We start from the raw sequence: 131,967 nt of genomic DNA on the forward strand, positions 1-131,967 counted from the left end.
TTCTCTCCCTTTTTAAAAAGAAAAATTTTAAAAGGCCACCTTATGGTGGTTAAGTTTCTTGTCCATTATCAAGAATCCAAAATCCGTGAACCTATATGCTATGATATATATATATATATATATATGTATATGTATTTTACTTCGATTAGATTGGTTGTTCTCAGTAAATGGAAGGGGTCGGAGCATCTGATAATATCTCCTACTCTTAGTGTTTATTTGATAACATAAAAAAGTGTTGAAACTAAATTCATTCAGATGTTTTGGGTGTTTGATAAATAAAAATTTTTTTGTTGAACTTATTAAGTGGTGCTGAATTTGTATGTATTTTTTTCAGTACAAGAATCGTAACTGAATGCTTAATTTGATAAGAATCAAGAGATTTACTTCAAATACTTTATTTTACCTACCAAATCTATCCTTGTTTGTTAACTGCATTCAAAATTCTTATTGAATTAAACAACCTAATATTCTCTATCCAAAATCCTTATCTAATTAAACAACCTGACATTCTCTGTCTAATGGTTTTCTACTTCTATTTTCTTCCTATTTAATGTTTTTTTTACAATTTCTCCATGCTCCTCACATCTGTTTACTCCTTATCTATTTCCATCTTTCTACTCTTTCATAATTTTGTCATTTTTTTCCTCCCAAAATTTTTTATTGCTACCGTACTCACCGATCTCAAATTCATATTTTCCAAGATAAGTGACATTGATTATTTGTTGTTTTGCTTCAACATTTTTCCATTGAAGTAATTAAATTTCTATATAATTTGGTGTGAATTTAAAACTTGTTTATTGCAGCTTCCTTTTGCTTATATTTGGACTTTTCTTATCAAACTCTGATTTTAAAATATATTTGCACCGATATTTGGACTTTTCCATAATATATTTCTTCTTTTATATTACTTTGATTTAAAAATAAATATTGTTATTTTCATACCTAACAATTTTAAGCTAATTAAATCATATGTTCTATTTCCTTTTTGGATTGAAAGATAGAAGGGCAAAATTGTACAATTTAGTTTATTAAGCATTAAGTTATAAATGTTTATCAAACAGTATAAATATGTTCAGCATTAAGATTTAGATATTCATATATCTCTTTTCAGTGCTTAATATTCAGCAAATTAATTATTTAGTATTCAGAATTCAGAATTCAAATTCAATTTTATCGAACGGAGTCTTAGTACTGCGAAGATCGGGGAGGGAGTCAGGGAGACAAGACATGAAGCTGTTAATTCCACTACCCAATGAGTCATTGCTGCTGGCCCGTTACAACGATGCTTGACCCACCATGGCATGGGACTGGCCCGTTCCTAAGAAAGCCGGTCGAGTCGCGCAGGTTAATTACACGGCTCCATTAGAAATAAGTCCAACTGAGCAGGCTGCAGGCCTGTCGTTGATGACTGATAGCTGCTCCTTTGGGCCATGGCCCATTGGAGCACGCTACTCCAATCCATCCGTGGGCTTTTGCCTTTCTCGATGTCTTCCACCCAAGGAATCGGAGCTCCGGTTTCACCATGCAATGCATGTGTGAGCGTCTTCTTAAGTTTTTTGGGTTATCATGCTTATCTCATTTGTTGTCGGATCGGTTTTTCTTTTTAAAAAAATAAAAATAAAAATCTAAGTTCGTGCCATCTCTCGTGGATTTTTCTTTTTCTTTTTCTTTTTCTTTTTTTTGTTGAAAAATAGCGAGAAACTTTGAAAGAGAGAGTGAAATACAAAGAAGAAGTGAAAGTTGCTTCTCTTTGAATATAGGGAGTAGTTTGTTTGGCTGGAAAATATTAAAAACAAAGTGGCCAATTATGATTGCTTCTTGGTTAATTGGTACTACAAGTTAGGATTGAATTACATGAATGCTGACACGAACTGAAGGGCCAGGGTTGGTCATCTTGGACCAGAATTACCTATCTTCCTCTGTTCCTATCAAATTAAGCAAACGTGCATGGGAGAAAGATTTAACCATGTTAGCCAGTAGTTGCTTAGGCCTTGGACTGCCAGGTGACTCAGATTTTGCGAACGCCTGAATCCATCTAATCTAGTCGGTGCATGCGCTAAACACTAAGCTTTCGGCAAATTCCATCAGCCAGGGAATGCTGGTTTTGGTTAAACAGGAGAGCTGAGCCTGAGCAATGTGGTTGTCGTACCAGCTGCGCCTGCCCTACCGGTATGTATAGGCTCAACTTATCCAATTTTCTGCTCTCACCGAGGCTGTCTCTGAATAACCGAATCTCACAACCATTGTCAAGTTTCAAGCACTTAGATTCAAATGGATTGCTTTTCCTCCACCAAGCAATAGGCTTTTTGGCTAGTATGCATAATGATAATGGTCCTCTAATTAAATAAGTTCATTATGCCCCATATATAGACATTTCCGACATAATCCATTGAAACCCACGAACTTAAAATCCTTTTTAGTACTTTTTCTTTGTTGGGTGATTAAACACACTCAATTATTCCTAGCTTTCATTAGTCATAACCATAAAGCAAGTAAAACAGGAAACCCCATTACGCTCAGGCTGACTTCTTGAGCAGTAGTCCCACTTCCTCAGTGGAACTTTCCTGTTTTGGCTGCTCAGTACTGATTAATGAGCAAGAAATTTATCCCCACAATGAGTCCAATCCTGTGAAAAAGTATGACATAAAAATTCTCTGGGGAAACCAACTCACCCTTTTGCAATTTTTGGTGGAAAGGCCCGCCATGATGAAGTAGATTTTTGATGTCTCGAACACCAATGCACTTGTCTCCCCATCCGCCTATATAAAATCCTGGTGAACTGAGTCCTTTTGACACAGGCACGAACGGAGCTAGCTCGGGAATCTCCTCATGCGGTGCAAATTCTTAATTTGCAAAATCTAAGCTCGTTTACGTCGGGGCTCGGTAAGAAAAAAAGTCAGCGCTTTAGCTTCCTACGGGTATATGTTACGTGTAATCATGGGCTTTTTTCTTGATGTTTTGCAGCTACAAATTAAGAATATGAAGGTGGTTACAGTTCTCTTGGTGGGGTTGATGGTTTGCTCCTGCTTGGCAGCTCCACGTAGACCTATGATGGGAGGAATGCACGATGAAGAAAGAGTAAGTGTTGAAAATGGAGTTGCATCCACGGTTCAAAGTTGCGGTCGCGCCTGCGCCTTGTACCGTTCCACATCGGTGTCGGTGCTTCCATCTGTTAGCAAGGTGAGGGAGAAGTGGGGAATGGAGTACCCTTATAGCAGCACCGACAATCATCATAATATACCTAGACAGGACTATAATCAGTGGGGAAGCGGCAGCGGCTCCAGCAGTGGTGATGATAATGGTAACAACGATAATAATGACAGCGGAGGTGGTTAATTAGCTACAAACACCGTGTGTACAAGATACACTCCTGAATATCTTAAGTTATTAATAATAAGTGTCGCTCTGTATCGTGATAAGTGACTCTGCGTCGCTTAACGAAGGAGACTCCATTCACCTCAAAGTTATATATACTTGTGTGTGTGTAGTCCTATGTCTGCCTTCTTTCTTGGCGCTTGCAGTGGCATGTACTCTGTACTGGAAAGTAAGTTTGTATGTCAAAGTTTGTCAATGGCATCTCCTGCTTGATTACGGGTTCGCTTTCATTTGACAAACTTTGTCAAATGATTACAGCATTACAGCATTGGGTGGACAAACTTCGTGGAAGCAATTTTTTTGACAAACCATTACAGCATTGGGTGGACTGGAGTCTTGAATAACTCGGACATTGGAATGAATCAGCAAAGCGTCTGGCCCATCGTTTTCCAGAAAGTCCCATACTTTGCTTGGAATGCTAGAAATGAATTTCATGCTGTGGGAAATGACAGGGAGCTGAAAATGAAGGCACGGGAACTGGAAGCCGAAGCAAAGCAAGCCCAGCTGGTGTTATCCTCGAAAGTGAGCCCAAAACCCTAAAGAGGTAAGATCCATTAGCTGGTCGGTTGAAACCTCCTGAAGGTTGGATGAAAGTTAACGTAGATAGGTCATCGTCAAACAAATCCAGGATATGATGGCGCAGGGGGTCTACTGAACTGAGAGATGCAAAGGGGAGTGTTTTGGAAGGGTAGTTTTTGCGCCAAGGAGGGTATAGGCGTATGGCAAGCAACGTGGCTGCTGAACTCTGGGCTATGCTCGATCCACGGTATGGGCCTATGATTATCATGGGAGTTGGGGTATAGAAATGTTACTGCTATTTTGGAGTCTGATTCCCAAACAAGCATTCTGTTGATTACAGAGGATAACCGGGATGGTCCTCATCACAATTTGATTGCTCAACTGGAGGAGTGGCTTTCCAGGGATTGGGATTGTCAGCTTACCCGTGCATAGAGACTTTTTGAAGCTCCGGGATCCACCAGATGAGCTGACAAGTTTACTAGGGGTGGGTGGCAGAGGAGCGACCGCCCCAAGACTTGGTTCCTTGCAATTAGCTTAGGCCTAGCGTTTCCAAAATAAATAAATAAATAAATGTAATAAAAAAAAATATCGGCCCATCCTTTACCACCATATACTGCCATCTTTTTCACCTTGTAACTGCTACCACCAGTTATTTTTAGTTCGGGTGTCAAGACTGAATCTTGAATCCTCTATAAAACATTTTAACAATGGAACAATAGTGTCATGGAAGATTTGGAGGACCAAAAGAATGCGTGCGCGGGGGGTGTGAATAAAATGTTAAAAGGAGTGTTTTTCTGACAGACCAAAATAGTAGAGCATTTTATAGGATCCATTTGGATTAACTGTTTTTTAGGACGTTTTTGAAATATTTTACTATAACAATGAAAGTGAAAAGCTTTTACCGTAAATGAGGTTGCTTTCGTGTTTTTAAGGTTATTTTTGATATTTTTGTAGTTGTTTTTGCTTGTGTATTACTGTAATATTGTGTATGAAAATCTTGTTTTTAAAAAAATGACCAATCCAAACGCAAATAATCTGCGCTCTACTTATCAACAAAAGAAAAAAAAAAAAAGTGCTGTAACAAATAGAAGAGATGCTATATAATTCTGCGCATGATTTCCTGGATTAGAAGAAACTAATGCACAATTTATTGTTGTGTTCTCCTCTCTGCGATTCATTTATTGGGCATTTCTTCCGAGGGAAAAACATATGATGTAACTCAACTTTTCTTGCTTTTGGCATGGGCGCCCCAGATCCGATGTCTAGTTCCGCTAGCTTCGGATTCTCAATGCAGACTTTCATGTTTGGTCATGGCTTATGCGGGAATTGATCCCAATTTTGTCAAAGGGACGGTATAATGCGATGCACTGTCACTTTTCGGAGTGACGGAATATCGAGTGGTAGAATTGTTTTTCTTTCAATCATCCAACACTTCCATTCCAATTTTCAAGAATTGAACCCACTAGAATCTTTCATACAGAGACGATTAAAAAGAAAGATCACGAAACTAATTGCCCCAGAACTAATAAGTTTTCCTGCAGATCTAGAAGCAGTGGCAATGACTGCAGTCACTATGTGCACGCTATAATATGGCAAGTTCCAAGTTTCTAGATGTCTCTCCATACAAAGTAACTACACGAGTAGAGAAAGGGGCCAGAAATGTCTCAGCTTTCCATGGCTGGTCAAGGCGATGCAATTTCAAACTATCCTTCCGTTGCAACTCTAACAGCAGTAGTTTGCGCCAACGAGGCTAAGAGGAGGAAGAATCATGGTAAAGCAGCACTAGCGCTTGGACCGCAGGTCCCTTGGGTATGGATGAATGGTGGCTAGTTCACTGACACGTCGTAAGATGGTTTTCGGCAGAGGACGCCAAGCCAAATTACGTTTCCTATCTTCCTGCACGGATAATCCTACTACATTAATGCCTACATCATAAATGCGGTACAAAAACTGCATAAAGAAACAAGTCCAAATGAAAGGGTTGGGTTGAAGATTATGGGTAATTGCATCAGTGGAGACGTTTTAAGCTTTATTTCTACATGCTATCCAAGCAGGATTCTCAATATTTACAAGACAATAAGGTTTGAAAAATACACTTGATTCACAAACATATATAGGAAACTGGACATGTTCACCATCACACACTGGTGTTGCAGCAAGTTCCAGTTCTCCAGGTTATACAAACTCCCAAAAGTTTCACAATGTGCAACCAATGTGAAAGGTTATGTGAACTTCGGTGCAAGTCAGCCAACATACAAGGCCATGTAAACCAACACCAAGAGAATATTTAATAGAAGCAAAATATGAACAAAAAGAGAAGAATGAACAAATAAAAATGAGAGAAAGAAAAAAGAATGGTAAAAGGAGAGTGATAGTTTAACTAACCCCTTTCTTGCCTTCTATTTGAGCACAGCTTGCTTTTAAAAGATTTCTCCATTTGTCCTGAAACATGTTGAGAGCCAGTATAAAGAGCTTCAGAGTTCAGATATCTTAAATTCTTAAAATGAAATAAGCAAGAGTGGATTTACCTTAAGATCTACAGGTGTACGATGTGCCGATGATGGAAACAAGTCTTTCTTTATACGGCTCCATCTTCCAACCCCATACTTAGAAACACCATCAATCAACTTTTTGACCTCAGAAACAGTCCATAAAATATGATGCTTCCGTCGGCCACCATCTTCTCCCAATTTCACCTCTGCAATATCATCCTCTTCTGACTCATCCACTGAAGATTCTTTGTGGGGTTGTAACACAGCTTCTTTGTGGGGTTGTAGCACAGCTTCTTTATGGCGTGGTACAAAAGCTTGTTTATGGGGTTGTAACAAAGGTTTTTTATCAAGTTGTAACACCTGAACAGATGAAATTGTCAACTAATTTGAAGGTTTAGACAAGCATTTTATCAATTACATGTACAAAATTCTCCAAAATAAATTTTCCTTCCTTCCATTTAGTTTTCTCTTTTTCCTTCCATTCACTTTGATATTTCATCATTCATATGTATTAAGAGGCTTTGGGTTGTGCAGGGTCCTAAAATTTTCATGGATGACCAGCTCACTGACAAAATAGCAAAATCAAGTTGCTGTATGAGAATGAAATTTAACTATTCTTGAAAAACAGAATTTGTCATCGCTTGTGCATGCCAGAATATTAGGTCACTCTCAATCATACTGCTGTGGTCCTACTCAAGTATCCCCCCACCCCCACCGCCAAATATCAATCAAAATCTTCAGAGTTCAATGAGGAGGCCAAAGGTGATGATATTCCATTCTTACCTTTGCTACAATAGGAGCACGACTTGTCCGACTCTCTTTCTGTACCAAAGGCAAAGCACAACTTGTCCAACTCTCTTTGTGAACAATAGGACCGAATGGCACTTGGATAGCTTTTCCTGCAGAGTCCTCAGAAGATAATCTCTCTGCTCTAGATTTAATATCACAATGCTTGTGAGAACCAACTCGGGGAAATTTACCCCTTGAAGATGGAGTAGAAACCTCTCTTCTTTTGGGAGGTCTTGATTTAGGTTCTGATAGTTCATCAATGAACCTCTGTGGGGGCTTACGCAATCTCTTTTCAGCATGAGTAGCAATGCTGGCTTGGATGGGGCTCTTTGATGGTGATACATCCTTCCCTAGAAGAGACACATTTTTATTTTCGCCCATCGGGACATGTTTAGTTTCTTGATTAGCAGTCAAAGGGCAAAGCACTTCTCCTGATGCAACATTATGAGTACAACCCATCGTTTTGTTATTGCTTTCCAAAAACAAGCTTGAAACATCTTCCTCCATATTTTCAACAGTAAATGTAGGGTATTTGAACCACCTCTCCTCAAGCGACATTTCATTATCAGCAGTGCAGCTAAAAATATCATGTGACGTGCTGTCATTCATGTCAGGATCGCCCATGCACTTGTTCAGAACAGTAGGACCCGATAAATCTGATTTATGAGAAGTCTCATTATCACCAGCATTGTCCGCTGGATCATAACTTCCTGATACTAGTTTCTGCAATTCTATACCTGAATCATGATCCAACTTTTTACCATTTTCTCCAAAGTCAGCATCTGAATGATGTTACAAAATGTGGGGTAAGCTAAAGCAACAGCAATATGGCACAGGAACACTATGTAACTGTAGAAGATAAGCTCACCTAGAAGATAATCTTCACATACACTAGATGGACCATTTGGTGCTAGAAAATTTTCAGCCTCAATTTCACTGTGCTTTATATCAAGTCCCCGCTAAAACAGCAGTCCATAAAACAGTAATAACTAATAAGGTTCCGGAAAAAAAAAACAAATAGCTTTTTATTCATGTCATGTCAAGCATGTGAAATATTGCTCTAAGCAAATGAAAGGCCAGAAGCAGTTTTGACAGACGGTAAAATTTCCAAACTTAATCTGGAGAAATAGATTAGTGGTGCAGATATGCAGGAAGAGATATGCCTCAGTGATTGTCGGACAAATAAAGAGAATGGATTCTATGCCCTCAAGTATTTCAGTGTCCAACCCTAAGTACCCCCAGGACTTGGGATTTCTTGCGTAGAAGGAAACACCATCTATGTCCTTAGTCAATATGCCTATCTTTGCATTAGGCAAGAAAAGAAAGCTCATATAACCCATCTCCCAGAATATATCAAACTAAACAGATAAAGATGTTCTTGTAGTGCATTCTGTCCGATTAAGCCAACAAAGTGCCATGACCTTCCTTGTCAGCACAAATTAAGTTTTCATAAGCTAGATAACACAAGTCAACATCACAGTAACTCACAACCAATTAAAAATTCTCATGATATGGAATGAGGAACTAATTGTAAGCAGCAACTCCAGGCTGCATCAGTACAAGACGATGTGGGAAGCATATGCAGAAAGCTTTAATTTAATCCTAAGAAAGCTTGATACTTTAAACATCCAGTTTAAAAATCCATTAAATTTTCCCGGCAAAAGTAATAATAGCTCAAGATACAGAAGTCTACAAGGTTGCAACAAGCATTTGCAGAAGATTAAAACCATTTAGAAGTCAAAGAAAGGATAGAATGCATACTTCTTGTCCCAGTAGATGTTTCCGCTCAGGATCAGTGCCAAAATTGTCCCCACCTTTGTAAACAAGTAAACAAATAATCTACATTATAAGTGATCCTATTTGTTAACTAAGGAATATTCAGACAAACTATTTTTAATACTGAACACAGTTCTTCCATTTGATGACCAATAAGCAAATTCTTGAAGAAGTCAATGATGCATATCTACCAGGGTTTATGACCGTAGATGGAAACCTGAACTTGTGATATGGTGTTGCATTTAAACTGGATGACCTATTGCATTCCAAACATGGACAAAATGCAACATAAATTTTGCACCCTCAAATGATTTGTAGCCACATATAGAGAAACATGGGGCAGAACTAATATACACTATATTCACTTTGATGAGAAATAGTGGCATACAGATAAAATGTACGTAGTCTTTCTTCCATCAAGGAAATTTATATGGACTACTAAAGAAGTCCATCTGAACTTGAAAACTTGGTGTATAATTGGTTAGGAGAGACAGCTAATATCTAAACTTTCACATTAACAAAGAATTATAGCATCCAAAACATAGACCAAAAATCAGCTGTTAATAATTCATTCAAATAAAGGAATGCGCAAACACAATAGGCTGTTAACATTAGGCTATGATAATGACATAGATTTTCACAAATCACTCAAACACATCGTAGCACAAACTAATGGAAATGATGCACAATTGGCTGCAGGCCCGGCATTACTATCACTACTGCCTTTTTTCTGATGTGTTATGGATCACATTCATCACCAAAATCATTCTCCAGTACAATTTCCTCGCTGAAGAAATGAAAAAGTAGAATATAAGTGACAAGATTTCCCCAGTTACTAAAGCTTAAAGGTCAACACAGATTGAATTCCACAAAAGTCAAAAAGGAAATGTTTACTCCAGATTACAAGAGTCAGACATCAGTAATCTAGAAGTCCAAAAAGAGAAAACTCAGCCAACTTAGCACAGTGGATTTATCCACCTGTTGAGAAAAACAGACACTGGTAGATTAAGTAGAGAGCTTATGCAACTAACAAGTCCATCAAGCAGCAGATGAATTAAAGTATGATTCCAGAGATAGCAGCAGATTCCTATGATCCGTACACGATGGACGACGCAATGAATTTCGGTGTCAGGCTTGCAAAAAAGGGTATTATCAGTATCTTATTAATTTCTAGATAAAAGTTTCTTCCCATTAATTTCATGGTTTAGACATGAATGCATTTGTCTAAAACAAGAGGTAAATGTTGGTGACGAGAGAATAGTCCAGTAGTGCTACTAGTTTCCAGGCTATACCAAATTTGCAGGGAATATCTTCCATTTCCATGCACTTCTCTGGGCTATTTCTATGAAAACATAAGAAAGCATCCACTGAAACATGATCATCTTGGGGCTCAACAAGGAGACACTCAAATTGAATTGCCTCATCTTCTAAAACAGGAATAGCAGATTCATCCTCCATGACCTGATAGATAAGTAATAAATGAAGAGTCTCACAAACAAAAGGCCAAGAATATCAATCAAGTCAGAAGTAATTGTTATAGATATCTTTAGCTTTTTTGGATTAGCCCAACAACTACATACCAAATTAAGAAAGCTAACTAAAATTTTAAGTCAAGCAGTTACATGGCACATGCATGGTGCTTCAACGCAAAGGACAGCAAGTCCCTAGAATGGAATTATAATCAGCTGCCATTGGTTGCTAGAACATAATAACTCCTGATCTTGGAATGTCGTGTAGAGTTAACAACTACTACTGACCATGCAAGTGCCAAATTAATTTTGAACTCTAAGAAAAATTCTCACATCAGATATGCAGAAAGCAGTTCTCCAACCAACAACAGTATATTGGCGTGGGTGTAATCATATACCCTGAATAGATTGATCACTCAGAGTTTGTGGAAAACTTATTTCCTCAGAGCATTCATTGAATCAGCTGATGGTCATGCCATAAGGTTCATCTACAAAGACTCAAAACTCAAATTTAGCAAAACTTTAACATTTTGACAAGTAAAGGACATCCAACAATGAGCGTCAAAGGGGACTACCATGCAAAGAAGCATAGTGTTCAAAAACTTCAGAAAGAGGAAAAAGAGTCAGGTAACATCCCTGAAACCACAAGCAAGAAACAACCCCAGCCCCATTTAACTATTTTTAAGGTTCCCTTCTCTCTTTGCGCGTATTTCAAAAATTGCAAATTGGTAAAGTGCCTATGACTGCAGAAACCCTTCTGCCCCTCCTTTGCAAAAGCCACCAGACAGCACCTAATAGCATTGAATAGACTCAATACTCTCAAAAGCCGTATATTTCGGTGGAAAAGTAGATGATTTGCTGTTTCTTTGTCTCTCTTGTTTAATTTATACAAAATGTATAGACCCTTTCCTCTTTCAAACGTAGTCACCTGCAAGATACTCTCAAGACCCATTTGCCCAAAAGATAAGTTAACAGAAGTTTTTTCCTTCTCCCTCTTTTCCTTCTTATGAAAATTCAATTTGGAATTGTAATCACAGTTTTAAACATTAAATTGCAAAGCTCATGACTTTTTGAATGATGAATTCACAATTCTTTCAGCAAAATCCAGAATTATAGAAATAGTCTGGAACTGTTAGAACCAAGCACTTCCTTCTCCCCAAGTTATCTGACATCTATTTAACTTCACAATCTTGATATCAAGAACAGCAGGAAACAAAATGTAGCTTCTCTTATTCTCTTTCAACTTAACCACTTTCTCTTTCCCTTCGAGACTTCAGAAAAATGCAGCTTCTTAAACCTTAAAACCACATTTTTCCACCATGTTCAGATTAAGTTGGAATAGACAGAATAAAAACATTTCAACTTGCTTTCACGCAAATTCCGTTCAACCCCCTCTCAAACCCACAACAGAGATTTAAAAATTAAGCAGAAAAGGATTAAAAACGCCAAAAAGAAATAAAACAAAGACAGCCAATTTTAACGAGAGAGAAAAAAAAAAAACCAACATTGTGACAATTGTTGGAAAGCAACAACCAAATTGGGTGCATGTGCAGCAATGTAGAAAGCAAAATCAACATATAAATCCATAAGAAACACAATTTGAGGGAAAAAGCTTACCTGCACCAATGTCAAGTTGGAAGCAGCAATTGAAAAACTTCAGTTGCTTTTTTTTTCCCCTTTTTTTAACCACCACCGCAGAGCAGTGTACGGTGAGTGAGAGAGAATATATCCGCCAAAGAGGGGGTTGAAAAAAAAAATCCTTGCAGTAAAGTTCGCAGTATTCAACAATAGCAATTAGCACTACTCCTAGAATAAGAGATGAAGCAATCGAGAAGAGAAATTCAAGGTTTGCAGTGCTACACTAACTCGACGGAATCCAAAAGATGTTTAGGAGTTTGGTAGTGTAATCTGTGTTTGGAGTCCGCTGTGGCGACGCGTGTAGGAGCGTAGTGGCGAGAGCGACTAGAGTGTTGTTGCCGATGCCATGACCTGTCAACCTTAAAGTTGACCTCCTTTGATTTAACTTAGAATCTCTGATCTCTTCATTTGACTGTCCTTTGATTTAACTTAGAATCTCTAATCTCTTCATTTGACTGTCAGTTGTTTTTTTTGAGTAAACATTCACTGACAGTGTAGATCGTTACGATTATATACATGATACATGAAAAAAAATTTAAAATTTAAATTTAAATTCAGATAAATTGTAATATATTTAATAATAATGATGTATACACTGACAGTGTATAAATATTAATTCTTTTTTTTAAGAAAATTTGACTGTCAGTTAACAAGTGGTTTAACATCAAACAAATCAAGCTGTAAGTTGAAAGGAAAATTATGAAATCATGGATGCAAAAATTTGAGGCAAATACTAACCAACTTGGACCTTTTTTTAAATCACAACCATAAAGAGTTCCAAATTAGACTTTTATACATTGACATTTTTCTTTTGAATATTTTAAAATTTAAGTTTCAAATGAAAGATTCAAACCACATGGATTAGGTGTTTTTAGGGTGTTTGTCTAAAAATTTACTATAAAGGTATATATGTTTTTCTTTTGTAAATAGTTAAATATTTTTAGGAGTGACTTTGGAGATGTATTTGAGACATTTTTAGAATTTTAAAAGTATTTTGAGTATTTTTAAAAAATTAAACACCATCATCTATCACCGCCACCACCCTTCACCGTCCCCTCCCCTCCTGCCTCCTTCTCCCCTCTCATCCCCTCCCTTCCCCCACTTTGTACCTTAAATTTTATATAACCCCATATTCGTCCCCTGAAGTGTTGAAATTTTTTACAATTATCCTTACTATTTCAAGAATGGAAGATTGAAATAAAACAAAATTTCAATTTTACTTAAAAGTGAACTTTACTTGTATGTTCAGCCACGTATACTAGAATGTACATCTTATATTTTTGTGTAATATTAACAATTTTACAAATTTATGCCATTGAATGACCTGAAACTTACTATACATAATAAATAATAAGTTCAAGAGAGTTTTTATTTTATTTTTGTAATTTTGGATAAATTGTTTTATGCCTATTAAACTTATAATAAACACTTAGCTATACCCAAAGTCCACAAACTATACATTTTAAATTTAACAAAAAATTATTGTTGCATCCCCTATATAAATGTCTTGGCTCTGCCATTGGCCATGTAGGCACTTGTTTGTTAAGTTTTTTTTTTTAAACATAAATGTCATTAGTTAAGAAAAGTATATAAATACAAGAAATACAATAAATGTGAATACATGCATTTATATTGTAAATCATTTGAAATTTAAGCGTGTTAAGGAATGTAAACTGAACACCCATTTTAAAAAACAAATCCATAAATTAAAAGAAAATTTTTTAATTGGTGCCCAATGAACCCTCATCAATGTATCTAAATTACACATGATTTACCATATAAATACACACCAACAATTAGTATTATCTGAAGTTGCATTAATATACTTTCTCTCTATTTAACTTTGCTATTTCAGCAAACTTTTTTAACCCTCATACCCCTCTTCATACCCTTCCAACTTTACTTTTCCAACATTTCAACACCTTAAACTCCATCTTAACTTACCCTAAACTAAAAACATGTCCCTCAATCATTTCTAATTGTGTAAATCACAATTACTATATTTTATTATTATACATTATAACTTCACGAACAAAGATAGAAAATATACAGATGTATGAAAGAGAAATACTACAATAACTAAATTCCTAATTTCACATCAACCTCTAAAAACTTACCTTCCAGGTGCAATTAGGACTGCAAACGAGTCGAATCAAGTCGAATTTTGATCTAATCGAACCGAGTCTTGACATAATTTTAGTGAACTCGAATTCGAACTCGACGAGCCGACAATTTCAAACTCGAGCGAAATCGAGCTCGAAAAAAATAAAAAATAATTATTTTTTAAAAAATAAATAAGATAATATTTTTTTCTTAATAAATAATAAAATATTAAAGATATATATTTATATAATTTTACTATTAAAATAAATAAATATACATATATACTTAAAATAAAAAAAATATACATATATATATATATATATATATAACCGGACTTAATATCTTGAGCTCGAGTACGAACTCAATTTTGACTCGAGCCAGCTCGAGCTCGATATTGATCGAGTTCGAGTTGAGCTTGACTTGCTCGCGAGCAGCTCAATTCGTTTGAAGCCCTAGGTGCAATTAAAAGACAAGGAATAAGAGAGTGAAGCAGGAGGAATGAGTATACCCGGACATTCCAACAAAACGAATTCCAATAAACCCAACGTCCTGGCGCACGAGCACCATTCTATCCACTCTTTTAGCTAGATCGAGCATCACTATCTTTGTGAAACTATCATATGCAAAAGATCATGAATATAACATAATTGCAAAGATATAAATTACATCCTAGATGGTATAAAATTTGAAAGGTAGACACCCTCCAACACCAACCCCCAACCCACAAAAACCCCCAACCAAAAAAAAAAAAAATCATTGGGCCCATATCAGAAACAGTATAAGGAATGAGCAAAAGCAAAGCAAGTCAAGTTTGATCTTTTATTCCTTTATCTCCGTCTAACTCGCCGTTGGTTGCCAAGCCTCGAATTTTCACGTCGTAATACACTTCCTCCACTCTTCTAAGATCATATTTCATTCCTGTCATGAGCGAGAGAATATATAAGTAGGAATTCATTGAAAAGCCAAATAATAATAAATTCAGGCAGTCACCCAAAAGAAATATGCAATCAGAACTGGCAGATTAAGTAGCCTTCTCAAGCACATACGAAGATACAGGAAGGAAAAGCTTTACAAGAATAAAGTAAAATAAGAAATTAAAAAATAAAGAGTTAAACAGGAAGGCTTCCGATGACAGGTTAAAACATGAACGGCGGTTGTGAGAATTATTAGCTTACCATCAAACTTCTTGCGTAAAAAGTCATTCCGGAGATTAAGCATGCGAAACGATGCATGCAGATCCGTTAAGAACTTCAAGACCTTGCGAGGACAGTCATAATCTCCAGCAGTGACTTGGTTCACCACATATCTAGGCTGCAGGACCAATAACTGTTATCTGACGAAAACACTGTAGACATGCAAACAACGTCCAGTGTATAGCAAACTCATAGAATGTCATATGGCACATCAGAATTACTTCTGTTGAGAAAATTTATGAGCTAAAATAAATCAAAACAATAAAAAAACCCTCATTTTGTTGAAAAGAACTATTTATCCACATGAGAAACATACAATAATGCCTTTATAATGTCCCACCAGAGGGGAATTAAAAAAAAAAAAAAGACAGATGTAGAGAGAGACATTCAGACATCATCCACGATTTCATGCAAAAGCTCCTTTAGGATTTCTGGCAAAATGAGAAACACACCAAGGTTTCTTGTTGCTTTCAGACATTAATTTTTAATGTGAGTTGTGAGCATTCTTAAAGAAGTTGGGAGATCTTCTTTTGATGCTCATTAATGCCAGATAACTCATTTTTTACTTCTTTCAGATCATATTATTACCATCAGAACCCAAAAGCCTTTTATGGTAATTTCTACTGTAGATGAGTTTGATGCTAAAACAATGTCAACAAAAGTAACTTTCAGTTTCCAGGTCAAAACAAGAGACCAAAAGACATTATTTTCAACCTCCATAATGTGCTTACCAATTCATTAGACATAAAACAAATTCCTGCACAACAGAAAAGCATAGATCAGTATATCCTCAAAAGTATGAAACAGGAGACTAAAAACTCAACATTTTAGAGGACAAGAAATGCACAACTCAATTGACATAAGAATCCTTTAGATGGCACCTAACAAAGAAGCCAACGAGTTTTAAAAATTATATATATAAAAAAAGACCCAATCACATGCATATTTATCTCCAAAAAGACGACAAATTTCTAATCTGGTGTTCCAGCTTTTAATATCCTTCTAAGGGCCTTAACACAAAATAGACATTCTGAAATTTTTTTTTTTAGAGTAAAAGTAAATCAGTGCCAACAAAGTTATGGCATTCTAGTTGAGTCCAAATAAGCCCTCCAGAGAAAAGAACACAAGACTGTGGCCTTTAACAGCACAACATATCTTTCTTTCCAAGCTAGCTTTGCTAACATTGTCAACAGAAAGATTCATATAACAGAAACCTGAAATCACGTACCAATAAGATAGTCTTCGACATCTAGCCCAAACTCTGAAGAATTTACTGCATCATGGACCAAAAGATAAAATAAAAAATCTCCACACAGACCTAAACCGATATGGTAAAAGTAAACAAAACAAAATGATGAGACAATTAAATAATTAAGCAAACAAAAGTACAAGCAGATGATTAGTTGGCTACACATTAGGAAATGTTGAATGAGGTATACCCCTGTCCTAAGTCATTCGACAAATCCTATCCGAAGAATCCATGTGTGACAGTAACAGCAACAGTAGAGGTAGTACAAAACATTCAAATATTTTCTGATACAGAATCTTCTTAAATCATCAAATAGGAAGCCTAAGATATCACAGTAGAAGCTTTTCTCATGCCCAATTGTGAAAATGGAAAAAAGCACATAAATTAAGGAAACGTAGAAGAGCTCTAGCTTGTAGCCTTTTATTTGTACTTAAAAAAGACGTATGCATCATGCAGATAAACTGCGCAAAGCATTCAAGAATTGACCTATCATTTGGAAGTTATAATTCCAGGTAAGCATAAATGAAAACATACATGCGAGTTTTTCCTGAGCTTCAGCATGTAGAAGAAGCGTCCCAGTTTCTAACCAATGCATAAAAGCTAGCAACGAGACTACAGTCTGGGTCTCACTCCTCCAATCCCCATGAAACCTGCTTAAAAGGGACATGACCTTCTATAACTACTGGCCGAGTAACAGGTGAGAAACTAGAAGCTACAGAACATAATAAGATACAAGTTGAAATCTCCCACTTACCTATAGTACTGCCCAGGGCATTCACGGATAATTTCCGCAATCCTACTAAAAAGATCTCTCAGCACATCAATCTGGCCCTTTGCCTTCTCCAGGACCTCTGATTGAGCATAACAGGTATAAGTTATAGGATAATTGATATGATTTTGCAACCAGAAATTCAAAGTCAATGCTTGTTGAACAACTACACATATCACAACCCAAGAAAAATTGGAAACAAAAAATTGCAGAATCTTTAAACTAAAACCATGGCTCAACCAAATTCTGCAGCGTAAAAGAAAGATAATAGCTAAAATTACAAACCCCTTCCCTTTCCCTTTCCCTCTCCACCACCCACCCACCCACCCAACCAACAAAAACAGAAAAGAGAGAGAGAGAGAGAGAGAGAGAGAGAGAGAGAGAGTACCTGGGATGGGGCGGGTCTGGTGAACGAGAAGGAGGCTAGAGTGCATGAGCCTGGTAGTGGAGTCAATTTCCGTGGCGACAGCACGAATCCGTTCGCGTAAGTTGCCAGAATCTTCTAGATGGTGCCGAAAGTCCTCGAACTGTTTCTCAAGTTTATCAGAAGTGGGTGAGGGAGGAGCATGGGCTTCACCTTCGGGCGCAGTCGTCATTGACGTTGCAGAACTGAGAGAACAGCAGCGAATCGAGCTGAGCCCCGCAACCGTTACGTTTTTGGGAATGGAGTTGGAAATGAGAGGGAATTTGGGAGGAGGAAACAGTGAGAGAGACAAGCAGAGAGAAATGGGTTTAGGGTTTAAGGAGGTGGACGAGCGGGACACTGAGATTGCAGTGAAGGCGGCGTTTCTAAACACCGATTTCATGTTGCGCTACGATTCATATACTGGATGGGAGTTGGCAGTTACGCTCTTCTAGACTTCTAGTACTTGATGATGAGTAAAGAGTGGCACAGTATTAGTAGTGTAAATTGAAATTCGCTTTCGAAGCAAAACCTGCAGCATTTTTTTTTTTTTTTTACTAAAATTACAAAAAAAAAAAAAAAAAAAGTAAATCTCACTATTAGACTGTGATAATGTATTTTTGTGATTCATGCCACCCCAAAAAAAATCTAATTTTTTTTTATACATATACTTTGCTATATCAATGTGAACTTCTCAACTCGGAGACTAGTTTTCCATAATTCCTTTCTACAACGAATCACCAGGATGCCAAAAAAAAATCCACGAATTTGGAATTTATAACAAGAGTTGGGAGTCGAAAATGTAATGTGATATGCTAATCAGCACTTCCGCATCTGAACTCTCAGTTTCATTATTACAATTGAAACGATAAAAGATCAAAGCAGAGAGACAAACAGTTCGTAGTTTAGCCACAAGATTAAAATGTGCACATGGATGGATAGGTGCAAAGAGGGAATCCGAGAACCAAAAAACAAAAAGGCCTTGATGACGACGCAATCAATACACATCCTTTTGTTGTAAAATCTGTGTGGCCGCAGTACTATCTCCTATTCCTTAGTCAGAAACTGTTTATCCTCTGATCAATCCAAAATTCAGTAACTATGATACAAAGTCTGTCAAAAAAACTAATCCTCCTGTATTTGTACAAAAATTATCATTGGCAAGAACCCAACTTCGACCTCATTTCTTCCCGAAAGTCACCAAACATAAGAAAGCTAATAGACGACTACCTACGCCACAGAGTAGGAGATAAACTAGACATGGAGTCCAATCGTGTAGACTGTAACCATATTGCAGTAGCGTTCCGCAGCGCGTTATCAGCCACACTCCAGAATATCTGAAGAGAAAAATAAAGACAAATTATGAGCACTTCCAGGCCTAAACATCAGATCGTTTTTGTTGTTACATAAAAAACTCATCCGCACAAATCATTTTAAGAGAACCTCTCCTGTGCTCACAACACGCTCAGAAAGTCACTTAAAGACTCTGAACAAACTATCAGTAAAACAACATCATCATGTTGCCGTGACAGATGGCTTCACGGTTAGCAACCGAGTTTTGTGTCACAATTCTGCAATGATTTCCATGACTCGATTGCATTGATGACACCTAGAGATCAATTACAACTAAGAACTCATCACCGTGCATTGACAGATCGCTTGACCTTTAGCGAGTGCACGTGAAGGAGAACGTGTCATGCATATACCTGGATAACCATCTAGCAGTAATCACTAGTATAAGTACAAGAGCGTCTTATCTACCTTTGAGCATTAGCAATTACGAAAGCTTCTAGTGCCCATTTTGGATAACAATAGTTGGCTAGAGCACTCCCTATTTTATCTCCTTCATCCTGATTCGCAACGAGTGTCAGAACAACAGGAACAAGAACACACCACTGCATTTCCAGAACAAGGAAGATTAGTATCAGTGGGACAAAATAAACACAAACCAACCGCATATGCCAGTCATAAGTTATTAAATGTTATGGCCCCTACTACATACCAGTTGTGCTGGACTAGGCTCAAGTATGATGGCAAATACGTATGCCATGCCTGTCACACAGTAGACGAGGCAAACCAATACAATGTAATTATCCAAGAAGGTTGATCTAGGATTGTTGAAGAAAAAGAACATTGAAAGAAAAACCAAAGGCTTGATTAGTGTATTGAAGTGATCAATGGTATCCTTTGCAAGAAAACAAGCTAAAGTGCTCATGCCACTTCCACTCTCTCTCCAGTATTGTAATTTGTCCAGTGAAAATGACCGCAAAGCTGCAATCTTGCCGAGGAGAGCTGCAAGTTGGAAATTAAAGATAATCAATGATTGGTTACGATGAAAAAGTTGGAGTAAATTGCATAAAATAAAATACAACATGTGAGCGAAAATTAACCACAACAGCTTTCTGCCATACTTCACACGAGAGTTAACAAATTAACTTTTATGAAGCTTCTATAACAAGCATGACAAACAGATAATGTCAGTTAACAACTAGGAAGTTCATTCCATCTCGGATTCTGTGAAATTGATAAGAACACAATCAAACAGATATTGCCACTGTTCTACTTACAAACAGCAATGACAGTATACATGTAACCACGATAGCCAAATGTGTCGCCCTTCACTTTTGAAAGAGTTCCTAAGCATGCTCCAGCAAGCAGAAGGATAAGATAATCCGCTGCTTGTATCTTAGCTTCTCGCAATCTCTGCTTGACAACCCTGTAGCGTTAAAGCACATTAATGCAGTAATAACAAGATAGAACAACCAAGGCAACCTACGACAACAGGCCACTGATGATAAGTGATTATTCAAGCTAGTCATATTCACCATCTTCAAGAGAAAGATGCATTGCATAAATTATTTATAAGTGTGTTATGATACAATTTTTCTTAACATAATCCTCTACGGTGATTGGTAGACTTGTCAGTCAGTTTCTTTCTTGTAACTAACAATTTGTATTTGTATTGTCTTAAGATTGTCGAAAAATACAATAGCGTATAATTTGATGTGAACAAAACTTCAATACCTCCCAAGGTAATATCTGTACTGTCGGAGAACACCAGCTGTGACTCGATTAGATAAGTCACTGGATGATAAAAAGATATGTTGCATATGTTCTTGCTTTTCCTGCAATGAATCTCCAACAAAAGATTGTTCACTGGCTCCACTAGCACTCGCATTTACACCAGTTGAGGATGAAGCAATTTGATCCAAATATTGCATCATATCATTGGGTACTGGATAACCTTTGTGAAGCATCCATCTAACTGGGAGCTGCTGAACAGTCACACCTCCTCCAGGTTTCACTATGCCCTCTAGAATGTCAATCAAGTGATCTGGAGGATTGGCACGTTCCGGGACATTGATTCCTATACTTCCGAAGTATTCTTCCACTTTCTTTACAGGTCCGTGGTACACGATAAGGCCACCTTTTGCTAGAAGTATCAAGTCATCAAACATCTTGTACAATGTGTAACTGGAGCAGGAAAGGACAAGTCATGACATCTCAAATGTATGGTTAAAAAGACAAGCACATTCCAACAGCAATTAAATGGCAACCGTAAGAACGTGAACTCGCAACATGTATGTTCTGTTTACTTTTTAATTTGCTGGATCTTATAGGATAAAACATACAGAGCACTGAATAGTATACATATGTTTGCACAACCAGATTGTGCAAAACTTCATCAGCAGCCTTTTTTTCATCTATCACTGATTGAATGCAAGGAAAGGAGATTATTTATTCTCTTTAAGGTACGGAAGGGCATTGCCACTTGCTGCCTTAACATGTCTATTAGGTGGTTTAAGACATAAGTCCACTAGCCATAAAGAGCCAAAAGGGGTACTAGCCGTTTATAGTTTTAACCTCTAGTTTGAGCCATATCATAGTCAACTTCCCAACCAAAACGAGCATTGGTGCAAAACATTACATACCTGGGTTGATGAACAACCATGGAAATGTTTACACCTTCAAGAGCTTCTCGTCGAAGAGCCCGGAGAAGTAAGTTGGAAGATGAACTATCTAAACCAGATGTTGGCTCATCCAAAATCAACAGAGAAGGTTCCATGACCATTTCCAGTCCAACATTTACTCGTTTCCTCTGACCTCCAGAAATTCCACGCTGCTCAACCGTCCCAACCAGAGAATCCCTCACTCCCTGCAGACCGAGGGACTCAATGACTCTTTCAACCACAAGAACCTTATCAGGTTTTGGCATATCTGCAGGTAGCCTTCATGGTTTTCGAGTCCATTAAAATTTATACAAGAATAATCAGTCCATGTGGAGTATATTCAACTAAATGTCAAATCAAAAGAAGATTCAAACTTTAAGGGAGAATTAGCATGGTGAAACTTTAAGAAAGAAGATTCAAACTTTAAGACTAAATGCTTAATCAAAAAGTGATCACTCGCAGATGATGACTCACACTCTAAACCATCAAAACATGAAAATATGAAGCTACTAGAAGCGTGTTCTGTGGGACTGTTCATGCATGTGCAGCAGGATCAGGAAACTACAAAATCCTGAGCAAGAAACAGCTTATGTATAATCACATGAAATTTCAAGTAGACTTTAAGTGATGCAATAATGACATGCTAAATATGAAAACAGTTCAGAGATGGATACTTAATTCCGGTAAAATAGGTTGATGCATTAAACTGACATGGAAAGGTTGATGCCCCCATGAATATGAGCAAAGACATCAGATATTTTTGGCTAAACAATATCACATACTTTGTCATAAGGCAACACAGAATTTATTTTGGATGTTATTACCTGTCACCTCTCATTTTTTGAAGCCTAGAACTTTGGAGATAATAAATGATTTTTATTTTTTAACTTGAAGAAGAAATCTGAGTATTTAGTTATCCCACACTTTCTAAATTACTTACCACAACCAGGCAATGCAATTTCCAATTGAGCTAGGTTTTGCACTCATAAATCACTTGGAACAATCACAAATTACATAATCAAGTCCGGGTTAGGCACTGTCAAATAAGTAAACACTGTAAATAAGCATGTAGATAAAGTAAACAAATACAAACCTGCATCTTGCACTGAACCGTAGGTTCTCTTCTACTGTTAAGTTTCCATGGACAATATCATCTTGAGGAACAAAACCTATAATTTTCTTGTAGCATTGAATGGAATCAGGCCTTCCATTTATGAGAATTGACCCTGAAATGGTGCATCCAGTTGCCTTCCCCAACACAGCAGAAAGGAATGTTGTCTTCCCTGCCCCTGATGGACCCATTACAGCTGAAATTCGACCAGGCAAGAGTTTTCCAGTAACACACCTCATGAGATTTTTGTTTTTCCCTTTCAGAGTCAGGGTTAAGTCTTTGAAAGCAACCTCAATCGTGGGCCGACTCCTAACATCGGTATCCGTGGCCATCGAAATTACACCCGAAAAAGTCATGTTCTGAGTTTTCTGCTCCATTGCTTTCTCCTTCTCAAGTTGGCCATATGCATATCTAAAAATTTGGCTGCGAGTATGCAGTTGTTTAGGCTTGACCTTTTGCTTCTTTATATTTTTATCTCCTATTGCCATGTTAAAACCCTCAGGATTTTCTGGATCATTATCGAGAGATTGCAACATTTTTGTGAGGTGGCCTGGCTCCTTTTTGTGTGATTGTTGTGATGTTGAATCACTTGGAATTTTGGGTGGCAGAAACTGATCAGATTGCTTCCCATTTGTCTTCCGTGAAAATGTGCGGGACAACTGTTGTTGCAACCCCATGGCCCGTTTCTTGGCTACATCTTTAGCAGACTTCCATCTTTCTCTCGCTTGTGCAGTTTCTCGGGCACTTCTTGCTGCAGCTTCCCTGGACTTTGCTAATCTTCTGTAGCGAGTCATGATGACTTGATCGGAGAAATTATAGAAGATGAAAAGTATAAAACTTAAGGCACCCTGCATTTATCAGCAAAAGAAACACAATATACTGTTACCATTAACTTGAGAAGAATAAGTAAAATGTTGTTCCTCCATCCTAAAGCACAACAGTAGAAAAAGAAAGTTGCCAGATAAGAGACTGCAACTAGTGAACTGCATCTTGAAATGTAGTACATCTATTTGTTCAAGGATAAAGCAAGAAGGACATATTTTGCATCAAATTTCAAACTATGATCTGCCGGGTAACTGATTTAAAATCTACATAAACTTACCAACAGAGATTTACTACAAGATGCAAGTGCAAGCAAACAATAATGACAAGTGCTTAACTATATCAAACAGAGAATAGAACAGTACATGCAAAGATACTCATGCAGAACTAAGCAAGATATCACTTACAATGAGAATGACCCCGTACGCATGAAGGTTTTGTGTGTCTGTATTTGGATTGCATGTACTCAACTTGAAGCAAACTGCAAAAATGCACCTAAAGGTTATATATACCATTGTAGCATATGCCATCTTTAAGAAAGTAGAGATTTAGAAGAGAGATTTGAACAAGAATCGATCATCAGTTTATTTAACAAGGTCAAATTAGGAAGGAAGAAAAATGACATTACAGTAAACGAGTTATTCTTGCTTTACATGATTAAACAGATAACATTGTAATCATTTCTGTTATCTTGCAGTTGATAACTTACAACATAAAAAACTAGAGTTTGCAGAACTTTGAGATTTTGACTATTTACCTTTTTCAGCTGTAGAGCCCTGCCTGCAATAGTGTCTGAAAATCATGAAATTAAGAGACCATCAAATGGTGATGCCAAAGATCAAACCAAGGTTATAAAATTGCTGTTGGCAGAGAATTTTTATATATATTGAGGACAATAAGATAATAACAGCTGTTTTGTAGCTTGTGATCCAGGAAAAAAAATGCTGCAAGATTTAAATCAATACCCTTGACTGCAAAGAACCTCTTTGGTAGTAGTTGGACAATAAGATCCTGCAGAGCAGAACATCTCCTCACTGCTTGTAACACCAGCCCACATATCTGCTCCACCACAAGTGTGGTTTGGCTTGCCAGCAGGTAACTGATACCGATATCTGAAATTATCTTTACCAGCATATGTATCAAAGGATCATAAATAAAAACCAAAATGTTTCCATGTAATAAAGAAAACATAGTCAAGTTGGGAATTGAACTTACGGATCACATATACCGGTAGTTTTGTTGAGCTTTGCCAGTGGGCAGTAAGAACCTAGAGGGCAAGCTAGACATATGCAACCAAAATCATGGATATCAGTTCAGCTGAATTAACTAGTAAGACAAAAAGCAACATCACATAGGAACTTGAAAAGATCCGAGTTTCTTTTTTCTAATCACTTTTTGGAGTAGGAGAAACCTTCCCATCTCATCGTTTAATAAGAATGTTACGCCATTTTGAATGTGCATTAAACTAGTACAGATAAAGACTAAGCTTGGTTACTGCATAATTCTAGAAGCACATTTCTATGCCTCTCATACACAAGGAGAACTCAATACATCAGCAAGCTTAAAGCTATTAAGTGGCCTGCCGAGCTTTGGCATGTAAAAAAATTAAAAAAAAAATACTTGAAAATTGCACAAAAAGCAGATTCAGAATAGTCAGGAGCAAGTTAGCCTTGAGATGCATTCTAATTGAATATTCAACTCAAACAAATAAAAGTTGACTGCAGACAAAGTAAAGAGCTTAAGGGAATCATCCAAAATCATAAATTGTGAAATCCACTTACGTATCATGCATGTAAGACCTCGAGGACAGAAGAAACCCTCACAACAAGGTTGACTATCATGTGTGCGATCAGGCATATACTTTGAGTTTTTCATGTCAACCTTTACGTTTGAACCAGCACTACAAGCCCATCCAGGCTCACATCCAGGGACCCACGACGTCAAATTACAGTTCCTGTTGGGTTTCAAAAATTGAGCCTCAGCTGATTTCCTTTCCATAAAGCCGGAGAAGTAGAATTTCATCTCTGCTGCTGTACATAATCTCTGGGGGACATCTGTTTATTGTAATCAAAATACAATCAGATACTACATGACAGAGAGGACCAAGCATGGAGTTCATGCAGCCAAAGACGATGGAGAAAGTCTTTTTACATGATAAAAGCACTAAAATCATTCCAATTTAAGTCTTATAGTGCTTTTCTTCAGCCTTGCATCAAGTTTAACTCTCTCCAACAATTCAAATAAATTTTCCTCTCAAAAAACAAAGTGAGGGAAGGATTGCTTCCTCAAGCACCATTGATTAGCCAGTGGAATCGAAGTATGGTACTTTACTTCTCTTGTTGTAGTTCGATATGTATAGCTTAAGTGCACTCAACTTCAAAAAAAAGGTCGTAACTAGCATTGCTAATCTCTGCCCATTTCATTAGCATACACTTAAAAGAATCAAATTTCGTCCACCAAATTGAAAACCATTTTAAACAATGGCTGTCCATATATAATTAAAATAGATCCCATGCAAGGAAACGCATACATACCTTTTGTCTTTCTGACACAATTATTCAAGAAATCCAAATTTGTAAAATTGAAAGCTCCATTCAAATCAGCATCCCTGAAGAGAGAAGATCACGTGCCTACTATTAAATCAAGAATGATCACAGCAATAAAACTATCCCGACAACTCAGGGGGTAAACAGTAAAGAACTTACACATCCTTGATGCAATATCCCAAAGCCTGGGTGATATCATTGTGGAATACCTTAGTAAGATTGGAAATTTGACTGTAAATGAGGGCTGTAACAAGTGGTATAGCTGCAGGGGAAGTCTTACCCTCATTCCCATCTGCACACCGGGCATGCCCCAGAAAACCAGCCAACAAAACAATTACAACAAACAACAACGACAAGCGTGGAGTGCAAGAGGCAAAAATGTCCCTCCTTCTACACATTTCACTGATTCAAATTATTTAATACACTCATACACAAGTAAGAGATATTATCAAAGCAACGAAATCTCGAGTGGTTCTTTTTACCACTAAAAATATGGGATTTCAAGAAAACGGCTTAGGCATCTCGAGACTTCATTGCATCGATCATCAGATGAATTTCGACATGTGAGGAACCTTCCTCCTTTTTTTTCCAGAAGTGAGAAAGAAGAAGAGTGGGCCGAAATTGGACGAGGTTGATGATCAGACGAGTCAAAACGAGGAGATTGAGCTTCAGAGGAGCCAAAAAAATCAAAACCTTTTTTGGTCAAACATTTTGGGGTTGGATAGAGAGAGAAATTTCTAGGGTGGGGAAGGAGCTCCATTGTTTCTGGAGAAAGAGAGGGCGCGGAGAGATTCATGGCGATATTCAAGCTTCAGGGGAAAAACACTGGTACGACCTTGTACTGACTAGTGTGTGCTTTTCTCAACCGAAAGGCTTCCAGTGAGCCTCTTCAATTGATCAGACGTTGTGCTGTTAAGGCAGGCGTGAGCGCAACAGCTTCCATCTGGAAAATTTGCACATTTCGCCCCTACAATTTGCAACTTGTTATTATTATGCCTCCTAAGTTTTAATCGTTGAACACCAAAGGTGGCACCCAGGACCCTAAACTTGGCTTGTCAACGGGCTGGGTTCGGGCCGAAATTCATTATTCCAGACGCGGATCCGGTACACTATATCGGATCCAGATCCGACCCGTTTATCTGACGGGTTTTTTACTCTATGTTTCGGATCCGGGTCTACTCGAAAAAAATAACAAAATTTATAATTCCTAAGAAAAATGAGAAAAAAACATATATTTATAAACTAATTTCTAACTAATACAAAAAAAAAATCAAATAAGAAAAGAAATCAAATTAACCTTACTCAAATACATCACTCTAATCAAATTTTATTGATTATGATCTGGGTCCAATTACATTGATTACTCAAATACATCATCCTAATCAAATTATATTAATAAATATATTTTTTTTAAATTATTAATCCATTTATATTCGAATCCGGGTCCAATACGGGTCGGAATACTATATTCCGTATCCGACCCATTTTTTGTTTGGCAAAACAGTTCCAGATCCGGATCCGGGTAACGGAATTAAATCCCTACCCATACCCGGATAAATTTGACGGATCCAGTTTGGGTCCGGGTCTAGACCCGGACCGTTGACAGCCCTAAACTAGCAGTCGAATCCAAAACCTAGGCGGCGTTTAGTAAAAGGGTATTGGAATGAATGAATGGAATAAACTCCATAATTGGTGTTTGATTCACTGGTATGAAAATTGAAATTTTAAAATAATTTCTAAAAATTTGGCATCCTTCCATTCCTTAGTAAAGGGGTAGGTTTTGTTTAAAACTCAAGTGAGTTTAAAATCTTATAATTACATAATATTTAGTATAATTAATATTTATATATATTATATATTTATATTTATATTTACATTATATATTTATATTTATATTTATATTATAATATATACATATATATAATATATTATAATTATATATTTTTTTGTAATATTAGTATATTATATAAATATATATTATAATTATTTAGTTAAATATAATAATATTTATATAATTTATATAATAAATTTCTTAATATTATATAATAATATATTTATAATATATATGTATATTTATAAATGTATATAATATGTGCATATAATTATAATAAATACATGTATATAATATTAATAAATTATATAATTATAATTATATTTATTATTTTAAATATAATAATATATAATAATAACTATATCTAATTAATATGCATTATATTTATATAAAATATTAGTACAATTAATATTTATATATTATATAATTATATATTTATATATTTATATTTATATTATAAATATAATTATATAAATAATATTTAATTTAATTAGTTACAAAATTATAATAATGATATTATTATATTATATAATTATATTATATAATTATTTAGTTAAATATAATTGTACTTATATAATATATATTATAAATTTATTAATATTATATAATAATATATATGTATATTTATAAATGTATGTTATAGTGCATGTAATTATAATATATACATGTATGTAATATTAATAAGTTATAAAATTATTATTATTATTATTATTTAAATATAATAATAACTATATTTAATATGTAATATATACTATGTTTATATAATTAATATTTGTCTATATTATATACTTATAATTATATATTTATATTATAACATTTGTATATTTATATTTAATTATATATATAATATTTAATTTAATTAGTTACAAACTTATAATAATATTATTATTTGTTATATGTATTATATAATGTATATTAATTTATGTAATATAATTAATATTATCAATTATACTATTAATTATACATGTTTACTAATATAAATTATTAATCAGTTAGACTAAATTTACCAATACATTTATACTAATATATTTAATTAGTAAAAATTTCTTATATCCCATTTACAAAGAGCCAATCGCCATTATTTATGATATGGTTTATAATATATTTATTATATTTCATTCCGAAAGAGTCGACGAATCAAACATCAACTATAATAATGATACACATTCCAGGTACTTGAACAAAACAAATGTACTTGAATGAATGACCTCATTCCAAACACAGGATATCCGATTCCGATGTGTGAACCAAACGCCACCCTAATTTTAACCATAGAAACCAATTAGATAAGAAAAGAAAAAGAACGGAAAATTAACAAAAAACGATGGGTCGATAGGAGATGAGTGAAAACCAAAAAATTTGTTCTAACTTAATAATAAGAATATTAAAAACAATTTTTTATAAACTTTGGCTATGGATATCAGATGTATACATTCATACATACATATATTAGTGGCATATTGTTATTTTATTTTTATTTCAACATATATGTGAATTATCCAAGCCCATGGGTTATAACTATATCAGGGATGCTTGTTTCGATAATGTTAGGATGCATGTGATAAAATCAAAGTTTGAAAATTTAAAATTAAATCCATTAAATTATTGAATTGTTAAATATTAAATTTGATAAGTTTGAGTGCATATCACGCTAAGTGATAAGTGAATAGTTTATCACTTATTTTTAAGCAAAGTTTGTCTAAAAAATTCATCGCCATTTGATTAATTAAGATATTGTAGTGTTGATTATCAAACATGTCTAAACATATTAAGATATAAACTTATTAAATTTAAATGTTGAATTGAGTTATTAAACAAGAGACTACAAAACTTTTCCTTGTATTTCATTAGGATATGACTCAAAAAGATAACTATTGAATTTTTGCAAGGAAAATGATCCCCTCCCCCTTTATTGTACATATGTCAAGAAGAGATTATTAGAGAATGAAGTAACATGTTTCTTCAGGCAAAATTTTCAGTGCAATCTGGCATTGATGTCGTCCAAATTTCAGCACATTTTCAAAAAAAAAAAAAATTTTTTTGAACTGCACGCCTTCAATTATTGGGTTGATTAAATCGAAACTTGTCTACACTTGATGATTGTACTAAAATACGAATGCCCAATTTAATCCAATGACCACGGTGAGTGGATTATCTATATCTATATCTATCTATTGCATAAGGGATTTTTAGCAGAGACCTTTTCAATGACTTCCAAACTTCTCATTATTTTTTCTAGATTTTTGTATTTATTTTAATACATAAAAAGTAGTGGGTTATAACCAACCTTATCACCAATCAAATTTAAAATTTAAAACGTTTCTACTGTCTACTTCATAAACCGTTTATAGTTTGTTATTTATATTTTAAATTTTTTTTACTCCTTAATTAAAGACAAATGCTCATTCGTATGCTATTTTAATACAATGTTATATTTTTATAATTAAGAAATATTTGTCATCACACTAACCCTATAACCATCCTTACAAATGAGCTTTGCAAATTACAATCACGTTTCAAAAAAATCACAAATGTGCAACTAAATGTAAAGTTGATGGGGTAAAGTGCAGTTAAATGTAGAGTTAAGGGGTTTACTATATTTAATCCTAAAAAAAAAAAATCTCAAGAACATAACAAGTAGTGGGTTATAGATTTTTGTATTTATTTTAATACATAAAAGTAGTGGGTTATAATCAACCCTGTCACCGGTCAAATTTAAAATTTAAAACTTTCTCATAATCTATTTCATAAATCGTTTATAGTTTGTTAGTTATATTTTAAATCTTTTTTACTCCTTAATTAAAGACAATTGCTCATTCACATGCTATTTTAATACAATTTTAACTCGCAAACATACAACATGATCAAGAAACAGCAGAACCAATTAGGACTAGATTTTGACCCAAAAAAATTAGGTCTAGATGGCACTGGCACGTTGCCATAACTTGCGATGCCAATTAGGACTATTTAGTTTTTTTTTTTTTTTACAAGGAGTTATGACACTATAAAGCTTATTTAGACAAATTTTGCCTCATTGGTGATTTGAGTATCAAGTTATTGAATATACACAAATCTTATAATATCAGTCTGCTACAAAAAATAATATTTTACTAGCATGTCGTATTTGCGTACGAAATTTTAGAGGTAAAACAAATGTTTTTACTTATACTCTATATAATTTGAATAGTTTTTTAACGAATATAACTATACGATGCAGGACCATCACTTTGTACAATTGGAGCATACAAATTGTATATTAATCATAATTTAGATTTTGCTCGATACCTGCGCAGTTGATGAGTTCCATCAGTAACACTACATCAAACTTTTAATGTTGTTTCATACTCTTATCAACATGTATTTCAAAAAATTGTAGGCTTGAAAATGATACATGTGCTCGAAAGTTAGTTACGTGGTTGAGATCAAGCAATCTTACAACATCACAAGCATTGTTGGTAGCAAATTCAAAGAGAATATTGATATCCGAATATATAATCATGCATACGGTAAATTTACTCTATTTAATTTAATTACTATACAAATGTTTTAAATTTATAATTATAACCTATACCTTTTTTCATTCTTACTAGGTTAAATATTTTCGAGTACTTGCTTACATTCAAAGTATTAACATAGAAAACATGTTCTATGAGTTATGTAAAAATTGTGAATAACTATGTGAAGGTTGTTTTTTAAAAACTGTGTATGCATTGTAATGACATAGTAGACACTGTTGTTAGGTAATTAATTTCATGTACCTTTAATTTCAACAAATTTTTTCTATATTGTATATAACATTTAATTTGTCAAACAGGTACAATGTTAACATACAAATCAAAGATTCCAATGAAAACATGCATCTTAATCTATAGGACAGACATGCACGATTCATATTTAATTGTAATGTTTCTTATCTCGGAGAATTACAAAGGAAGATAGAATTTCTTGATATATATTTATTTTTTATAATGCTATTTATAAACTATGTATAAAAAATACACTAACTTTGAATTTCGCACGTACTTAATTCTCAGGACAATGATGATAGGTTGTTCAACAAATGAATCAATCCATGCAAAAATCGTGCATTTTCATTTGTAGTACGCATTCCACAAAATTCAATAGAATTAATTAAATAATCAATTTTGGATTTCGTATTAAAAGTTGATTGGTGTGAAGAGTGTTCGCACCTTCATGCAAGATTATCAAATCGAATACATAATATTTGTAAGTATTTTATTTTAACAATATTTAATTATATTCATTTTTATTCATATATCATTCATTTTCTAATATAACTTTCTATTATTTTTTCAGAATCTATCTTCCGAAAAAGATAATTTTTGAATAATATACACATTCTATCATATTTCAAACTATTGTTAGACAGATATTATATTTTAATTGTATTGGTATAATTTTTTAACCTTTTTTAATTCATCCTTTTATTTTTATTTTTTTAATACACTGTGCGTAATACGGATATTCACACTAGTTAGACAGTGCTCTACTAGTGGCGAGTGGTAACTGCTAAAGTTTTGACTGGTAAAGTGGACTTTCAAATCCTCTTCCGTGGCTGTACTTCGATTTCCTTTCCCTTGAGTCTTGACACTCACAAAAAAAAAATAATATGAAAAGATATTAGTGCTAATTATCAGTACAAGAACGATAAAAAATATTCGTTTGGATTGATCATGTTTTTAAAAATATAAAATTTTCAAATATAATTTACAAGTAAATTTTTTAAAAATACTTTAAAAAACAGTTAATCCAAACAGTAAAGAGCAGTTATGTCATTAAACTGACTACATACCCGGCCCGGGGAAATCTCCCACCAACTAGTTTCATAATTTCATGCATGGCAGTGGGGAGGCCCTTCTTGTTATTAGACATTGCTGGTGGAATTGGACTTTGCATCGTGAAATGGACGAGGAACCAATACGAAAAACGGGCGTAAGCTTGGAGAGTACGACCAGGGATGGCGATTAATCTTAAAAAGCATGCCACTATGAAATTACCCAGAAATAGCAGTGGAAAGGTAAAATCTTTGGTCTAAAACCTTTAAATAAAATTCTGCAAATTCATTTCAGAGAAGATTCTACCTTGGAGAACCATTGACCCCACGTCCTAACTTCTACCAACTCGTTTGCGTAAAGACCTTTTCTCTCCTCCAATCCATTGTTTGTCTTGACTTCGACGTTGGATTGTCCCCACAATAATAATACTACTTATTTTAAGTATTTCAAAAAAGAAGGCCTTTACACTTCACACCTTACCTTGGACTCGCTTTAATGCCGCGGCTTCCCCATCATCTTCATTCTTGTATTTGATCCAACTAAGTACACTGATAATTTCATACACGTTTGTCTATCCTCTAAGAATTTAAGAATTCTTTTTTTTTTTTGGGGCTGCGAAAACAGGTATAATTGGTCTTGTAATTTTGTGTGGGGTTCTTCAGATTCCTTTGTTTGGAAAGCAGACTTTGGGCTATTGCCGTGTGAAGACCACTCTTCCAGTCATCCAAAGGGACCAAGACTCGTACGTCCTTCCCTTGTTCAGGCCGTCTATTGGAGTTCTGGGTTTTTTTTTCCTCTATACTTTCAGAGATTGGGTATTTTCACCATACTTCTCATCCACTCAGATTGCATAGTCTAAAGGTGAGTTTTGTCGGATTTTTCAGTGCCTACCGAAAGTGGAATCCTTTTTTCTTATCTTTGTTTTTTTTTTGCTGCAAATTGCTCCCGTCCTGCAAACATAATAGGTTCCTGCTGGAGTTTTTTAATTTTTTGCGCAATAGAGATATGAAAAGATAGTTTTTCCTTTTTTTTTTCCTGCAAAGATGGCCACGAATTCCTTGCTTTCTCTCATCTGGGCTGTGATGAACATCAACCCGTTGACTACTTATAGTTGGGAGTTTTACTATGCTTCTCATAGGCGTGGTAACCGGTTAATTTGGGATATGTGGACAAGTATGTTGATTATTCTGGATCTTTCTGAGGTATTGGTTTCACTTCAATATACTTGAAAATATAGCAGTATTTTGGGTTGTTATAAAGTATATGCTTTTGGTAGGTTTCTTTGTTGGTAACGCAGTCTTATTAAAGTTTCCATCTTGAATATGGAATGTCTCTCTTAAATTCCTTTGTTTGCAAATTTTATCCACTACGATTAGTTGTTTTGCAATTACGGAAACGCGATGTTTGACCTAATTTGGACAGGATTAGTTCCACCTCATTGACTGATATTTTCTTGATTAGTTGCATGGTATTGATGTTCTGCTCCTACAGTTGGATTTGCACGGAGGAATTGCAGGGTATTGAAGGCTATGAAGTGTTTCCAGTTTTATTTGGGAGAAAGGAAGGATGATCCTAAGACCACAAAGTCAACATTGGTCCCATCCTCCTGTTCTGCTTTCGCTGATCGTGATGTCAGGCAATCAGGATCTGAACTTAATTCTCAGAATATGTCAGATGCTAGTACAGAGTCCAGGGGAAGGAACCAATTTCCCAGCTTGTCTGAAAGGCCTAACAATCTCCAAGTGTTCACTGTTGCTGAGCTGAAAGCAGCGACAAAGAATTTTAGCCGCTCCACTAAGCTTGGAGAGGGTGGTTTTGGTTGTGTATATAGAGGTGTGATCAAGAGTTCGGATGATCCTCTTAAAAGAGTTGATGTAGCTGTAAAGCAACTTGGTAGCAGGGGAATGCAGGCAAGACTTCTCGTCAATATCTCTTATCCTAGATTATTAACCTTTTACATGTATGACTTTTATCTTATTGATAATTTTAACTCTTAATTTAACGCAACTAGCATTCGGCAACTTAATGTGTTTCGTGATATTCTTTGGGGTAGTTCTTCTTTAGTCAAGTATAATTGAATATGTAGTCTAATTGTCATGGAGTGCTAGCTTTGGTGGGACCAGTGTCCTGCATACAAAGGGCAAGTATTGTTTAATGGGTGGTATGAGTATGGCAACTAATAGTTGTAAACTAGAGAATGGAACTCGCTTAAGAGCTTTAAAATGGAGCCTTTGGTATTGAAATATACAGAAACACTTCAATGTTGTTTTCTATTTCAGTTTGTGAAAATAAGGTACTGAATTTGTTTAAAAAGGGAATTCAGTCGAGTATTTCTGGTAGGTTCCCCTTCGGTGGTTTGCAACATGCATGTTAACAAGGAGGCAAGGTAGTCCTGATTTCTATTGTAACACTTAAGTTCATTGGCTCCTGTTATAACTCGTTGCAGGTTCACGTGATTTTCACTCTCTTATTTGTGTTCATCCCACTGATATAACATATGCAGCTAACTTAACTGCGAGAATAATTGACTGACTTTGTCTTTTAGAGGTCATCAAACCTAATCTCCTCATAGAAGTTATGCCTTCCTTGTCATGCTCTACAAGTTTTCCAAGCAAGGTAAACTAGGTTTTATATCTTGGTTTTTTCTGCATAAGACTGTAGGATATAAGCAGCTGCTGTATTGACAGACCAGAAAATGACCATTAATTACAGAAATTTTGGATTCCTAGATTGTACTCCATTTGCTCCAGTACTTGTTTTCTAACACAAGTTAGCTTTGATTGCTGCTATCATTAACACCTGGCGGGTGTTGTACAACTGATATTCAAGGTTTTATTGATATGAAGAAAGGAGTGGAAATTGGAAAAGGAGACATGTGAAACTGGAATGATCATCATCATATTGAAGACTGCATTGCTGCTGCAAATTCTCAATACATAGCATTGCAAAACTGGCATATGTCATAGAATTAGTAGTCCTGCATCTTTGGTAGTTTAAATGGTCTTAAAAATAAATTAATTCTCGCTATTTATAGATAAAAGTCTTAGATTACTATTCGCGTTGCTGCTTCAGTTATGTCAAGGTATCAACTGCACATTGTGAGCAGTTAACTAATCCTTTGTTTCTTATGTTTGTATTTGACATGATATTCTTTTTCTTAAATAGGGTCACAAGGAGTGGATTACAGAGGTTAATGTTCTGGGGGTTGTTGAACATCCAAATCTTGTCAGACTTATTGGCTACTGTGCAGAGGATGATGAGAGAGGAATCCAGCGGCTTCTTATTTATGAATTTATGCCAAATGGAAGTGTGGAAGACCATTTGTCAGTTAAGTCAGAAGCACCGCTCTCCTGGGCTATGAGATTAAAGATTGCCCAAGATGCTGCTCGTGGTTTAGCATACTTACATGAGGAAATGGAATTTCAGGTGATTTTGCTTTCCTTCCTAACATTCCCCCGATTTGATGATAGTTTGGTGCATCTTTCTCTTCTTTTAATTCATTCAGAGCAAAATTAGGCCATTTATTTATTCTTTCTTTTGTTATTAGAATTAGACCATTGAATGCTCCATGTGTCAAGTGTCTCTATTTTTGTGCTAATATTGTGGCTTTCAAGGCAAATTTAAGAGAACTTTTTTGCATAGTCTTATTGACCCATTTCAATATTGTAGATTATTTTCAGAGATTTCAAAGCTTCGAATATTCTCTTAGACGAGGATTGGAATGCTAAGTTGTCAGATTTTGGATTGGCTAGATTGGGTCCTTCAGAAGGATTAACTCATGTCTCAACAGCGGTATGTGCTCATAAAATGTTTGCTGCGATCCCCCTTATAGATGTTAAGTGCTAACACGGTCCTCATTGTGCATGAATTATTGCATCCTTCGTGTAAAATGACATCTTTATTTTTGTTCAGCTCATCATGTGATTGAATATGAGTAACTTTTGCATGACCTCCACTGTTGAAGATAAAAGAAAACTGACTTGTAATGGTAATTGTTGATCTATGATATTGGAGTAGCTTGGCCCCACCTCAACATGTTGTGTCTTATTTCAAATGGTAGCAGCTGACGCATTCAAATAAATCAAAACTGGTAACAGAGTTGGATGCGTCTAACTTTTAAAGATTCAAGCTATTTAACTTTGCGCATTTGCTCAGAAAAAATGTTTTTGTATATTCTTACTGAACTATCCACAAATCCAGGTGATGAAGTTGTTCATGAAGAATGGAACTCTGCGCTTTAATCTTAGAGTAGCTTCACTAGCACATCATAACAATCCTAGTTTCAGCTCTTTAAAAGAAACATATGTGTTTGGATTGCACATTATTTACATCTTATTTACACACACTGATTTGCTTGTATTATCAACACATTTTTAACCACCTTTTTATATCATATATATTTCATAAAAAAAGTGCTACAGTATTTTTTCAAACATATGTGTGTTTTTAATATATATATATCTATATATTTTGCAAATGTCTTAAGAGCATTGAAGTTTATGAAAGGTAATTATGGGGCCATTCTTACTTAGTTACTTGAAACAAACGTGCATTTATCAGGTTGTTGGAACAATGGGATATGCAGCTCCAGAATACATTCAAACTGGTCGTCTAACATCTAAGAGTGATGTATGGAGTTATGGGGTCTTTTTATATGAACTCATCACAGGACGACGGCCATTGGATCGCAATCGACCCAGAAATGAACAAAAGCTCTTAGAATGGGTAAAGCCATACTTATCAGATGCTAAAAAGTTTCAACAGATTTTAGACCCAAGGCTTGAAAGGAAACACTTAATCAAGTCAGCTCACAAACTGTCTCTTGTCGCCAATCGGTGCTTGGCCAGACATGCAAAAACACGCCCAAAAATGAGTGAAGTGGTGGCAATGGTAAACCAAGTGGTGGCGGCATCGGTGGAAATAGGCAGTCCTCGCCCCCCTTTGAAGGCTGTGGGGCAAAAAGAAACTGAAGAGGGAGCTGGGAAGAAGAACAAAAGGAGGATCATGGACGCAAGGGTTGTAGAGGGCGGTTGGTTAGTTCGGATCTGGTCATCAAAGCATGTGAAAACATACTGATTGCTATGGGGCCCCCCCGGAGTATGAGAGGATTTGTAGGGGGTCTTCTTTTTGGGTACATATATAGCAGGTTAGTGTGTTTCCATAGACTGATGAAGCTATGGTATTTCTTGAGTCCATTCTATTATACCTTTAAACCTGAAAGAGGCTATCAATTTTTCGTTTACCTCTGGTGACATCTAACTACATCAAATGCAAGCGAAATATGCGAATTGCAGGAACTTCTAGGGATGGGAAGAGATGCTTGGGTGCTGAATTTGATAGAAAGGATTTAGATGGTGTCTGTAATGTTCGACGTGTAAAAAAAATGTGAAAGTGTCAGATTGGTAACCATATGATTTGTTGTTTAAGGGTTCTTGGAGATGCCCAAAGGTCCATCGGTTCTTTAATGCGTCTCTATGTATAGAAAAACATGGTGGAACGTTTTTTTTATGCTTTCATTCGTAAAATTGATAATGTCGCTGTTGCACCCTCCATGTTACGATGGAATGTACTCCAATAACGGGAATATCTTAAAAGTTCTCTGAAAGATAAATCTGGATTGGGGTTTTGGGCACTTCACTCCCATGGTTCAAAGCTGCAGTCGTGGTTCGGACGGTTCCACATTGGTCTCGGCATTGTCAGTTAGAAACGCAAATTTTTGAAACATTTAATAGTTTAAAAATTGTAAAAAAAATGATCAACAAAAATAATACAAATTTAGCAAAAATAATGAAAATTTGAGTTGACTCGAGATAATTTGAGACAGGGTGGTCATTTTTATGCATCTCGGAGACATTTCGATCGAGTTTTTAACGATTTATTATTTCGAAATCGTTTCGTTTCGATATCAAACAGAAAGTCTCGTTTCGACATCGGAATGGAATTCGATGATGATTCGGCCGAGTCTTTGAACCATGTTCACTGCAAAAAAGGGTCGCTCGGTGACCATCTGTTTCCAGTGATGAGGATGAGGATCATAGTAAAGTTCCGTGAAAGATTGGAATCATCCCCAGGAATACGCTATACGCAGGGAGCTAAATGCTTGCCCCAAAAAATGGCCTCATTTATTCTTTGATTCTCGATGCCTACCAATTATTACCACCGCCCCAAAAAAAAAAAAAAAAAAGAGGAAAAAAAGGGACTTGAGCTGCACAAGTTGCGTGCGTGTTAAAATGACAGTTAACGCTCGGACGCATTTTGGTCTGGGCTGCCGTCCGTGTTCCATGAATTATTAATAAGACTGACTTGGGAACCTGAGACGGCTTGGCAGGGGTTTGATGTCTTGAAATGCGCTTGCCAGCTCATTACTTGTAATTAAACAACGTCAAGGATTATAAAAATATTAATTATTTCGGCTGGCTTGCCTTTTTGCTTACTGATGATGTCAGTTTGCACTCAGTCAGTCAAGTGTCCCCATTTGAGAAACAAGAAAACTTTCATATATTATTATTTATTATTTCGGGTGTGCATGCTGTGCTGCAGGGGCTGTTACGTATATTGGCTTCAAAATAAGGAAGGATTTTTGTACTACTACGAGTATTATAATTACGACAGTTTCCATTCGTTATGCTTTTGAGTGCTTGGTTAACAATGGAAATACGAATGAAAAAAAGTCAAAAAGGCCGCCTTCTGTTATTGAATGCGTATGCGGCCATCTTTCTTTTAATAAGTTTAATGATTTTGACGCCTTGAGAAAAAAAATTCATCTACTTTTTTTTTTTTGTGGATCAAAAGACGCAAATACTTTAGAGTTTACCATATGCAAAATACTTATGAAAAAAAAGAATAACTTTTAAAGTGTTTGGATACCCAAATTATTCTAAATAAAATATTTCGCTTGCATCATAAACACAATTCTCAACTCATCTTTTTATATTCTCAATCACCTTTTTACCTCGCAACAAAAAGTGCTACAGTAATTATTTCAAATAACACTCTATTCATTTCTTTGTATATATCCCTTTCAATGCATTAAAATAACACGACTTCTTGTCGAATGCAAAGTCATAAACCCATAAAAATCACTCTCTATGACAACAAATAGCCACAAAAGTCATCTTTTACTATCATTTAAGATCTAATACCTTAAGAAGAGTGCAACAATCAATGATATGTAAATTTGAAGGTATTTCACAAACAAATGTGTGTGGCTCATGTTGAATTATACATTTTTATAAGGGTTAAGAATGAATATGGATTAGATTATTTGTTTAACTACAAATGGGATTTAACTTTTTTGCCTCTAAAAAAATTAATCTCATAGGTAGGTCACGTGATGGATTTAGGGTAAAAAATTGTCGAAAATCTAGATTAGAATAAAAAATTGCCAACTTGATTTTGTAAGAGATGTAAAGTTACTATTTTAAAAGTAAAGAATAAAATAATTCATTTGACGAAAACATGAAGAACGTTTTGAACTATTTTTCCAATAAAATATTTTAACCCACAAAAACAAAAGCTTGACAATGTATACAACTAATTCAAATTTTGCACATGTGTCGTGCATCAAATTATAATAATATATATATATATACTGTCAGTATTAGTGTATATAGGATTAATTCTAAAAATAATTGAATAAAGATGTAGAAAAGTCCCAAGGAAAATTGAAACTTAGAAATATCATTCCACCCTTTTATTTCACCTTACTGATTTGAAGAAGGGTTCCACCGCCAGTAAAAGAGAAAGCGCGTTTATCTTGTTTGGTTTGGCGCGGCTTCGTGGGATTTCTTGTGAATAGAAAATACAAAAAAAAAAAAAAAAAAAAAGGTGAGAGCAGAAGGATTCAAGAAAAAGGCAAAAGGACAAGAAAAGAAAAAAGAGCGAGAATATAAGGATTCAAGAAAAGGGCGGCTTAAAACTAACGGCACGTTTCGCTCCGCTCAAAAGCCACGGCCACCACCCAAATGCTACTCGAATCAAAGCTTTCTTCTTGGTGTCTACGGCTCTATGGGCATTGAGTAGGACAAGCAGCGCAGGCCAAAAGCCATTTCAATTTCTACACCAAATTTATTCTTCCAAATTTGCCACCTCATTTGACACGCCCGCCACTACCACTTCCATTACCATTACCTCCCGAAAATCGTACATATAACCCTTTCAAATTCCCCATACTCGCCATCTGTTTCCCTCCTCCGTCCTCCCACCCTCGCCCAACTAGACATTCCATTCTTCTCCCTTGCCATCCAGCTGATTGGCAGCTGTCTGTCTGAAGCTCAGGGTGAGATCACACTTCTTTTTTCCTTGGATTGATCTCTCTCTCTCGCTATCACTCTTTTTCCTTGTGATTGCAGTTAAATTGCTTGTTAGATTGTTTTCTTGGTAGTTAGTGTTGCAATTATACTCTCCTGATCGATCCTTATATCTTGTTTAGGATCACTTGATGCTAAAGTTATCGAATTATTCACTAGTGTTCGGTTTGTACAGCTTTTAATCGCGGGAACCCGAAAACATTTAGATGCTCGGAGATGTATACATGTATGCATGTATATATCCTATGCACGGGATGGGATGCAGATGATTGATCTTTTCTTCGTTTGAGTCTAATATCTGGCAGTACAAATACTTGTTTCTTTTTTCTTTATATTTCAAAATTCAGGCTTGTCTTTAGCGTGTACTCGTATGTATCACTTGCTTATATCTTCTCTCCTCTTCCTCTCTATTCATAAAGTTGTAATCTCTCATAATCACCTTTTTAATTTTCAAAACTATCCATTTTATTGATCAGTCAAAGTCATAAATTTTGGTTTAATTTTGTGGATATCACTTGTGCAATCCACCTGGTAGTTATTTCGAAGGATTTAGCTCCCACGCGCAATCATTTACCTATTAATTTCTGATCCTATTCATTAGGGGGGTTTTTTTTTTCCCAATTCCTTGTTTGCTATCATGCCTCTAGATGTCCAGTGTCATAGATACACATGGTATTAATTGCGTCTATATTCTTCCTCCTTCCTTTTTCATCCTTACATGATCTTCTATTAGTTTTTATTCTCGTTCTTTTGTCGTGCGTATATGGATTTTTCAAAGCACGAGATTCCTTCTCCCTTTTCCATTGAATGCAAGACGAAACAGAAACATGAAGAAGGGAATTAAATTGTTCTACTGGGTGACATAATTTTAAGGGACAATATTAAGAGTGAAAAGAAAAACTTGAAGATATTAAGATTCCTTTTTTTCCCCCTTTTTCAAAGGACTTGTGGTTCCAGCTTCTTCCCTTTATTTCCTGATTGACAATGCATGAGTATGTTGATTAAGGAAGCAATGTGGCTACTCTTAGCGTTTGTTTCTTGGTTAGCTTGGTTAGACATGCCAGCTTGAATCAATCACACTTATACATCATCAAGCTACTGTTTTATAACTGGCATACAGTGGGACTTGGCAAAATTAGTAGGATGCCATTGATTGGCTTAAACATAGAAAAGAATAGCTGTTCAACTAGGCTTGTTTTGCATTTTCTAATTCCAAGTCATGTTTGCATGGCTGTATTTTATTAACTTTTCTTTAGTATGTGCCTTTATTTTCTCTGTCCTCTAAACCTTTATGCTGAATATGAGTAAGACAGTCAACATAAGAAAGAGAGTTGGGTCAAATCCCTGGGAAACTAAGCTCTTAGTGAGTACCATCCTTCTGTACTTTTATGAATGAGGAGGATTTTTGTATCTGCTGACGACTCTCCATTAGGTTTGGAATTGTTGACATGATTATGGACATCTAACTATTGTTGTTAAATTTCATCTTTTAATGATGCTGGAGTAGGATCAGTGGTTATTTAGGCTAGTCGTAGTATTACATATACGCAGATATATTGATATACTTTTTTGTCCTGTGTGCACAAGTTTATATGTTTGCATGTTTCTGTTGTCTGTCAGATCATTCTTGCTTCCTTGATCAATAAAGATATCTTTAGAATGAACATCTCATGCTTCTTTACCCAAGTTTGTTCAAGTATTATGGCAAGAAGTTGTTATATGCAAGGCTAGCTTACTTGGAGCCTAGTGTCCGTTAAAAGCAGATATTTCTTGAGTTTGGAAGAAAAGAAGCAATTATGTCTGAACCGGGATCAGATTATACTCCATGGGGTTTAAATATTTTTGATGTAGACCATAATTTCACTTCCAATTACTACGGGAATAGCAATCCATATGATGTAAACATCTCTTCTGAACAATATATGAGCGACTGTGATTATGATACTACTGGACATGCCTTGGGAGATGAATTCACACGGTTATCAGTTGGAGACTCTCCTGAAACCTTGCCTATAATACATGAATACTATCAAGGCTCGACTGCCAGTGAAGACTGTCACAGTCCATCAAGGCCCTACTATTCTGGTATGTGATTTCGTGTCTTTGTCTCTACTGGCATACTATATGTACTGTTTTTGATGTGATAACTTATGTACGTCAATGTACTGTAGGTTATAGATTTGGTCCAGTAGATATGGATGATGCAGCACCTTCAACTTCCTATTCTGGTCCTGAAGATGGATCTTTTGATAGGGAAATGTATTCTTATGATTTGGAGATAACAGAGGAGTCTGAGCTTGATGGAGAGGTCGGAAAGAGGCTAAACCAAATGATTCCTGTTCCTGTAAGTATTGCTTGTATAAAGTACAATGACATTTTTCATAATCTCTCAAGTTCAATGAATGTATGAAGCGCAAATCTGGATATGATTTCTTATGTTTACCTTTTACATTAGGGTATGCCACCCTGGTTTTTAATTTGAATCAAAAGTTCTTTTACTTAAACATCATCTCTCTACATCTACGCTTTGAGTTCTTTCTGTGGGGCTTCAGGGGCAGCATCTTTTTTCCTCTAACGTTTAATTAATATGGAGGCGATAGTTTTTTGTGTTGAATTGCATGCTTTTAACGGGTTCTGGTTGGATGCTGGGTCCTGGATTCAAAGTTACCTTAAAAGGGACTCCATGTTTTTACCCATTCTACCAGGAAGTGTGGTGTGACAATTTTAGTTGTGCTGAGGTTGTAGCTTTTCTGTAGTACATGAGAAGCACTCCTCTGCTGTAGAGTTTGATTGAGGAGATGTTGAGTGTCACTATACATTCTTAATCGTTCAGGTGCAAATGTTTTGATTTTAATGTTAATTTATCATCTTAGTTCAATGTTTTGGCTGGACTTATGTCAACTTTTCATACATTAAACCCCTCTCGCTGATTGCTTACTTTTTTTTGTGTTCACTTAGTGACACTATTCCCCAGCCTTTTGATGTAAAACTAAAATGATGCATATATTGGAAACTATCTAAATAAAGATTATAAGCTGGAGACCCTAGAGGCTTATCTTTAGCCTTTTTGTGGATTCTTATTCTGCTTGAGCTTCATTTTGAGATGCTTAATTTTGTTTGAGAAGATTGGTATGATATGCAACCTAACAAAGTTGTCTTATCTGTTACCCCATATCTACAAAAAGATTATGATTTCTTTAAACATGCGAAGTTACGTATTATTTTAGAATTGTCAGGTAGGCATCAGGTAATTAATTGATTTGGAAATTCATGTGCTTGAAGATGGCTTAAGCTTTCTAAAATTAGCTAGATGCATACATGAGTATTTAATTGGTTTTTAATGCAGCATGTTCCTAGAATTAATGGAGACATTCCTTCAGTTCATGAAGCAACTTCTGATCACCAAAGGCTGCTGGATAGGTAACCATACATTTCTTTTCTCGCTCTGTCCCTTTTTCTGGGTTTCTAGCCATCATATACTGAAGGTAAAATACTTAGCATATATTCACAGAGGGAAGCTGGTTGGCATGTTCCGCATATATTCTACTGGCTCTCTACCATTTTTGGGATGTCCCTCATCTTAAGGAAAGAATTGGAACACTATGGTCAATATTTCTAGGATCAGAATTTTTAATCTGCATGCTAAATTTTTCATGATTAGGTTTGTTTCTATATGATACACACGTTACAAAGGTTTGAGGTTGGATGATGTTTTTGTTTAAGATTGCAGTTATATGATTTGGTAGAGCACAAAGTTCAAGGAGATGGCAACTGTCAGGTTAGTTATGATGGCTGAAGCTTGAGTGTTCAATGTATATTGTTTTTTATGCTGAGAAAACAAAGCTAATACTCTGTATGAAGTTACTGTTTCATTATACATCCTATTCACCAAAAACAGTTTGTAATGTGTGTTTGTTTCTGAGTTATGCTACTTGGTTAATATATGTTATAGTGAAGTAAAAAGAGAAGAATATTTATCTTGCTGTATGCCACATTATAAGAATATAAGTGTGTTACGTGCTTGGTCCTGCTAATCAGTAGAGTGTATTATGTCAACCAAAATGGTGAATACCCCAAGCTAATAACTTAATAAGTATACCATTTAAAGTTGGGTGGGGGATTGTTGTTCATTGAATGAAGTAGGTTATCTTAGTTAATCTGTGTTCTTAGCATGGGACTCCTAGAATTATCCGCTTTGCTTTCATAAGACTGTTATGCCATCAGTTGACTGGGCTCTTTAGGCTTGCATCATAGGTTGTAAATACTCCCTGCTTTTCACACCTTTTGTTTGGTAATTCTTTCTCTCCTGCTTTAGATGTCTTAAGAACTCAATACTGATAAGCAAACAAGATATGCTTCTTTTTTTTAGCATGGACTACAACCAATATTGGTTTTGAAACTTTTTTCTAGTCTTCCTCTTGCTATTTTATATATTAGATTGATGAAATAAAATTTTTGCACCATACAGCATAGAATATGTGTAGTTACTTGCGCATGTGGTACATGGTAAGGTTGCTAATCCACAAGTACAAGCACCTGGACTGTTACTAGAGTTACCAGGTTAGATCATGCATGTACGGCTATTCTCTTTAGTTTTATGTTGTTACTTTGCTTGTATATGTATACAAGAACCTGGAACGTCACTAGAAGTACCAGGTATGACATGCATCTACAGCGGTTCTGTTTAGTTTTTGTTGCTACTTTGCTTTTCATGCATGAGTTAAATAAGGTACATTCAGTATCCTCAAAACAAAATGCATGCCTATATATTTGTTTTATGAAATTTAATATTGCATGCAATTATTTCCTATTCTTGAGCTCTGTCTTCTCGATGTTGTAACCTTCTTTTGTTTATTGACCTGTTTATTTTTGTAAGCCTCTTCTTTTGCTCATATATGGTTGGTCATTGTGGTTTACAGGAAAAGATAAATATCTTGAATTCAATACAGGAACTTTACTGTTCATGGAATTCTACTTCTTTTTCTTCTTTTCTCTTTATGGTGTCTATTAATTTTACTTTCTCTTTTTACCACAGTTTCGGGCTTTATCAGATCAAGTTTATCGTACCCCAGAACACCATGAATCTGTCCGGCAGCAAGTTGTCAGTCAGGTGGTTGTCCCGGATATTTATATATTTCTAGAAAGATCTTATGTTTTGCTTGAGAATTACGTATTACAGTGTCTATACCTAATTTCATTTCTTGCAATGATGTTATCATCAGCTTCAAGCTCACCCGGAGATGTACGAGGGATATGTTCCTATGGAGTATAGTGAATATATAAACAGGATGTCCAAGTATATTTCAATGTCCTTGCAGTTTCTTTTATTGTCTTAGGAACTTTCAAGTTGGAATCACTTATTTTTACCCTTTGATTTTGACCAAACCAGGAATGGTGAGTGGGGTGATCATGTTACATTGCAAGCAGCTGCACATATGGTAATTTTATCGTTTTCCATTCTCTTTGTGTAGGGATTCCTTCCTGCTTGTTTTTTTACCATTATTGATCGGAACCTGGTTTTGTCCTTTGAACATGCAAGCTTGAGAGATAAGCTAATTTGTTGAGTTTGTTGTGGCTTCCGAATGCCTTTTTGGGACAAAGTTTGAGTGTGCTAGTGATAATTCCATCTGTTTCAAAATGTTTTCTTCAAGAATTGCATTTCCGTAGGATGGTGTTTTTTTCTTGTGTTTTCTCGGCATTTTGATTTTGGGCACCTAATTGTGATGCACTTTTCATTTTTATGCGTTGAGCTTGGTTTTCAAGGGAAACTGATTAGCATCTCAATTGATTCTGTAGATAATCTTTCTGCCAGTATTGTATAATCTTAATACGTTCAGTTAAAGAACATCTGTTTCATAGATATCATTGCTTGTGAAAGGATTATTAAAGTTTGAACTGCTCTATTTTTGTCCTTTTCTTCTGGCAGTATGGCATGAAGATTTTTGTCGTTACTTCATTTAGAGGCACTTGTTACATTGAGATTCTTCCGAAGGTTCAGAAGTCGAAAAGAGGCAAGTTATGGTTGTTCTTTATGTCATACATACAAGAAAATAGCTACCCTGGCTAAGGCTGCATATACCTTATCCTTCCTAGTTCCTGCACGGGTGGGACTGTAATGTAATGCTTTTCCTCATGACCTAGGACTTGGTGCCTAATTATTTATTTATTTATGGATCAGTTCCCATTAGTTATTGATCTTTCACTCGAATATGTCACGCTAAATGTGTTGGACTAGTTTACTGCTGAGGGATCCATGGTGCATTATTGGTCATTTCTTTTTGCTTGCCCATTTTTCTGGAATAGATTTAGATTCCTCTTCTTTTGATAATATATTTCAGTTAGCTAGTGTTACAAATGGTAAGACGAGTTGCAGCTTTTGTACAGATGTATTGTGTTGGAAGTTACGAGACTAAAGTGTCAAGCAAGATGAAGCTCGGGAATACCATTTATGAAGACTATGTTGCTTAAGAAATCTACCATAAGTTTCATTTTGTAGCTGACTTTTTTACCTAATGGGAGCGTGCGATTTCTTTGTTTCATTGGATTAGTCAATAAACCGAGCTTGAGATTACACACTGAAGTTCATTTCTTTAGCAAATTGATCACAAGCAAAATTTTATGCACATGAACTTGTTCCTTTGTCAATTATTTGTGAACGGCAAAATATTCTTTGATAGACGTAGGACAAAGTTTAAGTTAAGGGTTTCAAATTTATTTGAACGTTATCCATAAATTAGTAGAATATCTGGGCAAGCTCATCGTCGTAATCTTGGGCTCATTTATTTACGCTTGTAAGTAGTAGTTCGGACTGGGTTCGTATTTGTTTAGATAATTTGTAAGCGAATGTTACTTTACATGCAGTGTGATGATAATATGGTGCTATTGAAGTCATTGTATTTAATTTATTTTTTCTTATGCAGTAATTTGCCTCAGTTTTTGGTCGGAGGTGCACTACAACTCAATTTATCCCCAAGGAGGTGATTCTTCTAATCTCGTCTCTTTATTGGCGTGACCATGCATCAACCATGAATTACAACGGGCAAGTTTAGTTCGTTTCTAAAACCCGAGCTGTGATATTACCCACCCTTTTCTGTGCAGATCTGCTTTTGAGTGATTTTAAGAAGAAGAAGAAGTGGCGGTGGTTTGGAAACAAGCACTAGAGGAGTTGGACAGTACCAGATATACGCATATTTGTTAGTGCGAAACTCTCTGGATGGTTATATAGTCGCAGATGCAAGATTGACTTATATGTATGTTTATGCGTTATCGTATAGTATAGTTTGCGGTGTGGTATAGGTCACATTCAATCTATCATGTGGTGTCTACGTCATTGACCCTGTGACTAAGAGGTGCATGCTAATTTTCCCATCCTAGCATGTTTGGGGCTTAATAAAGTTGGATTACGGTGTAATTCGATATAGTAAACGATGAAAAATAATAGGGCATCATCAAGATTTATGTGAGAGAAACATTTCAACTTGTGAGGAGTATGCTATACATTTTTTTTCTTTTGTGTGGATGTGTGTGTGTGTGTGTATCTATATATACTTGGACAACGGTTGCAGTTAAAGTCGCTGGATGATATCTGCAGTTAGGAGCAGAAGGAAGGCATCACAATTAGATTGCAAACTTTGATGGGCAGAATCACTGATTGATTATTACTTTAGAGAAGTTCAAAGTTGCATAATAAATGACTAAAGCTTCAAAGTTGCACAAAATGACCAACTTCCCAGCCCAGACTGCATCTCTTTTTAATGTAACACTACTGAAATAGGAAAGCATAAGTGGGGATTCTCAGGAAAAGTACAGAATTTGCGATGCTGTCTTGTTTAAGGATGAAGAACCCTCTGTGGCTGTTGGATGAAAACCGCAAGCAGCGGAGAAATGCAGGCAAAATGATGGGCGTGCGTGGCGATGAGAAGCTTTGGGAGCCGGAGATTGGGACCAGGAAACAATTTCCTTGCGTAGGATCAGTCGAGCACAAACAGTTTGTCAGGTTCTACACGTACACGTAGCGTTAAAAATATAGAAAGTACATTTTTGTGAGTTCTTTATATATTACGTTAAAAAAAAAATGAAATGCGTACACTGATTTGAACCTTACATTTATTTTTTAACGAATAAATAATGACCCCGAGCCTTTGAAAGACGGTCACGATGCGCGAGGGTGCCTGCCCCAAAGCCCCCTGAGGTACATCAGTAGCCGGTTCCGGTGTAGCAGCTGGAGTGCAACTTTGCAATGTATAAATTATTATGTATTTAATTATTTAATCATCATGAAGGTCAAACCGAGATTAATTAAGACAGGAGCATCCTATAGAGGAAAGTGGCAGTGAGTAGGGGACCACATGAATAGAGTGGGTACCACTTGACTCAAATTCAGGTTTTCGGAGAAATTGATGTTAAGTTTCGAGTACATTCTATTCTTCGAGCATGGGTCATGTTTGACATCACCCACCTTCCTGAGCTAAAGTGGCATCCGCCGCCGTCGACCATTTCTTTTCATTTCTCTCATTCCTTTGGGAGTTTGGGTTTATTTTATTAGAAAATGCCACCGGATGCTGGTATGGCTGCCGGAGTTTTAATCAGTCTTATTCACCCAAATCACGATAACAATTATAGTAATGATCCAACTAATCTTCTGCAATGAAAACTAATATAATTCTATTCATTTAAAAGACTTGAAGAGTAATGTAATCTTCCTCACCATCATGATGCATCATCATTCATTCCTGCTGCGAAGGAAGAAGACTTTAAATAAAAAGCCATGCATATATTTATATATATCTGTAACACCCAACACACCCCCCCCCCCAAGGGGACAGGGGGAAAGAAAAAGAAGGAAGCACAAACTTAAACCCTAACCCCCCCACACCCCCCGCGAAAGCATATGCTGCTACGGGGGTAGGTATATACGTCCATATATGGAAATGTCATAGATCAGGCTTCAGAGGTGCCAAAAGTCATCGCGATTTTTTGCAGATGACTCAGCATGCTCCTCTCCCCTAGGGGACGGCTCCAACAGCAACGCCGTATACGGCATCTGGCTGTACGCATTGATCCCACCGCTTAACTCCGTCGGCGGTGGCTGGCGCAGGTCCAACCTGCACATGGGCGGTGGCGGGACCGCGAAAAAGCCCCCCATGCCGGGGATAACCACAGCGGATGGATGCACCCTGGTCACCGTCGCATAGGTCGACTCACTCAGGTGGGACGTTGGGAGACTCCCGACGCTGGTGACCATGGTCTTGGGGAAAGTGCCCGAACCGGTGGCAGCGACGACGGCAGGCTCTGCTTGGCGTAGGAGCCACTCGATGGTCTCGCCGTCGGAGCGATGGCCGAGCTCCCTGGTCAGCTGGAAGATGCGGGCGGCGCAGAGGGCCGGCATCCGGACGCGGCGGCCCCGGCCATTCACCTTGGTGTGGCGGTCCTTGGGCTTTTTGGGAGGCACCGGCTGCTCAGGCTGTTGCTGCTCGATGATGGAGAGGCTGCTGGCATTGGCGGTGTCGTCGTCGGCGGCGGCGGCGGCTGCTACGGAAGAGAGAAGTTGGAGGTCGGGGGATGTGGCAGAGAGGTCAGGGTCTGGGACGTTGTCCTTAGCCTGGGAATGGGAGCCGTTGGTGCGAGGATGGAGGACCATCTCTGAGCCCCTGTTGAGAAAAGATACGTAAAAAGGAAGAGAAAAGAGATTAATAAAATAAAAATAATAATTACTTAGAAAAAAGAGAAGAAGAAACAGAAGGCTTAGGGCTGAAGAGCGAGAGCGGAGGAGTTGTACTATGAAGCTGAGTTGAGAGGGATTCTGATGACCCCACTACTGAAAAGCCAGAGGCATTTTTATAAGCAGGAGAAGGAGAAAGGAGGGGATTTTATACTAGTAGAAGGAGACGGAGAAGGGGAAGGCGGAGGGGGGGCCCTGGGGCTGGGTGGGGCGGGGGAAAGTAAAAAAAAAAACTAAAAAGTGTGGACAGTGGATAATGTACTGCGGGAAGAGTAAATTGAAGCGTACGTCTGATGAGAGAGTTGTGAGGGATTTTGGTTTGTGGGGTAGGTTTGCTTTCTGCCGGACATCTCTGTCCTGCTCTTGGATATCGTGTCGCCTTCTGGGGGGCCCACGGACTCTCTCAGTCACCCATCATTGAATTAATTGTCATTTTGCAGTCAATCCAGGGTCCGTCCTACTCACTCACACTCACTTCAGTTCTTCACTTCCCTCTCTTTGGCATTTGTATGCTGACTCCCACACATTACATTTACATTACATTACATTAAAAGTGTATCAAATTTCCAGTGGGATTTGTGTGATCTCTCCTCGTGCCTGGTGAGGTGAGGGAGGCAATTATTATTATTGGATTCATTAGTAACGGCAATATTTCTTTTTTCTTTTTTCTTTTTCCTTTGCATGGATAGAAGATTATTTGAATAATTATTTTTTTTAAATTAAAAAACATATTTTTAATGAGATATATACCGTTCAAAAAGATAATTAAAAATGCGTTTATAATACAAGTAAAATAAAGTATATAAATAATATTTTTTCCTTCTCCTCCGGCACACAGGATCATGACTGCTGTTTGTTCATTGTTGGAAACCCAATCTTTACCTTCTGTTGTTTCCAAGTACAGACAGACAGATAGATAGATACTCCTTCAAGACATCATCTACTCAGCATTGACCATATGAGCCTGCATCCCCAAATTCAATTCCATTCCATCCCAAAAATTAGCCACACCATCTTTAGTGACGTTGAAGGTCAGGGTTCAATCTCTGTCTCTTTTAAATTTGCCATATTATATGGCTGGTTTTAGTTGACCATTTTCTCTTATTCCTTTAGGCTAGATTAGGTTATAGGACATCTATCATTGTCAAAAAAAAAAAAAAAGTTCCATCTCAAAAATTAGAAAGTTCTAACAAAATACGCAGTGAACCATCTAATGTTCACGAGTAGGGTTGTAATCCAGTCGAACCGAGCCCGAGTATTGCCATACTCGAGCTCGACTCGACATAGAGATAGGGGTGCTCGAGCTCGAGCGAGTAGTATTATTGGAGCTCGAGCTCGAGCTCGAAACTTGCTCTCAGTACTCGAGCTCGACTCGCATGGGCTCGAGTCTATTCGAGCATTCGAGCCTTATCGAGCTCGAGTTATTAAATTCCATTTTTTTTATAATTTTTGAGTGAAAAGTCATTATTGCCCTTTTAAAATTTTTATATAATTTGAAACATTTCGTAAATTTGACAATTTTTTTGGGTATAATGGTAATTTTATATATTAAATAATGTATATAATTTTAATAATAATATATTAAATAATTAAAATTAATATACTCGATAAGCCTTGTCGAGCCTCCGAGCATTTCTTCTGGATGCTCGAGCTCGACTCGATAGCCTTATCAAGCTGCTCGAGCTCGACTCGAACTCGGTTTGACCGACTTCGAGTCAAGCTTTTGACTGAACTGCTCGCGAGCAACTCGGTTCGATTACAACCCTACTCACGAGTGCGTGCGTTGGCTAGTCAACTAGGGGTCAAACAACAATCATTTTTAGGTACCCCTTTGTTTTGTTTAGTAAAGTAGTAGTTTAAATGAAAATTAGGATGTACGCGCAATGCTATGGTAAGTAATGATTTATTTTTTTCTTTCCACAATGTGCAAGAAAAGAGTTTTACAATGAATGCACTGGGGAAATAGTAGTAATTGATTTTATCATCGAAGGTGAAACCTTTTGTTAAGGCACGTCAAAGCATTATATTTCATGTCTGAGGGGCATAAATAATCACTATTATTGTTCTGAATGAACAAAACTCATGTATGAATCACTATTGCTATGGGAATTATTGAACTTCTACGTTGCACGTGAAATCCAGCACGTTCAATCAAATTCATATTAACAAAGTTAGACAGCATATATAATTTTGTTTATTAAGAACAAAATTATGCAAAATGTTTCAGGATCGGGATTTGACTGAGGCTCAGCCCATAAAAATACAATGCCTATTTTGAAAGAAATTTTGTCTGGGCCACAAGGACGAGACTATGGAGTTGGTTTTTAATCAAGTTAGCCCATTGTCAGCAGCGTGGCGAGAGCATCTTTTTTTTTTTTTTTTTTTTTTTGCGGGGGCGGGGCCGGGGGCGTTCCATTGCCAACTGCCAAGTCAGTTATTGATTCAGCCCATTATCCACTGATATCCGGGCCTCCACTCTGTTCTAGTCGGTCGTAACCTCTAAATGAGGGCTGTTTCAGGCTTAAGCCAGTCCAGATTAAAGTTTACTACTATTCAATATCCTTTGGGATGGGATATTGTTTTTTTTCCACCAATTTTGAGGTAAATAAATAACAGCCTAAAACCCCACCGCCTCAACTCTGCTGGAAACTCTCTCATGTTTTATCTTCAATTCTCTGATGTTCTTTTGGATATGACCTTATCTTCGACAGCGCACTCTCATAATACAACACTCAGTCGCTCTTCTGAGTTGAAGCAGAACATGGCATGATTATATATGCACAATAGATGTATGTATATTTGTGTGTGTGAATATCAACAATGGAGGCAGCAAGGAACTTCCTTTCTTCACCTCCAACATTTTCTTCAAGAACCCACCTCAAGAATTTCCCGTCTTCTTCTTCAACTTCCTCTTCTGGTCAGTTTCTTGTTCATTATTACTCCACTGCGTAAAATTTGTTTCTCTCTTCAATCTCTAGTGTGCATCACCGTGTTTACTTTGAAGGGCTGTTGTGTTAGCTATAAATTTATTAAGTAGAGTTTGTAGCATTGATATTTTGCCAATTCAATGTACCAAGAGGAACTGCGTTGAAACTTCTGGAAATCGTAGAAATGCCGATGATTATGTGTCATCAGACGTTTATTACAATGTTATCGAGAATGGTTAGAGCTTATGTGATATGCTGCCTGAAACGGACTTTATGTCTTTGACTCCAATTTTAGCTCGAATCAAACAGGAACCTTGGTGAATATGCTGCATTCTAATCTGTTACACGATTCCATTTATAAGTCAAATGAGTATGACTTGACGTTATAGTTCACCCTTTTTTTTTTTTTTTGGAAATGAATAGATCCATTATGCATCTCTCTGGCTCCTTGGAACGATGATAAATACTGAAAAGCACTTTCGGAGATTTTTTCTTCATGAAGTAATAAGGTCTCATTTTTAACATCAGGATTTTCCTTTAAGTTTGGGTAGTTTTTTATGAGTAGATGTAAGCACGCATCACTTCACCTTTGGTTTATGTTACTACAATGCTACATGGTTAAGGCCTGAAGGATTGTTGAGCTTATTGAAGAGTGTCCAAGGAGCATCTGCACGTTAACATATTATGGTCTTCCTGAGAGAATCTTATCCTGGTCAATTTTGCAGTCTCAGTGCTTCGGGAAAAAGTAGCTCCTCTGCTCACCCGCATGCCAGCTGTTACTGTAGCTTGTTATTTTGCTACCTCAACTCATATTTCAGAGCAACATGAGGAAAGCGGGCCATCGCTTCGCCTGATGAAGTACGATAGAATGTCTCAGGTGAGCGTTGTGGGAATTCCCAGCTACATCTTAAGCATCAGATGAGAACTTTATGTTATTAATTCATATCACTGTCTTTTTGTCTTTGGTGAGGAGTTTGAGGATCTGAACTGTGCTCCATAAATGTTATGTTACCTGAGTCTCATTTATACAAGATTAAGTGCTACATCTTTTATTTGGGCCTTTTGCTTTTTGTTTAAGGCAACACTAGATAGGAGGCTTATTGATGCTGCACCATCTGCAAATCAAGGGAGTGACACTGATGATCCCGATCATCTTAAAAGCAATTCTCATGTAAAATTACTTCAGTTGCCCGGCTTGTGGTACTTGTAAGATTGAAGAGTTGAAGTTTTGGTACTGGATTTTTGCCACTTGTTTTCCCAGATTTTTAAATTGTTTTAAGGTGGTATTGGCAGATTTCAATCCTTAGACACACGGCAGTCTGTTCCTAGTATACCCGACGATTTTACTGATGTTGAAGCAGAAAATGTAGTTGCCCTTGCCAAAAATGCTTTGTCTGCATCAAGAGAAGCAGCCTTATTAGCTGAAAATTCCAAATTATTTGGAGCTAGTGTAGATGACACTCTGAGTCCGAGGTCAGTTTCTTTTAACTACATTGAATTCCTGGACACTTTATCTGTTATGGGTCATAAGATTCGTGTCTTACTCATTTTTCAGTTTGCTTTATGCTTTGACTGACATTCCGCTGGAGAAAAAAACAGTACACTCAACACGTCTTCTGCAGAGACAACCCAAAAAAAGGAGGGTGCCAAAGCCAAAAGTTGAGGTTGAGGACACCAGACCTCCTGTAAGGCCAAATCTACAGAGAAAAGCTTTTGATCTCATTGATCCTCTACGGGTTTTCTTGTCTGGTCCTGAAACAAAACTTTTGACTGTAGATGAAGAATCTGAATTGATTGGGAAGATACAGGTTATTGTCAAGGATCATCTTGATTCCTTTCAATGTCTAACAATTGCAATTAACTCTAATTGTTGTGGATCTTTGTTTCAGGATTGGATGAAACAAGAGGAAGTAAAGAGTAGGCTTCAGAGTCAATTTAATCGTGAACCAACTTTGGTTGAATGGGCAGAAGCTGCTGGTCTAAGTTGTCGAGCCTTGCAGACACAACTTCACTCTGGTAATAGGAGCCGCGAGAAACTGATATATGCCAATCACCGCATGGTGGTTCATATTGCCAGACAGTACATGGGACGTGGTCTCAGCCTTCAGGATCTATTGCAGGTGAACCAAATTGGTAATTTCAAGCCATCACTAGGCTTATTTCCATCAAAAGGTGGTCAATTGGCCCAATGGCACCTCAAAAGCTATGTTGACTGAATGAAGGAGACATAACTCATAATCATTATCACATGAAAACGAGGACAAGGTGTTTGTTTCCTAGCTGACATAAATGACTTCTTTTGCAGGAGGGTAGCATGGGTCTCATGAGGAGTATTGAGAAATTTAAACCCCAAGTAGGTTGCCGATTTGCAACTTATGCCTATTGGTGGATAAGGCAAGCTATTAGGAAGGCCATTTTTCAGCATTCTAGGACAATCCGTTTGCCAGTAATGCCCTACATTAATGATCCTTTCAAATCAACAAAGTTTGGTTGTGTGGCGATTAATTTCTGATCTTTTATACATTTTTACTTAAGATCCCTCTTCTGGACGTCAATTAGGGGACTAATCAAAATATTTGTACAATCTTCATTTGCCAACAATCAACCCATTAGGATTGATCTTGCAGGACAATGTGTATGGCCTTCTTTCGAAGGTAAAGGAAGCAAAGAAACTTTGCATTCAACAAGGTATTCATAGTCCTACAAAAGAAGAGATTGCATCATGTGCTGGAATTACAGTTGAGAAGTTGGAAAAATTGCTGTTTACTGCAAGAATGCCACTGTCTATGCAACAGCCTGTGTGGATGGATCAAGATACAACTTTCCAGGTGACCCTTATCTTCAGCTTTTTCATTTTTACTTGTTGTAGGCCTGCAGCTACAAGTTCAGCATGTAACTTGCCCACAACATGCTAAAATCAATCCTGGTGCTGTACAGTATTTACCTTGCTTCATCTGGCTTTCTGTGCTCTTTGGTTTGCACATCCATCTACATTAAGATTCTACCCTGGTAACTGTTTAATGTAATATCTGCTTTGTCTGAACTATTGAATGTCTAGTGGGGAATTGTTCAAGGAAAGACGGGAAACCATAGTCACTTCCTAAATGTTGCAATAATATAATTAGACTGAATCAAGTCCAGTTCATACTTCTTAACATGAAAATGGTTATTCTTATAATCCTGATTATTTATTGACTTTGCAAAAGGAAGATAATAAGCTTTCTTGTGACTTGACAAGGCTAAAGTGCAGTGATGATCAATTAGTAACATGTGCATTAACCTTTCAAAAGCATAGATAATGTGATTATGAATTCTAGAAATCCATAATATCCTTGGACAATCATTTAAAACTAATACTGCAGATCTTTTGAATCATATTTGCATATATCCGTTTGCCAGTCATGTTAGTGCATGTAATCATCCAACTTTCTAGTATTCAATTATGTGGGTCAATCAGGGTGAAAAGTTTTGCAGCTAGGCTCTGTGGTGGTTATTGTTGTTCTTGTAACAGGAAGTCACTGCTGACACAGCAATTGAGGCCTCAGACTTGAGTGTGTCAAAGCAACTTATGAGGATCCATATTCGGAATCTACTTCGCATTCTAAATCCAAAAGAGAGAAAAATCATCAGGCTTAGATTTGGCATTGAAGATGGCAAACAGAAATCACTATCTGAAATTGGTGCAGTTTTTGGATTGTCTAAAGAGAGAGTTCGGCAGCTAGAAACTCGAGCACTGTACAAGCTCAAGCAGTGTCTTAATAGTCAAGGGTTAAATGCGTATGCAGATATGCTTCTTTAGATTACGCTATGTTCAAATTCTCTAGTTAAAATTTGTTGTAAAGTGAAGAAAAGTGAGTAAGCTCTTAGGCTATTGGTGTTGGCCGCAGCTAAATACAATGCGTACATGCAACTATCAGTGATTTTTTTTTTTTTTTAAATAAAATGAAAAGACCAATCCCCTTCTTTTCTACTTCTTCTTTCCTTTTTACAAAAAAAAAAAAAAAAAAATTTCTCTGTGCCATTTCACTGCTCCCTCTATATGTTTCCAAGTGATTGTGAAGCAGTAGAATAAATGCAGGAGAAAAGATAGCATTTCAACAGGCACCCGCAACAGGAGAAAAGTACCGAGTCAATACCAAAAAAAGGACTTTTCCAAGAGAGAGTTGTTTTTTGGGCTGTTCTTAGAAAAATACCGCTATGGCGTTTTATTTATAGAGGTTGTCTGTTAGACAAAATGGAGATTTGAACACGTGTTTAATATATTTCAAAAACATGTGCTGTAAAAACATGCCCAAACAAAATGAGCCAAGATTTTCAGCCGGTTTTAGGTTGTCCCTTAGCCGGTATGAAAATTAACTACACGTCTTTCAGCCTTATTAGCTGCTGCCAAAAATCGAATACATCCATAGCATATGCAAAATATGAAGCGGTCTGCATGTGGACCCAAAAATTCTTCTTTGCTCCCAGATTAAGGCAGTCAACGTCTGATAAATAAAACTCATCCATGTTATGCATTCCAGGCTAGGATTTAGAACCATGAAGACTTCCCACAAGCGAAGAGTATACAGTGTCATCAGGTGTAAGACCTGCCTCTGTCATCTCATCATACAATCTAAAAGCTTCATCTGATCTTCCCTCTTTTGACAGGCCTGAAATAAGCGCCGTATAAGTTACAACATTTGGCGCTAAGAGCCCACCGTGCATTTCATTAAACAATTCCACAGCGCTATCTATCTTTCCATGCATGCACTCGCCATGTACAAGAGAAGTGTAAGTATAAACGTCAGGTGTGAGGCCTTTGACTTGCATCTCCGATCTCATCTGATAAGCTTCTTTCACATTTCCTTTCTTACAATAGCCATCTATCAGGGCATTGTATGTTACTTCATTGGGTTTCTCTCCCCTGTTCAACATCTCTCGAAAAATCCTTTTTGCTTCAACCAAGTTTCCTTCCTTGCTGTAAATATCGATCAAAGTAGTGTACGTGACCGTGTTTGGTACCACACCTTTATCCATCATTGAGAACAGAACCTTCTTTGCTTCGTCATATTGCTTTGCTTTACACAACCCAGTGGCTATTATATTGTACACATACACATCCGCCTCAAGTCCCTTCCCCTCCATGATAGCTTGAAGTCTCCGTGCTTCACCTACCATCCCTTGCTTGCAATAACCATCCATCAACGTATTAAATATCACCCTGTTCAGATCAATCCCCTTGCTTTGCATCTCCTTGAGTAAAATTTCTGCTGCCCCCATCTGACCTGCTCCACAGACCCCCTCTATTAAGGCCCCATAGGTGTGAACATTTGGGACGAGGCCTCTCTCCACCAATGAATCAAACAACACAAACGCCTGCTTGACATTCCCCAACTTACAGTACCCATTGATCATTACGGTGTACACATGGACATCAGGCGTCAATCCCCCCTTCTCGTGCAGTTCCTCAAACAGCTTCTGTGCCTCTGCAACCCTCCCAGAGATACAACGCCCATGAATCAAAAGCGTGTAAGTTGTCACATTAAACCCAACTCCATCCTTCTTCATTGCGCTCAAAATCTCTTGAACTCCATCAAAATCCTGTATTCTTATATAAGCATCTATCAAAGTATTATAAGTAAATTCATTAGGCTTAATCCCTTTGGCAACCATTTCATCCAGTAATATTCTCGCCTTATCAACCTCTCTTCTTTTGCATAGACCGCCAATCACCGTTGTGACCGAATAAACGGTGATTTTTACATTGGCCTCCACCATTCTGTTAAAAAACGCAAACAATGACTCGAACTGATCAAATTTCTTGAGTGCAATTAAGTAAACCAAGCACGATCTCTCATCAATCTCGAAACCACTACTCAACATGTGTTCGAAAACCTCTAAACCCTCCTTAAACCTCTTATTATCAGCATACACCCTAAATAGCATATCAAACAACTTCCCTACGATTCTGGGTTCCGAAGAATTTTTGCCCGCTGAAGATGCTATTTCTGAAATTGAGCTTCTGAGGTTGTCATCCGAGGCAACAGCGTTCAATACAGACTTGGCTTCACGGAACTTCCTTGCTTTGAATAAGCGCAGGGCTAATGTGATATGGGCGTCAATGTTGGGTTTCTGGGGAGCAACTGACGGGTTCGTTTTGAGGAAATTAAAGAAGCAGAAGCAATTTTGGGCGGGTACTCGAGGGTTGGAGAGGACGAGGTGGATAATTTGGGGATTCAGATCAGAATTGCAAGTGGGTTCGAGACGTAGGGGATCTTTCGTGGAAGAAATCAGTGCTACGGATATAGCTTTGGCGATCTGTCGATCTGATTTTGAGCTTGCCGGGGTAAACTGTTTGATAGCATTGTGAAGCTTGGACGACATTTGCGCTCCGGGGCTCTAAGCTTTCGGCCAATATTTTCATCTTTTCTTCAAACCAGTCTGCGATTTCAGTCTTTTATTCAAGGGTCTGCACCAAAATTTTTATAGTTTCATTGCAGAGGTTTTTCTTTTCTTTTGCCTTTTCTTTCCAACTAAAGTAATTTTGAAAAGCCTTCAAAGCCTTTTTTTTTTTTTTTGTTTCAAGTTGAATTTGTAATTTGTTACTCTCATTGATTTACTATTTGAAAAAGTGTTTACAGATTAATCTGTTCATTTGTTTCCTCTACCTTGCGTTAATACTCGAAGCTTTCTCGCATCAAGCTCTTCACAGTGTTTTTCAAAAAAAAAAAAAAAAAAAAAGCTCTTCACAGTGTTGAAATTTGGAGCAGACTTTGCGGTTATAAATAATATTTCTAGCTGAGTTCGATTAATATTTCACGGTGTTATGGTTTCGATCGCTAATAGCTAATAATCCTACCTAGTTTAAGCTGACTTCTTTGATTTTAAATTGAATCACTAATTCTTTTCCTACTATCATCGAATTGTTAACAACTGAAACAAGCATGTCACCCGTCATTTTATTCATTTGTTTTCTCTAACTTCGATTAATATTCAAAACTTTTTGATCAAGCTGTGCTTATACAATGTCTAACTTTGAAACAAATTTTGCAGATGTTTTGAAACTTTTTGTTTGCATGTAAAGTGTGGATGGAAGATTTTGGTGTTCAGCTGCATTTGAAGATTAGGTGTCGTTTATATGTTTAAGGCACTTGTTACAAAAATTCTAATTAATAAAGTACTAATTCTAATTAGGAAAAAATGCCTCGGTGGCCCTTAAACTATCATAAAATTCAACTTTTGGCCTTTCAATTATTAATTAATAAGTTTTAATTTTCAACTAATTAAAAAATATAATTAGAACTCTTCAGTCAGCTTGACTCGTTATGCCTAATAGAGAGTACCGGACTGATGAGACAGGCAAAATGCTCCAATGGTTCTCAAACTATTACAAGATTCAATTTTTAACCCTTCAACTATTAACTGATAAGTTTTAAGTCTCCAACTAATTAAAAAAATATACAAGTCCTAACCCTTCCGTCAACTTAATTCATCATGTCATAGTTATAGATTTACCGTCATCGTGAAAATCTTAATTATCACAAAGAATATCTATCAAAATTTTGGCATGTGTTGTAATATTCAATAAAGATTGTTGCATTATGTAAAACTATGCATGTCAGTTTTTTTAATTGGTATGGTTGTGAAAAGCTAATAATAAACTGATTTTCTAAACATACTGTTAATGAATATGTTAAAATATTTTTAATTTTTATACTTGAATTTATAATGCTTACACAAGTTCATTAATAACAATAACAATAAACTAACAGTGCTGACTTTATAACGTGTTGTTGATGGGCTCAAGCTCATCGTGGCCCAAATTTCACACGTTTTGGTTAAGTGCTGAACTCACATAACTAGTTGCTGTATTGACAACCAGCATCCAGCAGATGCAGGCGACATTTTAATGTTAGAAAGAAGCCCACGAGGCTTTGGAATCGCGCGTGTCATACATCTCCACTAGTACAGACGAAACAAATGCCCAGCGCAAGTACACACCTCAATCGCAGAGAAAAACCCAAAATCAACTGTCCAAGATGAGAATGGGCTTTCCAAATGTCGACCCGCGTGAAAAGTGCAAACTTTTTTTTTTTTTTTTTTTTTTTGGAGGGATTGAAAATGAAAACTCAAAAAGCAAAGGTTCAATACTACAACTTATACGCTGGAAAAGAAAAAGAAATACTAGAATAGTACAAGCAAGTCGTCATTAATTTCCAAGTCTTTGCTCCACTTCTAGCTCAAAATGTGCAGACAGACAGGTTTACGAGTTTAGTCAAACCGAACATTCTAGCATTTAATCTCATTTAATTATCTTAACGTGTTTGAAATTTTGTTTAAATTTGATCAGCTTGTTCTGATTGATTCGCATGATACGTTTGAACGAATCCTTGTTGAATCGAACTCAATTCGCGTAGTTTTGTTTATCTTTCGGCCTTAGGTGCAGATAATGCATGCTTGGGCTCCAGCGGATGTGGGAGAAGGTAATAAAGTCAACGTCCTCCTCGATGCCACTACTACTACTACTGTATCCAAAATTTGTCTTCTCTGCAGAAGCTGTATCTATGTAGTAGTAAATAACACGACTCCTTGCACTTAATAGAACCCAAAAATATCCGGTGACAAAGGTACACAAACATGTAAAAACCCCATCACAGGAACTTGTATGAAAACATAAGGAGGTAAATCATCACCGAAGTGGGCATACTTTTACCCAATCTGTGAATACACCCACCACCCAGGTCCCTCGCCCCCCAAAAAGAAAAAAAAATTGTAGGTCCTCTGTGTTTGAATGCTATCAGTTCGTACTTTGCGCTAGATGTGCCAAATCCAGAATAATACTTAGTAGCCTTCACTACTACTCTCCAACTTCCCCAAAACTCTCTCTCTCTCTCTCTCTCTCTGACCAATATAAATACGGTCACTTGATTCTTGATATATAGTAACCCCCTTCCCATTACAAATTTACAACTAGCTAGCAGTAACACTCTAGTAGAGCAATTAAACCAGAGAGAGATCACTTAACTAAATAGCTAGCTAGCTAGCTAGCAGAAGAAGAAGAAGAAGATTGATGGCAGGAAGTGATTCAAGTGATGGCAGCAGCACTCAAAACCTGCAAGAATCCAACAAATCTCTGAAAGAGAAATGCAGTCATCTGGCAAAAAAGCAGCGGGCCAAGTTCTACATTCTCAGACGTTGCATCATGATGCTTATTTGTTGGCACGAGCGCCGTGACACTTGAGGTAGGAAGAAAAAAAAGGAAAAAAAGAAAAGAAAAGAAAAGAAGGCTGGTGTATGCAGCCAGTTGCCAAGAGGTTGCAACACCTCTGATCACGTACTACTTTCTAAAAAAAAAAAGCATCATCTTGATCATGTATTTATATATTAACAGATCCTAGTACTGGAATAGTGTAACTCAATATTGTTGCTGACAGCCGCATGATATGATGTCCATCAAATAGCTAGTTTAATGTATAAAATGCCTAGATCTCTGGGTTTCCCTCTGGCTTTCAGATTTTGCATGTCTTCTGTTTCTTTTCTTGATTCTATTACACTAGTCTCAAGTAAGAATGCCACCTCTTTTGACCTTTTCAAGCTACATATGCCTGTAATATTCCGTATTCGACTGATTTCAGGTGACCATTGTCCTCTCCTCTTAGTTCTCTACATACGTATAAGAGAATTATTCCCACAACTAAACGACGGTTACGATCGATAAGATGAGATATATATGATCAAGGTGCTTATGTGTCAGCTAGCATACCTTAATGACAACTTACATCCTACCACAATGACTTGTATCTTCAACGACTTTTGTGTATGGATTCTGGTACCATATAAATGCAAATCTGTCTAACTCCTTTTTTTTTTTTGTTGGTTTCAACTTTTTGTTGTTAATTGTACTAAACATTCTACTGAAATCGATCCTGTTGAAATATGATAAGATTCTTGATATACTGGTTTGGTTGGTGATTCGAGTATGGTCAAGCAGTTGTTTCACCTAGATAGCTGTGAAAGGATTAGTAGACAATTGCAGACATGCCATCTAAAGCTCATGTTCTCAACTTCATTTTCGTGGAAATGGTGATGGAGCAAAAGGGCAATATACAATTTTTTTTAAAATTATATTTCCGGATTCATACTTGTAAATTTCACTACATTCTTCATTTGGTTCGAATGCCCATTCTTCAGGGATGTTGACAAGTAAATGACATCACTGTGTACTTCTTTTTGGGTATGATCAATTCAAACATACCAGTCGGTTATATGATTCTGAGGTTGATTACTTAGGTTAATCAAACTTTCTTCCCCCCTTCTTCAAGAAAATTTGTTTGTGTGACTGCACTCTGTTGATCCGAATAGCAGACCGACGTTACAGTAAAAAATGTTTATTAGTGTAAGCTCTTAACAGAAGCTTCGCAACTTTCTCGTGAACTCATGTCTTCTTGTAATGCATATGTTTTCCTATTTTTGAGTATCAATGTGATAATTTCCTCAAAAAAAAAAAAAAAAAGTGATAAATTCCTCAGCGGAAAATGTTTAGTGCAAAAGCCAAATAATCCTCACAAGGCACCTTGGCTTTAACAAAAATATCTATCTGGTCCTCGAACTGTTCAAAACTTCTATTAACTATTCAAACTCTAAAAATCTTTTAGATTGGTGTATAGTGTCAATTGAAAACTTGAGTCAGGATTTAACTCCAAATCTTTATTTTGCCCATGTACAACTATCCAAAAGAATTTCCTAAGCACAATTCTAAGGCGATATATAATATATACAGACAAAGATGTTCCTTTTCGAATTTGACATGATATCATTGGCGCATAATTTGGTTAAAAACCCATGATGAGTTAGTCGTAATTTGGTAACATGGGGACTCAACTCCTATGGTTTTTGACCCGGAATTCTTGATTATCACGTTACACTTGTTAGACGGTCACTTTTGCTATATAGATGGTATCCAGGCTTTATCCGTGTTTATAAGTTTGGATTTGATGCAAGTCATGATTAGGGCTACAAATGAGTCAAATCGCTCGCGAGTCGTTCAAATTCGAGTTCGAGTCGAGCTCCAGCTAATCAAATCAAATTCAAACTCGAATTCAAATTCAAAAATACTAAACTCGTTATATATATATATATATAATTTTAATAATAAAATTATATATTTTTTAATATTTTATTATTTATTAAGAAAAATAATTATTTTTATTTATTTTTTAAAAATAAAATAATAATAATTTTTTATTTTTTAAGCTCGAATTCGAGTTTTATATTTTGAGTTCGTCGAGTCCGGACTCGAGCTTCATAAATCTAGGTTGAAACTCGGCTCGATTAGTTCAAAATTCGACTCGACTCGACTCGTTTGCAACTCTAATCATAGTCCAAATAACACGTAGTAAAAATCTTAATTATGAGTAGGCCTATTAATTTGATCTGTCAAGGAACTTTATGATCAAATTGAAAATGATGATGTTTCAATATTACGGACAAATTAAACTGAAGAAAATTTGCTTCAGAGACACCAAATAGAACTCTCTGGAAGAGGTTTAAAGAATCAAACCCTCTCAAAATTCTCTGCACGTTAATCTTGCAACATCTCGTTTTAGTTTGCTTTTCATACAACGTGTACATGGAAAACTAGTTAAAGCAAACACCCAGACCCAGAATTGTTCCATCAACAACTTTAATGGTGTGCTGTACATAGTTGCCACTCTAAGAACCATAACCAAGTTGTTTCCCAACCACCAGCTGTCCATCATTTGTCCATCATTTGTCATTCCAGACAATTATTAGCCACTGAAAGCATGAGCCAAACATCAGACAGCTTCAAGAGTCGTTTTCAAATACTACATTACCGATTCCTAGGGTTCTTGTTCCTTAAAGAAAGCTTGCGAGCTTTACCTCAAAATCCCACCACCACGACCTGCTGTTTCTTTGTTCGCAACAGAAATTTAAAGTAATGCCACATGAGTCACTTAATGGAATCAGCCGTAATGCCTTATTACGCTTTGAATAGATAAATCTGTTGAGTTTTCAGCCGTAATGCCTTATAAAGCGACAACTGCTGTCTGAATTCAGGGGAGAAAGTGAGACTAACAAACTGATGGAGGGAGTTTAGTGCAAATAACCCTGATATGAAAATTAGAAATGGATGCTGGGTTTTTTTCTTTTTTTTTCTTTTTCCCTTTTGGCGAGGAAAAAAGGGGCGGGGGGGGGGTGGTTTGGAAGAGGGTTGGGGTAGGTGGTGGTGTGGGGCAGTCCGGAGGAGGATGATGAGTGGGAGAGGTAGTGGAAAGGTGAGATAAACAAGTCAGCCGACAGCGAGAATCCTTAGAAGAAGAAGAAGAAGAGCAGGGAGAGTGTGGTACAACAGTCCTTCCCAACTCTGCAGGGCCTTTTCTGAGCTCCCACTCGTGCGGCCCCTCTTTACTTTTTCTTTTTTGTACCGTCTTTCTGTTTCTGGGCCCTGTGAAATTCAGTAATTCACTCGCTTTCATAATGCGAGCTTCATGCATTAATGCCTCCCCTCCTTATCTTTCTTTTCAAGAGGACATTTGCCGTCAACTGCCACATGCATCCGCCTCCTTGTTTTTCTACTCTTAGTAAATTTTTTGTGGCACGCCGGCACTGCTAATCTCTGTCTCTCTTTTTTTTTTTTTTTTTATTTACCTTGCAGACATTCCATAATCCGATCCCAGCAAAGCCATGGTAAAAGCCCAAACCAATTACTACTACTACAACTAGTACAATGATACAATCGATAGTTGGAAATGCAGTTGTACACTTCTTGCATTATTGTTGGGTGTTTACATCTGACAAATTACCACGCGCCCTTCGCCCGTACATGCCATTTAAGTTTCAGCTGTCAGTAAAGACACAAGAAATAAGGCCTAGAAGGAATTAAAGGAGGAGGAGGAAATCCATGGCAATTACAATTTTTACTACTCCGGATCTGGTAACGCGGTACCGATGAGAAAAGAAATGGCAGCACGTGCAGTTCTGACAAGTCTGTGGGTTCCCTACAAATTTCTACCCCTAGGGCATTGAAATGCGATGCTCTCAAGGAGCCCTGGTCGTCTATGGAGAGTCAGAAATTTGGTGCTTGACAATTGTTATATTTGCTAGCCTGTCCAAATTAAAACTTAACGTGTTGAAGTGAGACGGGAGATTCCCGCATGTGTGGGTGTGGCAGGATTGGGGGGGCCGGGGGGGGGGGGGGGGGAATGATTGTCAGCGCCACTCTAACGTGCATGAGAGTTGTTTTTTTTTTTGAACAATTTGCGATTCAATATAAATGGCTTGCTTTTGTTTTGTTTTGTTTTGTTATACATGTTAATTGTTACAGATTTATCATCTACCTTGTATATAAGAAAAGAGGAAGGTTTAGCGCTTTCCTTTTCTTTGCCACGTGGCTTTTTAATTGTTTGACAAGTGTCCCAAGCCTTTTCTTTCATTTGCCACTGAACCGTTTCTCTCAAGTTGCCGTTGAAGCTTTTTCTTGCTTTCTCTCTACCCAATGGCTATTCTTTCTTTTGCCATGTGGCTCTTAATTATTTGACAAGTGTCCGAAGCCTTTTACCGTTTCTTTCTCAAGTTGTCGCTGAAGCTTTTTCTTCCTTTCTCTCTACCGAATAGCTATTCTGAGCAAAAATCCAATTCCAAGCACCTGTTCTACCAAACCCAATTCCAATTCCTTTTTGATCAAATCCAATTTCAAGTGCCTATTCTACCAAACCCAGCTCGAAACGTCTATTCTGACCAAAAAGTTTGGATTTTTACATGATTTGGGAGATGGATTTTTGATGAAGATTTGTGACCAGTAGGTCAACTGCTACTCCTGTAGACACTTCATTTCATGTTGCAGGGATTGCTGGTCACTTACATGGTGTTTGTACTTCAAAGGAAGAAAATTGCGAGCAAGTGAACTACTCTTGCTTACGCTTGCCGTGTTTTCCTCTTCCTCTAATATCAAATTAACTCTTTCTATATAGATTTCATGTTACAAGAATTGTTGGGCACTCACGCGATAATTGTACTTCAAAGGAGGTAAATTCAGAACTTTTTGTTAGATTAGGTATGATATTCTATTCTCATCAGCTTTGCCATTCAATTTTCTGCTCAAATCATGCTTTCTATTCAATTCTTATCAGCCGTACGATAATGATGAAAAATATCTTTTTAGATATGATTTTTCCCTTACAGTTATGATGAGAAATAGGTTTCCTGTTCATTTAGGCTGTAGTTTTTCCAGTGAATTATAAAATCAAAAAAGTGTAATAGAGGTATTTATAGGGGTGAGCATTGAATTCGAATTTGATAATTCGATAGCTTGAAATCGGTAATTTTCGGTAAATGATGCTGGAATATTTCGACCTAATTCGTATTCAAATTACCAAATATCGAATTCGAATTCAATCCGAATTGAATTCGGTAAACACAAATTGACCGAATTTGTCCAAATTCACCGAATTTGTCCAAATTCGTGAAGCTGAAGCAGCTTGTTTTCCTTTTGTTTTACTTTGTATAATAACTATACATACATTCACTTAGGGGCCTGAAAACAAATTAACAATTTTTGAAGTATAGGAGTCAGACAAAGTGCAGCTTGAAAAGCAAACCATAACGAATTAACGATGCACAGAGGTTCATTTTTTGAAAAATGGATATCGAGCCAAATCATTTCTAACAATAAAATAAGTGCTGTTTACAATTATCATTCATAAAGCTGCACCAAAATAATGGAAAAAAATAGAAGTAGTAATCACATCCATAGGCACAACAGCCACTCAGCCAGATGATTGTACTACCAAATCACAACATATAAAACTTTCCCCAGTAGCTACCAGTTCAAAAGAGATGTAGAATCTGCTAAGTGACAAGAGAGGCCATCCCAAACTTCAGAATTATAGAAATCAATCCAGAAATCACAAATCACAAATCCACAATCAGAAATTACAGAAATCAATCCAGAAATCATAAAGGTCAATTATCTAGAAACAATCCACAATCCACAAGAACAAACAATTATAGGTGGTTCAACTCTAAAAAATGCAAACTTCAGCATTTGTGACCTCTTAAAGGTCAATTATAGTTGATTCAGTTCCGGTCTTCAGCAACTCTGCAAGAATAAACAAAATTCATGAAGTATCATAAAGGCAATTATTAGAAATAAAGAAATACTTCAAATTTTGCAATAAAAATTTTGATAGCTTACCAGATTCGAAGGCTTCAAGTTCTTCCAGATTTTCTTCTACATTTAATTCTGTCTTGGAGGACCGAAACCAATCTTGAGCACATATTAAACTTTGAACAATTCTAGGAGTCAAAGAACTCCTAAATGTATCAAGAACACGACCTCCGGTACTAAAAGCAGATTCGGAGGCCACGGTAGAAATTGGGATTGCTAACACATCACGAGCAGCTTTCGAAAGGATTGGGAATCTAAGGCTATTGGCCTTCCATCATAACAAGATATCAAATCTCTCATCATCTTCCTCACAATCCTCATTCAAATATTTCTCTAATTCAGATTTTGCATCCCTACCCCCAAGTTCCATTTTTCTCTTCTTAAACTCCAACTTGTACTGGTCAGTGATTGTTTTAGAGGCATCCCCATGCCCATAAAATGTAGTTTTACTCCTTTGAGATTCAGTTGAAAGTGAAGAAGCATGAGACACAGAATTTGAGACAGGTGTGTTAAGCATCTTGTATTCATTAAACAGCTCAAACATTGCATCTTTTGCAAGACCAGCTATTGTTGTACCATCGGACTCACCATACATTTGGCAAACCACAAATTCAAGGTATTCAAGTTTAGTTCGAAGATCAAGCATAGAGGAAATAAAAAGCAGCATATTCATCTTTTCAATCCTTCCCCAATACTTATCATATTTCTCCTTCATTGATCTTGCCATTGAACTCAATTCTTCATTATCACTTGCTGTCATTTCAATCAAGATGCCATGAATGTGACTAATATCAATGAAAAAATTATTTGAAGTCACATATTTGGAACCGGAAACCTTCACAGTTAGCTGATAAAAGTTTTCCAAAAAAATTACCAAGAATCTAACTTTTGTCCAATCAGATTTTGTTGGTAGATTTTCTAACTCTTGAAGCATGTAAGGATCCTGCTCCTCGAACCTCTCAAAAGCCCGCTCAAACCTTTGAGCTGTGTCTAGCATTAGATATGTAGAATTCCATCTAGTAGAGACATCTAAACAGAGCAATCTTTTGCATTCAATTTTTTCAATTTCAACACACTCCTTGAATTTTTTCAATCTAGAAGGTGATTGTCTAACATATCTAACTGTTGCCCTGATATAATCAACTGAATCCCCAAGTTTTTTGATGCCATCATTGACAATTAGATTCACTATGTGAGCTACACACCTCACATGAGTCCATTTCCCCCATAAAACAGCTTTCCCCCAATTTTGAAGTTTTCCTCGTAAATAGCTGACAGCTACATCATTGGAACTTGCATTGTCAACTGTAACAGTTAGGATATCATCAACTCCCCATTCTAGTAGACATTTTTCTATGGTCTTACCAACTTCAATTCCCTTGTGACTGGCAATATGACAGAAATTTAGGATCTTTTTGTTCAGTTTCCAATCATTATCTATGAAATGGGCAGTAAGGCACATATAGTTTATCATTTGAATGGATGTCCAAGAATCTGTGGTTAGACAAATTCTGCCACTGTTATTCTTCAAGAGATGTTTCAACTTAATTTTTTTTATCTAAATACAGCTGATAGCAATCTCTACTAATAGTCCACCTCGAAGGAATTTTAAATGATGGACAAGCAATCCGCATCATGTATTGAAAACCTCTACCCTCTACATGTTTAAATGGCATCTCATCAACAATTACCATATAAGCTATGTTTTTCTAATGGCTTCCGCATCAAATTTCCAACTTATGAGTGCCCCTGTAACCTCTTCCTCTAATGTTTTAGTTTCACCCAAACACAAAGTAGCCTGGCCAGTGTGCTTATTTTTAGGATTTATAGGACATTTAGCTACATGAGTATTAAGGGGAGTCGTACCATGACTTTTGGGATCTGCAGCTATGTCCTTCTCACAGTATTTGCAAATTGCATGACGAACTCCATTTACATGCTTTACATGAAAATGATCCCAAGTTTTGGACCTCTTCTTGTACTCTCCTCTTTTCTTGACAAGACCAGATTCTTGACAACTTTGTGTTGTAGGACTAGGAAGAAGAGATCCAGATGATCCTTCTTGTTCCAGCTCATTACGACTTGGATTACTCTCACCATTATCAGTAGTAGACATACCTTAAGTTTTTTGAAAATCTGAGCAAATAAATTATACAATTTAGTGCAACAATCAGTTAGCAATAAAATTGAAATAAAAGACTAGATGAAATTGAAGAACCAACTCAGGACAACATGTCCTCTCAAAACTGAAAATGGAGAGGAAACTTATAATTACTATTTCGTGAGAAATGCTACAAGTATAATAATAATTGGTCAATTTAATTGAGGATGCCTATTAGTTCCTGATTAACAATTATCATTTTTCTGCTTTCAAACTAGAAGGAAAGACATAATTTGGACCTATTAATACACTTTCCTAACTATATATACAGGTTCATTGTTCACAATCATCCCAAATTTAAGCTCTCGCATTCAAATGCTTGGCTTACCAAACCATGAAAAATTCTACGTCTTCACTAACATGCAGCTTGAGAAGAGTACAACATGCCTGTTTATGTAAATTGGAGACGAAAGTACAGATTTAAGAGACTTAATTGCAAATCTTCAATTGGATAATTTAGTTTCTATCTTGTTGCTCTTTGTCAATGGATTAGCAAACAGAAACATTAATGACTCTTGATTTTTTTTTTCAAGGTTTTGTTATTCGTTTTCCAACTAGTAGCAGGCATTCTTAATATGGCAGCCAAACAGAGTTTTGGAAGCTTAATTTATAACAATATGGAAACCAAATTAAGTTTTTTGGGAAATTAATGTGTAACAGATCCTAACATGTGCAACCAACAGAAAACACCTGCAAAATTATATGAGCAGGAAAAAAGAATCAACAAAGCTAAGGCTCATCATGCTTGACATCTCATCCACAATTATGTAAAATAAATCAGGAAGTTGCTCACTTTACAAGAACTCTTCCGCAGTGTTTAAATCACTTAAAATCTCAGACTTGATTTCCTCTGGCAGAGGTACAGACGGGCCTGCTCTAGAGTAGAGTAAAAGTTTGCCAAAGCTCTTATTGCTTTCTCAAGTATGACATACGGTTCCTGCAAGTATCAAGGATATGATATCAGCAGAGGTTGCAGAGTCGGTAAACAAGGTAATGTTTTACATGCTTTCTTCCAGTCCACACTTTTGCTTGAAATTAGGGCAACTTATTAATCTACAAAGTGAAGCACTTAACTTACCTTCACCGGAATCAGCACTAGCGAACCGTGGTCCTGGTGATGGTAGATGCTCGGTCAGCAATGGTAGATGCTCGATCAGCAATAGTGAAGCCTCGGTCAGAACGAGAAATGGAGAAAGAGTCTAGGGATGAGATTTAAGCTTTCTGTAGTTGAGGTCCTTGAGGAGAGGAGAGGACTGACTGAGGAGAGGTTTGAGGAGAATGAGGAGAGGAGAAACGAGAGGAAGAGGAAGAGGGGATGGTGCCGCGGCAGTGCAGAGGAACGAGAGAAAGAGCTGAAGAGCAGACGAAGAGGACTGAAGAAAAGTAGCTAGTCTACTTTAGGGCACCGTGTCTGAATCCGGATATAATGTATTATTTTCTATGTAACTTAATTCGGGAATTTCAAAATTGAAAACGGTAAATTATTACCGTTTTACCAAAATTAATTCGAATTCGGTAAATCCGAAATGAAAAACTATAAAATCATTTTCGACCCTAATTCGATTTTACCTAATATATTATCCCCGATTTACCGATCGAATTACCGAATTACCGAATTCGAATTACCAAATTGAAATCGATTTCGGTCGGTAAATCGGTAATTACCGTAATTGCTCACCCCTAGGTATTTATCAGTGCATTGTGCTGGCTCCTCTGCCTAATGAACTGCAAGAAAAAGCATCCTGGTCTTTACACCTTCTTCTTTGGAGTCTTTTTGGTGAGAAAAAAATCTTTCCATTTTTTTGTCAAATTTTTCACGTATAAATAATAGACAGATTAACAAATTCTAATATACACATATGTTTCAATTGATAGGTTCCTTTTACTACGGTTCATATCATCAGTCAAGAAATCCTTAAACTTGAAGGTCAGTTTGTTGTCTTTCTTGAATCTATGAGCAGCTTTTCTTTGTTTCTATGACTATATTTTCATAAGTAAAATTTCACTTTTCCCTTTTCTTTTTAGTAGTTTTTCTTCAGTTTCTGCTTCATCTATTTTAAGTTTACTGGTGCTATTTGTTTTGTGTGATCCTTTGTGAAACAAATGGTTGTTTATTTGAGTAGCTGATTGTGTTAATATTGACAGTCATATTGTTTTTGCAAATAAAGCACAACAAATAAAGGAGAAAATTGGTAAAACCTTAAAACTTGATGTAAACATTCTTGATCATCCACTCCAAACTCCAGTGGTTGATGACGTTTTTAAGAGTCAGTGATCCTGTCCAAATGTTGCTCACCCATACATTTCAAATTTTGCTGCTGCAGCCCTTTAGTAATCTTCTTTTATGTCTTATTGCAACCCATTCAGCTATCCATTCACCTAAAAAAATAAGTCAAAAGTAAAGATACCAATTCAGCTCCCAATATATTATGAGTGGCATACTTATAAAAAGGAGAGATCCATTTGCTGATGTGATTCTGGCCAACTAGTTTGTATATAATCAATATACTATATCAAACAGTCAAATTGCTATATACACTAAAAAAAAATTGTAGTAATGGACATCAATAACATATTTTGTGAGCCAAAGTCATTAGCACAATATATTTTGTGAGACAAACTTTTGCTTGTGCTGATTTTGGGGCTGTGGCTGCTATGCTCAAGTTATTATTACATGACAAGTTTCTTTTTAACTAATTTCAACTTCTTGCTACTGGTGTTTTTCTCTTTAATCACAATGGACAATTTGGTAACACATAAAAATAAGAAGTTATACAGAACCTAAGATAGTTTTTCTTAGAATGAATTATAGTTATAATATCTCAGATGAGATATGTGACCTGTTGTTGTTCTAAATGAGGAATAGGAATGATTAACTATTTTTCAGAGAACTTTAAGGTCAATGCAGAAAGGCTGTTATTAGCAAAACTTGTTTAGTCATCTAAGTGACTATTGATTAAGCAACTTAGTGTGTGCTTTGTTTGTTGTTTCGTTTTAGTCTAGACTTGTCTAAGACATGAAAAGCTTTTAGAGAAAACACCATTTTTCTCTAACCTTTATTGTACCTTCTCAATTTTAAACCATTGATCAACCTAGAGATCATTGATAGATTTGATGCTTCCTTTAAGCCTTTTTCACAAATAATCATGATCATTTATTTGGTTTAAGAAAGATAAGAAAAAAAAATAATTGGTGTTTTGCTCTTGTTGCTTCACTTTTCCCACATGGTATGGCTTATTTTTTTGCTATTTTTTTTCACCTTTCACCTGGTAAAAAATAATAAATTACCCTTTCTCTCTTGCTTATTTATATTGATTTATTAATATTTTTTAAAATTTTGAACTTTTCCCTCTTTATCTGCATTGAATTTTGTTCCTTTTTTTTCGTTTTAATTGCAAGACCAAAATTTTCTTTTAAATTGAAGTTGCCTCTGTTGTAGGCTATTTGTGTGTTGTACTTGCAAGTCTGCATACGTTGCTACATGGTTTGTCTAAAAAACTCAAGATCAAATTTAAGTTTTATGCTTTTTATTTGCACCTTCTTTTATGTATTTAAAGTTTTGAAACTGTTATATTACTGATTAAATTAGAGGCCGCATGTGTTTCTATTGGAAAGTTTTAGCTTTTATTAACATTAATAACCATTAAGAAACATAAAATATGGTCTTCTCCCTAAAATCTGATAGTAAGTTTTGTTTATTGTATGTGCTTGAGTTCTTGGTTATTATCTTGGTATCTATACATGATATGTTGGGCTCAGGTTAAAACTGATTGTGTATGCACTTTTAGTTGCTATTGTGTTAGTTAATCATTAGTCAGACCTCTGTGCTATGCTGTGGAATGCGAAAAAGAAAAACAAGCCAACACTCAAATTCAATAGATGGTCTGTTTGATGAAGTTAGTAGTGGTCAAATGTTATTAAAACAAACAAAGAGCTCATATATATATATATCGGCATACTGTATAGACCTACTCATATATATCAGCAGAGGAGCTAAGTAAGAATTTTTAACTCCTTAAGAATTTTTTTAAGGCCAGAAGAAAGACAAGTATAATATTGTCAAGACATACACTACTGAGGAATCAGCTCACATTCCAATGGCGATCACGGCTGCAGAAACGAATGAAAAAAATTCCAGACCTTCATGCTACTGTGCTGCAGTCTGCTAACAAAAATGAAATTTTCAGTCCATCAATCAAAAAACTGCTTGATATCATCGCTGAAACTTCTGCTACTGCAAACAAAGTGCCGCCTCCAGTGACCACAGCAAAGAGAGCCTTGGTTTTTGGAATTGTACCTCTGGAAATTGGATCAAATTCTGCTGAAGCTATTACACCTGCCTTACTGCCCACCAATGCACTCTCAGCTTTCGCTCCAACTAATCTTGTATCTGGAAGTCCCTTGAAGAAGCAGCGTGATAATGAACTCTGAACTTGCTTGAAGCCTTTTGAATTGCTAATCTTGAAGCACTTTACAGCTGAATTGCTAATGTTGCATCTTTTGACACAATATTGACATCCATTAAGAAATTATTCTTTTGTGTAACTTAATGGATCTCAATATTTGATATTTTGTAATTGCAGCTTGTCATACTTTATATTAAGTATTTAGCATGTCTTCTCCCGTTTCTGTAAGACTAACTTGCACTTGAAGATATCAAGCTATTTGTAAAACTACTTGCCAATCTTTTGTCATCTTCTTTTATCTTTTGCAATGTTGATGGTTTTCTGATTTTGTTTAGTCTTATATTGTTAGCCACATGTTTGATCAGTAATTTATGATTTTAAGAATGATATTTCACAAACATTACTATTAATATTATCTTATAAAAAAAAATATGACAACAGATTATAGGGGACCTAGGTTGTGCTTAGCACAGCTGAAAACCTCCTAGTAGAATCATATGCATTCTCTTAATTTTTACAATTTAAATTTTACCTTATGGACGGACAAAATTTGTACCATAAATTAAGCCTAGCTACATCGGAACCCTAGCTAGCTTGTACCCTCATTTCATCTGCCCAGAAGTCATAGAAAGAAAGGGGTGTAGACTGTTGAGAACGGAAAGACCCTGTCCCCAAGTCACAACAAATCTTCCATCTCGTTTAGTAGTCAATTTATACGTTCCCTTCCCCAAGTTAGATTTAGATTTAATCAGCGAGCTGGTGGAAAACTACTAGTATCAAGTTAATATATTAATAATGGCCCCTCGGTGAATTAATCCGTCTTAACTGCAAATCACTTGATGATTCCGGGTGGGACTGGCCAGATATTTCTGATCATCCTCGTCTAAATTGTTTCATTTCAAGTCTGAGTTGTAGGAGCAGAACTGTTGGAGGGAACAAGAAGTTGCCCCCTTACAGGATTGAAATGGAAAGGCAGGATATGATGTGTTAGTCACACAGGCTACTATTTATCGTAGTGATACATGATTCTCTGATAAATATACACGAGGCCAACTGACCATCTCACATGTAGTTGTCAACAATGATACATATGCAATATCTATTTGTGTGCTCATGTACAATGATTTCCTCCTGTTTTCACGTTAAAAACAGTTAGCATGAAAAATCACTCAACACTTGTTTTAAGATATTTTTTCATTATATATTATTGCAACCCATTCTTATATATTTATTTTTTCATCATTATTATGTGTGTACAAAATTTTAGATTTTTTACCATTTACAAATTCCCTTTCCATCATGATAGTGCAAGTAACAATTTATGTACCTTTACGCATATTTTTGTTACTATTTTTTTTCTTTATTATTTAAATTTCTTGACCTTTCTGGCATTTTCCTCAATCCAAATCCATGGTGGAAATAAAGATAACAATTTGGTAAGATTTTTTTTTTTCCTGATCATTGCATAGCACCAACAGAATTACATATAGGATCCCTCTTACTAGATCTATGTTTGGTTAGGGTCAATTTTTTCTTTAGTTGTCAATCGACATACGAGCACTCTAAGATCAACCTCATAGTAGTACTCCAAATCCCTCAAGTTTGAGCATTGTCATGTTTTTTGTCGAAATTTTCTCCACCCTTATTTATGTGACCTGTGTTTGTAATTACTAATCAAATACTGTATTTGGACAGAAGATCATTTGAAATATATAATTTTTTAAACAAATACTGTAGCACTTCTTTTTATAGAAAAGTTGTTAATTAGAAAGATAAATAGGTAATTAAAAGATATACTTGTGATGCGATTAAATAATATTTTTGCAAATAAGTCATTACCTTTTATGCAAAGGTTGTGATGCGGTTTTCTTGTTTACTTGAGTGATCTATCAAAGCTTTACGGCTTGTTCTTTACTTTCTTTTGTTAACTATATTTTCAGTACTTCTTTCTTAGTTTATAAAATTAAGCATTGTTTGTGAATTGCTGAGTTCTCATAAAAAAAATTCTTTTACATCTTTCAATCATCTTTTTACCTTACATGCAACATATCGCTACTATATATTTTCGCACAAAAACTAGCAATCCAAACGGGGTCCAATCCTTTCATTTCAATTCCTCACATGTAATTTTTAGTACCGTTCAAGTGGTAAGCAGTTCTCCAGGGTGATCTGGACCTCAGAAATGTCCTAAAAACGCTCAAGGCGAAAATATCAAACACTCGCAACTATTTGAAGCTGTTTGTTTCCATGTAGTCGCAAATTGCAAGTCTTTAGATGCGTGGAAAGTGGAAACCATAGTGGTTTTTCTTTCATTTGATAGGGCAATTGCCTACGAAACGCTTTGGAGTGGGGCTTTTTCATTTGTTCTTTACCTAGAAAATGCATGGGTTGACAGGTAATCAGAAACAAGTATACATACCATCACATAGAAGGCTAATATAGTAAAAGCAAAGCTCTTATAGATATCTCTCAAGGGAATTTGATTGCATTGCATGCATACTCACCACACAGGAAGGAATACGAATTCCAGAAACCAGGACAGATTAATTTTTAGTATCGTTCATGTGGAGTTGTCTCCTCTTTTTTTTTTTTTCCTTCGTTGTCGATGTCCATAATTATCTAGAAGTGCCACCATGTCCAGCAGCCGCCGACACTATGCACCAGGATATCTGTCTCCTTTTTTCAGTTCACATGCATGCCTGCCTCTATATTGAGAGATGTATGTATATCACGTTTATATGCAATTACAACTACGTAATCCCGGCCAAATTCCGCTAGCTAGTTGTTAGGAAATTGATTTAATTTCTTTTAGTCAAGATTCCTATTTGGTGTGGGGAGTAACCAGTTTCCTAATTGGATTTAGTTACTTGAAGTAGTAGTCAAATAAAGCCCTGTTTAGTTAGAATTAGATGCTATTTTCTACTCTATATGAGTTTAGGAAATAGTATTGATTTTCAATTGTTATTTGATTTTTTGGCAGTAATGTTTTCTATAAATAGGTAGATTGGCATACTACAAAGACGCACAAGAAAGGAGTGAGAGAATTCTTAGTGAGTGAGAGGGTTTATACAAGAGTTGGGGTTTGAGAATCAAGTTATAATCTTGTGGTGTTTTTCCTCTCATAGTAAGAACAAGTTTTTCTCTCCTGAACGAAGGCTTGGTGATTAAGCCGAACCACGTTAATTCTTGTGCGTTGCTCATCGTTCGTGCTAGATATAGTTTGCTATTAAATTGTTGATTTTTTTTTTTCAAATAATTGGCCTGATACTCTGTCACTAGAAATAATCTAGGATCGGCAAGTCGTAGAGTCGAAAACGAATCAAACTATTAATGAATAGTCAGGCTCAATTTGACTTCAAATTTTGTTCGATTTCATTTAAGACAGCCCTATCATCAACCTCTTATGTTTGCTTAGATCCAACCTTCAATAGTAGTACGTGTTTGGTCTGAATTTCCCCACATGCCTAGACTTTTGAGGGCCTTGGAGAACTTTGCCACCGTCAACCAATCTGCTTTGCTCCTCTCCAGATACATGTGACCAAATCGTGGAGCCTTATGTTGGCGCATACTTATAAATCTGGACACAACATTTGCGTGGACTCGTTTTTTGTTTGCTGGGTCGTTGGTTCAGACAAGATGACCCGGCTCTCCTTGCAAAGACTCGAGACCCATGTGCTCTCTTTGACATAGGGTCTCAGGTTTCATGTACTCTGATGGATCACGAAAATAAATACATCCCCCGCCAAGGCCTACCATCATGGCCCCCTTCCTATAGGGGCATACATTGGACTCCAATAATTTGACGTTTTTTATTGTTGTTTAATGTCTTGGATTTGGTTTCAGTGGGCAATCCACAGTGGTAAAAAAACCGAAAGACAGCCGCTTAAGCAGACGTGGGCCGACAACCCAATACACTGACATGACAGTATGGCGCCAATCTTAAGTTCAAATCAACCAACTCCATGACGCACGATACCAGCGACTAAGTCGGTCAGTCAGGCAGCTAAATTCGAGTAACCACGAGGACCGACCGACGAGAAACATCTCTGATAATTATCTCTCATGATATCCTCAACGTCACTTGTTTAACTTTTCATACGCTGTTTATTTAAATTCTTCTACTCTCACGTTATATGATAACTGAAATTGATATTGAATGGTGACACAAAGGATTCCAATAAAATATTAAAATGAAAATGGAGCATTCGATAGTAATCCGCTATAATCATCCGAAAGGAACAGTTACGAGGTTTTTGGGGTGGGGAGGTCAGGAATATAGACCTCAAACCACCCAACCCAGTGTTTTTAGCTGAATAAGTACCCAATTTAAGGTTTTTTAAGCCATTTTACAGGGGAGATTCAATAACGTACAAAAGTACCATCACATTCAACATAGAATAAATTAACCAAGACAACCTAACTATAAAGGTCATCTTCATCAGCCCCACCAGCCGATGCTGCAAAAGGGTCAGCGCCTGTAACACCTGCACTGGTCTCAGAGAATCGGAATTCGGTACCAAACCCTCTAGACTGCTGCAAGGTTTGAGCAAATGCCTGATATTTACGTATGTCTGCATCACTGACACTCCTACGAGCAAACTTCATGGATTCCTCAAAGTGAGCAGCCTTGATTTCAGCAACTTCATCATCCACGTCCTCCTCCATTGCCTCAGGATTATCTCTCCTCCTCCTCTCCCTCTCAATATCCTGTCAAAACAGGTATCATGAATTTCTCTTTTTCAGGGTAAATAATGGCAGCTGGCAATCACATTATACGACAGAAGAGGAACAACATTCCAAAACCCAGTTGGAAGAAACAAGAATCAGAAAAAGAAAAGGCGGTGAAGGAAAATTCAGGAGTGATGACAAAGTATTGGAGCTTACTTTTTCAATATTCTCTCTGATAGCATATTTACAGGCACGTTGACAAATCTCTGTAATATCAGCTCCACTAAAACCTTGGGTATACTTGGCTAGAGCTCTCAAGTCTACGTCTTTAGAAACAGGAGATTTTCTGAGGCACGCCTTGAATATCTGATGGCGAGAATCTTCATCTGGAAGAGGGATATAAATCAACTGATCGAGTCGTCCAGGCCTCAAAAGTGCAGGGTCAATTATATCAGGTCTGTTGGTGGCACCAATAATGAAAACAGTTTTCTTTGCATTCATTCCATCCATTTCAGTTAGCAGCTGATTCAAAACCCTATCAGCAGCACCTCCAGCATCTCCTACACTACTTCCTCTCTGCAAACATTGTTATGTGGTGCCAAGTTAAAAGGAAAACTTAATCGGGACTAAAATTTCCTACAACTTAGTGAAAAAATTTACCTGAGTAGCAATTGAATCCAATTCATCAAAGAAGAGTACACAAGGAGCAGATTGGCGAGCCTTGTCAAAAATTTCTCTGACATTGGCCTCACTCTCTCCAAACCACATGGTAAGTAATTCAGGACCCTTAACGCTAATAAAGTTAGCTTGACACTCGTTTGCAATAGCCTTTGCTAGCAAAGTTTTGCCACAACCTGGTGGGCCGTAGAAAAGAACTCCCTTTGAGGGGGACATTCCAAATTTCTCAAACTTCTCAGGATGCTCCACTGGGTATTGAACAGTCTGCGCAAGATATGGTACAAGAGGTAAGTTGCAGAAAACCAACAAAACATAGGCAAAACTTGGTTAGCATTTATGCAGAAACCAATTATGATAATGCAACTAAAATACCTCTTGAAGCTCTCGTTTAACATTCTCAAGGCCTCCAATATCATCCCAGCTGACATTTGGAACTTCAACCACCTGGCTCAACCCAAAATGAAGATCTTCAAAACCAGTAGCTCTTAAAATCTTAATTAAATAGAATAAAAATAAACTTACAGTTTCTCGGAGAGCAGAAGGGTTGCTTGTCCCAAGTGCAGTCTGGAAGTGCTCATTGGTGACGGCCATGGAGTTGAGTATCTCCGCATCAATAGAATCATCTTCCAGGTCAATCACATCCATTTTCTCCCTGATGCACTGGAGTGCAGCCTCAGTACACAAAGCTGCTAAATCAGCACCAACATAACCATGGGTGTCCTTGGAAATTCTTTCCAAATCAACCTGCAAAAATAGATTAAAGTTTAAGAAACAATTAACCAAAAGCAAGCAGTGACAGAAATACAAGAAGAGGTAAACTCAAAACCAAAAGTCCAGGGAAGCTTGACATTACATCTTCAGCAAGCTTCATATTCTTTGTGTGAATGCGAAGAACCTCAAGCCGCCCAACTTCATCTGGAACACCGATGTCTATTTCCCTGTCAAATCTCCCAAACCTTCTCAGGGCAGGATCAATGCTATTGGGACGGTTAGTAGCACCTATGACAATAACGTGGGCTCTGGACTTAAGCCCATCCATAAGCGTCAAGAGCTGAGAGACAATTCTTCTCTCAACTTCTCCATGCGTCTTCTCACGCTTAGGAGCAATAGAATCAATTTCATCAATAAAAATAATTGATGGGGCATTCTTCTCGGCTTCCTCAAATGCTTTCCTGAGATTGCTTTCACTTTCTCCCGCCAGCTTTGACATGATCTCAGGTCCATTAATGCAGAAGAAGAAAGCACCAGTTTCATTAGCCACAGCTCGGGCTATCAAGGTCTTTCCAGATCCTGGAGGACCATAAAGCAGAATTCCTTTTGGGGGCTTCACACCAATTGATTTAAAGAGCTGTGGGTGCCTCAAAGGCAACTCTACCAGTTCACGAATCTGAGCCATCTGTTTACGAACTCCTCCAACATCATCATAACCAACCTCATCCAACCGATCTTCATCCTCCCTTCGCACTGGTTCTCCCTCACAAAAGATTTCAGTATCAGGTGCAACCACACAATACTCAGCGGGGTCAGTTTCAATCACTTTGAATTCTACGCTTCTCATTCCTCCCCTTACAAGGAAGAGGTCACCCTTCCTGACAGGACGATATGCCTCCAAGAAATAGGCTGTGAAAAAAAACAGTATCAGTACCCAAATATGGCACCATATAAGCAGTAAGCGAACAAAGAGACTCAAAAGCTTCTCATATCCAGCTGACTAGCATTCAAAAATAAGCTTCACTATAACCACTTACAAATCCGAAATGGCATCTTATTTGTTATATTAAACAAAAATGCCACAAAAAAATTCCATTTTTTGAGTTTCAATTGGACTTTTAAGAGCAAGCAGTGTCCTCAAAAGTTAAAAGAATGGACCTAAAAAAATCAGAAGGATAAGCATGAGTCCACTCGCATGTAACCCTAAAAATCTAGAAATTTTAGACAACCAAATCCATAGCGCATTGGAAATAAATTTGTACCTCAAAGTAAAATCATTAAACTAAATAAGGAGCAACAAAGGTAAATCAACATTTGATATAGATGGAAACCATATACACACCCACACTGATGGTGTGACAGTTGACTAGAGCAAATGATAATCAACCTTGGTACAATCTTCAAAGCTAAGTTCATAAACATGGTGATATGCAGTGCTTATAGGCAAAAAGTTAAAACGTAAGAAACTTACGCTTCAAATAAGCATCAAAAAGGTTTCCAGTAACCCCTTCAACAGTATCATCAATGGGAAGGATGTGAACACGTTTCCCATACTTGACATCAGGACACTGATGCACGGAAACCACATCTCCAAGCCTAACCCTGAGGTTTGACCTGACGACCTTGTTCATCCTAATCTTTGGTTCATCACAAGTGTCATCAGCAAGGGCAATGCAAATTGTATCCCTTCTTTTCTTTCCCTACATAGATAAAAGTGACAACAAAGATTAGTGATCCAATATTCAAGTATTGAAAAGTTGAAATTAGCCATTGAAAATGCAAAACAAAAACGATTATACAATGACTGTGCACTGGTAATACACAAATAGGACAGATCAAGTTATTTTATCCAATGATCCGAACTATCCAGCATGAGAGGCCATGCCAGGTTAGAAAACCAAACCACATTCGGACCACTAGATTTCTTGAAGCTACAGAAAAGAAAGATTTTGACATGTCTTACAGCTAAAGAAGTTAACAAATCTGCAATGTTTCATCATCTAAAACAAGTTGCAACAATCTAGAATTGACTAGTAATAATGACTAAATTCATTGCTCAGAGATGTAGAAACCTCTTTCAGCTCAAAGTTGCATGTTTAAACAGGACATGTATACTCCAAATCACAAGAAGATAAATATAGCTCCCCAACCTGCGGGACACATAAAAGCTTTACAATTGATAGCTCACACAAACTAGTTCCTTAGTATCTTTAATAGGAAAATGGAAGTCTTCAGATTCAAAAGATAATTAAGGAAAAGATTAACAAGAACTTATACCCCATATTCAGGGGTGCATATTCCAAATATCTACCAGGATATATATTCTAATGCAAGAAGATACCCGGACTAATTAGCCTTTTAATAGTAGCAAAATTTTGAGTAAACAGAATGGATAAGCACTGACACAGCTATGCACAGTAACTAAGGCTTAAAGTTTTATTTACTACTTTATCCCTAGCCAATCTCCACCATGCATTTCACGAGCATATGTTTCCAAAAATCCAATCTTTAGCATAAATATCACCAAGATTTCACAGATCCAGTAAACCCCTCAATCGAGCAGTCCAAAGTTACAATTTAATATACCATCCAGACCACTAATGTATACATCCTCACCAATTCTAACCGTAATGAAAAAACAAGTCAAGGCCAGCAACGAATACGAATTCTAAAATCCATTCCCAGAAAGAGGGATAAAACCTTAATCAAGATGGTGTCGCCGCGGAAAAGCTGAAGCTTTTCCATGGTTTCCGGGTGTAGGGCCACGACGGAATTATCATCGTTGATTGCCTCATCGACAACGAGCCGATTGGGCGACTTCTTCCTCTCTAAAATCGCAGTACTGAAATCCCTCTTTGTTCCTTTCCTGCAACCACATTCAAGCCACGAGAGCAAAGGCAAAAAAAACGTCAAAGAGAATCCGCTAAAGAAGAAAGACAGGATTTATTTAACCAAATATAAATGGAGAGATCTGAAAACAAAGAAAGAATGAGAAAGAGGGGGGGGGGCTTGCTTACGAGTCGGAAGATTCAGCCTGGTTACTCATGGCGGGGCGTGATGAAGTGGATTGAAATTAGAGTAGAGCACAATGGCAAATTTGGCTTGGTGGAAACTGGCGTGAGGGAGATCTGGGGATTTATGGGGTTATTAAATAGGAAAGCAGGGGAAGCTAATAGGTTTTCTTGTTGGAAAAGAAATGCCTTTTTTGTTTCTATTCTTTGCTTCGCTTCTTTGTTTTACTCAGAACTCCGCCCAGATGAGATGAGATATGGGCTGCTGTAAAATTTTTTCGGCTTCCCAGGCGTCGGCAGGTAAGTCTTTGCCTCTTTGGTGATTAACTTCGTATTGTAGGAAGGTTTTAAAAAGTTGCCTTTCGCACCAAAAAATATATAAATAATCTCCTCTTCTTGTATTTTTTGCTTTCCCTAATCCATATGATTTGAAATACGGAGTATGTTAATAAGCAAATAATTATCATCAACTACGGGATGATTATATCACCAGCAGCTTTCTTGTAACCAAATGAATTATACTTTCTAGTATCCATTACCTTTTTACTGCCGAGTAAATTACAAATTTGACTTACCCATGGAAAATTGGTCCTTTCTTAGAACGAAAGAAAGGGGGTTTCCAAATCGAGGTGAAGTGGTAATTTTGAGGGATCCACATTCACAAAATAACTGGAAAGCAAGAAATTCATTTTGCGTGCTATTGAACGTGTGAGTTCTCCGCCCGCTCCTTCTTTCCCAGATTGCAGATATCATCATTTTATGATATTTTTGAAATTATGCTCATTCAGAAAATTCTAGAACGAAAGATGTAGTATTTGACTCCTTTTTTTTGAAGAAATGCGGCTCCGTTTGAATTAGCTGTTTTTGGAGATGTTTTTGAAAAACTTTGCTGTAGCAGAGTTTTTAGAGTATATTTTGAAATATTTTTAAAAAATATTTTGAAATATTTTTTATTGGCACTTTATTTTGAGATATTTGGTAAAATTTTAAAAAATTTTAAATTAATTTTTAGATTATCTTTTAGAGTACTTTGTTATAACTTTTATTGTATTTGAAAAACTAATTTTTGAAAAACACTCCAAAAATAGGAGATCCAAACAGAGTATTATTTGACTCCTAAAAAATTTGACTCCCAAACAGAGTATTATTTGACTCCTAAAAAATTTGCTATTATTATTACTATTTCGCCTGAATCATTGATTAGACAGTTTTCTGACGTTCTTATCTTCTAGAATGTTCCGTGTCCCCAGTAAAATCAATATCGTCACTGCTTTCTTCAGAGTACTGAAGACCCAAACGGAAGCGAATATGTAATCTCCATACTAACAAGGGACAGAGGGGAAAAAAAAAAAAAAAGATTTTCCGTTACGAGCGCACTTCTTGCCCCTACGCTTCTGATAAGCCCATTACAAGAAACTTCCCAGCCCATAGGCACAAAAAACATTCCAGCCCAAGTGCTAATGTCTTAAAAAAAAATGGCTCCATATCCCGCACAAGTACTCCGTTTTATCTTCCACATTAAAAAAAAAATAAAATAAAATCTTATTCAAGAAGTAAAATCTTCCACATAAGCGTGCGTCTTATTAATTTTCTGAAGTAAAAGAAAGGATTCCACGTGCAAATGCAAGGAAAGAGATCATATTCTTCACTGCTTTCCCGAGATTTGAGTTTTATCTTGACAGAATCCAAAAACCAAGCCTTAAATGTATACTTTGACTCTTCTTCAAGTTTAAGGAGTATAACCATTGTCTCAAGTAAGACAGTATTTGATTCAAGAATTTTTACCAGCCCTAAGATGGCCATTGCTCCCAAGGCCATTATGACAAGAAACAGAGCACCAACAGCTTACTTGAAATTCAACACACAATGTCACTCCTAGAGCAAATTACACCCAAGAAATCTGCCCAACAGGTGCAGAATAGTTTAAATATTGGATGCACGGACAAAGTAGCATAAAATTACACCCAAGAAATCTGCAAGCATAAAATGGCGTCTATCACATTAACATTCCAAGTGCAGCAGCATGTACCTGTGATAAAAGGGCATCATTGGTACTGTCACGTAATGATGATACATCCATCTACCATCGAAATGAAACCACCAAGTCTCATGGTCAACATATAAATCTTCTGTGTGCACTATAATATTACTGTTTAAAACTCAAAATCACATTAATCAAGTAAACAAAATACAGTTTCTTACTCCGCAAGTCATTTAGATGAATCAGCACCCTCAGTAGCTTTAATTTCTATTGGGCACTGAGATACATATGGTTTTAGCTGTGCACCGAAAAAAAAAAAAGGCAATCAGTATGAAGCTCAAGTCCTGATACGAAATTTAGAAAAAAGGCTTCACTTTGAGATGATGACAGAAACCCATATATTCTCCAATCATCCATATTCTAGAATCAATATTTGTTAAGACTACAAACAACCTTAAATTCATGCAATAAATCAGTGGAAAATATGATTATGCGAAAGAGACAAGCATGTGCAGTCTCATCAACCAGGAGGCAAACTTACCATTGCACAATTAAGAGCACTAATCTCTGAGATTTAACCACTACTAGGATAACAATTTAATGTGTATGATCTGATAATACGCTCTTTACAGGTGCTCTCTAGGGACTCTACTCATTTAAACAATAGAAATGAGGATACATTCAACAGAAATGTCCTAGATACAAGTGATATATAGGAGACCCGACAGAGATTGTCACACTTTCATGATAACACTTTCTGTATACAGTTTACTAGGGTTTAGGATAAAACTTTCAAGATACATTTTACTAGGAAACACTACAACCTCTCCGACACCTTCACCAAGCTAGCATTGGAGGACAGTACATGGTAAAGCAGGGAACATGTGAGAGTCGTACACTTATTTTGCATCTCTGAACAGTTTGAAGAGTAACAATATCCCAAACTTCTAAATACTTACGTCTAAAAAGCAAAACATTCTTTTTCCTATTCTAAAACTAATCAGTGTTTCAGAACTAACCAACACTGAAATATGTGAGGGCTTCCAATCCGACGTAATAAACAAATCAAGCAAGCTTATTTGCTTCCTCAAGAAATTCCAATTGCAGACAAAAAAACGTCAAATGCATTGTCATTTTCCCAAAAAAGAAACAGGGTTTTGCGAAATGTAGAACTATCTTCATACCCAACATATGTATGTCGCCATGATTCAAAAATGCAAAACTGTCCCTTATTCAATGTTTCACCCATTTTCAGGAGGACAATCCAATACCCATGTATTCCTAGCAAGGTATACACTGACGTCATCCTTTTCCGGATTGAAAAGAACTCTATTTTTCTTTGTAGATTTTCAGCCCGACTCAGAACTACCTCAAGACCAACTGCAGAAAAACAGCAGTCAGCATGAGTACCAGAATAAGCGTACAATCTATTCAGAAATCACTCCGTGCTACCAGAAACATTCATCATCCTAGAACACCTAGGAAGGCATCCATTGTGACCACTGAAGACCTACTTTTTTTTTTTTCTTTTCTTACTGCTTCATGACAATAAAGCGTTTACGATTTGTTAAAGATAGAAGTGGAGGAGCACCTTGAAGTCCGTTAGATCGGGAACCACATAGTTAGGCAGCTTTTCTTGCACCACCACATAGCCACCTGCAATAAAACTTAACCATCAACTTTGTTAACCAATAAAACCTCACCTGCACATCTTTTAATTCTGTCTCTTTTTAATTCAAAAGCAGAATTTGTAAAGTTCTCATCGAGAGGTTCATAATCCCTAAAATATTTTGACAATACACAGAGCAGAGGATTCACCAAAAAATAGCCACAGCAAGATAAGTGGAAAACCTTTGCGAGTGTGGAAACCAGTAGGCTTGCAATTTTTTCCCTTATAGTAATCCCGAGGGCCTCTTTTGGAAGTGAGAATATCCAGTGAAGATGTCCGCTTCCTCCTGAATGCCGACCTTCCCAGCCCTAATATCAATCCCAGCGCCATTCTATCCCTGAGCAAGATAGGGAGAGCGAGCGAGGAAACAGAAAGAAACCTAGGGATGGACCGGGGGTTTAACTCCTCTTTGCGCCCTCTAACTATATCAAAATTCTCACTTTAATTTTTAAATTTTAAAACGAGGCGCTTTAATTTCTAAATCAAAAAGTTTACCTCATTTAATTAAGATCATTGAACAAGCAGAGTAGATTTTAGACTTAAGTGAATATACTTTAGGGAATATAATAGATGTAATTTTATATATACTTTAGGAATTAAAGTGAAACAAATTTTATGGTTTAAAGGCTAAAATCTCCAATTTTAAAGTTTAGGAGTCAAAGTGAGAGTTTAGATATAGTTAAAGGGTGTAAAGTGAAATTAAATCATGGGAGTTTAGACTGAGTTTATTCTGCATGAGAATGGACCATTTTGTCGGTGGTGATTTTGTGATTATGTTTGAGAGTTCTGGGTAGTTTCGGTATTTTGAGTGCGATTAGTGCAGCCTAGTGCGTGTTTTGTGCCAGGTGGCGGTGCTGAGTTGTTGTGTAATGACTTTTCTCCTCTCGGTGGTCATTTATGCCCTCGTTCTGCTGGCAGTTCATTGTTGTTTTTTCCTAGTTGGTTTTATGTTCTCTCGAGAGCAGTGGTCGGCGGTATTTTATTTTGGGAAAAATGCACTTTTCATCCTCAAAGATTGGGTTCTTGACCAATATCACCTCAAAGTTTCACCCAAAACACATTTCATCCTCAAAGATCTGCAATTTTGGTCAATCAAGGACAATTGACGGAAAATTAAGGACAACTATTTAATTTGAACGGAAATTTGCATGTGAGAAGCACGGTCTGTCAAATCCAACTCTATACTCAACCAAAAACAGGTCAAATAGAATGGAGCCACTTTCATAATTACGTGCGTGTTGGTCTTAGATCGTGGTTAAAAATTTCCCAAAGTTTGACTTCTTGTTTCATTGGCTCAGAGACTTATAATAGATGAGGCCAGAATTGACTTGACTATTTCCACAAAACTTGAACAGTATCTATACTTGTCTGTTTGGAAGATAATCAAGCAGCTACTATATCTTTTCCACTCCATATCCCCACTCGACAAGAATCATCTCCTTATTCTCAAACAAATCCCATAAGAAAGTGTGGAAATCAAATATGAACTCAGTCATCAATAAGGATAGGCAGCTGATGGAAGATCAAGCTTCGAGACAGAAAAGGAAGATAAGGAGCTACGTCTTTTTCATCATCTTATTCACGGTTATCATCGGTTCAATCATCACAGTTTCCATAGCTCTCATACAAGAAAAAGAGTCTGAGTTACTCTCCGCTTCAACTCCAGATAGAGCAATTCGTGCCATCTGCAATCTGACTCCAAAACCAACCTCATGTTTTGACTCTATATGGTGCCTCCGCATGAATTTCTCCACCGATTTAGGCGAGATCAAGACCACCCCATCAAGAATTTTCACCCTCTCTCTCCGTGCTGCTATCAATCAACTAGAGGACTTGATTTCAGCTAATGAAAAGGCAATCTCTGAGGTCAAAGATTCAAGAACTTTGACAGCTTTGAAAGACTGCAATGTCTTGTTCAAGGATTCTTTAAGGCTTGTAAACGCGTCTGTGACAGCAATGGGAGTCAAATCTGATGACAAAATCTTTAAGGTCGCGAAATCTGTTGACGACATGAATGAATGGATGTCAAACTCTGCTGCAACTATAGACAAATGTTTCCTTCTTCCTCCCAATCACTCTGCTAATAAGGCCTCCAATAATGAGCCTCCACTTTCTGCTGCTGACTTGCATCGTCAAGATAGTGCTGCATCATCCTTTTCCAACAATAGCGTGAAGAGGGAGAGAGAGCTCGGTAGCAGCGAAGAGGTGGAGATCGAGACAGTTTCCTCAAGAGTAAGTGACGAAGATGATGATGGTTCTAATGGAAGGAAGAAGCTTTGCCTCACAAAAGCTCAGTCTGCTCTTTTGGAAGAGAGCTTCAAGCAGCATAGCACTCTCAATCCGATAACATCTCTTTCTCTCTCTGTGGCTAGCTAGTTGATTTATTTTCACACGTAATAGTATAACATTCCTTGCTCTTTTTTTTTTAACATTTGAACAATCATTTCACAGGGCAAATTAAATCGTGTGTATATACATACATATATGCTAATTTTGCAGAAGCAAAAGCAAGATTTGGCGAGGGAACTGAATTTAAGGCCTCGACAAGTTGAGGTGTGGTTTCAGAACAGAAGGGCCAAGTACTTGCTTCTTCATCCCTCATTCCCGAAGATTAACAATGTTGAGGAAAAACAGAATCGATCGTGCGAGCCAGTTTTTTGAGATATGCATAAATTTTGTCTATTTGAAATAATGGAGGGGGGCTTTTTTCTTGGCTATACGCAGGACGAAGCTTAAGCAAACGGAAGTAGACTGCGGGTTCTTGAAGAAATGCTACGAGACGCTGACGGATGAGAACAGGAGGCTAGAGAAGGAGCTACAAGAACTGAAAGCGCTAAAACTAGCGCAGCCCTTGTACATGCATGCAATTGCCAATGGCTACACTGACCATGTGCCCTTCTTGCGAAAGGGTCGGCAGAGTTGGTGAAAACTCTTCCAGTAAGAGCCCATTTTCCATGGCCCCAAAACCACACTTCTTTAATTCCTTGACCAATCCATCTGCAGCTTGTTAGCTAGCTTTTAATGTAGCAAAAGAGATAATAGCGTGAGCATTAGGCATGAGGGTACTGAAAGGGTCGTGGGTCATTAGGCGTGAGGCGTGAGGCATGAACGACAGGGGTGAGATAGGTGCGGAGAAAGAAAAGAACGGAAAAATCCCTAAAACTCATTTCCCCTTCCCTCTCTCTCACTCTCTGAGAGAGAAAGAGCAAAGAGAGGAAGGAAGGAAGGATAGTGCGGTGTGTGTGGATCATAACGAAGGAGAGGGAAGAAGGAAAAGAATGTTGGTTTTTGTCCGTTGCAAATTATTGTTCCATTAAAAAAATAGCTCCATTCAGTTTTACCCATTTTTGTTGGGTTTAAAGTTGGTTCTAACGGTTCACATGCAAATTTCCGTCAATTGTCCTTAATTTGACAAAATTACGGATCTTTGAGGATGAAATGTGTTTTGAGTGAAACTTTGAGGTGAAATTGGTCAAGAACCCAAACTTTGAGGATGAAAAGTGCATTTTTCCCTTTTATTTTTGCATTTTTTTCTTCATTGCCGCTTCCTGATAGCGGTGGAGCTGAACCAAGTAGCTCGGCTCGAGCTCGCGAGCTACTTGGTCAGCAGCTCGAGCTCGAGCTCGATTGACCAAGCTCGATCTCGAGTTTGAGCTGCTCGTTAGAGCTATCGAGTCGAGTTCGAGTTTGAAAATATAATACTCGAAAGTTCGACAAGCTCTCTCGAGCTTTTTGTAATATATATTTTAATTTTTATTATTGTGAAATGTCAATAGTATCCTTTATTTAAAATTATATATAAAATATTAGTAATTTTTATTACTTGAGCTTGATTAGACTCGATTGAACTTGATTTGAATTGATTACATTTAATTAAACTCGAGCTCGAGTTCGAGCTCGAGTTCCATAAATTGATGTCGAGCTCGAGCTCGAGCTCGAGCTCAAATTTTAAAAGGTTGACGAGTTCGAGCTTAGTTATTTTGTCTCGAGTCGAGCTCGAGTAGTGCATTAGTCGAGTTCGACTCGACTCGACAGGACAGCAACCCTACTTTCTGAAGGTGAGATTTTGACTGTTAAGTTTTGCCATGCTTCTTTCCTTCATTGTTTCATGCTTTTATTTTTTGGCATATCAAGTGCCTCAGAAATTTGTTCATTTTTTTCTGTGATTTTTTTTTTTTTAGTCTTTCCTTTGGTTGTTAGCTAATTTATTGGGTTGGCTTTGGTTTTTTAATTTGTGGCTTTGTTCTTGAGCTTCTTCTTTTCACATTTTTTTTTCTTTTTGTTCACTGTTGGAACACAGCTTTTATCTGACTGCACTTCCCTTGGTTGAGACTTGAGAGACCATTTGTATTGCTTGTGCTAATTTAGATGTTTCTGCTTTTATGTAAAGTATTTTGAGTCAATTATTTTTACTATGGTCAAATCATTGTTCTACAGTTGGATAAAATGTTTTTTTGAGTTAAAAGATAAGCCATATTGAAGGATTAGATCATGTAATTTTTGTTCTGTAATTTTTGAAAAAACGTATTCTTCATCTACAAGATGAAAGGCGCAAGCCTAATCTCATTCGATTCTTGCAAATTTAGTGAGAGAAGGGGACCTTCTGAAATGATGATATAGCTTAAGGAGGTTAATATATATCGCTACCAACCATATATCTATATCAATCCCAGATAAGTTTGTGCTTGGATTCTAGCCCTGAAACCACATTCTGATCCTGCCACAAAGTTCAGAAATGATTATGTCAACTGCGATAAGAATGAACCAACTACTCCTAGAGTAAAGACTGAAAACAATGATCCATTGACTAAGAAAAAAGATACCTGTGTAAAGACACATTTTGCTGCTGCACAAGAGAAAAGACACATTGCCGTTGCAAAAATGATGAGCTAATTTCTCCAATTGCAAAAATCGTGTTGCAAATGCATTTACCCTCTACAAGTACTTCCAGCAATTATGGCTGGTTTTGAAAGAAGTAATCTATACATATTGGCACCCCGGTCTAAAACATGTTGTTCCCAATCCGATCGAACCCCAAAGGGATTTTCATTCAGCCATTGTCTTTGGTAACATGAAGCATCCTCTGGCTCATCCATAACCATGATCTTGCCTTTACCATACTTAACAAATTCGCTTTTCATTCTTATTGCAACTCCTTCTATGTCTGACTGAAGAAATACCTAATTTCAAGCATGAAAAACATTACAGATTAGAATTATTCAGCTAATGGACCAGCAAAGCCTAAGTGACTCCCTAGGAGACCATCGTACTCTGGAAAAGTTAATGCAACGATGACACTTCACCCATCACCAAAATCACACAGCAAAGAGCAATACCATAGTTTCAAGTGTAAGCAAAGCAGCTGAAGCAGACGAGCTTTATTTTATTCATGTCATGTCCTAAGCTGCCCATTAATCTTGTACACAGATATCCTTGATGGACGCTAGATTAAGAGGTGCAGAACTATATTTCTCAGATCAAGAAAGTGGCGAGCTCTGATGTGCACCATGAACATAATATGCTCTTGGGTTCCAGTTGTTTGCAAATCTTAGCATATTTGAATTACTTTTGAATCAGGTAATAAGCCTGATTTAAACAGAGACTAATACTAGGCACAATGATCCAAGAATGTTTCAGGCAGACAAAATTTAAGAGGAGCAGTTGTATTAGTACCTTTCCACCCAAAGCAAGCAAATCAGCAATTGCTTCAATCAATGACCTCTGCACCATTTTCCACCGGTGTTCAGGTTTGTTAAAGTCTGGATTTGGACACTGTTTACCAAGAGTCTTGCCTCAGGAGAAAATTTTATTTGGTACAGTCACTAGATTCAGAATGGCATATCAATTGAAAGGTGGAAAACAATTCTAAGGCTGAGAAGATAAATTCTGTTCTGGTTCAGCCAACAGTTTATCGTGAAGAGGAAGATGAAGCTCTACTTAATGGGTTCAAAAGATTGTTAAAAATTAAAAGCAGTCTTTTGTTGAGTCTGTAAAATAATTTCACGAGCTTTGATTCTTCAACCATTTATGTCAAGGTGGGATCTTGCTTCATCGTATTGAACCAAGTTCAAAGAAGGCCTTTTTACATTTTTAATGTTCTAATAACTTCAGACTCTTACCAATCATTGAACAGAGTGGATTATGAAAGCTGGTTACCAAGTTCCACTGAGTTCATCTAAAGCTTCATTACTAAATTTACCTGTATTGAAACAAGAACCAATTCTCCTGGGTAACTTGAGATAATGGAGCGAAATGTTGAAGCTGCATTCGTTCTAATGATGTATCTATAAGATGAAAAAGAAAATGCTAGTAAAACACATTAACGTTAAGTTTATCAATAGAGGTACATATTGCCTCCTAAGATATAAGGGGAAAAAATGTAAATCCACAGATACTTATTTAGAAAAACACAATGTATCCAAAGCAAATTTATGAGACCTAGAACCTACCATACAGACTCCTATTAAGCTAATTAACTTAATACAATGAAGATTTTGACTGATGCAGCACCCCATATTACAATGTATGTAAAGAAACTATACATGAACTTGAATTTTGAAGTAGATACTCTATTACATGATTAAAATGAAGGTGGAGCCTATAAATCATCAAATGTAACCAATGAAATAAACTTGTGTTAAATATCAATGCATGATATGGTGCTCCTAAAAAAAAGAAAAAGGAAACAGAGAATGTTCTAATTTGACCCAATACTGCAGTGAAGTTATAGAAATGTTTGTAGACAAATTTTGTGCTATTTTGCAAAAATCATGTGGTTTATGAAAGAATTCTATTTCCGAAAGTGCAATGAAACATTTAATCATGGTTTATGAAAGAACATATATACCCATTCTTCATGCCAGTTTGGAGAACACGTTCAAGACATCGATTTACCAGCTGAGACAAGGAAAGAGACAATAAATCTTTAATACAAAAACTGAAAAATCCTGCAGGGGAAAATTCATAATCCACATAACCTTTCCATTAATCTCCAGTCCCAAGAAATTCAGATCCTTCCTCTTCTTTGCCATTCCAAACAGAAACAACCCATTTCCTGTCATTTGCACCTCCCAATGTCAGACACCAAAAACTAAAAAGTCTGGCTCTACTCGTCTAGTTCATGGTTTTAAGCTTTTCATCCAGCATCCTAATTGAAGTATTCTAATCCTATTAGTTATATCAAAACGAGACTACAGTTAGAAAACTTTGATAATCCACTTCAATTTTTTCCTCAGAGAAGACATGGTTCAGTAATACAAGGGAAAAAATATACTGCTAGCTAAGAGGTCAATACCACTTCCAACATCAACAACCAGAGGACGAGTTGGATCATCGTAAACACCATCCCACTTTATGTCAAATGGATACGACTGCAAAAACACCAATCAGGAAATCAACTTTTACACTGGAAGGTTATTCAGTCTTCAGTGCTTGTGAATAGGATATCTACCTTTGTCATCCAGATGATCTCATGCATTTAAAATATTAAATGATCTACAATTTCTCGTCTGCCAACTACATTTATGCAAACGCAAATGTAGGTGTCACATTATTTCAAGTGGTAGAGACAATAAAGCACTTAACAGAGCAGGATGACTGTTCTGTAACAAACAAAAAGGCAGCACCAAGAACATATAGCAATCAAGGAAACAAAATGTCACTTGGAAACAGAAAAGGCCAGAGAAACTGTAGACCCAGGATCAGCTGATCAACCAAAATAACACCTATGTTAACCGTTACTAGATAAAATTTCACTAAACTACCTAATTGTTAACCAATCCCAGTAACTGATCAAATACGGTCCAAATGGAGTGCAAAACTTCCATGATCTTTTCAAGAGCTCCTTAACTTTTCCTTGTCATGACAAAAATTAGATTGCACCACCAATTTAACAGAGCCGTAAAATTTTACAATCAATAACAGCAGTAAAATAGAAAGTCTTGCACACATTGCTCCACCAAGCTACAAAAACACTCTGCAATAGAGTGTAGATGATAAGAAATACTTGCTAGACAATCTAATCATCAAGGAACAAACAAGAGTTCATACTAGCACTAACTATGACCTCCAGAAAAATTTTGTTCACTTAATTTAGCTATAGGAGTTTGCCATTCAGAAAGAGAAGGCCCTGTTTTACACGTAGTGTGGGTTTTTTAATATGAGAAAGTAATGCAGGAGGGACTGAGGAACAATGAAGTCTAAACTGAAAATGAGACATGAAATCATCCATCAACCACACTTTCTAGTTGTGAAACAGAACCTTTTAGTCAGTCATGAGAAACAGAATAGAACAAAAGGGCAAGCATGGAAGGCAATAAAAGTTTAATCTATTTTGAAAGCATACTCTGTCCAAGGCCATCAGGCCAGGAAGACTTCTTCCCTTGAGAAACTCCCACACGGCAGAAGCATTCTCAATAACACTATAATTCAGATTGGATCCCAGAACTGTTGTGCAAGCCACCTTTCCAACAAGAATTGTTTCCAAGTTGTTTTGACTCCTCAGCCTATCAACCACTGCTCCCAATCTTGATGCTTCACCAGCATCGCTACGTGACAACCCAAATCTCACTGGACCGATCCACAATATTTTCTGTGAGACAATAAAATAAGAATTAAAAAATAACAAAGAAGAAGAAGAATGAAAGAAAGATTACAAAAACACGCATCTGTTAAGACAACCAAAAAGCATACACGAGACTCCCAGAATATTATAACAATTAAGACTGCGTATCAAATCCCAATACACCTTTCCTTCAATTGATGCATTGATTTAATTAAGTTCAGAATCTTCCTAATAGAACTGTGATCCAATCATTACTTCCTACCTTATTAGCACAGCTATGCATACACAAGGCATCAATTTTATTTATATGCGTAAGCTCACTCAAATAAAAAAGATGATGAAAACATACCTTACATTTTGAAACCAATGAGGCAATTTCCTCCAGTGACTCTGGCCCAAGATCAACAGGTTGCCAACCTAGTCACAGAAAAACATATGCATGAGAAAATACACATTAAACCTTCACATTTCTTGAAATATTAAACTGTGAAAGACTACACCCTCCAACTTTGATTTTTGTTCAGATGGAATCAGAACCACTGTTTGAATGTGATTACTGATAAAATATATTCCAACCCAAGACAAACACCATATTTTGAGATAGGAATATGATGACCCGGCAACAATGAGGAAAGATAAACATAGATATCATTTCTATGAAATAAATAAATGTGGCATCACATTGTTCTCCAATTGCTGCTAATATAATATAGCCTTTCTAAAGATTAAAAACACTACCATCTACTAGACAATCAGCAGAAAATATCTCCAACTTCTCTGGATTAAGATTATTTAGGCACAGAAAATCTTTAGGTACAATAACTGCTCTGCGCCTTGACTTCATAGAATTGATTAGAGTAAGTGCTTCCTCAGTAGCACCGTGTTCCACCAGTTTCATTGGCAGAGGTAATCCAAGGGCGTGCATTATCTGGAAAGCTATATTACCAACAAACACCAGACCATCACAAATACACACTAGAAGACGCAGAGCAGCTGCTTTTTCTACTAGATTCCCTCCCCCTATCTGCATTGAATATCAGAGCATTTGTCATAATAACACAAAGAGTGAGAAGAGACCTTACTGCACATGATAATGAACTAGGAAAGTTTACTCTAAAGCAAAAGGACATCTAGATTGTTACAATGGCAACATAGGGCTTTTGGCTGGTCTTGGTAATGTTCTTCAGTTGAGAAAGAACAGCTTCAAAGTGAAATCCAGCAATAGAGGCATAGCAGAAGCGAGAAATAGCAACAGTTGATGCAAGAACTCTATGAGATTGAGAAAAGGCATCATTTACAAAGATATCCACCCCAGATGACAATAGCCTGGCAAACCCTTTACAATTTGCAGGTTCTTCTTTAAATTGAAAAAGATTTTCCAGAAGAAGGATGTTAGATTCCTGTTTAGCAGAGTGCATGTGCCTGGTAACTAATTTGACTGGCACAACTTTGACTTGAAGAACTGAAGAAAGAGCTCCTGAAACAGAGACAACAGAAAAATCATTTGAGACACTACTTCACATCATCCCGTGAAAACCATTCCACTTACCATCATAAAAAGCCACCAAGCATGTAAAGTCCAACCTTGGGCATTTTCATGACAATCAAAATTCATTTTAATTATTAACATGCTACATGGTGCTAAGAAAGGATGGAGAGGTGAGAACCAAGAAGAACATTTGGTCAGAGATCAGAATAATCATACCGGCAATTGATTCTGCTCTAACAATCTTCATAGTATTTTCAGCATCAGCATCCCAGCTACTGACTAGAATTACTTTTGCACCTGCTTCATGTAGATACTTGATGGTAGAAACTGCATTCTCACATTGGATCTTCCGTTCCTGAAGTTGCTGAAATAGAAGCCTGGAATCAAATCTGACCATAACAACTTTTTCTGAGAGCTCTTCTTTTGGGAATTCTCTAAGAGTTTGTACATGAGGTACCGCACTGAAATCTGCTCCATCACAAGCTTCAGCCTAAAAGCAATATGAATGAAAAGCTAAACTAATAGCCAAAATATAAAGTAATGACCGATGCATAAGAAATATCAACAATAGAGCAACTGAAGTTCTATTAACACAGTCAAATGTCTCCTCCTCCAGTTCAACTCATTGCACCGCCACCCCACCCCCCCCCCCCCCCCCCCCAAACAAAAACCTCCCTTTTTGTGGCAACTTAGATCAGAAAACCATACAACAGATGGTGTTAAACGAAGAAAGACCAAAATTACTGCCTCCCAAAAGTTCATTCATCAAAACATAAGATAAAATCAGCCAACATCAAATTATAAAGATCAAAATTCTAGCTCTTCACCTCTCACAAATCGCATCATAACACATAGCACTAAAATATATACACGCAAAGAATATATCAGTTCTCTTGAGTCACTATATGTACCTTCAATAGTTTAGAGATCCAATTTCAGAACTATCTATACGGATTTCAAGAGCAATTGTCCAATAAAAAATAGGTAGCAATTGTGCAATAAATAATAGACAACCAACTTAAGCAACTCGTCAAAACAAACGTATCGGTGTTCAAGATTCGTTTCAAGTCTTAAAAAAGCCTAAAAATTACTCGGAACACTCATTCACAATTCGTACGAAGAAAAGGAAAAACACACAAGTGTTGCATAGAATGTACATCTCCCAAATTTTACGTTAAAACGAACCCACGTCCTATCTCCGGCGCTATGACAATTACTTTTGCTAAGTAACACAAATAATTTAAAAAAGAAAAGAAAATACCTCAACACGGAGAGAATTTGACTCAGTAGGGATGAACGGCTTGCTATTAACTGCTAAAAAGCCAATATTGTGATTAGAAGGGGAAACATAATTAACCACGCTATTTAATTGAAGAACTTATACTTAAAAAGTAACATTTGACAAGTTAACCTCGCTTTGAACATACAAGACGGCGATATTTCTCAAACAAAGGAGCTGCAAGATGTTCCAGTGGAAAGTTTTGTTTATGCAGCAGGAATGCTGGTGAGTTTCTGGAGGAGTTGAGGAAGACCGGATTGCGACTAAAATAATATCCTGAGGACCGGAAAATATCAAGAGCTTGATTCATCACTTCTTCGCCCTCTCAGGAGTCAGACTCCTGCGTGATGTAAGCCTGTCTTTTGAGCAATTGCGGCAGTTTATCCGACCGGACATTAAATTAATAAAATTAATATACACTACTGTCGGACTGGATACAGTCCTGAGAACCATTCCAATTATATTATTAATTATTATTGCAACATTAACAGCAAGTTCGGGGGTTTCAGGAAAGGAAAGAAGCCCAGATAACTCTTTATACACATGTCCAGTTCGGGAACATGTTACTAAAAATTTATTCAATGATTTTTGTGAGGATAAAATGCGCAAATAAGAAAATATTTTGTAGGCTTCTAACAAGTTTCCTTTGCTTTCTGTCAAGAAATTGGTCGGAAGAACCGCCGCTCCTTTGGATCCTCTGCAATCTGTTTATTTTTTTCTTGAAAATTTGTTCAAGACATCTTTCGTATTTTGACAAATTAATTTTTTTGCCTCCCTTAACCCGGCTCTGTTTGGATTAGTTGTTTTTGGGGTTGTTTTTCAAAAACAGCACTGTAGCATTTTGTTTTTGAAATACAAGTCCGTTTGGATTAGTTGTTTTTGGAGTTGTTTTTCAAAAACTATATGAAAAACTTTTATTGTAGATGTTTTTTGGATTATTTTTAGAGGTATTTTTAAAACATATTTTTGGGTATTTTTATAATTTATAATTTTTATATTTTTATTTTTATATACATTTATACATTTATAATACATTTATAAATATTTATAAATAAATATACTTATATATTCGCTAAAAAATATATAAATGTATTATAAATGAATTATAATATATATAATAGATAATATAAATACATTTATAAATATATAAGTGTGTATTATTATAAATTATAAATTATAAATGAATATTATATAAATGTATAAATTACAATTTATAATTTATAATTTTTATATTTTTATATAAATATACATTTATGCATTTATAATACATTTATAAATGTTTATAAATAAATATATTTATATATTTATATAAAAATATATAAATGTATTATAAATTTATTATATTATATATAATACATAATATAAATATATTTATAAATGTATAAGTGTATATTATTATAAATGTATAAATTATAAATGAATATTATATAAATGTATAAATTATCAATTATAATTTATATATTTTTATATAAATATACATTTATACATTTATAATACATTTATAAATATTTATAAATAAATATATTTATTTATTTATATAAAAAAATATAAAAATATATTATATTATATATAATACATAATATAAATATATTTATAAATGTATAAGTCTATATTATAATAAATGTATAAATTACAAATGAATATTATATAAATGTAAAAATTATAATTTTATTAATATATATTAATATTAAGTATAAATGTATTAATATAATTAATATAATTAATATAAATGTACAAATGTATTAATATTATGTATAAATATAAAATTAATATTATGTATATTAATATAAATGTATAAATGTATTATATTATATATAATACATAATATAAATTTATATTATAAATATACATTAATATATATATATTATGTATAAATGTACATTTATATAAATGTATAATATATATATAATATATAATATAGGTTATATTATATATAATTTATATAATATATAATATTCATATAAATATATAAAAATATTTATAATATGTATAAATAAATATATAAATATTTAATATATATAATATACATTAATATTAATTATAAATATGGTGTTTATATAATATTTCAATTTGTAATATTTATTGTATATTTCATTATATAAATATTCATTTAATATATAAATATATAATATATAATTTTCAATTTGTATAATATACATAATATTGTATATATAATATATTATACATAATATAATACATTATACATAATATACATTATTACATATTATGTATATTATATATTATGCATAACATTATTATACACAATAATGTACATAATAATATTGTACATTAATAATGTATATATTATAATATAATGTACATAATATATTATGTATAAATATTTACACATTTATGTATACAATATTACATATTATGTATATTATATTATATTATGTATAATATACAATATTATGTATAATATACAATATTATGTATAATATTAATTTATATAAATATTTATATAATATAATATATATAATTTTCAATTTGTATATTTCAATTTATATTAATATAATATTATATATATATAATATACATAATTGAAATATACATATGTAGTTGTTTTTGATATAATGTTTGGATATGATGTTTTTGGAGTTGTTTTGGAAATACACTTTTACTGTAGCATTTGGAATGTGAAAAACAGTTTTTCAAAAACAACCCAAAAAACAGGGGATCCAAACACACCTGTCTCCCACAAAAAATGTCACATTTCTACGGCTTGTCTCCAAAAAATTCAGGCGAGTGTGCTGTGCACTCATCTGACTGGTGATGGTTCAGTCCCCTCCGACTTATCCCTGGATCTCCTTACATCCGCCCCCTTCCCCTTAGTGTAGCATAAATTAGATTTATCGTTTTCGGTAAAAAAAAAAAACAAATGAATGTTTTTGTCTTTTATTTTAAAATATTAATTTTACATTTCTTACAAAATTATATTGGTAAAATTTAGTTTCAATCTAAAATTTTTATCATTTTTTATCTTGAATCGATCACATGACTTAACATAATTTTTTTTAGGAGGAAAAAGGTTCAATCCCATTTGCAGTCAAATAAATAATCTTAATCACATTTATTTTTGCCCCCACAAAAATTAAAATCTGACACAAATTATATTTATTTTTTCCTCTAAAAATGTGAAATTTGATCAAGTTATATTTATTTTTGTCACTAAAAAGATAAAATTTGATTTTTTTTGCACGTAAATATTAAGAAAATGACAATATGTAGGTCATGTAGTAATTTCATATTAAAAAAACAGCTAGCCACTTAGATTAGAACTAAATTTTGCAAATTTGAAAATACAATTGATGTAAAATTAATATTTTAAAAGTAAATACTAAAAAAAAATCATCTTATAAAATAGAAAGACATCTTGAAAGTTATCCATTTCTTTTCTTTTCGATTTTCTAGGAAACGAGAATTTTTTCCATCACCCAAAGCGTAACTAAATATATTCAATTTTGGCTTTATTTGGGAGTTGAGGATTTGGATAGAAAAGAAAGAGAAAAAAGAAAACTTGTAAAAAAGGAAAGAAAAAAAATTGAAGGATTCAGAAGGATAACACAATAGTCAAAACTTTTTCATTCAAATTAGATGGAAATGAAAAAAAAACTTTGATGAAATTTATCAACTTTTTTAAAAAAACATCTATTTTATCATTAAAAAACTCTTAAATAAATATTTAATAATTTCTATATTCAAAATCATTCCCGTAGCTCTCAAAATTTTCGAACAATCCTTCCCTTCCCTTCAACTCTCTCGTAGAGCTTGCCTTGTTTTCTTTTCTATCCTACTCCCAAACTAAGCCCTTCGGCTGACTCTCGCCTGCCCTTCCTCTGCCGTCGAGATATATCCAGCTCCTGGAGACCTTTCCTGCTGAAGATCCGGTCTTTGACTACAAAGGATGGGCGTCGGCTTCGTCGTTGGCGTGCTTGGAGTTTTGATTCTCTCCCACGCTGCCTACTCTACTATCCAGTGTAACTTCCCTGCACCCTTGAACAGCCGGATCTCGGCTATATTCGTAAATTCCAAGACTAAAATTTTCTCTCGTAATTCAATAATTCTCCATTAAATTTTCAGACAGGGCAATGTTGAAGATCACCGAGGAGGAGTTTTCAGGACCTCCTATTAACGTAACTTTCTTCCCTCCCTTCTTTAGTTCTTCTCTATCTATCTCCCTCTACATATTAAGATTGGATGGATTTCACTGGTTATGGTTTTTGAGGTGGGGGGGATCTCCTTCCCATCCACCAGAGCGTCATGGTACTAACATCTCACAGCTAGAATTTTAAGACAGTAACGCACTCCCAGGAATTTTATTACAACTTATGTTTTTATGCCTGATAATTTAGTGTGAATGGATCTGGTATTTTTGAATACAGGTGGTAGTGGAGTTAATTGCTGGCCTAATGCTATGCATGTGGGCAGCACTGACTGTGCCCGGCAAGTTCCTCTCAATACTTTCTCATTCCGATGAGAACAGGTGGTGGTTCTTTTTCCTTTTAGCTGCAAATGAATACAGTAATAACGGTTGTGATGCAACGTGTAGATGTATGCATTTAGATTGCACTATGTGATGTTTTTGTAGTTTATCACGTATATGTGTTGAATTTCAGTGGATTTCGTGCGGAATCTATGTTAATTGGTGATCTTTTGGCTGCATTAAAATTCAGATGTGGATATGAGCTTAACCATTGTTGGAGTTAATTGTGATAATTAGTTTTGGTTGAATTTGTCCTGCCGGATGAATAGGAGATATAGTCTATGGCATATAGGAGATGAGTCGATACAAGAAAGTACCAATGTATTGATTATATGGATATGTAAGCACAGTTATAGTGTGATACTACAACAATTCTTTGTACTATTCATTCACCTTTTCATTGCATAGTCCAAAAGGGGGAGATGAGTGAGTTTTGCATTTTTTGAAATTGATCCCTTAAATGCCAGATGGGATCTCTGCTAAAGGGGAGTAGGGTGTTCAAAAGATGCGTGCTAATGTAATATACATTTTTCTCCTTCTCCCATCAGTACTCTTTCTAACACATCTTTTGCATTGGAAATAACCACATTCTTCCTAATTTGAGCTTCCAAGTTCCTCATGCTTCATTAGACTTGCACAGGCATTACAGTAAGACTAGTTTTATGCAGACCAAAACATCTAAAGACTTCTTCTTAAAACTGATGCAGATGAATTGAATGTACCCTTTCATTTTCTAGGCTGCAGTCCTGAAATCATTGTGCAACCTCTATCTTTCTAATGAAACTGTGCCAATGGTAAAACAGCCTTTGTTAATAAAATGCTTATGCTTGGTATATTTGAGAAAGAATAGGCACTAAATATGCTGGGAAAGAGTATGAGATTTTTGAGAATAATTGCTAGAGTGTCCTTTGCATATGGGTTTCGCAGACTCTAATGACAGTTAAGTATCTTAAAATCAGATGGAGAATCTTGGCAACCATTCTCTATGGTACATGATAAGGAGCAGTGGAAGAAGAAAGGCACAATTAAAACAGGATGGAGACATAAACAAACCTAATATTATTTTCTATATAAAGTTATGCAGTATCATTTCTAATATAGTTGTGAACCTTTCAATCATTGGAAAAAGAAGTTAGATCTGAAGAAGGAAAAGACTGCAGTTTGGTTCAAATTTTTTTTTAATCTTTTATGGTACACAATAGGCATCTCAATGTCAACGCTTTATTGAAACTCTGAATTAGGCTTGTCAAGTTGTTGGAAAGTAGTGGTATGAACTGTGTGCCATACCATATGAATTGTTTGTTTACTTGTATTCTGCAGTGCCATTTTATGAATATTGCTAAAGGGGACTAGTTGAAGTAATATGCTTCGCAATACATGTAAGTTCAATTTTGTGTGATAATTTAACCAATCACCTACTACCAGATTCCAGTAGGGTTAATCAATTATGACTTTTGCTTTTCAAATTTCCATTTTTTGACCAATCTTTACATCACAGTGGACCTTTGTGGTATGTACGTTTTGGGGGGGATTACTTACCCAGCATTTGAACCATGCTTTTTTGCAACACCAATTAGCTGGGAGGCTAATTGTTGGGATTTTTCATACGGGTACCTCCATCATTTGACAAACCTTCCAGAAAATTTTCCCTCTATAGTTTTGAAAATTTAGGATAGCCAGGCCAGTTCTGATTCGCAAAGGATGCTCAGATAGTTGAAATCGCACAGAAGATGAATAGGAAAATGTCTCCTTCTCGATCCCCCTTCCTCCCCCTCTAATTGGGCCTTCCCACAAGATTGAGAAACAAAATATTTTAGGTGCAAGACGTGTGATTCTAGATCATTTGCAATGTGATATGCAACCCTCTTTACGTGTGTACCAGAAAAACCTTCTGGTTTTGGGATTCACGTTTCATTGAGATTGCCTGTTGAACGACTGTTGCTCCATATCTACCTTGTTTGTCGTGCCATTAATTGGTTATAGTCCTAATAGTTGACGTCAGACCCTTTCCCATGATGCAGAGTGGTTGCTTTACCTGAAAATCTAGATTTTATGATATTCAATCATCGTGGAAAGGCAATTCCTATGGGAATCGATGCAAAATTGAAGTGATCTGCTTTGGATGAGGATCGTAGATGTGCGATGGCTATCCTGACAGGGGACCTATATGCATATTAGCTGCATTGTTGCCACGGGGGAGCTAGGTATAACATATGCGGGATTTCATGGACCTTGTAATGGATGGAAATATCTGGCACTGATTTTTTTGTTAGCATTACTATTTCCGTTTCTGAGTTGTGCTGATCTTCTAGGATATTGGACTTGTATACTTTATTACTGAACAAGCAATTTGAGATAACAAATCAGAAGGCTCAAGTCTTGTGCCTTGAGTTAATGTTTCGTTAAAATTTGGTCATCAACAGAACTGGTAATAGAAGCACTGGTACTTTCAGAAACAAGCAAATCTTCAGCTGCCAGACAAAAATTTCCTTCTGCAGCCTGTTGAACTTGTTTAAAGGATAAGAGACATGATAGCTAGAATTACAAAGTTAAAACGCTTCTTGTAAGCAAATAATAAAAAAGTAATTGAATGACACTAGTTCATATGGAACCTTGAGCATTCGCCTTCGTATTCTCTCCATGAAATTCAGAACGCTCTGTATATTTCATAGTGTATTGTGCCAAAAGCCAACAGCTACCACCATAGTGGAATGAAATTCAGAACGCTCTGTATGTTTCATGGTGTAGTATGCCAAAAGCCACCTACGTAAATGGAAGCAATTCTGGTCCTAGTACCGATCGAGTTTGGTCTGTCCTGTACGAAGAGTTGATCAATTCTACTTGCCTATACCATATGGATATCTACACGAGTTTCGGTCTTCCTTTACGTAAGAGTAGATGAATTCTACTTTTTGCCATTTGGCCATAGCATATGCACATCTACATTACAATCTGTTGCCGGAAATCTACTATGACCACGCCGAAGCGGTTAACGGATGGTTTTTGTTTGTGAATTGTGCTAATTGAGGGTTGAAGCCTGAAATAAAAAATTGAATTAATTTTTGAGCCTTTAAAATGCAAGAAGGAGACAGACACCAGTGAAGAAGGGCCAGACACTATTGTCACCAAGATGACCGTTGTTGGCATCGCTAGTCATGGTCAATTTGGACGTCATACACAACTGATGTGACGACGGAGCTCTCAGTTTGGACTTGGAGAAGAGGCTAGACGAACCTAAAGACATGAGGAAAACTATGCGGGCGGAAGCAGATGGTGAATAAAAGATCAGATCATCATTCTAAGACGGGTCCAAGTGACCATCAGGATTGGGGTTTCCATTAGATTAGTCAAGTCAAAAGCTAAACAATCCAAAAAAAAAAAAAAGTACATCTTTTATTTACAATCGACATAAAGCATCATCTCATGATCCAATGCCCTCTTAAATGTATATTGTATCTCAACTTTATCTGACGCTTCTCACGATTACTCAACACTGCTCATCGCCAATTCTCATGATTGTTTGGTTTAATCCTTATTTATTTATTTGCATCGTCAACATATTTTTTAATTATTTTTTTATCTCACATACACCACATAAAAAATTGCTATAGTATTTTTTTCAAAAAATTATCCCAAATAATATCCGATCCAAACATAAAGCCCAACAGCATGGGTTCAGTATCCACTCAAATAAATTAAGCAAAATTATAATGTCTCTAATGAAGACAATTAGTTCATGAAAGTGACGAAGGAAAAGGCATAACAGAAAATTAAGCAATGGAGCTACGACTCAACAGCAGCATGTAGGGTGGGTGAATCACTATCATCCAAAAAATGACAAGCTACATCTACTCCACAATTAAGTGTCCCTGGAAGAAAATGAAATAAATATCAATTTTGAAGAAACAAATTTCAATCCTAGCAATAGTACAGCCTTAAGAAATTAGAACAAGCATACTTCAAAAAAGCCTCACATGGGTTCAGATCCCCACATGGACTCTCATCACAATAACAGTACAACTACTGTGTGCCTCTAACTCTGCTCTAGTCTAATCCGCAGCTCTTCTTTTGAACGAAGTATGATAGTTCTCAACAAGCAAAGAATTCAATGTACTAATTTACAACTGAGTGAGCTCCTGTTGGTTCTCCATAGACTGCCTAAGTATAAACTCAGCTCTCCTTTTTTTGTCATCTTTCTCATCATTATGGCCAAACCAAGATGCTGTTCTTCCAGAACCCCTGTTTCTGAGTCTCAGATCCAACAAATCACCTAAAACCTTTTTCCCAGTTTTGAACTCCAAACAGACTGCAGGTCTTTTGTCTGGAAGAGTTTTTTCCACATCATGTCCTGATTCAGAAGGCCCATCCTTCATTGCCTCAATAGCTGGAGCAAATGCCTCCAACAAAGAAATGTGATTTTCCCCATCTGCTTGATTCCTAACAGTATCAGGAAGAATGACAGGAGAGACATCTTTCTCTCCAGCTTGTAAAGGCTTGGCAAGAAATGGGTTTTCACTTGCATTAGGTTGCATTTCCAGCTTGCTATCATGAGGTTCCGTGGTAGAGGTCGAAGCTATCACATCACCATTACACACCAACCTCTGTTGCAAACTCAATAAAGATCTCTCTGCCTTCCGTCTTTGCCTAGCTAACTCAATCTTATCAGCACGAGGATCCGTCACCCTCTCATTCCAGACAGGCGAGTGTCGATATGTGTGGGGATCAGGAAATGCAGGCAGCCAATCTGGTATTTGCTTGAATTCTGGTGTCTCACCCATCTGCAAGAAACTAGGTATCAGTTTCCTAGCTCTGACAACAGGAAATTGGGGGACAGGCTGAGCAAATGGAATCTCCTCAGCACACTCAACGTAGTCCATGATCTCCCTCAAGGCACCAGATTCTATGACGCAATTATGAGCCTCTGAGGCACCCAAAACCCCTCGCAACAGCCCAAAATCTTCCATCCCCTGAATTATATCAAACACATTACACGCAGTCCTGCCTGCTGAATTAGCATATGAACTTGCGGTTTTCCCTAGGTCACAAAGATACCTAACTGCAATATCAGAAAGAGATTCGAGAGCTGACTCGTTAAAGCTCTCAAATCCCACACTTTCACATATCTGCGCCACAGCAATTTTTGCAATTGCTCGGCCGAACTCATTGGCGCCCGATCGGCTAATAACAGGGTTAATCTCAATTACATTCTCTATCTCTCTCGCACTCTCCTCATTGCCTCCATCGCTCATATTCAGAAAACTCTTGAATCATTTAGGGGGTTGGACGAGTCGATAGAACTTTCATTCAGCTCAATATTTTAACGAAATTGACTCCAATGATAATAGACGCAAGTGCTGAGAAAGAGGTACAAAAACCCTAGATTTCGTAATTGAATTCAAAGCGAATCAGAAATCAACCGTTGTGTATTCTCACACACCTGATTGAAAGAAAAGCCGTGAATCTATATTCGGTATGATTTAGAGAACTTACCGCTGAAATTGACGGTGGCAGGACACAATTGTGGATTTGGAAATTGCAACAATGAGGTGATGGGTAGGAATGTATAAATCCGTCCAGTCCATCAATCTGCGATGGAATTCTACGGTTTCAGGAAGCTTTAAAAGGGAGGAGCTTCCAGGATAACTTGTTAGGGTTTATAGACGAATACTGAGTGATAAACCCTGCTCCTGGTGAGTGAGTTGAGGAAGGAGATCAAGTGAGTACCGAGGAGAGGGATTCGGGAGACGAGTCAAAACTAGAGAAGGTGAAGAGGCCTTATTTATAGATCTTTCAATGTCTAATCCTACAGTGTTGTTATGACACTTCAACCTCTCAAGTTTTGCCGTATTTGACTTTCACCCCTCAATTACACCTACTATTTTAGGGGCAGGACGTCCTCTTCCCCTCCTAGGTCCTAACCCCTTTTTTTTTTTTTTTCAAAACCAATTTCTCAATTTATCTTATCCCACTAAAAGTTTATTTCAACATGCATTTTTTTCAAAACCAATTTCTCAATTTATCTTATCCACTAAAAGTTTATTTCAACATGCATCCGAAGTTCCAATAATTGAAGCTAATTTACCATCTCCATAAATATTTGGATTAATCTTTTTTGAGCATAAGATAAATGATAACTATGTAAAATTTGAGTTTAAAATTTAATTTTTTTATATATGTTATGAATCTAATGATGACCATGTATACATTATGATTGTGTATAAGATTCAGTCTAAATATTCTAGTAAAATCCCTTGAATGCTTAAGTTTATAACAAACTTTTGTTTGGACATCTTGAAAGTTGTAAGAATGTTTTGTTCGGCTTAGTTGCAAGTTTAATCATGAAGTGAGTGAGTTTATTAATTTATTTAACTTGGTAATCATGTTATAACTCTGGTAAACTAGCAGTTGAGTTTATTAATCTAGACTATCTCCCGATAGGATTTCCTTGCAAGAGTTTTATTATTTTTTCCATTGTTGTACGGGATTTGAAAATTTTCATATATAATTTTGTAGATTTGAAAGATTTTCACTTTTATTATGTCAGATTTAGAGTTGTCTTTACTCTTTAGCCTTATTATTTGTATGACTATTTTTTTTTTCTTGTCCACTCATATTTAGACTAGATTCATAATTACATTTTCTGCCATTAGTGTAGATTTTTTTTTTCACTAGCGGCACGTCTAGTCTAATCTAACCTACTTCTACTCCTAAAAGGGGGAACTTACTTTAAGGAAAGCGACTCTAGGGAGTGGGCCAATTGAGTCGGGGGAACCTGACGGAGACTTAACCACCATCTGATCTGATCATTAGTGTAGATTCATTGCAACAAACTTTTGATATATATATATATAAGTATGAATCAGCTTAGTTCGATGTAGTTCTTGCAAGATTAGACATTAAACAGCTTGATCAAGGGCGGCTGTCCTCGAGAATAATCTATTTCTACTAAACCAAATAAAAACTTAAGAAGGGGAAAATAGGGAAAACAAAAATGGAAATTTCAATTTGACCTCTCAATAGCCTCTGAAAAAAAGAAAACGCAGAGTGAGTGTACAGCAATGAAAGGGCAATGACTGTAAACTGTGTATAATTTGAGTAGCATTTAGGGAGTTAGTAATATTTCCAAGGTTGCGAATTGCTATTAACTCTGGATAAGGCAGCGGTTCGTTGCCCAACCCTCCAAAATTCGTCGGAGAACAGAAAGAGAGAAGTAAATCAGCGAAGAAGAGGCGGAGGGAGGCGGCCCAAAAAGAAAAAGAAAAAGAAATAAACGAGTGAAAATGGAGAAGTACTTTGGGAGTCCATACAGAGGTGACCCGGGAGTCCCCCACTCCGACCCTGATCGGTTCGTCAACATATGGGTAGGATCCGCCATCTTCTCTGCTCTCACCTGGACCAATCCCTACATGTGGACACTTTCTAATCAGTTCAAGTAAACGTCCCCCTTCCTTTCGCCACTCATATGAATGTGGATAATCAAGTAGATAATAAACTAGTGTTCTTAGTAGCTAGGGCTTCTTTTAACCTTGATTGTCTGCATATGACAAACAAGCCTTTCATGGTGTCGTGTTGGATCACTCCAATCTTACCAGGATTTGACCTTAAGTTGATAGAGATGTGCAAATACAGAACTTGTGGGCCGAAATCTATTGGTGAAGCAATTTATGTTTATTATCTACTTGATTATACACATTGCTGAATCTGTCAAGTGTATTTTAAGTATAAAATGTACTACTAGCTGCTAGTACATTTTACATTATGTGCATGAACTTTTATTGAAATCTTTTTTATACTCTAGCATCTTCCTGAGAGATTCTTATGAAGGACACGGTCGCAAACATATCTTGCTAATGGTGAAATCCATTAAGCAAGAGAGCAAGATAGCACGCAACATTCTGGGGACAGTCATGTTTCATTTGTTATGCGTTGGGAATAACATAACTGACTCTTTCTTATCTTATTAGATAGCTGTTTATGGTGATGTTTCATCTAATTGTTTTGGTTTGATGCAAGTTACAAGATGCTATATCGAAGGTAGGACTTTGAGAGGAATATCTATGTCAAGAATTGTTGGTATGTTGTAGTATTTCTACGATATGAAAGAGAGAGTTCCATGCATGTGAGTCTTGCAATTTGAATTGGTCTGTAAGTTCTCTTGAATCAAGTTGCAGCTTGGAGACAGCCGGAAAGTTTTAGACTGTACCTCCTTTTTCACTAGAAATTGCAAAAAGGTCGTCTTACTTTCACCTGGTAATATGTAGTAACAAATAGATAGGCTGAGAATATTATGTGGGACAAAGAATTGGAGCAGTAGAGGGGCATGCATTTGTTTCATGTGAAGAGGGAAGAGGTCTGTCCAGGTTCAAGGACGAGACCTTGCCCCTCCGACGGTTTCTTTGGCCTTTCTCAGATTCTCCTAAAATTGATGATTATTACCAGCTTGCTTTAGATTAGTTCTTGGTTGGATCTGTTCTCCAATTTTTGTGTTTAGGGCTTCGCTGCCTTGTCACTGTGAATGCTTAGAGCGTGTTTTCTGACTCTTGCTCTACTTGTGATTTTAATGCATAGTTGGCATGACAAGGCAATGCTGTTTGAGCAGTATCACTGGAAGAAAGCACTTGAGAAGGGACAGCCCTACAAATTCAAGGTAATGAATGCATTTGAATCCATTCAACTGATGGAGTGCCTGGTACGGTTAGATGATTTGATTAGAGTGTTATGCGTGGTTTGAGCGCCCTCTTCTTTCTATTCTCGTGGGTGGACAGTAGCTGCTAGTAGTTCTTTCTCTGGTTCTTATGAATTTCATTTTGATTGTTTTTGCAGTGGAATGAGTTGGACAAAGAAGTACGAGACTCATACTACTTCAACTGGCCTGTCTACTTCCCATAGCTTGCTCTGCGTTCCTGCATTTTATTTCCTTTCATTATCAACTCGACACAATTGTTACGTTTTTGTTCTCAAATAATCAAAAGAAACATCTTCCGGACTTGTGTTTTTAAGGTTGCCGCGAGTACTTAGCTGGAACTGAGATAGCATCAGAATCCCTTTTTTTTTTTTTCTCTTTGGTTTTTTGTTGTTATGCTTTTTGCATGGTTTATTCTGCTACATTCTTATTGATTTGGGGCTTATTTTAGACAGCTTGATATCAACTATTATGGGCTTTTATCAAAGCTAAAAGCTGTTGTTACCGTTGTGCGTCGTTCTTTTAGTCAGGTCTAGTGTGGAGGAAAGATTCAATCTACAATTTGGTTTGCCTAAACCTTGGAGATATAATAATTATCCCTTGATGAAGGGTCCACTTTCATTCCAATGGCTGTTTCGAGGGCTGAATATTGACCTCTTCGTTTTTCCCTTATGTTGTTTTGGTAGCAGGAAGGATAACCTGAGGTTATCATGAATTGCAAATTAAGCTGTAGAGACGGGTCAATTCCCTTGTAAAGCAAATAAAGCAAGCAAACACTGGCCTGAACATTTATTACTTCTGTTCTGCTGATTTTTGGAGACGCTGCAAGTTACTGTAAATTTACTCTTTACTTGACGGCCAGAATGAAGTTTCGATTGTTGGACGGATTCTAAAAATCGAGGATGAATTAACCTTTTGGTTTGAGAACTTCTACGTGTAAATGTCATGCTGAAAGGAGAAAATTAAAAAAAAAAAAAAAATTCACGATCTCCAAAATGAGCTCCTAGCTGGGCCAGCTCCATACTGGACGGAAGCGCGGGTGAGAGCTACTGAATGCGTGGCGGCCCGATTATAAACGCTTGCTTGCCAATCGTAGAACCACGTCTTCATCTCTCGCTGTCTCATATCCTATTCCTATCCTCAAAATTCATTAAAATGAGAAAAATCAATAAATATATAAGGATCGTAGCGATGCTTGTTTTTAATTCCTGTAAAAACAGAAAGTGTTCTGCGAGTTCCGAGGAAGTTGAAGCCAAATGGGCTTTCCCCTTCTTTACCAGCATCCGCCATTATCTATTGCCACGTTGATGCCCGCTTCTGGGCCCAAGTTCCCGGTTTACCCGAAATATAAAGCATCAGCGACGCAAAAAGAAATCTCCATCCTTGGCCAAAAATCAACACAACTACTCTCGTCAAAATGGTTTGCTGATAATCTTCGGTCCGGGCCGGTTAACTTTTTCCTCTCGGGCTCTCTAGCTCTCGCACTTTCTCTGGCGGGTAAGTATGTAACTTTAATTCAGCATCATCTGGAACGCATAATCTTGAACACTGGCCATTCTTTCATTCACGGTTTGGTTTGGTTTGGTTTGTTCTTACGTTGTGTCATGCGCAAGTTTTATGTGCTGGGATTGCAAGTCAAACTCCAGCTTTTTTATTTTGGTCGGATTTCTTTGTTGAACCTGCAAATGTGTAAGCATGATGGAGTCATGATTTCACTATTTTCGTGTTCGGTTATTGTGATTTTGATTTCCCATGCTACGGGATGTTATTGTCTGGTTGGTAGCTAATAAACGATAAACTACCTGGGTTTAAATGCCCATTATTGATCTTTGATGCGATGTTCTGGTTAGTTCCATTTGTAGTTTGATAGAATCTGTGTTGTCTCTTTTGGTGAAACTTGTACCAAAATAAAAAAGAAAAAAACATGCTTTTGACATGCAAATTAATCAGTGATTGATTGTAATCCTAAAGATTGCAGAATGGTATATATATATATTCTTAAGAGAATGCTTACTTCTCTTAACAATTTAAAGTATTTTTAATGCTTGAATGTCTGTGATGGGGGGAAAAAATGGAAAAGGCAACCGTTTTCCATATCAAAATAGACATGTAGGGGAGAGCTACGCATCAATACTTAGGGGGAAGTTTGTTGTGTTTTTGAGGTCTTAGATGATATTTATACATATTACTTCACTGCTAGATTGTTGAAGTTTTTTGCGTGTGTAAAGATGAATTTGTACTCTTATGGACCTTCTATTATAGTCTTGTACTAGTCTATTGTTTAGCTTCCAATGCACTTCATACGTGTTACTCTTATGGGCTCTTTTGCAGTAAAATGCCCCTCTTGGACAGTAAATGTAAAAGGGACATTGTGGAATTATCATTGTGATGAACACATTCTGTATGGTTATTGAGGCCTTCTGCATTAATTAAGCTGTGGATGAATAAAAGTAACAAATAACTTGTAGGAGTTGGAATTGCTGAGGGAAAGGTTGGGGTTAACAAGCCAGAATTGCTTCCTAAGGAGTTTACACCAGTTATTGATGTTGCTGGATTCCTCTCAGATGGCCAGGTTCGTGACTGTTTCTGTTAAATGTAGGACACATATGTAGATATTGGGTACTCTGTGATTAATATCCTTATGCTTTTCCACTGTTACTAATAATTCTCTCCTTTTGTTCCTGTGCATGTCCCATTGCAATGTACATTTTTGTGCTTTCCTGATTCCATGGTGTCTTGACCAATAGAATGAATTTGCCCGTGTTGATTACTTCTCTAACATGTTTTGCATAAATGAGTTCTGAGTTCAGCTTCAGTCAGCAACATCACATTCAGAAACCGTAGTTCTTTGTCATTCTAAATGCATGAATGAGCTTCATAAGTTGCCAACTCTCCTTCCTAAAATGTGCTATTCTGCTGAACTAAACTCACTCGGTTTGAAAGAAACCTCTGGAAGCTAGTTTTGCCCAGCACTATCCTGGTTGTACAGATGGTTGGGAGTCTGGTTCGTGAATGTACACAAGATGTAATTGCTTTAAGACTCAGCCTTGTGGAGTAGTTTACTACTGAATGTGAACTCCCTTTACTCCAGTTAAACTATCCCTAGCTTGAAGTTTGAACACATGTTGATAGCAAAACAAAGCAACACTCAAGACTCCAACCCCGTGAAAGCTCTTTAACTCTCCAATGGATGTAGGAATGGAGCAATTTAAGACCAAGGCTATTGCACTTTGCTTAACCTGCACAAAATAAGAAACACTAAGAAAAGCAAAGTTAAGATTGTTAGTAGACAAATAAGTACTCTCACTAATTCCCTCAATTTTTGCAATCATACTCTCCATCTCAAGCGAACTCTCACTCATCTTTTCACTCAAGCACAATTCACTCTCTTTTTCATTATCACTCCCCTTGATTATTATTTCATGTACATTCACACTTTGTATATTACTGCGCTCACTCTCAACTTCCTCCTCCTATTCCTCAATTTTAATAATGATTTCTTCAAATTCAACTTCACTTTGGATGAGCTTAGGTGGATTTTCATTGGCAACAGTGTCCATAAAGTTCATATTAGAAGATGCCTGAGTATTGCATTTAGTTTTCTCCTTTACTTGCTTCTCATGTAGAAGTCGTTGGTGGATATCCCACCATGACTCCTCATGTGACTCATTCTTAGAAGTAGGTGTGGAATTTGTCAGATGAAACTCCTGTTTCCTCCTTTGAAGTCACTTTTCAATTTTAATCACCATACTTACCACATCCTTCAACTTCATATGAGGTAGAATTTCAATATGATCACCAATCTTTCTATTCAAACGATCCAAAAATTGGTTAATGGTAGTGTCTAGATCTTCTTCAATCCCAGCTTGCTTCATTATTGACTCCATCTCTTCAAAATACTCAACCACGGTCTTAGAATTTAGATTAAGTAAGTGGAATTTTTGCAGCAACTCTCTAAAATAAGTAGGAGTATATCTCTTAAGCATTATCTTCTTCAATGCACTCCAAGTGGCAATTGATGGTAGACTACATAATCGACGTTCCTTCACAAATTGATTCCACCATGTTAAAGCATAATGATTAAAAGCACAGGTAACCAAAATTACCTTCTCCTTCTCAGTATAAGATGTAGTTGCTTTAAGACTGAGCCTTGTGGAGTAATTTACTACTGAACGTGAACTCCCTTTACTCCAGTTAAAAGTCATTCCTGATTTTGAAGAAAAATGCTCTGATGGATGGAAAGGTGTCATGGAAAACTTATTTCTCCAGGGTGGAAGTCTGTTCTGTTGGTTACTTATTTGCTAGTCATGTTGTGCCTAACAAATAAAAGTGCACCAGTTTTACTGAATGATGATGACTAACTAGGCAGGGTGTCTTAATGTTGTCAAATATCGGCAGGAGAATAGACTTGCACAGGAGATTGCTGCAATTGAAAAGGATACTGGATTTAAATTGAGAGTTTTGGCACAGAACTACCCTGATACACCTGGTATAAGCATTGAATTTCTGATTAGCATACGGCTCTTAAGATAGTGATTCCATGTATTAAGAGAAATTTCTCTTCCAACTTGTTTCAGGGTTAGCAATCAAAGATTTCTGGAAGGTGGATGATAGAACTATTGTTTTCGTGGCTGATCCCACCTTCGGTAAAGGCCTGATATTACTGCCTTATGATCCCCTTATCTATGTCATTATACTTACTTTTTTTTTTTCTTGGGTCTTCTGTATCTCAGGAAACATATTGAATTTTAATGTTGGGGCTTCAGTAGATATAGATGTGCCTCGTAGCTTTTGGGGACGTTTGGCAGGCAAATATGGAAACATGTTTTACTGGAAAGAGAAGGTGAGTTTAATGCATTCACAATCAGAATCAATTTGTTTATTTTAATCAATCAGGATTGTTAGAAACCAAAAGCCGTTATATATATACCCAATACATGTGACAGGGAGAAGATGCATCTATTGAAGCTGCTGTTGTGGCAATAGGGAACTGCTTAAGAGAACCAGTAGGTGCTAACAATTGCTCTGAGGTGAAATAATATATGTCTCCAGGATACTCCAGAAATTGTGTCCACCCTTAACTCACTGTGACAGAGTAATAGTATTCTCGATGAAGCTGCAGTCGCGTCGGAGCCACGGTGCGACGAAAGCGTGAGAGGGAGGAAGAATGAAGGTTCCTGTTTCTGGCAATAGCAAGCAAAGCTGCAGTTGCACTCCTCATGGGTGGAGGGAGGATGTATGTAAAGCAGCGTACTGTTGATATGTGAGAAATTACTTGTTTGCGATTCGAAGTCTGATGCGGAAAGGGCTGATTGCGGCGATTATTGTATTCTTTGCGGTAACATGGAACACTTTCACGCATTCCCCTAAGCCATACGGTTAGTGTAAAGACTTTTTGATCGAGCGTACACATAAGTGCACCTGAAATATGTTATCGCACGTCTCATGCTTGCGGTTCTATAGAACGACGCGACGCCTGAAGTGATATCACAGTAAATTTCAGATGGCACTAAATTTTACCCTCAAAAAAATATATAACCGCACTTTAATATTCAGTATACATCGAATATTTATTTTATTTAATAAGAACACCCAAAACATCGAATACTTGTGTAGGTGTTTAATGAACTTAAAGGTACCGAAAAAACAAATATTTTCTTGCCTCTCCCAAGCCAAACCGGCAGAGCATTTATTTCCACTAATAATACTGGCAGTATAAGCAGCAGCATTTATTCTCTGCCTCCGTCGGGAGGAGGGCATTTGATCAAACAGTTGGCCTTCGCTCAAACCCTGTCCCCGGGTCGTCAGTACCAGGAAACGTCTGGAAGCCAGTGACAGCTGCAGCAGGTGGGCCCCTCCGACACCGCTGCTCCATCTCCTGAACCTTCTCGGAAGGCCCTGAAAACAAGGCCTCCACTGAGCCATCCCGTCGGTTGCGAACCCAGCCCTTCAACCCCAACTCCGAGGCATTTTGCACAGTCCAATCCCGGTAGAAAACCCCCTGCACTCTTCCCTTTATCACAACCCTTTCCTAAGTAAAGGGGGAAAAAAGTCCAACAAAACTGTTATATGACAGCTAAAGACTCAGTAAATTGTCCAGAAAACAAAAAAAAAATGAAAAAAAAAAGAGTGGGGCTTACGGTTTTAGTGGGGGGATTGGAATTGGATTCGGGAGGTGGAGTGGCTAAGGAGGACATAGGAGATGAGAGAGAATGTGTACGAGGTCGAAGCAGAGGATATAGAGGAGGACTAGGAATAGGAATAAAATCGCGAATCGGAAGAGAATGTAAATGAAGACGAAGAGTAATAGGAAGTAGAAGAAGAGGAAGCTGGGTGGGTCGTCGTATTCCCTGTAGTAGGTTAATGCCATTTCTGCTTCTGGGCCATAAGTGGAGCTGCTCTACCCGAGGGTTCCGGAATATAAGGGATTTGCTGCAGCGGAGCATCGTCACACCGTTCAACTAGTTTTGGTTTCCATACGTGGAGAGTGGAGAATGGTGGGAGGAACATTCAAGAGCCAGGAGTACGTATGTAGGCATCTTGTGGTTCTCTTTCGATAGTGGATTTCAGAATCTTCGGGGCAGGCCCAAGGTCTTTGTCCTTAAAAATCTGTTCGTTCTACTTGGTCCTATGATATTCTTTTGGCGGTTATGTGTTAACTCCATGTTGGCCCCTCAAAAAAATGTCTCATGCGCGGTGGAGGAGTTGATTGTGAATTAAAAAGAAATCAAAGGCTCTTTGGTAATTTCATGCAATTCTAATCTCTTCCCTTCTACTTCTTGATTGTCTTTGTCTAGCCCCCCCCTATCTCTCTCTCTCTCTCTTTAGATTGTCACGGCTAACTTACAAGTAAAATCTATTAATGATGATAGTAGAAGGGCGATAAATGTGTTCTACGGAACAAATTTTACCTAAAGCTGCAATTATAAACTCAAGAGCCCGTGATATAGAAGGAACCTTTTCTGTAATTTGCAGATATTTTTTTTTCTTTTTGGGTCTAAATAGAAATTTCAAACCTTACAAAATGAAAGGAAGAAAGAAGAGGAGTTGAGAGTCAAACCAACGACTTACGATCATCCAACTAATATCCCTACTCGCCCAGTTGGATCTTAGGAACACAAATCCTCTTTTTAAATCACACATCAAATCAACCTAGCTTGTTCTTCGCTTAGTTGATTAGTGAGCAACGCTCTTTGTGTTGTGGGTTCCATTAGTGGACTTAGCAGCAACCTCCCTGTTTTCCTGTCCCGGGCACATCGTTCTTCAGGGTTGTGTGAGTTTAGGATTTAAGTTTCGCAGAAGGCTCCAAAAGTTAGCGCCTTTTGGGGTTCTCCTGTGAAGTTAGTTTAAATGTTAAATTTGCCAATTTCGATAGAAAAAAAAAAAACGCTCTTTACAGACTCGAACTTTTGGAAATTGTCTGCTTTTGTGTACTATTTTGTCTAATGGGCTTCGTTGAGGAGATACGCTAACAATAAATTCTGAGAAGCCCAACTACGGTCCACCATGGCAACCTCTCCCATCTCCGTTGAGAAGCTGTGGTCTTTTGTGAAATAGCTAAAGTCCTCGGCCAAAACCCAGTAGCCTGGTTGCTATTCACTAGGTTCCATTTGGATAATACCCAAATACTACTACTGTATAGTCTGTATTGTTGATTCGCAAGTCGTAATCTAAAACATCTGGTGCGGCAAACACGCAAGACATGCGCCCATTTCGCCAACCGTGCGATATCAGGTTTGACTATGCCCACGATCTTATCCCCCATCCGTGATCCAAAGTCAAAAAGGCTGCTAGACTGAATAGTGAATACTAATCAAAATCAAACTCCCGTGCTTTTCGGGTCTCATGCAACTTGCTAGTTGAGAACCGAAGAATCTTCAAGAGAATTTTCATGCAGTCTCTTGTTTTCAGCATGGCCTTGCGTCATTGCGTGGGCTACTGATTCTTAAAACCTTGACTTCTTTGATTGCCATTCGCAAGAATTGTGATCCGGAGGCCGTCTCTTAATTTGACACCAGGTTTCTCAGCTTCAGTCATTCCTAGGCCCCTCCTGGGAAGTGAGCTTTTTTTTTTTTTGGCTAATTTTTCACCTACAAATTTTTTAATAATTGTATCTTCTTCAAAATTTTTTAAAATATATATTTTAAAATATTCAAAAAACACACAAAAAAATTTGTCATTTTTTCTTTCTTCTTCTTCCTCCCCCACCTCAACATACCACCACCACTTCTGCCGCCAACTACCATCGGCAGCCACCTCTTCATGTGCCGACAGAGGTTTTTTTTTTTTTTTTTTCCCTTATCTTCTCCCTCTCCTCCTTTCCTCTTCCCTCCCCTCTCCCCTTCCTCCCCGACCACCTTCCCCCTTCTCCTACTCCTCCCTTGATCGGGTGACCAGATCGTGATCAACCAGAGTCGTCGCGATCTGGTCACACGACCGGCTCACGGTTTAGGACCATACACTCAAAAGGCAAATAAGAAATGATGTACACGGTTTTCATTAGGAAAAGAATATCCCATTTGAATAATGCAACAAAATTGCCCAGTAGATAAGGAAGACAGGATCCTTTTATCGGATTCAATAATGTATGCCTGTCTATCATGACGTTTTCGGATGTAAAAGCATCATTCTTAGTCGACCTCACGGAGAGATTCATGCCTTATTTGGATCGTGATTTTTTGATATTTTTTATAAATATTTCTCTTTAAATGTTTTTCAATTTTTTTTTTTTTACCTCACGTACGTCACATCATTAAAAAAATATATGTCCCCAAAAACTACTCAAAAAATGTAATCCAAACCTGCTCTTAATATTCTCTCTAAAATTTACTTATACTGCTTGACTAGTGTATCATATTGGTAAGGTGGGAATAGTACGTACATTTCAAACCTTATACTATTTGTAAACATAAATACTATAGAAACACTGAACGCCTGAATTGTTATTTGTTAGAGTTTCTGTAGAAAAATATATTATAACGATCTGAGGTATATGAGATAAAAAAAAATGATTCAAAACTATGATAACGGAAAATATAAATTTTTTTTTTTTTTTGAAAAACTTCAATTTGAAAACCAGGCCGCCATAAAAAGATGTAGGCTAGCATTATAATAAGCAAAAATATTATAGAATCACGAAACTTTGAAGCTTAGTGTTGTTCTAATTTTTTTTTCTGGCGTGTAAACTAATTTCATTTATTCGGACAAACTAAGAGCATAAAAATTTAACAATATAGTCATATCACCATATTATTGGGCAGAAATCGGAAGCATATAAGTCCAGGATTACACATATTTTTCTCCGTCACCTAACACGATATTACCTAGGAAAATAGTTGCAATTCTCAAGTCCGCTGCTTTTAACATTTCACGAAGGCCCCCGCATTCTTTATATTCAGATTTATGCTTGTGTTGTTTTCAATTTACCTCTCCGTTCTTTATAAAGGCCCCGCCCGGAGGAAAATGCGTGGCGTGCCAATTCAAATGGCGACATGGCGCCACGTGTGAATGACGTGGAGAGGGACCCGATACGTCCCTTTCATGTCGCCTCTTCCCCTTTGGAGTCAAAATTTATTCCATCGGATTCCTCAACCCCAAACCAATTTCATACTCTCCCCTCGCATCACGCATTCACATGTGCATCACATATATATTCCATACATGGCATGTCAAATGCATGTACATGAAACCCGCGCACACACACACACACACACATACGTATGTCCTCGTAGTAGTAATAAAAATAATAATACGTATAGTCGCAGAACAAGCCAAAATAAACGTTGGCCTCGTCATAGTCATAGCTGAGTCAGAAAAAATTACAAGGTCAATCCCTCGTGAGTCAGCACGCTCTCTTGTTTGTTTAGCAATTTTGGTTTTGTCGTTGTAGTGATGCGGACGGAAACCATTCCCAATTAATTTTGTTTATCTTCAACTACTAGTCTCTCTCACCCACTCACTCTCACACACACACACACACAACACGCAACACGCAATCGAGAGCGCGCGCGCGCACACATATATATATATATATATATATATATATATATGTATAGAGGCCACGGGCCACTGTCCCAACACCAGTTTTTGAGTGCTTAGTCTATACATTTTTAATTGAATTATAATCCATGCGAAAGACACACGACCTAATGTCGTAACTGCATGTGCTTTAGATTAATACTTGGAAAGCAAACAAATGGGTACGAGTTGGTCTGTATGTGTATGTGCTCATGGACATGGCTAAGACCCTACCCCTCTTGTAGGCAAAAACCGGTTGAAATCAAGAAGCATTTTATCCTTGTTGATAAATGAGTTGTTTACCAATATTCCATCGTCCATTTGCAAATGAAGGAGACTAGATTGAAGTCTTTGCTGAACGAGAGCTGTCTGCGCTGATAAATTACACCAACAAAATGAAATGAAAATTTAAGAAGGTAAAAAAAAAAAAAAGAGGATAATGTGAAAAAGGTTGGAGTGTATGGGGGAAGAGGAAGACATCTCTAATAATGTTGCTCAAAAACAGAAAGAAAGAAACTCTATACATGTCTTGAATCTGATGCACTCTAGAGTCGTGACGTTGTGTGGTTAGGGCATGCCACTTCGAAGTACTGCCCGATTAAATTGATTATCCAACGTCATCATAAAATTCATTAGGACATGAATCAATCACTCTTTTTTTTTTTTTTATCTGGAGTTGTTAAGACATTAGTGCAACGACGACGTCAGCGATATTAGCAGCCTGCTGGCTGACAAAGAGCAAACGCAAATGCACTTCTAGAAGTTGTTTCGTCGGCCTCGTAATATTATTGTGTGCTTGCATGCAGATAAAAAGCAGTTGCCATCGAAAATTACTACATACGTACTTGACTGAGAAAGCAAGAAAAGAATGGGATGATCATCATTCATCGCATTATTGTCTTCTTTTTTTTTTTTTTCCGGCAACGATAGATGTTATATAATCTACTCTAGTCTAATCTAAGGAAAGAAGCAGGGGATGGTCAACTAAGACCAATCACATATTATGACTAAATTGTGGGAGGCAGGAGTTGATCCCATGACCCCGGCATCACTATTATGGTGATGACTACCGGATCAAATGGCCAGTGGCATCGCATTATTGTCTTCAAACTAGCCAACAATTCAAAAACCGCAAGCAAATAGGATGGAGACGTAACTTGGAAACTATGGTCACGGCACTCGTCAATTCCGTTGAACAAATGTATACACTTTTCTGACAAGTTTATTCCACAGCAATAGCAAATAGGGAATTGACGGAACGTGGTCAAGGTTACTGGTCGGCTTTGGAAAGCAAGGGTGAATGGAAATCTGGAACTACTCCTGAGTCCTGTCCTGGGCAAATACTACCCACCTAGTAAAAAGTTAGGTCAAAAGTATATAACTAGCTAGACCTACGTTATTACTATTACGGATGAGGTGATCCGTGGGGACGGACACATTTCAAAAACTAGAAAGTTTTAAGCTTTGTCTTTTTTTTTTTATTTTTTATTCTTGACTCTTCTAAATAATTATACTTGCTTAGTAGTTGAGTACTAGTACAATATACTACTACACACCGGTGGTCTACGTAAATCTTGGATTGCAGAGGGGATGGAATCCCGTGCAACGTGTGTAAGCATGCATAATTAAATCCCGAATCACAAAGATGTAGTAATGCTAAACTCAATCATTTGGTCATGGTACAGTGTTAATTGTTAAATATTGACATATGGAAGCAGTAGAATGCATTGGACAGAACCCACATACATTGTCATGGTAGACGCTTTTTGAATCGGATTATATCAGTGTTGGTGTTGGTTGATATAATATATATATATATATATATATATATATTATATATTGATTTAGGGTGGACAAGAAGGGCTCCGGAAATCAAAGGCATGGTTTTGGCCCTTTTGGGACATGTAATTTAATTGGAAAAAAAAAAAAAGAAAAGAAAATGGTTTTGCTAGGTTGGTAAAATTTCATCAGGGAACATGGTGGTTTTTTAACTGACATTGACACTTGAACCAGTCCAGCCGTCGGTCCTGGGCAAGAAGTAAGAAGGAACGAAGAAGGAGGCCGGTCATTGTCAAAACCCATCGGATCAAACGTGGAGACACGTGGAATCTTGCCCTACCACTTCGGACGCTCTCGTGGATTTGGGCCCCAGCACAACATTATCCAAAAGGGCTTGTATTCTATCTTCTTTTATTCTTTGGGTAGCTCCTTAATTAACATGAACCTTTCCAATTGGTCGTTCCATTTTCGGATGCCATGGGGAAGGGGATCATTTCCAGGGTGACTCTTTTTATGAGTTTTCAGGCCACCATTATGAACTAGAGAGAGACCATGGGTCGGCTATTAGGGCAACGGGTGTGTGAGTTAGGTTTATAGGAGCATTATTTATTGAGGATCAAAAACAAAGAGTTTGTTTGGATAAGAATTTATTTGGATAATTTGTTTGATCCAATTACTGTAACACTTTTTGTGATGTGATGTACGTGAGATAAAAAGATGATTGGGAATTGTGTGTATGATGCAAGCAAAACAAATCTGAAATTTTTATTCCAAATTCTTGTTGTCCAAACAAACTCAAAAATTTGTGATCGCGGATGCAACGTAACGATTAGAATTTCAGAAAGTGAAAAATATCCAGGTAGATTATATTTCTGTTGTGCCAAATGTGACTATATCAAGTAGTATAATAACATTGAAGAAGAAAAAGTGAGTAGTGACAGAAAAAAGTTAGGTTGATTTTTCACATTAGACAAAAAATCATCAATTTGAGAATGCTCTGGTTTCTCGAGTTTTCTCTTATCAAAGCTATTATTATTATTTTTATTTTTTTTACAATAATGGTACTGTATAACATCTTGACTCTTCAAGTTGTTTTACCTCCAACTAATGGACAGGAAAAAATATATTTGATGCAATTTCATTTTTCATTTTTGCAACAGTAGACAATGCTCGAGGTTTTTGGGTAATTTGGTCATTTGAAAGCCACTGATGATGGCGACATTTAGTTTCATCTATTTATCTGAAAAAGGAGGGTAATGTAATTTTTAATATTAGAGAGTATTTAAATGCAATTGTCAGAAATCTTGAAGGAGGCTTCTAAAATTATCTCAAATGAAAGATAATAAGAATGAAGGACACGAAGCCCAATTATTGTTAACATATCTGCTTTTTGAGTAGACTATTAATCTGGGAATCGGTGATTAGTATGTTTCTGATGATCCTATTAGTCAACATGTTGGCGATTAGGAGACTGACTGTCCCAAACGTAAACCAAGTATGGAAGGTCCTAGAAGGCCAGAAGAACCTCGGGTGTTTGTTCCTTCTTTCGACTGAGAATAACATCATGCTGTATATCATCGAATGGAAGAGAAAAAAGGGTAAAATAATTTTAAAATTTTATTTAATGATGCTAGTTAGTCACTGCTTAACAACGCTTTCAATCTATGTATTTGCTGTGCTATTGATGGGCCTAACGGAATTACCAGTTCGTGCATTGCCAATCATAAAAAGAATTGATCATTTCGATTCGTTGTTTTTTTTTTTTTATATAAATTTTTTCTTAATGTTTTGGCTATATATATATATATATATATATATATATATGTATAATGAGAATTTGTCTTCATGCACTTTTCCGGGGACAGCTGTGATCTGATCGAGATCCGGATACGTGTTTTACATCGATCCCTCCCGACGGTACTAGTTTAATAATTGAGCACTCCATTGCCGAAAACAGAATCGTCTCCATCGCTGAAAACTAGTACGTACCCCGACAAGTTTGGAAATCTCTACTGCAGTTTCCTTTCTTGTTTTTTTTTTTTTTTGAAACTGCAATTAATAGACAAAGAGTTTTCCGTTGTTCTGAATGCAGTTTATATATTTCAGAGTAGGCTTTGGCATTATGTGTGTGTGTCCCTCCGTCCCGTTTTGTTAATCTTGATTTTTTTTTTTCACACAGATTAAGAAAGTGTAATTAATTTGGTTGGAAACATAAATTTAGATTAATAATTTCCTAAAATACCCTTATGCTAATCAATGCAGTCAATGTATTCAATGTATTGGAAAAGCTCAATGTATTCAATGTAGTGGGTTAGTATTTAATAACAATGTATTAATAACAAGATATTTAATAAGGGTATTTTAGACAATTTGAAATATTACTACATTTCTTAATGGGAAAGTGGACTACAATTTGGGACGGACGAAAAAGGAAAACAATACTAACAAAGTGGGACGGAGGGAGTATATATATATATATTTTTAAAGACTGGGTACTATAACAAGCGTCTTAACATTTAGTCAAGTTTTAGCACTGCCGAAATCAACAGGCCGCAAATGCTTACAAATGGTCGCTGAAAAATAGATGAAGATGTAACATCGCTGAAAGGTTGATTTTCAAAGTAGCCAACAAAGTCACAATAGTGCTCGAAGAAAGGGAAATGTGCTATCCAAAGTTTTTCCATTCCTGTGCGTTACAATCAACAAAATTTTCAACCGTGGTGCGATTCTCCAAAGCGAGTCTTGATTCGTCTTCAAGGAATTCAGAAAAATCACTCAAAAAAAGCCGTTTCGAAATTGCTTTTGAAAGCTTTCCTCCACGGCTTAGCCGTTGACTATTTCTCTCTTCTTTTTTTTTTATTCAAAAATTTCTCCCCGTGCCTTTGAAGATTGAACAATTAATATGACCTTGAACTTTTTCCTCTATTGCGACGCCTGAGAGATGAATTTGGGATTTATCTCTAGATCCTAGTTGCGAAAATAAAATAACGGTCGTTAGTGGAAGATCATGCGGAAGTGGAAAATTCTGTGTTGGCACATTTGAACATTTTGATGGGATGGACATGTGGTTTGTTGAATTCCTGGTACGACTGCTTGCACATAGAAATCATGTGGGTGTTGGAGGTCAAGGAAGCCGCCGCCACATCCCGCAACTAATTTCGCTAATTGCGTGCTGCCTGACGGCTGCTTGCTTGATCCTCAAAGCAAGCAAGCAACAGGCCGCAATTCAATGAAATCATCATTGAATGCAACCGCTCGTGTTTTATTTCGATTAGCATGAACTTGAGCGACTACCGGCTTGTTAAATACTACTCCCTCCGTCCCACTTTGATAGTCCTGTTTTCCTTTTTCATCTGTCCCAAATTATAGTCCACTTTCCAATTGAAGAATGTAGTTGTATTTTAATTTTCCTAAAATACCCTTATTCAATGTAAGTTGTTGTTACTATAAACCTACCCCATTTAATGAGAATTGATTCTTGTTTTACCTTCAATTCAAGTTCCCATAAAGTTGTACTATATTTAATGTGAGGGTATTTTAAGAAAATAGCAATCTAAATTTACTTTTCCAATAAAATTAATTACTTTTTCTTAAACTGTGTGAAAAAAAAAACAGGACTATCAAAGTGGGACGGAGGGAGTAGCCTTTAATAGGATAATAAAGAGGAGGGGGACAATCTGGATAGGACATTGGAGTGCAGCGATTACGCTTTTAAATGGTCATAATTAACTAAGATGGTGATAGCATAACTCTACATTCCAATTTGGTAATATGCATAAAGTATGAATTAGAAATGTACCCTAATTTTGATTGCACAAAAGTGGTAATTGCCCCGCCTAAAAGCTTAGCCCACACGTTTTTCTCAATAATTTCTCATTTGTATAATGCGTTGTGACTTGTCTGGCCAGGTTTCGCTTTCATTTTTGTCCGGAAGAAATCGGTAAGAGCCCCTCTTCTCCCCAAAAAAAAAAAATAAAAATAAAAAAGGGTGGTCTTGTGCTGATCCGACCACCAGCCGTCCCGATGACTGGTGATGAGGTGAAATGTGAGCAGCGGTCTAAGAAGTAAAAGACAGAACAGATCCCTTGAATTCAACGAGATAAGGTTACACAGTTGAATATCAATATAGAGCGAATGAATGATGCCAGCTTGGATTCTTTGAACCGCAGACTCGCACATCGTATTTCCCTTTCATGGTTTTGAGATAATGTAAACAAAATGCTAATTGAAATTGAACAAAATTGATTATGTAATCGACTTACAACATATAAGTCAAAACCGGAAAAAAAAAAAAAAACAATGAACCAAGCTAATTAATGAAACTAATCAAACCACCCCCCCAATCGACTTGGCGGTTTAACCGTCTCCATAACCTGAGAAATGGCATTTTTATAAAAAGGAAAATCTGTCCCCATATTTACGTTATCGTACTAACCTGGCCAGTCTTTTTTTTTTTTTACTTCCCAGCTATCCATATTTACAATTTTAATTTAATCTGAACTCTCTCTCTCTCCCTCTCCCTTGCTCGGAGAGTGGCGGGGTGTCGTTTTCACATGACGGAGCACGCATTAGGATTTTCGTCGCTGAACATTTGATCATGGGCAGGCAAGTACACCGGTGGCGGTGGAGGTGGCTCGTGGGGGCGGTAGTCCACCACGTAGCCGGTGGTGCCATAACCTCCTTGACCGTACATGGTGGGCACGCTCACACCATAGTCTTGATTTGCATAAGATTGGTTGTACACCGGCATACCATAATAATAATACGTGTGTGGCGTACTAGTACTAGCACCATGGTATTCCAATTTATGCACCCCAACCTTTGGCTCCTCAATGCTTTTCCCTTTGTCTCCTCCGCCACCACCCTTGGACTCCGCAGCTCCTTTCTCGCCACTGCTCTCCTTCTGTTTCTCTTTCTCTTTCTTGTCACCGCCGCCAGCCTCTTTCTCTTTCTTGTCACCGCCGCCAGCCTCTTTCTTCGGCGGCACAACATCCACTGTCCGCTTTAATTTGTCTTTCAAGTAGGGTGTGAGGTCCTTCGCGTCCATTGTCCCCTTCACCGTGACCAAGTCCTTTTCGTTATCAACAACTACTGCTTCTACCCCTGTAAAACAACCAACCAAATTATTATTATTATTATTATTGTTGTGGACCCGAAAAAGAATATTTCAAACTAAAATTACCGAGTCTTTAATCGGTAATTATCTTGAAATTAATAAATATTGTACAACAATCATTTTAACTTTCGTGGGACTTACCATCAATCTTCTTGATGATTCGCTTTATCTTATGCGCGCATCCGTCGCAATGCAGCCGAATCTTCAACACCACTGTACTCACTTGAGGCTGATCAACCACAAGAGGGGGCCCAAAAAATATATATATATAAGATTGCTGGTATGAAAATCATCTACTTGTAAATTTAAGCTCAACTTAAGTCACGTTAATTGGAAAATGGAAAGAAGAAAAAGAAAAAGAAAATAAAGGTCGCTGATGTAACTACAATAAGGTGGAAATTAGGTATTAGTAGTTCTTGCACTAGTAATTTAGTGGGAATTATACCTCTTTGGGCTTCTTGGGCTCGTCCTTCTTTTTGTCATCTGACTTTTTATCGGCTTTGTCGTCAGCCTTCTTGTCTCCTCCGCCACCACTGTCCTTCTTGGAAGGAGGGGAGAGCAGCTCCACCTTCTTCTTGGTCCTTTGCTCGACTTTCTCTCGAAGCCAACCGGGGTCCACATTCCCCGTCACCGTCAACTTGTTGCTGGCGCAGTCCGCCTTGACATCTTCCACACCTTCAATATAAACGTTGGTTAGTTCACCGGCTTGTGAGTCTTAGCTTACGTTATATGCCATTTGCCGTTTCTTCCCTCCGGTCAAAAATATCCCAACTCCATAATACCCTCTTTTGAGGAAAGGACAAGGAGAACACATTCATTAAAGGCCCCAAAAAAAGGCAAAAGAAAATTGACCAATAACTAAATTCATGAAACGTAACGGTAAAATTTATTGGAAACATTTGAACGTTAAACGCGGATCCAATCTGATCAGTCTGGTTCCTTTGAAGCTCCGAAAAATCTCCAACCAACAAATGATCAAGTTAGTTGTACATGACGTTTCAGAGCAGGTATAGTCGTACGTTACATGATTTTTTTTTTTTTTTTTAAAAAGAATCCAGAATTAATCCTAATCCACAATTCCATCCTTCATAAATAAATAAATACTTGTTGGAAACATCAACTTCGATAATGGTGGAAGTAAAATATTATTGTTAAAATAACAAGTACCAGTTGATTATTATTTTCCAGAAGCGTGAATTATTTTATTTGTATGGATTATTCTACAGAAGTGTTCTATGAACATGGGAGACGAAGATGCCGAAAGCTTTTAAAAAATTGCCGTCCAGGCCATGTAAGGCAATACATCATATACCCAAAAAATGGAAATGAAGGGAGAAAACTTTTGCTTTAACAAGACAAAGAGAAAAAGGAAAAAATGTGTTCATACCATCGAAATGCTTAATGGAACGTTTGACTTTCTTGGCACAGCCTTCACAATGCAAGTCCAACTTCAAGACGATGGGGGATTGGGCGTCGTCTTTCTTGCCACCACCGTCGGCAGTCTTCTTCTCTCCTTGATTTTTGGCTTCAGTGACCTTCTTCTCTCCTTCATTCTTTTTCTCATCTTTCTGGAACAAAAAACGTACAGAATCAATTAAAAGCGTGAGCACAGGCACGTAACTACGATGAGAATAATATATGATCAACGCGGAAAATCGGAGAAAAAAGTCGATCGTTGCCTTGGAAGAATAACAAATAGACTTGCGAAGAGAACAGGTGAATGGAATGATGGGTTAATAGTTACCTCACCCATTTGATGATTTTGATACTTGGGATTGTATGATGGTGGGATTCTTTGGGTAGGAATTGTGTGGGATGGTTTGAAGAGAGGAAAATGGAGGCAAAGGTTGGGATATATAGAGAGAGATGAGATTTAGGAAGATGGTGTTCGTTGCGTTCTTGATGAGGTCATCTACCTTTGTACTGTCCCGTGGGGGTATTAGCCAGTAGAGTACTGTTCTAAATACTACTAATACTCAAAGTCTTGAAAAACATAAATTTATTATTACTGGTCCAATAACAAAAAAAAAAAACAAAGAAAGTATAAATACCTGCGCCAGAGAGAGGTGGGTATATATATAACTACGACTGGAGCAGATGCCCGCCCTTGTACAATCATGATGTATGTACATATAGTTATATGTATATATATATATATATGTGTGTATGTATATTAGTATATATGTATGTGGAGTGATGGATGGTAAGAAGATGATGATGATGATGCCGCCGGATTGGACTCACTGGTTACCGCAACCCTGCCCGCCTATGCGAGGGTGTTTGTTTTCGCTTTCGCGACCAACCAACCAGCTGAACTTG

The 131,967-nt window shown here is 36.7% G+C and overlaps 16 protein-coding genes, 1 long non-coding RNA gene, 1 other non-coding gene and 1 pseudogene across 40 annotated transcripts; 8 read left to right on the plus strand and 11 right to left on the minus strand.

Moving 5' to 3' along the window:
• Nucleotides 1-2,719: 2,719 nt before the first annotated feature.
• LOC113695704 (uncharacterized) lies at nucleotides 2,720-4,802 on the plus strand. Its single transcript, XR_011815382.1, has 2 exons — nucleotides 2,720-2,883; nucleotides 2,965-4,802. It is a non-coding gene; the product is annotated as an uncharacterized lncRNA (long non-coding RNA).
• Nucleotides 4,803-5,292: 490 nt separating this feature from the next.
• On the minus strand, nucleotides 5,293-12,408 carry LOC113696212 (uncharacterized). 3 transcript variants are annotated; one of them, XM_027215607.2, is made up of 9 exons: nucleotides 12,038-12,408; nucleotides 10,819-10,908; nucleotides 10,244-10,412; nucleotides 8,937-8,989; nucleotides 8,044-8,134; nucleotides 7,170-7,957; nucleotides 6,423-6,746; nucleotides 6,280-6,336; nucleotides 5,293-5,790 (listed from the first exon to the last, which is right to left on the minus strand). In XM_027215607.2, exons 3-9 carry the CDS (start codon nucleotides 10,407-10,409, stop codon nucleotides 5,677-5,679), a joined length of 1,593 nt encoding a protein of 530 aa, XP_027071408.2. In that variant the 5' UTR covers nucleotides 10,410-10,412; nucleotides 10,819-10,908; nucleotides 12,038-12,408; the 3' UTR covers nucleotides 5,293-5,676. The 3 variants fall into 3 exon arrangements, with proteins under 3 accessions (XP_027071408.2, XP_027071407.2, XP_027071405.2); XM_027215606.2 differs by having other exon boundaries at nucleotides 10,754-10,908; XM_027215604.2 differs by lacking the exon at nucleotides 10,819-10,908 and having other exon boundaries at nucleotides 12,038-12,406.
• Nucleotides 12,409-14,782: 2,374 nt separating this feature from the next.
• Nucleotides 14,783-18,246, minus strand: LOC113696214 (uncharacterized). Of its 2 annotated transcripts, XM_027215609.2 has the most exons (7): nucleotides 17,761-18,238; nucleotides 17,358-17,454; nucleotides 17,138-17,253; nucleotides 16,583-16,627; nucleotides 16,086-16,111; nucleotides 15,337-15,472; nucleotides 14,783-15,079 (listed from the first exon to the last, which is right to left on the minus strand). In XM_027215609.2, exons 1-7 carry the CDS (start codon nucleotides 18,176-18,178, stop codon nucleotides 14,967-14,969), a joined length of 951 nt encoding a protein of 316 aa, XP_027071410.2. In that variant the 5' UTR covers nucleotides 18,179-18,238; the 3' UTR covers nucleotides 14,783-14,966. The 2 variants fall into 2 exon arrangements, with proteins under 2 accessions (XP_027071410.2, XP_071908259.1); XM_072052158.1 differs by lacking the exon at nucleotides 14,783-15,079 and having other exon boundaries at nucleotides 15,333-15,506; nucleotides 17,761-18,246.
• Nucleotides 18,247-18,731: 485 nt separating this feature from the next.
• On the minus strand, nucleotides 18,732-27,089 carry LOC113696211 (ABC transporter G family member 28). The gene is made up of 14 exons (XM_072052160.1): nucleotides 26,364-27,089; nucleotides 26,193-26,266; nucleotides 25,440-25,712; nucleotides 24,874-24,937; nucleotides 24,624-24,770; nucleotides 24,416-24,450; nucleotides 24,066-24,139; nucleotides 22,819-23,684; nucleotides 21,708-22,004; nucleotides 20,800-21,249; nucleotides 20,343-20,491; nucleotides 19,778-20,067; nucleotides 19,537-19,670; nucleotides 18,732-19,112 (listed from the first exon to the last, which is right to left on the minus strand). Exons 1-14 carry the CDS (start codon nucleotides 26,600-26,602, stop codon nucleotides 18,956-18,958), a joined length of 3,249 nt encoding a protein of 1,082 aa, XP_071908261.1. The 5' UTR covers nucleotides 26,603-27,089; the 3' UTR covers nucleotides 18,732-18,955.
• A 6,204-nt stretch (nucleotides 27,090-33,293) lies between these two features.
• Nucleotides 33,294-38,383, plus strand: LOC140008289 (serine/threonine-protein kinase PCRK1-like). Of its 5 annotated transcripts, XR_011815673.1 has the most exons (6): nucleotides 33,297-33,692; nucleotides 34,323-34,741; nucleotides 35,997-36,257; nucleotides 36,501-36,623; nucleotides 37,392-37,977; nucleotides 38,126-38,383. XR_011815673.1 is itself a non-coding variant. In XM_072052162.1 (5 exons), the coding sequence occupies exons 2-5, from the start codon at nucleotides 34,361-34,363 to the stop codon at nucleotides 37,905-37,907; spliced, it is 1,281 nt and encodes a 426-aa protein (XP_071908263.1). In that variant the 5' UTR covers nucleotides 33,297-33,692; nucleotides 34,293-34,360; the 3' UTR covers nucleotides 37,908-38,383. The 5 variants fall into 5 exon arrangements, 4 of the variants coding, with proteins under 4 accessions (XP_071908265.1, XP_071908263.1, XP_071908262.1 ...); XM_072052162.1 differs by having other exon boundaries at nucleotides 34,293-34,741; nucleotides 37,392-38,383; XM_072052161.1 differs by having other exon boundaries at nucleotides 37,392-38,383.
• Nucleotides 38,384-40,761: 2,378 nt separating this feature from the next.
• LOC140008290 (OVARIAN TUMOR DOMAIN-containing deubiquitinating enzyme 12-like) lies at nucleotides 40,762-48,619 on the plus strand. 3 transcript variants are annotated; one of them, XM_072052167.1, is made up of 12 exons: nucleotides 40,762-41,109; nucleotides 41,316-41,444; nucleotides 42,761-43,225; nucleotides 43,312-43,484; nucleotides 44,487-44,560; nucleotides 44,864-44,918; nucleotides 46,176-46,250; nucleotides 46,363-46,436; nucleotides 46,530-46,578; nucleotides 47,067-47,151; nucleotides 48,061-48,117; nucleotides 48,239-48,619. In XM_072052167.1, the coding sequence occupies exons 3-12, from the start codon at nucleotides 42,937-42,939 to the stop codon at nucleotides 48,298-48,300; spliced, it is 993 nt and encodes a 330-aa protein (XP_071908268.1). In that variant the 5' UTR covers nucleotides 40,762-41,109; nucleotides 41,316-41,444; nucleotides 42,761-42,936; the 3' UTR covers nucleotides 48,301-48,619. The 3 variants fall into 3 exon arrangements, with proteins under 3 accessions (XP_071908268.1, XP_071908266.1, XP_071908267.1); XM_072052165.1 differs by having other exon boundaries at nucleotides 41,263-43,225; XM_072052166.1 differs by lacking the exon at nucleotides 41,316-41,444.
• Nucleotides 48,620-49,842: 1,223 nt separating this feature from the next.
• Nucleotides 49,843-50,999, minus strand: LOC113697537 (transcription factor TCP11). The gene is made up of 2 exons (XM_027217200.2): nucleotides 50,919-50,999; nucleotides 49,843-50,790 (listed from the first exon to the last, which is right to left on the minus strand). Exon 2 carries the CDS (start codon nucleotides 50,778-50,780, stop codon nucleotides 50,088-50,090), a length of 693 nt encoding a protein of 230 aa, XP_027073001.2. The 5' UTR covers nucleotides 50,781-50,790; nucleotides 50,919-50,999; the 3' UTR covers nucleotides 49,843-50,087.
• Nucleotides 51,000-53,419: 2,420 nt separating this feature from the next.
• On the plus strand, nucleotides 53,420-57,758 carry LOC140008291 (RNA polymerase sigma factor sigF, chloroplastic-like). Its single transcript, XM_072052169.1, has 9 exons — nucleotides 53,420-53,778; nucleotides 54,514-54,665; nucleotides 54,867-54,994; nucleotides 55,082-55,261; nucleotides 55,344-55,596; nucleotides 55,678-55,908; nucleotides 56,094-56,234; nucleotides 56,416-56,616; nucleotides 57,300-57,758. Exons 1-9 carry the CDS (start codon nucleotides 53,682-53,684, stop codon nucleotides 57,585-57,587), a joined length of 1,671 nt encoding a protein of 556 aa, XP_071908270.1. The 5' UTR covers nucleotides 53,420-53,681; the 3' UTR covers nucleotides 57,588-57,758.
• Nucleotides 57,759-58,023: 265 nt separating this feature from the next.
• LOC113696077 (uncharacterized) lies at nucleotides 58,024-60,304 on the minus strand. Its single transcript, XM_027215409.2, has one exon. The coding sequence runs from the start codon at nucleotides 60,149-60,151 to the stop codon at nucleotides 58,310-58,312; it is 1,842 nt and encodes a 613-aa protein (XP_027071210.2). The 5' UTR covers nucleotides 60,152-60,304; the 3' UTR covers nucleotides 58,024-58,309.
• Nucleotides 60,305-79,693: 19,389 nt separating this feature from the next.
• On the minus strand, nucleotides 79,694-84,790 carry LOC140008292 (cell division cycle protein 48 homolog). The gene is made up of 9 exons (XM_072052170.1): nucleotides 84,596-84,790; nucleotides 84,279-84,444; nucleotides 83,050-83,278; nucleotides 81,721-82,487; nucleotides 81,390-81,611; nucleotides 81,240-81,311; nucleotides 80,850-81,131; nucleotides 80,406-80,765; nucleotides 79,694-80,228 (listed from the first exon to the last, which is right to left on the minus strand). The coding sequence occupies exons 1-9, from the start codon at nucleotides 84,622-84,624 to the stop codon at nucleotides 79,938-79,940; spliced, it is 2,418 nt and encodes an 805-aa protein (XP_071908271.1). The 5' UTR covers nucleotides 84,625-84,790; the 3' UTR covers nucleotides 79,694-79,937.
• Nucleotides 84,791-86,334: 1,544 nt separating this feature from the next.
• On the minus strand, nucleotides 86,335-88,732 carry LOC140008293 (uncharacterized). 8 transcript variants are annotated; one of them, XR_011815674.1, is made up of 5 exons: nucleotides 88,389-88,724; nucleotides 88,162-88,226; nucleotides 86,792-86,868; nucleotides 86,619-86,669; nucleotides 86,335-86,489 (listed from the first exon to the last, which is right to left on the minus strand). XR_011815674.1 is itself a non-coding variant. In XM_072052172.1 (4 exons), exons 1-3 carry the CDS (start codon nucleotides 88,567-88,569, stop codon nucleotides 86,800-86,802), a joined length of 315 nt encoding a protein of 104 aa, XP_071908273.1. In that variant the 5' UTR covers nucleotides 88,570-88,724; the 3' UTR covers nucleotides 86,335-86,669; nucleotides 86,792-86,799. The 8 variants fall into 8 exon arrangements, 7 of the variants coding, with proteins under 7 accessions (XP_071908273.1, XP_071908274.1, XP_071908272.1 ...); XM_072052172.1 differs by having other exon boundaries at nucleotides 86,335-86,669; XM_072052173.1 differs by lacking the exon at nucleotides 86,619-86,669 and having other exon boundaries at nucleotides 86,335-86,618; nucleotides 88,422-88,706.
• A 1,469-nt stretch (nucleotides 88,733-90,201) lies between these two features.
• Nucleotides 90,202-91,250, plus strand: LOC140007949 (homeobox-leucine zipper protein HAT22-like; annotated as a pseudogene).
• Nucleotides 91,251-93,112: 1,862 nt separating this feature from the next.
• Nucleotides 93,113-100,269, minus strand: LOC140004272 (phosphoglycerate kinase, cytosolic-like). Of its 6 annotated transcripts, none has more exons than XM_072052179.1 (13): nucleotides 99,703-100,266; nucleotides 99,553-99,605; nucleotides 98,508-98,781; nucleotides 97,945-98,279; nucleotides 97,541-97,826; nucleotides 97,152-97,219; nucleotides 96,584-96,829; nucleotides 95,534-95,609; nucleotides 95,217-95,293; nucleotides 95,087-95,136; nucleotides 94,439-94,523; nucleotides 93,913-94,011; nucleotides 93,113-93,419 (listed from the first exon to the last, which is right to left on the minus strand). In XM_072052179.1, the coding sequence occupies exons 1-13, from the start codon at nucleotides 99,878-99,880 to the stop codon at nucleotides 93,168-93,170; spliced, it is 2,079 nt and encodes a 692-aa protein (XP_071908280.1). In that variant the 5' UTR covers nucleotides 99,881-100,266; the 3' UTR covers nucleotides 93,113-93,167. The 6 variants fall into 6 exon arrangements, with proteins under 6 accessions (XP_071908280.1, XP_071908281.1, XP_071908285.1 ...); XM_072052180.1 differs by having other exon boundaries at nucleotides 99,553-99,602; nucleotides 99,703-100,265; XM_072052184.1 differs by having other exon boundaries at nucleotides 99,719-99,860.
• Nucleotides 100,270-103,286: 3,017 nt separating this feature from the next.
• Nucleotides 103,287-106,461, plus strand: LOC140008294 (membrane magnesium transporter-like). Its single transcript, XM_072052185.1, has 4 exons — nucleotides 103,287-103,547; nucleotides 103,651-103,703; nucleotides 103,953-104,053; nucleotides 106,075-106,461. Exons 1-4 carry the CDS (start codon nucleotides 103,475-103,477, stop codon nucleotides 106,163-106,165), a joined length of 318 nt encoding a protein of 105 aa, XP_071908286.1. The 5' UTR covers nucleotides 103,287-103,474; the 3' UTR covers nucleotides 106,166-106,461.
• Nucleotides 106,462-107,923: 1,462 nt separating this feature from the next.
• Nucleotides 107,924-109,822, minus strand: LOC140003809 (transcription initiation factor TFIID subunit 8-like). 2 transcript variants are annotated; one of them, XM_072052188.1, is made up of 2 exons: nucleotides 109,544-109,822; nucleotides 107,924-109,407 (listed from the first exon to the last, which is right to left on the minus strand). In XM_072052188.1, exon 2 carries the CDS (start codon nucleotides 109,300-109,302, stop codon nucleotides 108,172-108,174), a length of 1,131 nt encoding a protein of 376 aa, XP_071908289.1. In that variant the 5' UTR covers nucleotides 109,303-109,407; nucleotides 109,544-109,822; the 3' UTR covers nucleotides 107,924-108,171. The 2 variants fall into 2 exon arrangements, with proteins under 2 accessions (XP_071908289.1, XP_071908288.1); XM_072052187.1 differs by having other exon boundaries at nucleotides 107,924-109,429.
• Nucleotides 109,823-110,932: 1,110 nt separating this feature from the next.
• LOC113697490 (uncharacterized) lies at nucleotides 110,933-113,039 on the plus strand. Its single transcript, XM_027217128.2, has 3 exons — nucleotides 110,933-111,485; nucleotides 112,622-112,700; nucleotides 112,877-113,039. Exons 1-3 carry the CDS (start codon nucleotides 111,334-111,336, stop codon nucleotides 112,940-112,942), a joined length of 297 nt encoding a protein of 98 aa, XP_027072929.1. The 5' UTR covers nucleotides 110,933-111,333; the 3' UTR covers nucleotides 112,943-113,039.
• An 874-nt stretch (nucleotides 113,040-113,913) lies between these two features.
• On the plus strand, nucleotides 113,914-118,175 carry LOC113697013 (thylakoid lumenal 15.0 kDa protein 2, chloroplastic). Its single transcript, XM_027216427.2, has 7 exons — nucleotides 113,914-114,233; nucleotides 115,205-115,308; nucleotides 117,135-117,225; nucleotides 117,314-117,382; nucleotides 117,470-117,579; nucleotides 117,683-117,766; nucleotides 117,859-118,175. Exons 1-7 carry the CDS (start codon nucleotides 113,993-113,995, stop codon nucleotides 117,889-117,891), a joined length of 732 nt encoding a protein of 243 aa, XP_027072228.1. The 5' UTR covers nucleotides 113,914-113,992; the 3' UTR covers nucleotides 117,892-118,175.
• Nucleotides 118,176-118,294: 119 nt separating this feature from the next.
• Nucleotides 118,295-121,040, minus strand: LOC113697014 (uncharacterized). Its single transcript, XR_011815675.1, has 2 exons — nucleotides 118,877-121,040; nucleotides 118,295-118,767 (listed from the first exon to the last, which is right to left on the minus strand). It is a non-coding gene; the product is annotated as an uncharacterized protein (transcript).
• Nucleotides 121,041-128,757: 7,717 nt separating this feature from the next.
• On the minus strand, nucleotides 128,758-131,586 carry LOC113696079 (heavy metal-associated isoprenylated plant protein 3). Its single transcript, XM_027215412.2, has 5 exons — nucleotides 131,393-131,586; nucleotides 131,036-131,216; nucleotides 130,094-130,323; nucleotides 129,790-129,877; nucleotides 128,758-129,635 (listed from the first exon to the last, which is right to left on the minus strand). Exons 1-5 carry the CDS (start codon nucleotides 131,399-131,401, stop codon nucleotides 129,082-129,084), a joined length of 1,062 nt encoding a protein of 353 aa, XP_027071213.2. The 5' UTR covers nucleotides 131,402-131,586; the 3' UTR covers nucleotides 128,758-129,081.
• Nucleotides 131,587-131,967: the final 381 nt, after the last annotated feature.

This window comes from Coffea arabica, chromosome 6c, assembly GCF_036785885.1.
Source record: "Coffea arabica cultivar ET-39 chromosome 6c, Coffea Arabica ET-39 HiFi, whole genome shotgun sequence".
NCBI lineage: Eukaryota > Viridiplantae > Streptophyta > Magnoliopsida > Gentianales > Rubiaceae > Coffea > Coffea arabica.

Coding starts and splice junctions, on each gene's coding strand:
- LOC113696212 (XM_027215607.2), bottom strand. CDS start 10,409: ATGGAGGATGAATCTGCTATTCCTGTTTTAGAAGATGAGGCAATTCAA. Junction 8,990..10,243: donor AGATATTCCCTGCAAATTTG/GTATAGCCTGGA, acceptor TTGTTTACAAAG/GTGGGGACAATTTTGGCACT. Junction 6,747..7,169: donor GTGCTCCTATTGTAGCAAAG/GTAAGAATGGAA, acceptor TCATCTGTTCAG/GTGTTACAACTTGATAAAAA.
- LOC113696214 (XM_027215609.2), bottom strand. CDS start 18,178: ATGAAATCGGTGTTTAGAAACGCCGCCTTCACTGCAATCTCAGTGTCC. Junction 16,112..16,582: donor TGTCGAAGACTATCTTATTG/GTACGTGATTTC, acceptor TCTGTTGTGCAG/GAATTTGTTTTATGTCTAAT. Junction 15,080..15,336: donor TTTACGCAAGAAGTTTGATG/GTAAGCTAATAA, acceptor CGCTCATGACAG/GAATGAAATATGATCTTAGA.
- LOC113696211 (XM_072052160.1), bottom strand. CDS start 26,602: ATGTGTAGAAGGAGGGACATTTTTGCCTCTTGCACTCCACGCTTGTCG. Junction 25,713..26,192: donor TTGTGTCAGAAAGACAAAAG/GTATGTATGCGT, acceptor TACAATAAACAG/ATGTCCCCCAGAGATTATGT. Junction 21,250..21,707: donor ATGGTTGTTCATCAACCCAG/GTATGTAATGTT, acceptor TTCCTGCTCCAG/TTACACATTGTACAAGATGT.
- LOC140008289 (XM_072052162.1), top strand. CDS start 34,361: ATGAAGTGTTTCCAGTTTTATTTGGGAGAAAGGAAGGATGATCCTAAG. Junction 36,258..36,500: donor ATGAGGAAATGGAATTTCAG/GTGATTTTGCTT, acceptor TCAATATTGTAG/ATTATTTTCAGAGATTTCAA. Junction 36,624..37,391: donor TAACTCATGTCTCAACAGCG/GTATGTGCTCAT, acceptor TGCATTTATCAG/GTTGTTGGAACAATGGGATA.
- LOC140008290 (XM_072052165.1), top strand. CDS start 42,937: ATGTCTGAACCGGGATCAGATTATACTCCATGGGGTTTAAATATTTTT. Junction 44,561..44,863: donor CACCAAAGGCTGCTGGATAG/GTAACCATACAT, acceptor TTTTTGTTTAAG/ATTGCAGTTATATGATTTGG. Junction 47,152..48,060: donor GGTTCAGAAGTCGAAAAGAG/GCAAGTTATGGT, acceptor TTTCTTATGCAG/TAATTTGCCTCAGTTTTTGG.
- LOC113697537 (XM_027217200.2), bottom strand. CDS start 50,780: ATGGTCCTCCATCCTCGCACCAACGGCTCCCATTCCCAGGCTAAGGAC.
- LOC140008291 (XM_072052169.1), top strand. CDS start 53,682: ATGGAGGCAGCAAGGAACTTCCTTTCTTCACCTCCAACATTTTCTTCA. Junction 54,995..55,081: donor TTGCCCGGCTTGTGGTACTT/GTAAGATTGAAG, acceptor TGGTATTGGCAG/ATTTCAATCCTTAGACACAC. Junction 55,262..55,343: donor GATGACACTCTGAGTCCGAG/GTCAGTTTCTTT, acceptor CTCATTTTTCAG/TTTGCTTTATGCTTTGACTG.
- LOC113696077 (XM_027215409.2), bottom strand. CDS start 60,151: ATGTCGTCCAAGCTTCACAATGCTATCAAACAGTTTACCCCGGCAAGC.
- LOC140008292 (XM_072052170.1), bottom strand. CDS start 84,624: ATGAGTAACCAGGCTGAATCTTCCGACTC. Junction 83,279..84,278: donor GCGACACCATCTTGATTAAG/GTTTTATCCCTC, acceptor TTATCTATGTAG/GGAAAGAAAAGAAGGGATAC. Junction 82,488..83,049: donor TTTTGATGCTTATTTGAAGC/GTAAGTTTCTTA, acceptor TTTTTTTCACAG/CCTATTTCTTGGAGGCATAT.
- LOC140008293 (XM_072052172.1), bottom strand. CDS start 88,569: ATGGCGCTGGGATTGATATTAGGGCTGGGAAGGTCGGCATTCAGGAGG. Junction 88,227..88,388: donor CTTGCTGTGGCTATTTTTTG/GTGAATCCTCTG, acceptor GTTTTATTGCAG/GTGGCTATGTGGTGGTGCAA. Junction 86,869..88,161: donor CCGATCTAACGGACTTCAAG/GTGCTCCTCCAC, acceptor TTCGGTGCACAG/CTAAAACCATATGTATCTCA.
- LOC140004272 (XM_072052179.1), bottom strand. CDS start 99,880: ATGAATCAAGCTCTTGATATTTTCCGGTCCTCAGGATATTATTTTAGT. Junction 95,294..95,533: donor GGTTGTTGATGTTGGAAGTG/GTATTGACCTCT, acceptor TGCAAATGACAG/GAAATGGGTTGTTTCTGTTT. Junction 93,420..93,912: donor TGCTTGCTTTGGGTGGAAAG/GTACTAATACAA, acceptor GCTTGAAATTAG/GTATTTCTTCAGTCAGACAT.
- LOC140008294 (XM_072052185.1), top strand. CDS start 103,475: ATGGGCGTCGGCTTCGTCGTTGGCGTGCTTGGAGTTTTGATTCTCTCC. Junction 103,548..103,650: donor TGCCTACTCTACTATCCAGT/GTAACTTCCCTG, acceptor TTAAATTTTCAG/ACAGGGCAATGTTGAAGATC. Junction 103,704..103,952: donor TTTCAGGACCTCCTATTAAC/GTAACTTTCTTC, acceptor TTTTGAATACAG/GTGGTAGTGGAGTTAATTGC.
- LOC140003809 (XM_072052188.1), bottom strand. CDS start 109,302: ATGAGCGATGGAGGCAATGAGGAGAGTGCGAGAGAGATAGAGAATGTA.
- LOC113697490 (XM_027217128.2), top strand. CDS start 111,334: ATGGAGAAGTACTTTGGGAGTCCATACAGAGGTGACCCGGGAGTCCCC. Junction 111,486..112,621: donor ACACTTTCTAATCAGTTCAA/GTAAACGTCCCC, acceptor TTTAATGCATAG/TTGGCATGACAAGGCAATGC. Junction 112,701..112,876: donor GACAGCCCTACAAATTCAAG/GTAATGAATGCA, acceptor TTGTTTTTGCAG/TGGAATGAGTTGGACAAAGA.
- LOC113697013 (XM_027216427.2), top strand. CDS start 113,993: ATGGGCTTTCCCCTTCTTTACCAGCATCCGCCATTATCTATTGCCACG. Junction 114,234..115,204: donor TCTCGCACTTTCTCTGGCGG/GTAAGTATGTAA, acceptor AATAACTTGTAG/GAGTTGGAATTGCTGAGGGA. Junction 117,383..117,469: donor CGTGGCTGATCCCACCTTCG/GTAAAGGCCTGA, acceptor TCTGTATCTCAG/GAAACATATTGAATTTTAAT.
- LOC113696079 (XM_027215412.2), bottom strand. Junction 130,324..131,035: donor TTCCATTAAGCATTTCGATG/GTATGAACACAT, acceptor TTTATATTGAAG/GTGTGGAAGATGTCAAGGCG. Junction 129,878..130,093: donor AGCCCAAGAAGCCCAAAGAG/GTATAATTCCCA, acceptor GTGGTTGATCAG/CCTCAAGTGAGTACAGTGGT.